Source organism: Mobula birostris, chromosome 4 (assembly GCF_030028105.1).
Source record: "Mobula birostris isolate sMobBir1 chromosome 4, sMobBir1.hap1, whole genome shotgun sequence".
Classification (NCBI taxonomy): domain Eukaryota; kingdom Metazoa; phylum Chordata; class Chondrichthyes; order Myliobatiformes; family Myliobatidae; genus Mobula; species Mobula birostris.
Window position 1 is genome coordinate 209,595,533 of NC_092373.1, and position 144,179 is coordinate 209,739,711.

General features: G+C 44.9%; 1 protein-coding gene, 1 long non-coding RNA gene, 1 other non-coding gene and 1 pseudogene across 4 annotated transcripts; 2 read left to right on the plus strand and 2 right to left on the minus strand.

Moving 5' to 3' along the window:
• Positions 1-7,563: 7,563 nt before the first annotated feature.
• On the minus strand, positions 7,564-18,747 carry LOC140196921 (uncharacterized; annotated as a pseudogene).
• Positions 18,748-31,458: 12,711 nt separating this feature from the next.
• Positions 31,459-61,151, minus strand: LOC140196937 (uncharacterized). 2 transcript variants are annotated; one of them, XR_011885835.1, is made up of 4 exons: positions 61,063-61,151; positions 53,767-54,343; positions 41,503-41,644; positions 31,459-31,827 (listed from the first exon to the last, which is right to left on the minus strand). It is a non-coding gene; the product is annotated as an uncharacterized lncRNA (long non-coding RNA). The 2 variants fall into 2 exon arrangements; XR_011885836.1 differs by lacking the exon at positions 41,503-41,644.
• LOC140196924 (zinc-binding protein A33-like) lies at positions 60,546-83,035 on the plus strand. The gene is made up of 6 exons (XM_072256867.1): positions 60,546-60,978; positions 61,640-61,735; positions 65,577-65,810; positions 67,074-67,096; positions 67,184-67,302; positions 76,640-83,035. The coding sequence occupies exons 1-6, from the start codon at positions 60,568-60,570 to the stop codon at positions 77,191-77,193; spliced, it is 1,437 nt and encodes a 478-aa protein (XP_072112968.1). The 5' UTR covers positions 60,546-60,567; the 3' UTR covers positions 77,194-83,035.
• A 43,278-nt stretch (positions 83,036-126,313) lies between these two features.
• Positions 126,314-126,387, plus strand: trnak-uuu (transfer RNA lysine (anticodon UUU)). Its single transcript has one exon. It is a non-coding gene; the product is annotated as a tRNA-Lys (tRNA).
• The last annotated feature ends 17,792 nt before the right edge of the window (positions 126,388-144,179 follow it).

Consider the following 144,179-nt stretch of genomic DNA (forward strand, 5'->3'; position numbering starts at 1 on the left):
GCTGGTGTGAATATGATTTGTGAACCCTGCCACATGCCACGGTCGGTGTCTCTCTCGGTTCAGCTGTCACCTGAATGCATCAGGGTGACGGTGGAGGGTTTACAGGGATGCCGAGTGGTGCAGGGGTCAGGCGCATTTACAAAATGGTGACGGGTGTTGGGTTAGAAGTGTTTTCACAGATGGTGAGGGCCACAAGGCTCGGAGGTGTTAACAGAAACGCAGAGTTGTGTAAGGGATGGATGGGTTTTCACAGAGGGCTAGGGGTATAGGAATACCTCTCCACTTGTGGAAATGTACTTCACTTGTCATATAAAATGGCGTTTATGTCTGCAACAAGCTGGAACCTGTATTGTATCAGAGTGCTTTGCCAATAATGTTCGTGCAACATGATGCTGACGTTACCTGTGCACTTGACCGCAGACCCACGGCTGTGTTACTGGACGGGTGCCAGATACACTGGTTCAGCAGACAAACAGAATGCACCCTGTCCTTGGACTGTGTCTGAAGGAGTGAATGTACTGGCTTGTGGGTTTTTTTGGACAATAAAAGCTATTATCAGTCTTTGTTCAGTGCCAGTCTTCCCATGCTGCAATTTTTTAAAAAAATGCTCTTATGATTGGTACAGTCTGAGTTAACTGTTACGGAAGAAGTACCCGAGGATTGTACAAGAAAGGGAGTAGAGGCGACCCAGGAAATTATAGACCAGTAAGTCTTGCATCAGTGGTGGGCAATTTGTTAGAGAAGATCCGAAGAGGGAGGACTTATGAGCATCAGATTAGAGCAAGTCAGCATGGCTTTGTCAGGGGCAGGTGATGCCTTATGAACCTGATTGAATTCTTTGAGGATGTAACAAAACACATTGATGAAGGGAGAACATTGGATGTAGTGTACATGGTTTTCAGTCAGACTTTTGATAAGGTTCCCCATACAAGGCTCATTGAGAAAGTAATGAGGCAAGGATCCAAGGAGGCCTGTTTAGTGGATCCAGGACTGTCTTGCCCACAGAAGGCAAAGGGTGGCTGTCGATGGTTTGTATTCTGCATGGAGGATGGTGACCAGGGATATTCTGCAGCAATCTGTTCTGGGAGCCCTCCTCGTTTTTTTTTAAAAGTGACCTTGATGAGGAAATAGCAGGGTGGGTTTGTAAGTTTGTCGATGACACAAATGCAGGGGGTGTTGTGGATAGTCTGAATTGTTGTCAGAGTGGAGCGTGACGTCGATAGGATGCAGAACTGGGCTGAGAGGTGACAGATGGAGTTCAACCCAGTGGTGCATTTCGGTAGGTCAAATTTGAGACAGAATACAATATTAATGTTTGGACTCTTGGCCGTTTGGAAGATCAGCGAGATGTTTGCGGTTGTGTGCTGGGGCAGCAGGCTGAGGGTAGCAGACACCAACAGAATCAACAAACTCATTCGTAAGGCCAGTGATGTTGTGGGGTTGGAACTGGACTCTCTGACAGTGGTGTCTGAAAAGAGGATGCTGTCCAAGTTGCATGCCATCTTGGTCAATGTCTCCCATCCACTACATAAGGAGTACATTCAGCCAGAGACTCATTCCACCGAGATGCAACACTGAGCGTCATAGGAAGTCATTCCTGCCTGTGGCCATCAAACTTTACAACTCCTCCCTTGGAGGATCAGACACCCTGAGCCAATAGGCTGGTCCTGGACTTATTTCCTGGCATAATTTACATATTACTATTTAACTATTTATGATTTTATTACTATTTATTATTTATGGTGCAACTGTAACGAAAACCAATTTCCCCCAGGATCAATAAAGTATGACTATGACTGTGACTATCATGGGGTCTGTGTCAATAGTACATGCAGAGCTGCTGCGCAGGTTGACAATGTTGTTAAGAAGGCCTTCATCAACCATGGGACTGAGTTCAAAAGCCGTGAGGTACTGTTACAGATATATAAGGCCTTCGTTAGACCCCACTTTTAGTACTGTGTTCCATTCTGATCACCTCACTACAGGAAGTATGTGGATACTCTAGAAAGGGTGCAGAGGAGATTTACAAGGATGTTGCTTGGATTGGAGACCATGCCGTACAAGAATAGGTTGAGTAAACTTTGGAGCGATGGCAGATGAGAGGCGACCTGAGAGACTTGTATAAGATGATGAGAGGCATTGATATTGTGGCTAGTCAGGGGCTTTTTCCTAGGGCTGAACTGGCTGACTTGAGGGGGCATAGTTATAAGATGCTTGGAAGTAGGTACACAGGGCATATCAGAGGTAGGTTTTCCACACAGAGAGTGGCAGGTGCTTGGAATACACTGCCAGCGACGGTGGTAGGGGCGGATACGATAAGGGTCTTTTCAGACACTGTTAGATAGGTACGTGGAGCTTAGAAAAACAGAGGGCTATGTGGTAGTGAAACTCTAAACAGATTCTAGAGTGGGTTATATGGTTGGCACGACATTGTGGGCCGAAGGGCCTGTAATGTATTGTAGACTTCTGTCTCTATGTTTATATATGAATTCATTGCCAGTCGGAACAGATGAATGGCTTCCACTCAGTGTGAACTCAGTGATGTTTATCCAGTTGAGATGACTGAGTGAATTCACTGAATAAGGGGAGAAGATGGCGGCGCGACACAGTGCGCGCGGCCTCTCTGGTGAATGATATCTGTAATCTGTCAAGTAAGAGACCGTGTACAATTATGATTTGATGGAGACAGACCTGAGAGTACGGAGGAACATCTGGAAAACTTCTGAAATGCCCGCTTTGCTGCCGCTGCTACTGTGTGGTAACTGGAATCTCCGGAGCTGAAGGCCCCGAAATCCTCAGCTTTGCGTGTTTCAGCGGCCGGGGAGAGGTTGAAGGCGCTCGGCAGAGGATGGCGCTCGGGAGGCTGTATCGGAGGGCTGGTCGGAGGCTCGAAGTTTTCGGATGGACGGACTCGGTGTCGGCTGCTTCCAAGGCATCGGCAGGTGACGGTGCCTGGGTTTATGGCAGGGAGTTTCTCCCTTTTGCCACCTGCTATCGGGGACTCGGGAGTCGATTGGGACTTGAGACTTCTTTTTTACCGTGCCCATGGTCTGTTCTTTATCAAATTATGGTATTGTTTGCACTGCTGTAACTATATGTTATAATTATGTGGTTCTGTCAGTGTTAGTCTTTGCTTTGTCCTGTTTTCTGTGATATCACTCTGGAGGAACATTGTTTCATTTCTTAATGCATGTACGCATTTCTAAATGACAATAAAAGAGGACTGAGTGTTCTCATGATCGAATCTAAATCCTTCCCGCAGTTGTATAGTTTCTCCCCAGTGTTTACTCACTGAAGTTCATTCAATACTGGACTGAAAGTGATATATTTGAATGCACGCAGCATAAGAAATAAAATAGATGATCTTGAAATTCAGCTACAGACGGGCAAGTGTGACGTCCTGGATATCTCTGAAACTTGGTGACAGGATGGCTGCCAGTGGGAGCTGAATGTCCAAGGATATACGGTATATCAAAAAGATAGGTTAGCAGGCAGAGGGGGTGGTCTGTTTCTGTGTGAAAGAAATAATATGAAATCATTAGAAAACGATGACATAGGATCGGAAAGTGTAGGGTCTCTATGGTTGGAGGTAATAAATGGCAGTTGTATACAGTCCTCCGAACAGCAGCCGGGATGTGGATTACAAATCACTGCAGGAGATAGAAGAGGAGTGTCAGAAGGGCAATGTCATGATAATCGTTGGGGATTTTAACATGAAAGTGGATTGGGAAAACCAGATCAGTACTGGACGTCAAGAGAGTACGTTTGTAAAATGTCTAAGGGATGGCTTTTTAGAACAGCTTGTTGTTGAGCCCACTAGGGGATCAGCTGTACTGGATTGGGTGTTGTGCAATGATCCGCAGGTGATAAGAGAGCTTAAGGTTAAGGAATCCTTGGGGAACAGTGATCACAATATGCTTGAGTTCACTTTGAAATTTCTGAAGGAGAAACTAAATTCCAACGTTGGTAGTTCAGTGGAATAAAAGAAATTACAATGGCACGAGAGGGGAACTGGCCAAAGTTGACTGTAAAGGGACACTAGCAGGATGGACAGCAGAGTGGCAATGGCTGGAGTTTCTGCGAAAAATGTGGGAAGTGCAAGACAGATATATTCTAAACAAGAAGGAATTTTCGAATGAAAGACGGACACTACCATGGCTGACAAGTGAAGTCAGAGCCAAAGTAAAAGCAAAAGAGAGGGCAACAAGGAAGCCAAAGCTTGTGGGAAGATAGAGGATTGGGTAGCTTTCAAAAACTTGCAGAAGGAAACTAGGAAGGTCATTGGGAAGATAAATATGAACTATGAAAGGAAGCTGGTGACAACATAAAACGTAGAATAGTACAGCACATTACAAGCCCTTCAGCCCATAATGTTGTGCTGACCCTCAAACCCTGCCTCCCATTTAACCCCCCCACCTTAGATTCCTCCATATACCTGTCTAGTAGTCTCTTAAACTTCGCCAGTGTATCTGCCTCCACCACTGACTCAGGCAGTGCATTCCACGCACCAACCACTCTCTGAGTAAAAAACCTTCCTCTAATATCCCCCTTGAACTTCCCACCTCTTACCTTAAAGCCATGTCCTCTTGTATTGAGCAGTGGTGCCCTGGGGAAGAGGCGCTAGCTATCCACTCCATCTATTCCTCTTATTATCTTGTACAGCTCTATCATGTCTCCTCTCATCCTCCTCCTCTCCAAAGAGTAAAGCCCTAGCTCCCTTAATCTCTGATCATAATGCATACTCTCTAAACCAGGCAGCATCCTGGTAAATCTCCTCCGTACCCTTTCCAATGCTTCCACATCCTTCCTATAGTGAAGCGACCAGAACTGGACACAGTACTCCAAGTGTGGCCTAACCACAGTTTTATAGAGCTGCATCATTACATCGCGGCTCTTAAACTCTATCCCTCAACTTATGAAAGCTAACACCCCATAAGCTTTCATAACTACCCTATATACCTGTAAGGCAACTTTCAGGGATCTGTGGACATGTACCCCCAGATCTCTCTGCTCCTCCACACTACCAAGTATCTTGCCATTTACTTTGTACTCTGCCTTGGAGTTTGTCCTTCCAAAGTGTACCTCACACTTCTCCGGGTTGAACTCCATCTGCCACTTCTCAGCCCACTTCTGCATCCTATCAATGTCTCTCTGCAATCTTTGACAATCCTCTACACTATCTACAACACCACCAACCTTTGTGTCCTCTGCAAACATGCCAACCCACCCTTCTACCCCCATATTACGAGGATGATTCCTGGAATGCAGGGGCTAACATATGGGGAGCGTCTGTCGGCTCTTGGATTGTATTTATTAGAGTATAGAAGAATGAGAGGGGATCACATAGAAACGTTTCGAATGTTGAAAGGGTTGGACAGAGTAGATGTGGAAAGGTTGTTTCCCTTGGTGGGTGAGTCCAAGACAAGAGGCCATAGTCTTAGAATTAGAGGGTACCCAGTTAAAATAGAGATGAGGAGAAATTTTTTAAGCCAGAGGGTCGTGGATTTGTGGAATTCGTTGCTACATATGGCTGTGGAGGCCCGATCATTGAGGGTGTTTAAGGAGGAGATTGACAGGTATCTAATTAGTCAGGGTATCAAGGGATATGGGGAAAAAGCCGGAAATTGGAACTAGATGGGTGAATAGTTTAGCTCATGGGGGAGCTGCAGAGCAGACTCGATGGGCCGAATGGCCTGCTTCTGCCCCTTTGTCTTGTGATCTTGTGATATCCAGGTCGTTAATAAAAATCACGAAAAGTAGAGGTCCCAGAACAGATCCTTGTGGGACACCACTAGTCACAATCCTCCAGTCTGAATGTACTCCCTCCACCACGACCCTCTGCCTTCTGCAGGCAAGCCAATTCTGAACCCACCTGGCCAAACTTCCCTCGATCCCATGCTTTCTGACTTTCTGAATAAGCCTACCATGTGTAACCTTGTCAAATGCCTTACTAAAATCCATATAGATCACATCCACTGAACTATCCTCACCTATATGCCTGGTCACCTCCTCAAAGAACTCTATCAGGCTTGTTAGACACGATCTGCCCTTCACAAAGTCATGCTGACTGTCCCTGATCAGACCACGATTCTCTAAATGCCCATAGATCCTATCTCTAAGAATCTTTTCCAACAGCTTTCCCACCACAGAGGTAAGGCTCACTGGTCTATAATTACCCGGACTATCCCTACTACCTTTTTTGAACAAGGGGACAACATTCGCCTCACTCCAATCCTCCGGTACCATTCCCATGGACAATGAGGACATAAAGATCCTAGCCAGAGGCTCAGCAATCTCTTCCCTCGTCTCGTGGAGCAGCCTGGGGAATATTCCGTCAGGCCCCGGGGACTTATCTGTCCTAATGTATTTTAACAACTCCAACACCTCCTCTCCCTGAATATCAACATGCTCCAGAACATCAACCTCACTCATATTGTCCTCATCATCAAGTTCCCCCTCATTGGTGAATACCAAAGAGAAGTATTCATTCAGGACCTCGCTCACTTCCACAGCCTCCAGGCACATCTTCCCACCTTTATCTCTAATCGGTCCTCCCTTCACTCCTGTCATCCTTTTTTTCTTCACATAATTGAAGAATGCCTTGGGGTTTTCCTTTACCCTACTCGCCAAGGCCTTCTCATGCGCCCTTCTTGCTCTTCTCAGCCCCTTCTTAAGCTCCTTTCTTACTTCCCTACATTCCTCAAAAGACCCATCTGATCCTTGCTTCCTAAACCTCATGTATGCTGCCTTCTTCCACCTGACTAGATTTTCCACCTCAATTGTCACCCATGGTTCCTTCACTCTACCATTCTTTATCTTCCTCACCGGGACAAATTTTTCCCTAACATCCTGCAAGAAATCTCTAAACATCGACCACATGTCCATAGTACATTTCCCTGCAAAAACATCATCCCAATTCACACCCGCAAGTTCTAGCCTTATAGCCTCATCATTTGCCCTTCCCCAATTAAAAATTTTCCTGTCCTCTCTGATTCTATCCTTTTCCACGATAATGCTAAAGGCCAGGGAGCGGTGGTCACTGTCCCCCAGATGCTCACCCACTGAGAGATCTGTGACCTGACCTGGTTCACTACCTAGTACTAGATCTAGTATGGCATTTCCCCTGGTTGGCCTGTCCACATACTGTGACAGGAATCCGTCCTGGACATACTTAACAAATTCTGCCCCATCTAAACCCCTGGAACTAATCAGGTGCCAATCAATATTAGGGAAGTTAAAGTCACCCATGATAACAACCCTGTTATTTTTGCACCTTTCCAAAATCTGCCTCCCAATCTGCTCCTCGGTATCTCTGCTGCTACCAGAGGGCCTATAGAATACCCCCAATAGAGTAACTGCTCCCTTCCTGTTCCTGACTTCCACCCATACTGACTCAAAAGAGGATCCTGCTACATTACCCACTCTTTCTGTATCTGTAGTAGTGTCCCTGACCAGTAATGCCACCCCCTCCTCCCCTTTTCCCCCCTCTCAATCCCTTTTAAAGCACTGAAATCCAGGAATATTGAGAATCCATTCCTGCCCTGGTGCCAGCCAAGTCTCTGTCATGGCCACTACATCATAATTCCATGTATGTATCCAAGCTCTCAGTTCATCACCTTTGTTCCTGATGCTTCTTGCATTGAGGTACACACACTTCAGCCCTTCTGCCTTACCACCTTTACACCGTTCATTCTGCTTCTCTTTCCTCAAAGCCTCTCTATATGTTAGATCTAATATCAAAGAAGATACTAAAAGTATTTTTAAGTATTTAAAGGTTAAAAGAGAGTTGAGGGTAGATATAGGATCAATAGAAATCAATCATGGAGATATTGTAATAAGAGACAGAGTTGGCAGAGGAAAGGAATGCGTATTTTGCATCAGTCTTCACAGTGGAAGACAACTGCAGTATATCAGACAATCAAGAGTGTCAGGGAAGTGAAGTATGTGCAGTGAAAATTACGACTCAGAAGGTGCTTAGGAAGCTTACTGCTCTGAGTGCAGATAAATTTCCTGGACTTGATGGAATGCACCCTCAGGTTCTGAAGGAAATAGCTGGAGAGACTGTGGAGGCATTAACAACAATCCTTCAAGAATCTAGATTCTGGCATTGTACTGGATGACTGGAAAATTGCAAATGTTACTCCGCTATTTAAGAAGGGTGGGAGGCAAAAGAAAGGAAACTGTAGACCTGTTAGCCTGACATCAGTGGTTGGGAATTGGCTGAAATTGATTGTCAGGGATGAGATTACGGCATACTGGGAGGCACATGACAAGATAGGCCACAGCCTGCGTGGTTTCCAAACAGAAAAATCCTGCCTGACAAACCTACTGCAATTTTTGAGGAAATTACAAGCAGGGTAGACAAAGGAGATGCAGTGGATGTGGTGTACTTGGATTTTCAGAAGGCCTTTGACAAGGTGCCACACATGAGGCTGCTTGGCAAGATAAGAGCCCATGGAATTACAGGGAAGTTACTAGCATGGGTGGAGCATTGGCTGATTGGCAGAAAACAGAAAGTGGGAATAAAGGGATCCTATTCTGTCTGGCTGCCCGTTTCCAGTGGAGTTCCAGTGGTCGGTGTTGGGACCGCTGCTTTTTACGATGTATGTCAATGATTTCGACTATGGGATTAATAGATTTGTGGCTAAATCTGCTGATGATACAAAGATAGGTGGAGGAGCGGGTAGTGCTGAGGAAACAGAGAGCCTGCAGAGAGACTTAGATAGTTTAGAGGAATGGGCACAGAAGTAGCCAACGAAATACAATGTTGGAAAGTGTATGGTCATGCACTTTGGTGGAAGAAATAAACTGGCAGACTATTATTTAACTTGGGAGAGAATTCAAAATGCAGAGGTACGAAGGAAATTGGGAGTCCTTGTGCACGATACCCTAAAGGTTAACCTCCAGGATGAGTCGGTGGTGAAGAAGGCGAATGCAATGTTGGCATTCACTTCTTGGGGTACAGAATATAAGAGCAGGGATGTGATGTTGAGGCTCTATAAGGCACTCATGAGACCACACTTGGAGTATTGTGTGCAGTTTTGGGCTCCTTATTTTAGAAAGGATGGACTAACATTGGACAGTGCTTAGAGAAGATTCACCGGAATGATTCCTGGAATGAAAGGGTTACCGTACGACAAGCGTCTGGCTGTATTCCCTGTATTTCAGGAGAATGGCGGGGGGTGGGGGGAGATGGTAATCTCATTGAAACATTCTGAATCTTAAAGGCTCTGAACAGATTAGATATGGGAAAGTTATTTCCCATGGTAGGGGAGTCTAGGATAAGAGGGCATGACTTCAGGATTGAAGGACATCCATGTAGAACAGTGATGAGGAGAAATTACTTGAGTCAGAGGGTGGTAAATCTATGGAATTTGTTGCCACAAGCAACTGTGGAGGCCAGGTCATTGGGTGCATTTAAGACAGAGAGAGATGGGTTCTTGATTAGCCAGGATATCAAAGGATATGGGGAGAAGGCAGGGGAGTGGGGATGACTGGAAGAATTGGATGGATCAGCCCATGATCGAATGGCGAAGCAGACTCGAAAGGCCAAATGGCCTACTCCTGCTCCTATATCTTATAGTCTTAATTGAGATGTCTGAGTGAATCCTTTCCCACATTCAGAACAGGTGAGTGGCATCCTCCAGTGTGAATTCGCTAATGAATTTTAAAGTCAGATGACCGAGTGAATTCCTTCCCACAATCTGAGCAGGTGAACAGTTTCTACCTAGTGTGATTCGGTAGTGCCTGACAAGGTTGGATGACTGAGCGAATCCCTTCCCACATTCAGAGCATGTGAATGGCCTCTCCCCAGTGTGAACTCGCTGATGCACCTTCAGTCGAGATGACCAAGTGAATCCCATCCCACATTCAGAGGAGGTGAATGGCCATTCCCCAGAGTGAAATCACTGATGTTCCCTTAGTTAAGCTGAATGGGTGAATCCCTTCCCACATTCAGAGCATGTGAATTGCCTTCCCCAGTGTGAAGTTGCTGATGTACCTGCAGATGAAATGACCCAGCAAATCCCTTACCACATTCAGAGCAGATGAACGGCCTCTCCCCAGTGTGAACTCGCTGATGTTCCTTCAGTTGAGCTGAATGGGTGAATCCCTTCCCACATTCTGAGCAGATGAGTGGCCTCTCCCCAGTGTGAACCAACTGGTGAGTCAGTAGATGAGAATGCCGAGTGAATCCTTTCCCACAGTCTGAGCAGGTGAATGGCCTCTCCGCAGTGTGAACAATCTTATGTTCTTTCAGCTGAGGTGAACAAATGAATCCTTTCCCACATTCAGAGCAGGTGAATGGTCTTTCCCAGTATGAACTCGCTGGTGTCTCTGTAGGTTGGACGATTGAGTGAATCCCTTCCCACAGTCTGAACAGGTGAACGGCTTCTCCCCAGTGTGAACTCGCTGATGTAACTTCAGTTCAGATGACCGAGCAAATAACTTCCCACATTCAGAGCAGGTGAATGGCTTCTCCCCAGTGTGAACTCGCTGATGTATCTGTAGGTCAAAAGAGCAAGTGAATCCCTTTCCACAGCTTGAGCAGGTGAATGGCCTCTCCCCAGTGTGAAGTCGCTGGTGTCTCTGTAGGTGGGACGACTGAGTGAATCCCTTCCCACAGTCTGAGCAGGTGAATGGTCTCTCCCCAGTGTGAACTAACTGATGTTGTAGCAGGTGATTTGACTGAATGAATCCTTTCCCACAGTCTGAGCAGGTGAATGGCCTCTCCCCAGTGTGAACTCGCTGGTGACTCTGTAGGTTGGAATATTGAGTGAATCCCTTCCCACAGTCTGAGCAGGCGAACGGCCTCTCCCCAGTGTGAACTCGCTGATGTAACTTCAGTTCAGATGACCGAGAAAATCCCTTCCCACATTCAGAGCAGGTAAATGGCTTCTCCCCAGTGTGGACTCGCTGATGTATCTTCAGTCGAGATGACCGAGAAAATCCCTTCCCACATTCAGAGCAAGTGAATGGCTTCTCCCCAGTGTGAACTCGCTGGTGTGTCAGTAGGTCAGATAACTGAATGAATCCTTTCCCACAGTCTGAGCAGGTGAATGGCCTCTCCCCAGTGTGAACTCGCTGGTGTCTATGTAATGTGGACGATTGAGCAAATCCCTTTCCACATTCAGAGCATGTGAATGGCTTCTCCCCAGTGTGAACTCGTTGGTGTGTCAGTAGATCGGATGACTGAATGAATCCTTTCCCACAGTCTGAGCAGGTGAACGGCATCTTCTCAGTGTGAACTCGCTGGTGTTCATTCAGTTCAGATGATTGAGTGAACCCCTTCTCACATTCAGAGCAGGTGAATGGCTTCTCCCCGTGTGAACTCGCTGGTGTCACTGTGGCGTGGTTGAGTGTGTGAATACCTTTCCACCGTCCGAGCAGGTCAATGTCCCCTCACTGGTGAATTTTCTGATGTATCTTTATCATCAATTACAGAATGGCTTCCTGCTTGCAGAACAGGTGGAGCATCTCACTATGCTGTGTACTTGCTGATGTATCTTCAGAATGGATGACTGAGTGGTTCCCCTCCCTCACACTGAGCGGGTGAATGGCCTCTCCCCATGGTGAACTCACTGGTGTGTCTGTGGGTAGCCTGTGAGTGAATCCCTTCCCACACTGAGAGAAGGAGAATGATATCTCACTGCAATCAATTCTCTGGCAATTCAGAAAGTCAGACGTTTGAATTCCTTGTACAATCAATGCAGTTGAAGAACTGATCTCGAGTGAACAAATGCTGGTGTGTTCTCAGCTCCCGGTTCCAGTGAGTTTCACAGAGTGAAAACAGAAAACTTCATTTCAGAGACAGAATAAATTACCATCTGGGATGAGATACTTCTTCATCTCCAAGGGTCGACAGCAGATGTGTTGGTGTTGCAAAGAAAATATCTGGTCACTCCTTAAATATCCAGACAGAGTCAGCAAAACCGATGTGTTATGGTTGTGATTCCCGTACACAAGTGTTCTGCCATTTCAAACCTGTAAAAATATTTGGAAAAGACATCAATGGGTGAAGGACAATATTTCAGGAGAGACTTTAGTCTGTGGTGAGAACATAAGAAATAGGAGGAGTCGGCCATCTGGCCCTTTGAGCCTGCTCCACCATTGAATAAGATCATGGCCAATCTGACCATGGACTCATCTCCACCGACCTGCCTTTTCCCCACAACCATTAATTCCCCTACTATGTCAAAACCTATCCAACCTTGTCTTAAATATTTTTACTGAGGTAGCTTCCACTCCTTCATTCATCTCAATCTCAATTTCCCCCGAACCTTGAGGCAATGTCCTCTAGTTCTAGTCTCATCTACCAGTGGAAACAACTTTTCCTGCCTCTATCTTACTATTCCTTTCATAATTTTACACATTTCTATATGATCTCTGAATATGAGCTCTGGCATCACAATTTTACCAAATTCAGCTCAAGTTGGGGGTACTCAACTTGAGATATACCCCAGGCTACTGTGGGAAGTGAGGGAGGAAATTGCTGAGCCTCTGGCGATGATCTTTGCACATCAACAGGGAGAGGAAACGTACCAGAGGATTAGAAGACATTGTTCCCTTCTCAAGAAAGGGAGTAGAGATAATCCAGGAAATTACAGACCAGTGGTTCTTACTTCAGTGGAGGGCAAGTTGTTGGAGAAGATCCTAAGATGCAGTATTTATGAGCATTTGAAGAAGCATAATCTGATGTGGGATAGTCAGCATGACTCTGTCTAGGGCAGATCATGCCTTATAAACCTGATTGAATTCTTTGAGGATTTAACAAAACTGTGACAGGGTCCTGAATTACCCCTATGAACCGTGCTTTTGAAAAAAGAGAGAGAGAGATATGAAGACTGCTTTAGAAACCATAGAAAAACTACAGCACAGAAACAGGCCTTTTGGCCCTTCTTGACTGTGCCAAGCCATTTTCTGCCTAGTCCCACTGACCTGCACACAGACCATATCCCTCCATACACCCCCCATCCATGTATCTGTCCAATTTATTCTTAAATGTTAAAAAAGAACCCGCATTTACCACCTCGTCCGGCAGCTCATTCCACACTCCCACCACTCTCTGTGTGAAGAAGCCCCCCCTAATGTTCCCTTTAAACTTTTCCCCCCTCACCCTTAACCCATGTCCTCTGTTTTTTTTCTCCCCTTGCCTCAGTGGAAAAAGCCCGCTTGCATTCACTCTATCAATACCCATCATAATTTTATATACCTCTATCAAATCTCCCCTCATTCTGCTACGCTCCAGGGAAAAAAGTCCTAACCTATTCAACCTTTCTCTGTAACTGAGTTTCTCAAGTCCCGGCAACATCCTTGTAAACCTTCTCTGCACTCTTTCAACCTTATTAATATCCTTCCTGTAATTTAGTGACCAAAACTGAACACAATACTCCAGATTCGGCCTCACCAATGCATTATACAACTTCATCATAATATTCCAACTCTTATACTCAATACTTTGATTAATAAAGGCCAATGTACCAATAGCTGTCTTTACCACCCTATCTACCTGTGACGCCACTTTTAGGAAATTTTGTATCTGTATTCCCAGATCCCTCTGTTCCACTGCACTCCTCAGTGCCTTACCATTAACCCCGTATTTTCTACCTTGGTTTGTCCTTCCAAAGTGCAATACCTCACACTTGTCTGTATTAAACTCCATTTGCCATTTTTCAGCTCATTTTTCCAGCTGGTCCAAGTCCCTCTGTAAGCTTGAAAACCTTCCTCACTGTCCACTACACCTAATTTGCTGATCCAATTTAGAAACATAGAAAATAGGTGCAGGAGTAGGCCATTCGGCCCTTCAAGCCTGCACCGCCATTCAGTATGATCATGGCTGATCATCCAACTCAGAACCCTGTACCAGCCTTCCCTCCATACCCCCTGATCCCTTTAGCCACAAGGGCCATATCTAACTCCCTCTTAAATATAGCCAATGAACTGGCCTCAACTGTTTCCTGTGGCAGAGAATTCCAGATTCACCACTCTCTGTGTGAAAAAGTTTTTCCTAATCTCGGTCCTAAAAGGCTTCCCCTTTATCCTCAAACTGTGACCACATTATCATCCAGATCATTGATATAGATGACAAATAACAATGGACCCAGCACTGATCCCTGTGACACACCACTAGTCACAGGCCTCCACTCGGAGAAGCAATTCTCTACTACCACTCTTTGGCTTCTTCCATTGAGCCAATGTCTAATCCAATTTTCCACCTCTCCATGTATACATAGCGACGGACCTTGTCAAAGGCCTTACTGAAGTCCATGTAGACAATATCCACTGCCTTCCCTTCATCCACTTTCCTGGTCACCTCCTCAAAGATCTCCAATAGATTGGTCAAACATGACCTACCACGCACAAAGCCATGTTGACTCTCCCTAATAAGTCCCAGTCTATCCAAATGCTTGTAGATTCTGTCTCTTAGTACTCCCTCCAATAACTTACCTACTAGCAACGTCAACCTTACCGGCCTATAATTTCCCGGATTACTTTTCGATCCTTTTTTAAACAACGGAACAACATGAGCCATTCTCCAATCCTCCAGCACCTCACCCGTAGACATCAACATTTTAAATATATCTGCCAGGGCCCCTGCAATTTCAACACTAGTCTCCTTCAAGGTCCGAGGGAATACCCTGTCAGGTCCTGGGGATTTATCCACTTTAATTTTCCTCAAGACAGCAAGGACCTCCTCCTTTTCAATCTGTACAGTTTCCATGATCTCACTACTTGTTTCCCTTAATTCCATGGACTTCATGCCAGTTTCCCTAGCAAATACAGATGCAAAAATCCCATTTAAGATCTCCCTCATTTCTTTTGGTTCCGCACATAGCTGACCACTCTGATCTTCAACAGCACCTTATTTACTCCGTTTCCTATACATGTCATACAACTCTCTATTCTTCTTTATCAGAGTTGCAATATCCCTTGAAAACCAAGGATCCTTATTCCTATTCACTTTGCTTTTAATCCTGACAGGAACGTACAAGCTCTGCACTCTCAAAATTTCTCCTTTGAAGGCTTCCCACTTACCGATCACATCCTTGCCAGAGAACAACCTGTCCCAATCCACGCTTTTTAGATCCTTTCTCATTTCTTCAAATTTGGCCTTCTTCCAGTTCAGAACCTCAACCCTAGGACCAGATCTATGCTTGTCCATTAACAAGTTGAAACTAATAGTGTTATGATCACTGGAACCAAAGTGCTCCCCTACACACACTTCCGTCACTTGTCCTAACTCGTTTCCTAACAGGAGATCCAATATTGCGTCCCCTCTAATTGGTACCTCTATATGTTGATTTAGAAAATTTTCCTGAACATATTTTACAAACTCTAAACATCTAGACCCCTAACAGTATGGGAGTCCCAATCAATATGTGGGAAATTAAAATCCCCTACCACCACAACCTTATGTTTCCTGCAGTTGCCTGCTATCTCTCTGCAGATTTGCTCCTCCAATTCTCGCTGACTATTGGGTGGTCTATAATACAACCCCACTAATGTAGCCATACCTTTCCTGTTTCTCAGCTCCACCCATAAGGACTCAGTAGACAAGCCCTCTAATCTGTCCTGCCTGAGCACTGCTGTAACATTTTCCCTGACAAGCAATGCTACACCCCCACCTTTCATTCCTCTGCCTCGATCACATTTGAAACATCGGAACCCTGGAATATTAAGCTGCCAGTCCTGCCCCTCCTGTAGCCAAGTTTCACTAATTGCTATAACGTAATAATTCCATGTGTCAATCCACACTCTCAACTCGTCTGCTTTCCCCGCAATACTGTTAGCATTGAAATATATACACCTCAGAAGATTTTTACCACCACTCACAACCTTTCTATTTGCGGCTTTGCTTGAATTTTTAACATCATTTACTTTCACCCCAGCCACACTTTCAGCTCTGGCACTCTGGTTCCCATCCCTCTGCAAATCTAGTTTAAAGCCTCCCCAATAGCACTAACAAACCTCCCTGAAAGGATATTGGTCCCCCTGTGGTTCAAGTGCTTTGAGAAGGTGTTATGATTTTTCGGCAGCACGTTTACATTTCGACAAGGACGTGGCCTGCTTGTACATTCTTACACAGGGAGAGAAGGGAGGAGCTGATTTGAGAGACAGTTGGTACTCAGTACAGGGAGATAAATAGAAGGGTCAGATGATAGACCGGAGACACATGGTTTTTGGACACAGAATGAGCTTTGTTGTGGCCACAGAAAAAGTGGGTTTTGGAGGATTGATCAGGCGGATCAATCAGTGGCTCTCGCAGTGTGGAGAAGGTGTGACCGGTGGGGAGTTATTTGTGTGTCCAATCCTCGTCTGGGTTGATAGCTCCACCACAGAAGAACGGTCCCCTTTGCTGTGGTCACAGTTGGTGACTTTTAAAGGATTTTGGAGGACAACGGGAAGATCGACGGCGTCAACTCGCCTGAAGATGCAAATTTCTCCCTCCCTCTCTCTCCATCACTACTCAACTCAATACCACGAACTGAACTGAACTTTACTCATCATCGTAAGACTATCTATTTACCCCTACATTTGAAGAAGCTTGGTTTTCATATATATTCCACACTTACTTATATATAATCATTGCTAACCTGTTTGATGTATGTACATTTATATTACTGTATTGCGTAGTTACTAATAAATATCATTAGTTAATAGCAATACTGGATTCCAAAGTGTTTTCCATTTCTGCTGGTTCTTTAACCCGTCACGGGGAACGTGACAAAATACACTGATGAAGGTAGAGTATTGGATGTAGTGTACATGGCTTTCAATAAGACTTTTGATAAGATTCCTCATGTGAGGCTCATTCAGAAAGTAATGAGGCAAGTATCCAAGTAGACCTTGCTTTATGGATCCAGAATTGGCTTGCCCACAGAAGCCAAAAGGTGGTTGTAGATGGTTTGTAAACTGCCTGGAGGACGGTGACCACTGGTGTTCTGCAGGGATGTGTTCTGAGACGCCTTCTCTCTGTGATTTTTATAAATGATCTTGATGAGGAAGTAGAAGGGTGGGTTAGTAAGTTTGCAGATGACACAAAAATTGAGGGTGTTGTGAATAGTCTGGACAGTTGTTCAGAAGCTACAGCAGGCCATCGATAGGATGCAGAACTGGCAGATGGGGATAAGTGTGCTGTGGTTTATTTCGGTACATCAAATATGAAGACAGAATGCAATATTATGTTAGGGCTCTTGGCAGTGTGCAGGATGAGGGAGATCTTGGGGTCCATGTCAATTTTACACTCAAAGCTGCAGCGCTGATCGACACTGTTGTGAATAAAGCCTTCATCAACCATGGAACTGAGTTCAAGAGTGGTGAGGTAATGTTACAGCTATATAAAACCTTCTTTATACCCCACTTTAAGAATATTACAGGAAAGATGTGGATACTATAGAAAGAGTGCAGAGGAGATTTACAAGGATATTGCATGGATTGGAGAACCTGCCTTACGAAAATAGGTTGAGGGAACTTTGGAGCGACGGAAGATGAGAGGTGACCTGATAGATGTGTATAAGATGATGAAAGGCATTGATCGTGTGGATAGTCAGAGGCTTTTTCCGAGGGCTGAACTGGCAAACACGAGGGGCATAGTTTTAAGGGGCTTGGAAGTAGGGTCAAAGGGGATGTCAGACGTAGGTTTTTCACACAGAGAGTAGTAGGTGCATGGAATGCACTGCCAGCAATGATGGTAGAGGCAGATACCATAGAGATTTTGAGAGACTGTTAGATATGTACATGCAGCTTAGAAACAGAGTGCAATGCAGTTGGGAAATCCGAGGGAGTTTCTAGAATAGGTTACATGGATGGCACAACCTGGGTCGAAGGGCCTGTAATATGTTGTAGATTTCTGTTTCTATATGCACTCATCTTCTAACAAGGCACGGATCAGACATTCTGACTGACCATCAAATTCGCTGAATGTTTTCCTGTCTGTATGAGAATGAGCTATTTCTGACTTCAATCAACCTATGACTTGGCTCAATTTGTCTCTGTCCTTTGGTATTATTTCAAGTTCTGCTCATGTTCCGCAACACTACAAAGAGCAGTTGTTACTAAATGTACGATCCTGGTGATTTACCAATTACTTGGATCGTCTCCCACCAGCTGACTGACAGTGATGAACCCATCGATGGCAATGCCAAAGAATATAAAGTGGAGGGCAGTGGTTATTCTCATTGGAGTGCGGCACTTTTGTGATGTGAAAACCACAAGTCGCTTCTCATCGAGGCAAAGGTGTTTCATATCATTATTTACCCAGAGAGAACTGAATCTGACGGAAGGTTTTATTTCCATACAGCACTGGGAACTATATTTTTGTTTCGAGTTCATAATCCTCGGATTTACATAGCTGGAGCTCGGCAGCGTTTGGGAGATACATCCACTCGCACTTCGACTGTGTGGGACAACGCCGGTACTATCGCCCATGGCTGCCTCTTTACCCAGAAGCCCTCGCGAAGAGAAACCTCCCTGATCAGCATCGAATGATCCAGGAATGCGCATGTGCTGCTAAACTGGGGGCACCACCCACGAGTCGAAAGCTGCCTGAAGCCCGGGTACGGATCGTGGGGCTGAGAGAGAGGGAAAAGACCAGGACTGTCGTGGGGTGCAGCACCAGTGTGACTGGAAATCACAGTAATTGTCCTTCGGTCGCGTTTCAGACGCCGGTGATTATAAGAGGCCCCACGGAACCCACTCTTACCTGCGTCCGAGCGTTGCCGGCCTCGCCTCTACTCCGCGCATGCGCGTTATTCGGGATTGGTGGCGAGGACTACGCATGCGCGTTGGTTTAAACGGGAGAAAATCTGCAGATGCGGAAATCCAAAGCAACGCACAGAAAATGCTGGAGGAACTCATGGGGGGGGGGGGCGGACAGCAACTATGGAGAGGAGTGAACAGGCGGCGTTTCAGACTGAGACCCTTCTTCAGGACTGGAAAGAAAGGGAGGGAGTCAGAATGTGGGGGGAGATGAGGTGATCGGTGAAAACGGGAGAGGAGGAGGAGTAAAGTCAAGAGCAGTGAAGTTGCTGGAGAATAATAATAATAATAATAAATATTGATCCTGACTGGGTAATTCTGTCGTTACAGCAGCAATATTTAAAATCACACATAGCAGTGTGCAGACTTTACTAAAAATAGAGATAATAATATACCCAATAATACTGCACCAATGTATGAAACAGTATTGCAGAGACTATTGAACTCTGATATGTCGCAGAAAGATGTATTGAATTGACTTTATTTCTTACATCCTTCACATACATGTGGAGTAAAAATGTTTACGTTACGCCACCGCCTCCGTCTAAGTGTGCAATGTGCAATCATAGTAATTTATAATAATTTATAGTAAACAGAACAGTAAATGTAACATAGAAATACACTCAAATCAGCGTGAGTTAAGCAGTCTGATTCCTGGTGGAAGAGGCTGTGGGTGGCAGATTAGCAGACGAACTGTTGGATATGTTTATTGCATTTGATAGGAAAGCTCTTCTGTAACGATCCTTGTGACAGAGGTGCTGAGTCCCCGCTGCCTATGCGGTAGGTCATGGAGAGGATGTGCCCTATTGTCCGTAACGAAATACCATTTGTTTAGTGACCTCCTCTCCACCACTAACTCGAAAGATCCCGGTTTTGGCCAAGGACAGTTCCAACCTTTTTGATGAGTTTATTTTGTCTTTTTGCATCACATCTCCGATGCTGCTTCCCCAGCATAAAGCCGCAAAGACTCGCTGCAACAGACTGGTAAAAGATCTCCAACATCCTGCCTCACACATTCAAGGATCTCCGCTTCCTTAGAAAATGGAGTCCGCTCAACCCCTCTTGCAAACAGTCTTACTCTTGGTTTTCCAGTTCATGTCTATTGCTGAGGTGAACTCCCAAGTATTTGTACTCCTCCACTACCGCAACGTCTTCTCCCAGAATGTATACAGGACTCGTCACCCTCCTCTTCCTCCAAAATCACCATTTCCCTGGTTTTGTACATATTCAGGAGCAGGTGATTCCTCCCGCACTATTTCACAATCCTGTCCACCAGTCCTCTGTGCTCCGACTCCCGCCCGTCTCTGATGCACCCAACTACCGCAGAGTTATCAGAGAACTTCTACAAGTGACAAGACTCAGAGTCACATTGAAAGTCTGAGGTGTTCAGTGTGAACAGAAACGGAGACAGGACAGTCCCTTGTGGGGCTCCAGTGTCACCCACTTCCACCTCAGGCAGAGAACCACCCAGCGGTACAAACTGGTGTCCATCAGTCAGGAAGGCAGTGATCCAGGAGATAGTGAATTTGTCTACGCCAATCCTTTGCAGCTTCTTGCGCAGGTGACATGGCTGGACTGAACTGAAGGCACTGGAGAAATTTCTAAAAATGTGATTCTCAGAAGGCCACCATCATCATCCAGGTCGGAGTGAGCTCGCTGCAATAGGTAGATGACGGTGAAACACCCAGGTTCCGTTCGGCTACCTACGTCCAGGAAAGACCATCTCTGGCCCCGCCGAACGTGTGAGCTCCCCCGAAACTCCCTGTTTGGGTGGATGCTGCGTGATTTGTTTCCCTGATACAAATCAATACCACGAAATAACAGACTGGACACCAAACACAATTGAACGATTGAGCTTTATAATTCCAAATTTGACTAAAGGGTTAGTAAAGAAAACGCAAAAGAAAGGGGGAGGGTCCACTTTAATGAAACAGTCTATTGTGCACAAGTTGGAGATCACGGTCGGTTTCCCCTTCGCTGCTCCTCCTTCGATCACCCCGGCCTTGGTCGGATCAGTATCTCATCCAGAGACGGGGCCAGTATAATCTATCCTTCAGTCGCTCCACATCGCCATAGAATCCTCTTACTAGGTGTCGGCTCCAGGGCGGGCTCTGGGTCATCCTGCTCCTCTTGTCCCAGAGGCAGAAGGTGGTTCCGATGGTGAATCTTGACAGGCCCGTTCCCATCCTCTGGTTTCACCCTGAAAACTGCTACGTTTAGCATCTGACTCTCCACTACACAGGGCGAAGCGACTCAGCGTTCAGCCAGGTAGCCCCAAATCCCTTCTGAGGACTCTGTCTCCCGGCATGAGTTGGGAGATCCTAACGTTTTGATCATAGCTCCTCTTATTTCCTTGATTCTGCTAGTTCATAAGACTTTTATCAACCCCCTTCTCATATCAGACACATTCTTCAGATAAGTCTTCGATGGTCGGTCTTTCTCCTCAGTCCCAAAATAAAGGTCGATGGGCGACATTGCCTTGCGCCCAAACAAGAGATAATATGGCGAGTACCCGGTAGCTTCTTGTCATGTAGAGTTGTAGCAGTGGAACAAATGTCCAATATGTTGACTCCAATTGCTCTTCTTACTGATTTCCAAGTTTCCGAGCAAGTCTAATACGGTCCGATGAAACATCTCGGGCTGGGGATCACCGTGGACACCCTCTGATCGTTGGTAGGGAAAGCCTGTGCATATCTGGTGTAGTGATCTTTGATGGCTAAGACATTCGTCCTGTTGCTGGCATTGCGTTCTGTTGACAGTAAATCCCTACACAGCAGATCAAGGGGCCTTGCAATTTCTCTTACATTAAATGTACCTTTGAAACATTTGAATTAAAACTGGTAGCCGTTTGGAGATCCTGCTTTTTCTGGCGGGCGGAGCGGCGGTGCTTGGCGAAGCGGTGTCCCAGTCTACGTCAGGTCTCACCAATATACAGGAAGTCACAGCAGATATGATAGAAAACCCCAACCGACTCACAGCTGAAGTGTCGCCTCGCCTGGAAGGACTGTTTGGAGACCTGAATGGTAGTGACAGAAGAGGTGAAGCGGCAGGTGTAGCACTTGTTCCACTTGCAAGGATAAGTGCCAGAATGGAGATCAGTCGGGAGGGGAGAATGGACAAGGGAGTCACGTAGGGAGCGATCTCTGTGGAAAGCAAAACGTGTTGAGGGGGAGGGAAAGATGTGCTTGCTGCTGGGATCCTGCCGGAGGTGGCAAATGTTACAGAGAATTATGTGCTGGACACAGGCGATTGTGGGGTGGTCGGTGAGGACAAGAGGAATCCTCTCTCTGTATCCCTGGTGGCGTAGTAGGAGGATGGGGTGAGGGCAGATGTGTGCAAAATGGGAGAGATGCGGTTGAGCGCAGCGTTGCTGGTGGAGGAAAGGAAGCCCCTCTCTTTGAGGAATGAGGACATCGCCTTCATTCTGTAATGACAGGCAACGTCCTGAGAGCAGTTGCGGCAGAGACGGAGGAATAGTCATAGTCATAGTCATACTTTATTGATCCGGGGGAAAATTGGTTTTCGTTACAGTTGCACCATAAATAATAAATAGTAATAGAACCATAAATAGTTAAATAGTAATATGTAAATTATGCCAGTAAATTATGAAGTAAGTCCAGGACCGGCCTATCGGCTCAGGGTGTCTGACCCTCCAAGGGAGGAGTTGTAAAGTTTGATGGCCACAGGCAGGAATGACTTCCTATGACGCTCTGTGTTGCATCTCGGTGGAATGAGTCTCTGGCTGAATGTACTCCTGTGCCCACCCAGTACATTATGTAGTGGATGGGAGACATTGACCAAGATGGCATGCAACTTAGACAGCATCCTCTTTTCAGACACCACCGTGAGAGAGTTCAGTTCCATCCCCACAACATCACTGGCCTTACGAATGAGTTTGTTGATTCTGTTGGTGTCTGCTACCCTCAGCCTGCTGCCCCAGCACACAACAGCAAACATGATCGCACTGGCCACCAGTGAAGGGGTGGCATTTTTATAAGTAACAACTTGTAAAAGAGGTAGAGTCCATTTCAGTAGGTTTGTAATAGACATCAATGGATAAACTGTCACCAGAGCTAGAGACAGTGAGATCGAAAAGGGGAAGGGAATAATGGACGAGATGAATTTAAGGACAGGGTGAAATTTACAGGCAAAATTGATGAAGCCGACTTGCTTAACTTTGGTCCAGGAGGTAACATGTGCAGTCAGAATCAGGTTTATTATCACTGGCATGTGAATTGAAATTTGTTAAGTTAGCAGCAGCGGTTCAATGCAATACACAATCTAGTAGAGTAATAATAATAGCAAGAATAATAAATAAATGGTAAATCAATTACATATATTGAATTGATTAAAAAAAAACACGTGCAAAAACAGAAATAATGTATCTTAAAAAAAAGTGAGGTAGTGTCCAAAGATTCAATATCCATTTAGGAATCAGATGGCAGAGGGGAAGAAGCTGTTCCTGAATCGCTGAGTATGTGCCTTCAGGCTCTTGTATGTTCTACCTGATGGTAACAGTGAGAAAAGGCCATACCCTGGGTGCTGGAGGTCTTTAATAATGGATGCCGCCTTTCTGAGACACCGCTCCCTGAAGATGTCCTGGGTACTTTGTAGGCTAGTACACAAGATGGAGCTGAAAATATTTACAACTTTCTGCAGCTTCTTTCGGTCCTGTCCATTGACCTCCACTAACACCCCCCCCGCCCCCAAACCAGACAGTGATGCAGTCTGTCAGAATGCCCTCCAAAGTCCAAATGTAGAAGTTTTTGAGTGTATTTGTTGATGTACCAAATCTCTTCAAACTCCTAATGAAGTAGAGCCGCTGTCTTGCATCGATATTTTGGGACCAGGTTAGATCCTCAGAGATCTTGACACCCAGGAACTTGAAACTGTTCACTCTCGCCACTTCTGATCCCTCTATGAGGATTGGTATGTGTTCCTTCATCTTATCCTTCCTGAAGTCCACGATTAGCTCTTTCGTCTCACTGACATTGAGTGCCAGGTTGTTGCTGCGACACCACTCTGCTGGTTGACTTATCTCCCTCCTGTATGCCCACCCGAGATTCTACTAACATTGGTTGTATCGTCAGCAAAATGACAGGTGATATTTGAGCTATGCCTAGCAACACAGTCATGTGTATACAGAGCGTAGAGCAGTGGGCTAAGCACACACCCCTGAGGTGTGCCAGTGTTGATCGACAACGAGGAGGAAATGTTATCACCAGTCCACACAGATTGTGCTCTTCTGGTTAGGAAGTCGAGGATCTAATTGCAGAGGGAGGTACAAGGGCCCAGGTTCTGCAACTTCTCAATCAGATTGTGGGGGTGATGGTATGAAATGCTGAGCTATAGTCGATGAACAGCATCCTGACGTAGGTCGTCAATGCAGCATAGGAAAAATGAAGGAGTGACACCGGTGCAGGATTGGAACACAGCCTGAAGCAGGTAGGCTCAGCTGGGACCACAGCGAGTGCCCATGGCCACCACTTTTGTTTGAAGGAAATGGAGGAGCCAAATGAAAAATTATTGAGTGTGGACAAGAGTGTGGTCGGTCTGGTGTCCAGAAAGAAACGGGGAGGTTTTAGGCCTTCCTGTGGGGGGGAGGTGGAGATGTATAGGGACTGGACACACATGGGGAAAATAAGATGCTCAGTGCCGAGGAACTTAAAATCATTGAAAAGATTGCATCTTATTTATTTTCCTCCACGTGAACTCGCTGGTGGATTTGTCGGTTGGACGAACGAGTGAATTTTTTCGCACCGAAGAGCAGATGAATGGTCTCTCCACAGTGTGAACTCGCTGGTGGATTTGTAGGTTGGACGATCGAGTGAATGTCTTCGCACCGTCTGAGCAGATGAATGGCCTCTCCGCAGTGTGAACTCGCTGGTGTTCCTTCAGAATAGCTGACTGAGTAAACACATTCCCACAGTCTGAGCAGGTGAACAGCATCTCCCCAGTTTGAATTGACTGGTATGCCTCTAGGTCAAATGATCCAGTGAATCCCTTCCCACAATCAGAGCAGTTGAACGATATTTCCCCCGTGTGAACTCGCTGATGTACCAGTAGGTCAGATGATTGAGTGAATCCCTTTACACTTACAGAACAAGTGAACAGTCTCTCTCTAGCGCGCGCTGACTGATGTCCCTTCAGATTAGATGACCGAGTATAACCCTTCTCACAGTCTGATAAAGCACACGGCCTCTCCCCAGTATGAACCGGTGTGCTACTCCGTCAGATGACTGAGTGAATCCCTTCCCAAAGTTTGAGTAGGTGAATGGAATCTCCCCAGTGTGAACTCTGTGGTCTGCCTGCAGTTGGGCTGAGTGCATGAATCACTTCCCACAGTTTTCTGTCAACTCGTCAAGTCAGATTTCAGATGTAATGAATTCCTGGTACAATCAATGCAGTTGAAGAACAAATGAACAAATGCTGGTGTGTTCTCAGCTCCCTGGCTCCAGTGAATCTCACTGATTTACATTGAAAAAATTTCAGACACAAAGCACGTTTTCATCTGGGATGAAATACTTCTTCATCTCCAAGGATCAACAACTGATATATTGGTGTTTCAATAGAAGTATTTGGTCACTCCTTAAATATCCGGACAGAGATGTGTTGTGTTTGAGAATTCCCGGACACAAATTATTTTTGCTGTTTCTTTCCTTACTATCTCTTTTTCCCATTCGCCCGGACGAAGGGTCTCGACCCGAAACGTCAACTGTACTTCTTCCTATAGATGCTGCCTGGCCTGCTGCATTCCGCCAGCATTTTGTGAATGTTGAAAGGGCCAGATAGGGTGGATGAGGAGAGGATATTTCATATGGTGGGGCTATCAAGATCTAGAGGGCACTTCCACAAAGATGAAGGGCCACTTTTTCAAACAGAGGTAAGGTGGATTTTTATTATTAGCCAGATTGTACTAGATCTGTGGAATGCTCTGCCACAGACTGCGGTAGAGGCCAATTGTGTGGGTATAATTAAGGCAGAAGTTGATCGTATCCTGATCAGTCAGGGCATCGAAGGATATGGTGAGAAGGCAGTTATAAGGGGTTGAGTGCTATCCGGGATCAGCCACAATGGAAAGGCGGCAAACTCAATGGGCTGAATGGCCTACTTCTGCTCCTATGATTTGTGGTCCTCGCAATCATGGTGAATCTCCTCTGCCATCTTCCAGCACAAAACATCCTTTGTATAGAATACGAAGCAAACCTTTTCAAGAAGCTTTCAAGGCAGCATCTATTGAGGGGAATAGAGTCAATGTTTGGGACAGAACCCCTCTCTTACAGCACTGACACAGGCCCTTTGGCCCAACATTTCCCTGCTGTCCTGGTGTCCATTTAAACTAATCCATCTGCCTGCCTTTGACATCGAACATAGAAATCTACAGCACATTACAGGCCCCTCGACCCACAATGTTGTGTTGACCAGTAACCTACCCCAGAATCTGGCTAGGATTTCCCTAGCGCATAGTCCTCGATGTTTCTAAGCTCCATGTACCTATCAAAGAGTCTCTTAAAATATCCTATTGTATCTACCGCCACCACTGCCGCCAGCAGTGCATTCCATGCACCCACAACTCTCTGTGTGAAAAACATACCCCTGACATCCCCTTCCATACCTATTTCCAAGCACCTTCAAACTGTGCCCCTTCTTGTTCATTTCAATCCTGGGAAAATGCCTCTGACTATCCACATGGTCAAAGCCTGTGATCATCTTATACACCTCTATCAGGTCACCCCTCATCCTCCGTTGCTCCAAGGAGAAAAAGACGAGTTCACTCAACCTATTCTCATAAGGCATGCTCTCCAATCCAGGCAAGATCCTTGTTAATCTCCTCTGCACTCTCTCTATAGTATCCACATCCTTCCTGTAGTGATGTGACCAGAATTGAACACAGTACTCCAAGTGGGGTCTAACTAATGTCTTATATAGCTTCAACATTGCCTCTCGGCTCTTGAGCTCAGTCTCACGGTTGATGAAGACCATCACAACAGATGTCTTCTTGACAACACTGCCAACCTGTGCAGCAGATTTGAGTGCCGAATGGACACGGAACCCCAAGATCTCTCTGACCCTCCACACTGCCCAAGAATCTTACCATTAATGTTACATTCTGTGTTCAGATTTGACCTGCCAAAATGAACCACGTCACAAGTATCTGTGCTGAACTCCATCTGCCACTTCCCTTCCCAGTTCTGCATCCGATCTATTTCCCGCAGTAATCCCTGACAACTCTCCAGACTCTCCACAATACCCCCGACTTCTGTGTCATCTGCGGGGCCTTCTGGGAGTTGTAGTCATGTGGCTTGCTACTTGCAAAAATATTTTTCCTCAGCAACCACAAACATCGCTGGAACCGACTCACCGAGGCTTCGAAGGAGAACCACACCCGTCCTTATGGACACCGAGGTTGGCGACTACCGACAGCAGCAACTCGCTGAAATCTGCCATGGCAATGGAGCAGAAGAGGAGGGACTGAACATGGGGCAGATTTCCACCAGCCTATCGTAGCTCAGACCCAACACTGTCCCCTTCTGTCACTGGCTGAGGTGCCTGTCGGTCAAATGAGAACTCAGACGGTGATTAGTTAATATGAACGTCATTCAGCCTTCTTGTCTTTATGAGCTTGAGTTTGGATGTCTATCAGGGACAGGAAGCCTCTTGCAGGAGGTAGAGTATTTGGTAAAGCAAATTGGGAGAAATGTAAGTTTTTATGATGATGCATCAGTCTCTTATTAAGAAGAAAATGGCCCAGGCCATGGTGGGGAAGGCATGATTTACTGGAGGTTATATGGAGATAATATTGGAAGGGATATTAAACTTGGAGATGTTTGGGGTATGATTTAGAAAATGGGGGGATTTGTAGAGATCATAATATTCCAGTATTGATTAATGACGGCAAAATGATTGTTACTGAAACAGGGACGGTTGTGTTATTAACTGGGCCATTTGCTGAGATTCATAATCAGCATCATTTAAGTGAAGAAGTTAAACAATGTAGGAATATGTCTCTAAGTGAATACCCAGAGGTGTTGGAAGTCAGCTGTACCAATGATAATATCACTGATGTAGAGTTTCTTTGTAGGAATTTAAGAAATCAATTATTCATGCAGGTCAGGTGTCCCCAGGAAACAATGATATATGTAATTGTAAATGTATATAATTCTCTCTTGAGAAAATATTAAATTTTTGAATCATGTTTGGAGGTTAGGTCGTCTACTTTCCTCGTGGAAAATGGCAGCTGTAGTGCCTATTCTAAAACCTGGGAGGTCCCTGTCTGATGCTTCTAGTTATGGGCCGATATTGTTAATGTCTCATTTATGTAAACTGATGGAACGTATGGTAATCGAGTGCTTGAGTTATATTTTGGAAAGAGTGGTGATAATAGCGTTTTATTAGAGTGGATTTTGGAAGGGTAGGATGACATTGGGTTCAGTTTTAGGTTTGGAAGATGATATTAGGAAAGCACAGTTAAATAAAGATGTTGTAATAGCAGTATTTTTTGATACTGAAAAGGGAAATGATATGTTATGGAAGGAAGGACTTTTGATTTAACTTTGAAAATTAGGAGTGAGAAGGAGATTGTATAATTTTTCTGAGTGTTTTTATTTGGACGGACTGCGCAGGTATGGGTGGGCATGTTATGTTTGTGTTTCTGTGAGACAGAGAATTTGTAGTATTTGTAGCCCTTCTTTATTTAATATTATGATTAATGATATTTTCTCTGAGATGGGTACTCTAGTGGGTAATCACTATATGCAGGTTATGTAGCTTTATTATTAAGGACCTCAGCACCCAGGGCATGCCCTTTTCTCACTGTTACCATCAGGTAGGAGGTACAGAAGCCTGAAGGCACACACTCAGCGGTTCAGGAACAGCTTCTTCCCCTCTGCCATCCGATTCCTGAATGGACATTGAAGCTTTGGACACGACCTCACTTTTTTAATATACAGTATTTTTGGTTTTGCACATTTTTATAATCTATTCATAATTGAATTACTTGTTTATTTATTATTACGTTTTTTTTTTCTCTCTCTGTTAGATTATGTATTGCATTGAACTGCTGCTGCTATGTTAACAAATTTCATGACATGGTGATAATAAATCTGATTCTCATTCTGAGTTATAGATTAGAGGTAATAATTTCAATTTTACTGTAAATAGGATGCATTTTCAATTAATGTCGGGTAGTGGAGGTATAATTTGTCCATCTGTGCTGATCACCCCATCCTTGACTAAGCTGTTCCTGTCATGGTCCAGTCCATGAAGTCTGCATTCCGGTTCACGGTCCGGTTCGTGGACTCAGGACTCCAGGTCTTCCAGCTGTCCCTTGTTTCGGTTGGTTTAATCATAGCTACCTGATTCCCATCTTGGTGCTTGGAATGTAAGTAACCTTGGGTTCGAGTGTCGGCAGCTGGTTTGTCTTGTCAGTTTTCCCTTGGAGCAACCCACTGGTGGAAGGCTAGTGCAGTCATCGGGATATGGATTTAGCTGTACCATAGCCCGCCGAGGTTACCGGCTGCCTCGAGTCTTGGAGCCACCCCGGACCTAGCTCCCTTCCTGTCCTTTGCCTCCGTCGGGTAAGCCAGGCTGATTACCGTTACCCTGCAGTTGGTTCTGTCCCTTGCCTCCATCGGGTAAGCCAGGCCGATTGCCGTTACCCTGCCATTGGTTCTGTCCCTTGCCTCCGTCGGGTAAGCCAGGCCGATTGCTGTTACCCTGCGGTTGGGTCTGTCCCTTCCTGTCCTTGCTTCCATGGAGGTGAGTCCCGTGTCCTGCCCAGGAGTTGCCTCGAAGTACTGTTGCCCCGTCATGTTCTTCCTGAGCCTCCGGTAATCCTCCACACTGCTCAAGTGTGTTTTTTTTTGTGTGTGTTCTATCACTGAGCAGCAGTGAACCATCTGATGGCCCTATCAGAGTTCTCTTTGGGAACTAGTTGACTTGATCAGCATTTACGATCTGGCTATTGTTCACCATTGCACTTAATTTTGAAAAAAACAGTGGGCAAATAGTTGAGGATTTGAGCTTTCAGTCGCTAAAACATGTTACGTGTTTTACAAGCAGGATTACTAGACTTACACTTGATTTGAAATTATATGTTTAAGCTCTTGAGGAAGTGTCAGTGGTAAGATTTCCAGGCGAGTGGATGGATAATAAGCTGACATGGAAGCACCATATCCGTAAGATAATTGAAAAATGTAAAGGAGCATTAAATCTCCTCAGGTATCTATGTGGGTATTCTTGGGTGCAACACAAAATCTTTGTTGACTATTTATGTTTGTTTAATTTGATCTGTTCTTGATTATGTCTGTGTGGTTTATAGATCAGCTTCATCTTCAACCTTAAAATGTTTGGGTGTGATACAAGCACAGACTTTAAGACTGTGTTGTGGTGCAGTAAGGTTGTCTCTTGTTTCGGCTTTACTGGTTGAACTGGAACAATTGCCCTCACATTGACAGAGGGTGAAGTTGACGTCAACAACCTGCATTCATTTGAGGGTGCAAAGAAAAGATCATCTTGCTAAAGGTGTGCTAGTGGACTGTCGGGAACATCACAAGATGTATGTTTTTTGTTTTAGGTGGCTGGGTTATTATCAAGCTGAGTGGCCACACATTTTAATTCCACGTCCCATTCCCATTCTGACATGTCTATCCATGGCCTCCTCTACTGTAAAGATGAAGCCACACTCAGGGGTGCGGAACAACATCTTATACTCCGTCTGGGTAGCCTCCAACCTGATGGCATGAACATCGACTTCTCTAACTTCCACTAATGCCCCACCTCCCCCTCGTACCCCATCCGTTATTTATATACACACATTCTTTCTCTCACTCTCCTTTTTCTCTCTCTGTTCCTCTGAATATACCCTTTGCCCATCCTCTGGGTTTTTCCCCCCTCTCCCTTTTCCTTCTCCCTGAGCCTCCTGTCCTATGATCCACTCATATCCCTTTTGCCAATCACCTGTCCAGCTCTTGGCTCCATCCCTCCCCCTCCTGTCTTCTCCTATCATTTCGCATCTCCCCCTCCCCCTCTCACTTTCAAATCTCTTACTAGCTCTTCCTTCAGTTGGTCCTGACAAAGGGTTTCGGCCCGAAACATCGACTGTACCTCTTCCTGGAGATGCTGCCTGGCCTGCTGCTTCACCAGCAACTTTGATGTGTGTTGCACAAACCTGGATGTACTGCTTCTCAGCTTTCTGGCAAGATCTCCAAATTCTATTTTCAGTACACCTTTGCTTTTACTTCCCATGTAATTGGTCCCAAATGTACCAACATATCCAGCTGTTTTCCCTCACTCTCTAAAATGCTGCAGACACAATCCGACACATCCCTGACTCTGGCACCGAGGAGGCAACATACTATTCGGGTGTCCTATTCACGTCGATAGATTCTCCTGTCACTCCTGCTCCACTCTTCCCCCTCTTACAACAGTCAGAGTTGTGGATGCTGAAGGGGGAAGACCTGCGTCAATGAGAGTCTGCACTCAGCACAAAACTTGTGTATTTTTCTGACAATCCCGGTGACCACACTGATACCTGCTTTTATTCCCTATAATATCATCAGATCAGTATTAATTTCCCAGCTCTTCTGGTAGGATTCAAACTCATGCCTTGACATGTTAGTGCAGTGTGCCTGGGATCCGGACACTGTGGTTTATCTGCCAGTCCCGTGTTTTGGTTGCATTGTGACCCTGTGCTGGTGTGTTCAGGGTCTAACATCTCCAGCTGACCATGACAGTGTGGCTGATGTGGAATAAACTTCAGTTCCCCTTCAGTCCGTTATTACAGACAATCCTTGCTTCAAATTATAACAATCATGTTTCATAAACAAGGAGAAATGAATCTTTGTAAGTTTTACCTCTATTAATATCATGAAGTGTTTCTCTCAGCACTGTGTTCAACAAATAGGAGTGAATGAATTTTTCAACCAGTAGGGCCTCATCTGTCACTGACAATTCCTGGACATCGTCACTAATTCTATAAATATTGAACCGCCAGTGATAAACTGGAATTCTGAACTATTTTACAAATCCGTAAAGGAGCAGGTCCTATCTCCTGTTCTGATAAGCTTCCTCCTGAAATAAATAAAAACACAAATCTGGTTAGACATTGACTTACTGTCTACATCCTGATTTTCATCCAAATCATTACAAGGCGTTGAAAATTCCCACTCCCGCAGTCACTCATAACACAAACAATCAGAAGCACGGGGTAAATTACAGGGAGTGTTTCTGACAATTAGACCATTACTGAGAGAATGACACTCATAGCAAAGTGAGGACAGGTTGTGCATTTTAATCTGCTTAAGATGATAACATAGAAGAATTTAAGATTAGTACTGAATTTGATTGCATGCAGGTGGAGAAAGTACCTCGATTTATGGCTAACATGACAGGACACAGTTTTAAGGTGCTTGGCAGTAGGTACAGAGGAGATGTCAGTGGTAAGTTTTTATGTAGTGTGACAAAAAACCAAGTTATCAGAAAATTGATGCTGATGAAAGAGATAAGGGAGACAAAAGGGAGAAACGTTCAAAATGTTAATGAGAGAGGGGAGAGATAACGAAAAGAGACACAATTCAGAATAGTGACAGACCGGTTGCTTTGAACCTGAACTGTTTGAAGTTTGATGGACAGGCGATACCCCAGCAGGGGGATAAAAAGAACAGGTTCGCTAAGGCACGACAGACACCTGTCATCCGGCAGGACCTGTTCATCTAGAGTCAGTCACAGACACTACAGCACAGAAACAAACCGCTCGGTCCATGATTTCACTGTTTCTGTCCCATTAGAGTGAGTCGCAGACACCACAGCACATAACCAGACCCTTAGGCCCATCATCCTGGATGGTCCTCTCCCGTTAATCAGTCCCAGACAGGATTGCAAAGAAATAAGCTCTTCAGCACATCATCCTGGCTGACCCATCCCGTTAGAGTCAGTCACAGACATTACAGTAGAGGAAAAGACCTGTCACCCTATCATCCCAACGTTCCTCTTCTGTTAGTCAGTCCCAGACACTATTACAAAGAAAAAGGCTCTTCGGCCGATCATCCTGCCATTCCTGTCCCATTAGAGCGAGACAGGGACACCACCACACAGCAACAGGCCATTCAGCCCATCATCCTGTCGTTCCTGTGCCATCAGAGTGAGGCAGGGACACCACCACACAGGAACAGGCCATTCAGCACAACAGTCTCCTGCTTGTGGCACTTTACAATCAGTGATAGACAACTGAGCAGAGAAACAGATCCTTTGACCATCACCCTGCCGTGCTGTTCCTGTTAGAAACAGTCAAAGACACAACACCACAGAAACAGATCTTTCAGTCCACCACCATGCCGTTCCTGTCCCTTCAGAGCTGGTTACAGACTCAAGACTACAGAAACAGACCTTCTGGCCCATCACTCTGCTAGCATGGCTCAGGAGGGTTTAAACTAATTTGCAAGCGGGATGGGACCGGAGCGATAGAGCAGTGAAAGAAGTGCATGGAGTAAAGCCAGATCTAACATATAGAGAGACTTTGAGGAAAGAGAAGCAGAATAAACGGTGTAAAGACAGTAAGGTAGAAGGGCTGAAATGTGTGTACCTCAATGCAAGAAGCATCTGGAACAAAGGTGATGAACTGAGAGCTTGGATACATACATGGAATTATGATGTGGTGGCCATTACAGAGACTTGGCTGGCACCGGGGCAGGAATAGATTCTCAATATTCCTGGATTTCAGTGCTTTAAAAGGGATAGAGAGGGTGGAAAAAGGGGAGGAGGGGTGGCATTACTGGTCAGGGATACCATTACAGCTACAGAAAGGGTGGGTGATGTAGCAGGATCCTCTTTTGAGTCAGTCTGGGTAGAAGTCAGGAACAGGAAGGGAGCAGTTACTCTACTGGGGGTATTATATAGGCCCCCTGGTAGCAGCAGAGATACAGAGGAGCAGATTGGGAGGCAGATTTTGGAAAGGAGCAAAAATAACAGGGTTGTTATCATGGGTGACCTTAACTTCCCTAATATTGATTGGCACCTGATTAGTTCCAAGGGTTTAGATGGGGCAGAGTCTGTTAAGTGTGTCCAGGATGGATTCCTGTCACAGTATGTGGACAGGCCGACTAGGGGGAATGCCATACTAGATCTGGTATTAGTTAATGAACCGGGTCAGGTCACAGATCTCTCAGTGGGTGAGCATCTGGGGGACAGTGACCACCACTCCCTGGCCTTTAGCATTATCATGGAAAAGGATAGAATCAGAGAGGACAGGAACGTTTTTAATTGGAGAAGGGTAACTTGTGGGTGTGAATTGGGATGATGTTTTTGCAGGGAAATGTACTATGGACATGCGGTCGATATTTAGAGATCTCTTGCAGGTTGTAAGGGATAAATTTGTCCCAGTGAGGAAGATAAAGAATGGTAGGGTGAAGGAACCATGGGTGACAAGTGAGGTGGAAAATCCAGTCAGGTGGAAGAAGGCAGCATACATGAGGTTTAGAAAGCAGGGATCAGATGGGTCTATTGAGGAATATACGGTAGCAAGAAAGTAGTTTAAGAAGGGGCTGAGAAGAGCAAGAAGGGGGAATGAGAGGGCCTTGGCAAGTAGGGTAAAGGAAAACCCCAAGGCATTCTTCAATTATGTGAAGAACAAAAGGATGACAGGAGTGAAGGTAGGACCAATTAGAGATAAAGGTGGGAAGATGTGCCTGGAGGCTGTGGAAGTGAGCGAGGTCCTCAATGAATACTTCTCTTCGGTATTCACCAATGAGAGGGAGCTTGATGACGGTGAGGACAATATGAGTGAGGTTGATGTTCTGGAGCATGTTGATATTAAGGGAGAGGAGGTGTTGGAGTTGTTAAAATACATTAGGACAGATAAGTCCCCGGTGCCTGATGGAATATTCCCCAGGCTGCTACACGAGGCAAGGGAAGAGACAACTGGCTAGGATCTTTATGTCCTCATTGTCCTTGGGAATAGTACTGGAGGATAGGAGAGTGGCAAATAGAACGCGACCCTCAAACCCTGCCTCCCATATGAGCCCCCACCTTAAATTCCTCCATATACCTGTCTAGTAGTCTCTTAAACTTCACTAGTGTATCTGCCTCCACCACTGACTCAGGCAGTGCATTCCACGCACCAGCCACTCTCTGAGTAAAAAACCTTGCTCTAATATCCCCCTTGAACATCCCACCCCTTACCTTAAAGCCATGTCCTCTTGTATTGAGCAGTGGTGCCCTGGGGAAGAGGCGCTGGCTATCCACTCTATCTATTCCTCTTATTATCTTGTACACCTCTGTCATGTCTCCTCTCATCCTCCTTCTCTCCGAAGAGTAAAGCCCTAGCTCCCTTAATCTCTGATCATAATGCATACTTTCTAAACCAGGCAGCATCCTGGTAAATCTCCTCTGTACCCTTTCCAATGCTTCAACATCCTTCCTATAGTGAGGTGACCAGAAATGGACACAGTACTCCAAGTGTGGCCTAACCAGAGTTTTATAGAGCTACACCGTGACTCTTAAACTCTATCCCTCGACTTATGAAAGCTAACATCCCATAAGCTTTCTTAACTACCCTATCCACCTGTGAGGCAACTTTCAGGGATCTGTGGACATGTACCTCGAGATCTCTCTGCTCCTCCACACTACCAAGTATCCTGCCATTTACTTTGTACTCTGCCTTGGAGTTTGTCCTTCCAAAGTGTACTACCTCACACTTCTCCGGGTTGAACTCCATCTGCCACTTCTCATCCCACTTCTGCATCCTATCAATGTTTTTCTGCAATCTTTGACAATCCTCTACACTATCTACAACACCACCAACCTTTGTGTCATCTGCAAACTTGACAACCCAGCCTTCTACCCCCACATCCAGGTCGTTAATAAAAATCACGAAAAGTAGAGGTCCCAGAACAGATCCTTGTGGGACAGCACTCGTCACAATCCTCCAATCTGAATGTACACCCTCCACCACCACCCTATGCCTTCTGCAGGCAAGTCAATTCTGAATCCACCTGGCCAAACTTCCCTGGATCCCATGCCTTCTAACTTTCTGAATAAGCCTACCGTGTGGAACCTTGTCAAATGCCTTACTAAAATCCATATAGATCACATTCACTGCACTACCCTCATCTATATGCTTGGTCACGTCCTCAAAGAACTCTATCAGGCTTGTTAGACACAATCTGCCCTTCACAAAGCCATGCTGACTATTCCTGATAAGACCATGATTCTCTAAATGTCTATAGATCCTATCTCTAAGAATCTTTTCCAACAGCTTTCCCACCACAGACGTAAGGCTCACTGGTCTATAATTACCCGGACACTCCCTACTACCTTTTTTGAACAAGCGGACAACATTCGCTTCCCTCCAATCCTCTGGTACCATTCCCGTGGACAACGAGGACATAAAGATCCTAGCCAGAGGCTCAGCAATCTCTTCTCTCGCCTCGTGGAGCAGCCTGGGGAATATTCCGTCAGGTCCCGGGGACTTACCTGTCTTAATGTATTTTAACAACTCCAACACCTCCTCTCCCTTAATATCAACATGCTCCAGAACATCAACCTCACTCATATTGTCCTCACCATCATCAAGTTCCCTCTCATTAGTGAATACGGAGGAGAAGTCTTTATTGAGGACCTCACTCACTTACACAGCCTCCAGGCACATCTTCCCACCTTTATCTCTAATTGGTCCTACCTTCACTCCTGTCATCCTTTTTTTCTTCACATAATTGAAGAATGCCTTGGGGTTTTCCTTTACTCTACTCACCAAGGCCTTCTCATGCCCCCTTCTTGCTCTTCTCAGCCCCTTCTTAAGCTCCTTTCTTGCTTCCCTATATTCCTCAATAGACCCATCTGATCCTTGCTTCCTAGACCTCATGTATGCTGCCTTCTTCCACCTGACTAAATTTTCCACCTCACTTGTCACCCATGGTTCATTCACCCTACCATTCTTTATCTTCCTCACCAGGACAAATTTATCCCTAACATCCCGCAAGAGATCTCTAAACATCGACCACATATCCATAGTACATTTCCCTGCAAAAACATCATCCCAATTCACACCCGCAAGTTCTAGCCTTATAGCCTCATAATTTGCCTTTCCCCAATTAAAAATTTTCCTGTCCTCTCTGATTCTATCCTTTTCCATGATAATACTAAAGGCCAGGGAGCGGTGTTCACTGTTCCCCAGATGTTCACCTACTGAGAGATCTGTGACCTGACCCAGTAGATCTAGTATGGCATTCCCCCTGGTCGGCCTGTCCACATACTGTGACAGGAATCCATCCTGGACGTACTTAACAAACTCTGCCCCATCTAAACCCCTGGAACTAATCAGGTACCAATCAATATTAGGGAAGTTAAAGTCACCCATGATAACAACCCTGTTATTTTCCCACCTTTCCAAAATCTGCCTCCCAATCTGCTCCTCTGTATCTCTGCTGCTACCAGGGGGCCTATAGAATACCCCCAGTAGAGTAACTGCTCCCTTCCTGTTCCTGACTTCCACCCATATTAACTCAAAAGAGGATCCTGCTACATTACCCACTCTTTCTGTAGCTGTAATAGTATCCCTGACCAGTAATGCCACCCCTCCTCCCCTTTTTCCGCCCTCTCTATCCCTTTTAAAGCACTGAAATCCAGGGATATTGAGAATCCATTCCTGCCCTAGTGCCAGCCAAGTCTCTGTAATGGCCACTACATCATAATTCCATGTATGTATCCAAGCTCTCAGTTGTTCCTGATGCTTCTCGCATTGAGGTACACACATTTCAGCCCTTCTACCTTACTGTCTTTACACCGTTTATTCTGCTTCTCTTTCCTCAAAGCCTCTCTGTATGTTAGATCTGGCTTTACTCCATGCACTTCTTTCACTGCTCTATCGCTCTGGGTCCCATCCCCCTCGCAAATTAGTTTAAACCCTCCCGGACCATGCTAGCAAACCTACCTGCAAGGATATTGCTCCCCCTTGAGTTCAGGTGCAACCTATCCAATCTGTACAGGTCCCACCTTCCCCAGAAGAGATCCCAATGATCTCAAAATCTGAAACCCTGCTCCCTGCACCAACTCCTCAGCCACGCATTCAACTGCCATCTTCTCCAATTCTTACCATCTCTGTCACGTAGCACTGGCAGCAATCCTGAGAACGTCACCCTTGAGGTCCTGTTCTTCAGCCTTCTGCCTAGTTCCCGAATCTCACACTTCAGGACCTCATCCCTCTTCCTGCCTATGTCGTTGGTCCCAACATGTATCACGACTTCTGGTTGCTTTCCCTCTCGTACCAGGATGTCGTGCACCCGGTCAGAGACATGCCGGACCCTGGCACCCGGGAGGCAACAAACCATGCGTCCTTCTCACGTCCACAAAATCTCCTGTCTGCTCCCCTGACTATAGAGTCCCCAATGTCCTTCTCACGTCCACAAAATCTCCTGTCTGCTCCCCGGACTATAGAGTCCCCAATGACGACAGCTCTCCTCTTCTCTGTCCCACCCTTCTGCATCACAGGGTCAGACTCAGTGCCGGAGGCCCTGCCACCGTGGCTCACACCTGGTCGGTCGTCCCCGCCAACAGTATCCAGGACGGTAAACTTATTATTCAGGGGAATGGCTACAGGGGTGCTCTGCACTACCTGTCTGCTCACCTTCGCTTTCCCCCCTCTGACTGTCACCCAACCACTTGCTTCCAACAACCTAGGTGTGACTACCGCCCTGTAGCTCTCATCTATGACTGCCTCATTCTCCCTTATGAGTCGAAGGTCATCCAGCTGCTGCTCCAGATTCCTTACATGGTCTTCCAGATCGCCCAGCCGTATGCACTTCTGGCAGATGTGACTCTGCGGGAGCGAGGAGTTCCCCCAAGACTGCCACATCTCACATGAGAGGCACATCACCATCTTAGGAGACATTGTAAAAACTAACTGCGAGCTAGCTTGCCCTCCGCCTTTTCTCATCGAAGCCTCTCGAGTCAAAGCCTCAAAGCTCCACTCCTTCACTGGCCCGCTCACTCACAGGCCACTTCGCTTGAGCTATCCCTCTATTTATCTGTTTGAGCTTTTCAAAATGTTTGGCCACTTGACCTCGACTGCCCAATCAGGTGCTTTCTGCTGAGTCTGAGCTATTCAAATCTTGATTGTCTAATCAACGACTTTCTGTGTTGTCCCCTTGATCAAAAAAGGTAGTAGGGATAGTCAGGGTAATTGTAGACCAGTGAGCCTGGTGTCTGTGGTGGGAAAGCTGTTGGAAAAGATTCTTAGAGATAGGATCTATGGGCATTTAGAGAATCATGGTCTGATCAGGGACAGTCAGCATGGCTTTGTGAAGTGCGGATCGTGTCTAACAAGCCTGATAGAGTTCTTTGAGGAGGTGACCAGGCACATAGATGAGGGTAATGCGGTGGATGTGATCTACATGGATTTTAGTAAGGCATTTGACAAGGTTCCACACAGTAGGCTTATTCAGAAAGTCAGAAGGAATTGGGTCAAGGGAAGTTTGGCCAGGTGGATTCAGATTTGGCTTGCCTGCAGAAGGTTGTGGTGGACGGAGTACATTCGGATTGAAGGGTTGTGACTAGTGGTGTCCCACAAGGATCAGTTCTGGGGCCTCTATGTTTTGTGATTTTTATTAACGACCTGGATGTCGGGGTAGAAGGATGGGTTGGCAAGTTTGCAGATGACACAAAGGTTGGTGGTGGTGTAGATAGTGTAGAGGATTGTCAAAGATTGCAGAGAGACATTGATAGGATGCAGAAGTGGGCTGAGAAGTGGCAGATGGAGTTCAACCCGGAGAAGTGTGAGGTTGATTTGGGGATTTTGGAAATGAAGGAGTTAACACATGATTAGCATTTTGGCAGCTTTGAGCATGTGCTCACTGCAACTTAGAAGTATGCGGTGGGGATCTCATTGAAACATAATGAATGTTGAAAGATTAAATGACGTGGATGTGGGAGTATATTTCCTATGGTGCAGATGTCCAGAACTAGAGGACACAGCCTCAAAAGGTTTTACCTAGAGGGTAGTGAATCTGTGGAATGCTCTGTGGAATGTCGTGGAGTCTAAGTCCATCATTAGATTTGAAGCAGAAATCAATAGTTTCTTGACTGGTCAGGGCGTCAAAGGAAATGGCGAGAAGCAGGTGTCTGGGGTTGAGTGAGATCCAGGATCAGCCATGATGGAATGGTGGAGCAGACTCTATGGGCTGAATGGCCTAATTCTGCTCCTATGGCTTATGGTCTTAAGGACAGCATCTCCTGTTGGCTACCCATTGTAATTGCACTCACCATTCCCATTCCAACATGCCTGTCCATGGCCTCCCCGACAGCCCAGATGAGAATACTCCCTGGTTGGAGGAGTAACATCATACTCCAGCTGGCTTGCCTCCAACCTGACAGCATGAACACTGATTTCTCCTACATCCAGGAATTTCACCCGCCCCCCACCCTTCTCGCATTCTCCATTCTGGCTCCACTGTCACCTCCTGCCTTCTCCTCACATCTTCATCACCTTCCTCTTTACCATTCTCCTACGGCACACACTCCTCTCCTATCAGATTCCTTCTTCAGTCGTTTATCTCCCTATCACCCCAGCTTCTTACTTCACTTCCCTTCATCCACCCACTCGCCTTTCCCCTCACCTATTACCTGCCCGCTTGTACTCTTTTCCTTCCCACACCATTCTCATTTTTGCTTCTGCCCCTTCATTTCCAGTCCGCAAGGAGGGTCTTGACCATAACCGCCATCTCATTATTCACCTCCTTAGGTGCTTCCTAATCTGCCGAGTTCCTCCAGCATTTTGTGTGCATTATGCCATTATAAAGTCACCAAGAGCAATGAATCAGTGCAGATCCCTGCAGAACACCACATGTCACTGACCTCCAGGCAGAATACTCTCTATCTGCAACCACCTATCTACCTCCTATGGACAAGCCAATTCTATGTCCACACAGCCTTGTCTGCCTGCATCCCATACATCCTGACTCTCTAAATGAACTTGCGAGGAACCTTATCAAATGCCTTGCTAATGTCCATATACACCACATCCATTGCTCTCACTTCATCAATACATCTTGTCACATCCTAAAGAACTCAATCCCGATGTTCACAAAGCTGTTACTGATACCTGAAGACCTTGGTTATAGGGAAAGATTGAATGGGTTAATTTCAGGTTGAAGAATGAGAGGAGATTTGATAGACGCGTATTGTTTGTGAGGTGTATAGATAGGGTGAGTAAAATTTTCCACTGAGCTTCGGTAAGACTACAAGCAGAGATGATAGGTTAAGGTTGAAAGGTGAAATATTTAAGGGAACATCTTCACGGAGAGTATGGTGGGTGTGTGGAATGAGCTGCCAGCAGAAGTTCAATTTCAACATGGCTGAGAGGTTTGGACGACTACATGTGTGGGAGGGGTATGGTCCAGTAGAGGTTGGTGGGACGAGGCAGAAAAGTAGTGCAGCAAAGTCTAGATGGTCTGAATGGCCTGTTTTGTGTTGCAGTGCTCAAATAAAAGATGCTAATGTGAAGGGAAACTGCAGGCAAAACGTAGAAGTAGACACATGGATTGCAGCAGTGACAACACCCAGGTTTCAGGAAATTCACCAATGGTATTACAGTGTGCACCGGTTGTTGTCATACAGAATTGGTTTTGCTGTTAGACCGCTGCATAATTATTTTATTCAATCATCAGGACCGAGTCTGTTACTTCATGAATTCTTTCTGTGATCAAAATAGAGATTTACTGGTAATTTTGTCAACTGGGAATGAAAAGCTGTACTAACTTCATACGCGGATAGATCAGCCTGAAGTCTCGGCCTGAATCGTCGACTGTACTTTTTTGCCCAAAGCATTTTGTGTGTGCTGCTTTGATTTCCAGCATCTGCAGATTCTCTCTTTTTTGTGAATTGTATTCTTTGTTTTTGTCTGTAAAGAATGAATATCTGTCAGACAGTATTCAATGTTAGTGCACTGTACGCTTTCTTACACAGTGAGTTCTGAACCATCATCAGTACTAAACTTCAGCCTCACTATCATCCTGTCCAATTGTATTTCTAAGCCCAAACCCCTTACAGGATGGTTTCCTGAAAGGGATTACGGTTTAGAAATACCCTCACTGAATCCCCCGTCCTGCTGAAGTCTCGGCCCGAAACGTCGACTGTACTTTTTTACCCACAGATGCTGCGTGGTCTGCTGTTCCTGCCGCATTTTGTGGGTGTTGCTTTGATTTCCAGCATCTGCACATTGTCTCTTGTTTCCCCTTACAATACCTCGAGCAGACGAAGTAAACACAGCAGGCCGGGATCCTAGCAACAGTAAGTACTTGCAGCCGATGCATACAGATTTTGGAAAACAATGCCGAGGTCTGCTGGGAGTAGGGCAGATCGCTCCAGGAGGGGGAGACACAGTAGCCCACCTTGAAACGGAGCCTGCCAGCAGAGTCCTTTGAGAATGCCACAGCACAGGGCGAAACTGTGGAGGCCCTGCCAGTCCATAATGAATAATGAATGGCCTGCATGAGGGTGTCTAATGCTGCAAGACCCGAAACACCCGATGACTCCAGTTTACATCACCTCGAATATGTCCCAGTTCATCCTTGGATGTCTATCAGCACCAAGTCGCACTTCCGTTGGATTGACTGAAAAATATGGTCGGTGGATTTGGCCAACACAATAACCATATAACAATTACAGCACGGAAACAGGCCATCTGGGCCATTCTAGTCCTTGCCGAACTCTACCTCTCAGCTAGTCCCACTGACCTGCACTCAGCCCATAACCCTCCATTCCTTTCCTGCCCATATATCTATCCAATTTAACTTTAAGTGACAACATCAAACCTGCCTCAACCACTTCTACTGGAAGCTCGTTCCACACAGCTACCACTCTCTGAGTAAAGAAGTTCCCCCTCATGTTACCCCTAAACTTTTGTCCTTTAACTTTCAACTCATGTCCTCTTGTTTGAATCTTCCCCACTCTCAATGGAAAAAGCCTATCCACGTCAACTCTATCTATCCCCCTCATAATTTTAAATACCTCTATCAAGTCCCCCCTCAACCTTCTACGTTCCAAAGAATAAAGACCCAACTTGTTCAACCTTTCTCTGTAACTTAGGTGATGAAACCCAGGTAACAGTCTAGTAAATCTTCTCTGTACTCTCTCTATTTTGTTGACATCTTTCCTGTAATTCAGTGACCAGAATTGTACATAATACTCCAAATTTGGCCTTACCAATTCCTTGTACAAATTCAACATTACATCCCAACTCCTATACTCAATGCTCTGATTTATAAAGGCCAGCATACCAAAAGCTTTCTTCACCACCCTATCCACATGTGATTCCACCTTCAGGGAACTATGCACCATTATTCCTAGATCCCTCTGTTCTACTGCATTCTTCAATGCCCTACCATTTACCATGTATGTCCTGTTTTGATTAGTCCTACCAAAATGTAGCACCTCACACTTATCAGCATTAAACTCCATCTGCCATCTTTCAGCCCACTCTTCTAACTGGCCTAAATCTCTTTGCAAGTTTTGAAAACATACTTCATTATCCACAACTCCACCTATCTTAGTATCATTTGCATACTTACTCATCCAATTTACCACCCTATCATCCAGATCATTAATGTATATGACAAACAACATTGGACCCAGTACAGATCCCTGAGGGGATGAACAGTACAAAGTACTCTGAAAGGAATAAAATGCATAAATAATATTAGGCTTACCATCAGACCAAACTATTATGCATTAAAATGACTTTTACATTATCATCTTTAAATTCATTTGCCAGGGAAGTTATCCCTTTAAATTCGCACTTCTGAAATTTGGATCTATTGAGGGAGGGAGAAGATAGCGGCGTGACGCAGTGCGCGCAGCCGTTCCGAATGAATATCGTATGTGTTAACTAGGGGGCCGTGCACAATCCTGATTTGATGGAGACAGACGTGAGAAGCGCAGAGGAACACCTGGAGAAACTTCTGAAATGCCTGCTTCGCTGCCGCTGCTACTGTGCGATCGAGAATCTCCGGAGACGAAGGCCCCAAATTCTCGGCTTTGCCTATTGCTGGGCCGGGGTCGAAGCGTTCGGCAGAGATGGTGCTCGGTGTCGGAGAGCTGGTCGGAGGCTCGGAGTTTTCGGACGGACTCGGAGACGGACTGTGGTCGGATGCTTCCGGGATGCTACATCGGCAAGTTGGCGGCACTGGAGGTTTACCGTCTGCGTGAGATGATGGGACTTTGGAGAGACTTTGAGACTTTTACTGTGCCATGGTCTGTTCTTATCAAATTATGGTATTGCTTTGCACTTTTGTAACTATATGTTATAATTATGTGGTTTTTGTTAGTTTCTTCAGTCGGTTTGTCATGTGTTTCTGTGATATCATTCTGGAAAAACATTGTATCATTTCTTAATGCATGCATTACCAAATGACAATAAAAGAGGACTGCGTGTCCTCATAATCTAATCTAAATCTAAAATTTCAGAAACAGAGTAAAACTGCCATAATATGGTACATTAACTGGATGTGAATCCTGTCGTAAATATCTCCAATATACTGGAGCAGCTCCCTGAATTTTGACTCACACAGTGTCTTAGCATGTCAAAACATGCCGAACATTCCTTGTGAGTGTCCTACTCATTGGCTTCTGTTTGTAACTAATCCCTGCTGCCTCCACCTTTAAAATTCTTGTCCTGACCTATGAAACTCATTCTACTTTCTCATTTTAGTTTGCCTGTACAAGTTATTCAAACTTGGGACTACTTTATACCTTCTAGTTCACTAACTGCAGACTGAATTTGCGATATAATTTTCCTGCCCCTCTTTTACATCAAGCACTCTTCATTTGGAATCAGAATCATGTTTAATTTCACCGGCTTATGCCATTTAATTAGTGTTCTTGCAGCAGCAGTATACTGCAATACATAATAATAAGAACTGTAAATTGCTATAAGAAATATGTATATATACACACACACACATATTTAATATCACCGGCATATGCCATTTAATTAAAGTTTTTGCAGCAGCAGTATACTGCAATACAAAATAATAAGAACTGTAAATTGCTATTAGAAATATACAGATACTGTGTGTGTATATACACACATATTTATATATACACAATTAAATTAAATAAGTGGTGCAAATAGACAGCAAAAAAAGAGACTACTAGACAGGTATATAGAGGAATTTAAGGTGAGGGGGTTATATGGGAGGCAGGGTTTAAGGGTCGGCACAACATTGTGGGCCGAAGGGACTGTACTGTGCTGTACTGTTCTATGTTCTATGCTCCAAAAGAAAAGTAGTGAGGTAGTGTTCATATGTTGATCGCCCATTGAGAAATCTGATGACGGAGGGGCAGAACCTCTTCTGAAGTGTTGAGTGCCTGTCTTCAATCTCCTTGATGGCAGCACTGAGAAGAGGGTGTTGAAGGTCTTTGATGATGATGTCGTCTTTTTAAGTCATTGTCTTTTGAACATGCTCTCAATGCAGGGAAGGCTGGTGCTCCTCATGGAGCTGACAGAGTTTAAAATGATAACCTGCATCTTTTGCCAATCCTGTACAGTGGCCCCTCCATACCAGACAGTGATGCAACTAGTTGGAATATTCTTCACGGTACATATGAAAATGTGTGAGTGCTTTAGTCACATTCCAATTCCCCTCAAACTCCAAATGAAGTATAACCGCTGTCATGTGCTCTTTGTAACTGCATCAAAATGTTAGGCCCAGGTTAGACCTTTAGAGGTATTGAAATCTCAGGAACTTGAAATGGCTAACCCTTTCCACTACAGATCTCTTGACAAAGCCTGTTCTGTGTTCCCTTGGCTTCCCCTTCCTTAAGTCTACAATCAACTCATTGGTCCTGCTGACGTTGACTGCAATGTTTTCTGTTGTTCTATCAGTCAACCAACTGATGTATCTTGTTCCTGTACACCATCCTGTCACCATCTGAAACTTTGCCAACAATACATTGTGTTTTTGGGAACTTTATAAATGGTGCTTGAGTTGCGCTTAGCCACATAATGGTGGGTGCAGCGAGAGTAAAGCAGCAGGCTAAGCATGCATCCTTGAGGTGCGTCGGTGTTGCTTGTTACCACTGACTACTCTGAATTCTACATGGATCATATCTCACTCCTCACAAACCAGACTTTTTCCACTTTCGAGAACAGAATGATCCTCCAGAGAGTGCTCCCTGCAGAGTCGAAAATATCAAAGAATAAAGGATGACGAGGAGAAATCAAGGCATGGCTGAATATTGAGCTCATATTTCAGATGGTGACGAGGAGGAGGACAGGAGTGAGATAGATCAGCAAGTTGAGTGGTGTCGCAGTAACAACCTTGCACTCAACATCATTAAGACAAAGGAATTGATTGTGGATTCAGGAAGGGGAAGTCGAGGGAACACACACCAGTCCTCACCGTGGGATCAGAAGTGAAAAGGGTGAGCAGTTTCCATTTCCTGCCTGTCAACATCTCTGAGGAACTATTCTGGGCCCAACATATTGATGCAGCTACACAACATCGGCGATATTTCATTCGGAGACTGAGGGGAATTGGTCTGTCACTACAGACACTTGCAAATTTCTACAGATGTACTGTGAAGAGCATTCTAACTGGTTCCATCACTGCCTGGTGTGGAGAGGCCACTGTACAGGATCGGAAAATGCTGCAGAAAGTTGTAAACTCATCCAGCTTCTTCGTGGGCACTAGACTCCACAGCATCCAGGACACGATCAAAAGATGATGCCACAAAAATGTTGCATCCATGATTAAGGACCCCGATCACCCAGGATATGCCTTCATCTCATTGCTATCATCAAGGAGGGTGCACCGGACCCTGAAGACATTTCAGGAACAGCGTCATTCTCACTACTATTAGATTTCTGAATGGGCAAAGAACCCATGAAATCTTTGAAACCATTTGGTTTAACTGTAAAGCTATTTCTGTTCCAGGCTCCTGGGCAGCTCTTGGATTCCAGAGAGATATCAAAGGATACCTGATTAGAAATAAGAATACAGGTACAGTACATGAGAGATAGGAACACGACAGGCTATTCAACCATAAGACCATAAGATATAGGAGCAGAAATAGGCCATTCAGCCCATTAAGTCTGCTCCACCATTCAATCGCGGGCTGATCCAATTCTTTCAGTCATCCCCCCTCCCATGCCTTCACCTCATACCCTCTGATGCCCTGCCTAATCAAGAACCTATCTATCTCAGCCTTAAATGCACCAAATGAATTGGCCTCCACAGCTGTTCATGGCAACAAATTCTACAGATTTACCACCCTCTGACTTAAAGTAATTATTCTCCATCTCTATTCTAAATGGACGTCCTTCAATCCTGAAGTCGTGCCCTCTTTTTCTAGTCTCCCCTACCCAGTGAGCTTGCGCAGCTATTCAATAAGAGAACAGGTGACCTTCTTGATCCATCTTCCTGCTGTACCAAATTAATCTGTTATCAAGTATCTAAATACGGTTCTCAGCCTAGAGTCCACAGAGCCCACACTGAATGGTGTTGGCCAATGGCATTAGAAAAGTTTGGGAAACCCTGCTCTAAAGGATCTAGAAGAAGTTAAGAAATTCCACTGATGAAAGAAGTGTGTTTTCTCAGACATAAGTAGCCAGCTCCTTATTCTTGTTTCCTAGTTGTACAACTTTTTACTGAATATGCTGTCTATGTTCATTCCCTTTTATATTCATCCTTCTCTGCAGGCAGGAGTTGGATTTGATGTGTTTTTGTTTTTTAGTGTGTTGGGTGTTAGATGTTTTCTTTGAACACATTCTTTCCTCCATGGCTGTCAGTGGGAAGGCGAATTACAGCGTTGTACATCAATAATAAATGTACTTTGAACTTTGATTTTCTTCACAAACATTGTTCAATCTTGTAACCAGGTTTTACAGGCAGGTAAATTATATTCCTACACCCACATGTTAGTCCTGAAGAATTTTATTTTTTAAAGAATTAACTATTAGTCCTCTAGAATTTGGACTTTGAAAAAATAGTCACAGTTCTATTGCTGTCATCAGGTCTATATCTTGGAACTCTCTTCCCATTTACGTTTTGCGTGTACCCTCACCACAAGGACTGTATAGCATTGGGATAATACAACATGAAGACCACGAGACATAAGAATTAGGCCTTTTGGCGCAGAATGTGCCCTGCCGTTCAATCATGGCTGATTCACATGGAACATACCATTTTAAAACACGTCCTTCAGTTCATAAAGTTGTGTCGAACCAATTAAATTAGTAATCAAATAGTCAAGTATACTAATATCTTCTCTCTGCATCCTCCCATTTCCTTCATATTCATGTTCTTATCCAAATCTCTCTTAAAAATCTACATTTCTGCCTCTACCCCCACCCCAGATAACGCATTCCAAGCACCCACTACTCTCTGTCAAAAGCTTGCTGTCACCACGCTTCGGACACGGCCCGAGTGTGGATGATAGACACTGAAATATGTCGATAGTTCACAGAGTTTAATTCAAAAAAGGGAAAACTAAAGAATAAATGCTCGGTCAAACAGAGCCATTAACTAAAACTCTCAAAATGGAAAGTAGCCTACACAGCGGCTGAAAATTAAACGAATACTGCTAGTCTTCAGAGTCAGTTGATTTTGAAAGTCCAATGGCTCAGGGAAGGCCTAATGCAAAACAGCAGCGAAGCTTTGCTGTGCTCTGTCCAAATTTCCACAAGCACTACGACGACAAGAATGTAGTTAAACACTATCACGATTAAATAATAATTACCTAATATGTGCAAATACACGAGCACAATTGCCATATCTACTGTGCTGCAGAATCCGTGGTTGTGACACATATACAATCGACCATAGGTGCAGGAGTAGGCCATTCAGCCCTTCGAGCCAGCACCACCATTCACTGTGATCATGGCTGATCATCCACAATCAGTACACTTCTCCTGCCTTCTCCCGATATCCCATCACTCCGCTATCCTTAAGAGCTGTATCTAACTCTTTTTTGAAAGAATCCAGAGAATTGGCCTCCACAGCCTTCTGAGGCAGAGCATTCCACAGATCCACAACTCTCTGGGTGAAAAAGTTTTTCCTCAACTCCGTTCTAAATTGTCTACCCCTTATTCTTAAACTCTGGCCTCTGGTTCTGGACTCCCCCAACATCAGGAACATGTTTCCTGACTCCAGCGTGTCCAATCTCTTAATAATCTTATATGTTTCAATCAGATCTCTCTCATCCTTCTAAATTCCAGTGTATACAACCCCAGTCGCTTCAATCTTTCAACATATGACAGTCCCGCCATCCCGGGAATTAACCTCGTGAACCTGCACTGCACTCCCTCAATAGCAAGAATGTCCTTTTTCAAATTTGGAGACCAAAACTGCACACAATACTCCAGGTGTGGTCTCACCAGGGCCCTGTACAACTGCAGAAGGACCTCTTTGCACCTATACTCAACTTCCCTTGTTATGAAGGCCAACATGCCATTAGCTTTCTTCACTGCCTGCTGTACCAGCATGCTTACTTTCAGTGACTGATGAACAAGGTCACTTAGATCTCGTTGCACTTCCCCTTTTCCTAACTTGGCACCATTCAGATAGTAATCTGCCTTCCTGTTCTTACCACCAAAGTGGATAACCTCACATTTATCCACATTAAACTGCATCTGCCATGCATCTGCCCACTCACCCAACCTGTCCAAGTCACCCTGCATTCTCATACCATCCTCCTCACATTTCACACTGCCTTCCAGTCTTGTGTCATCTGCAAATTTGCTAATGTTACTTTTAATCCCTTCATCTAAATCATTAATATATATTGTAAATAGCTGCGGTCCCAGCACTGAACCCTGCGGTACCCCACTGGTCACTGCCTGCCATTCTGAAAAGGATCCATTAATCCCTACTCTTTGTTTCCTGTCTGCCAACCAATTTTCTATCCATGTCAGTACCCTACCCCCAATACCATTTGCTCTAATTTTGCACACTAACCTCCTATATGGGACCTTATCAAAGGCTTTCTGAAAGTCCAGGTACACTACATCCACTGGCTTTCCCATGTCCATTTTCATAGTTACATTCAAAAAAAATTCCAGAAGATTAGTCAAGCATGATTTCCCCTTCGTAAATCCATGCTGACTCGGACCTATCCTACCACTGCTATCCAAATATGCCACTATTTCATCTTTTATAATTGACTCCAGCATCTTCCCCACCACTGATGTCAGAGTAACTGGTCTATAATTGCCTGTTTTCTCTCTCCCTCCTTTCTTAAAAAGTGGGATAACATTAGCTACCCTCTAATCCACAGGAACTGATCCTGAATCTATAGAACATTGGAAAATGATTACCAATGCGTCAACAATTTCTGGAGCCACCTCCTTAAGTACCCTGGGATGCAGACCATCAGGCCCTGGGGATTTATCAGCCTTCAGTCCCATCAGTTTACCCAACACCATTTTGTGCCTGATGCAAATTTCCTTCAGTTCCTCTGTTACCCTAAGTCCTCTGGCCACTATTACATCTGGGAGATTGTTTGTGTCTTCCCTGGTGAAGACAGATCCAAAGTACCTGTTCAGCTCGTCTGCCACTTCCTTCTTCCCCATAATAATTTCACCCGTTTCTGTCTTCAAGGGCCCAACTTTGGTCTTAACTAATTTTTTGCTCTTCACGTACCTAAAGAAGCTTTTACTACCTTCCTTTATATTCTTGGCTAGCTTACCTTCGTACCTCATCTTTTCCCCCCGTATTGCCTGTTTAGTTATCTTCTGTTGCTCTTTAAAAGTCTCCCAATTCTCTGGCTTTCGACTCATCCTTCCTATGTTATACTTCCTCTCTTTTATTTTTATACTGTCCTTGACTTCCCTTGTCATCCACAGTTGCCCCTTACTCCCCTTAGAATATTTCTTATTATATACCTTCAGAGGAGATCTTTATTCTTCTTTTCAAGCCTTCCTTCCTATTCAATGTTCTTCATTTAATGTAGAATGCAAAAAGTGAACAGATACAACACACCCTCAGCCATGAATTTAAAGGGCATGTGTTGGAACAGTTTGAGCTTCATACCGGGGGCCACGGAGCAAGCAGGGAGTCACAAGGGGAGGAATGTGGGAGTGTTGTGTGTCTGAGCCCAGCAGTGTGTGTTTGTGTATCAGAATCAGGTTTAATATCACCGGCATATGTGGTGAAATTTGTTGTTTTGTGACAGCAGTACATTGCAGTACATAGTAATGAAAACCATAAATTACAATAAGTATGTATAAAATTCAATTTAAAATGTAGTGCAAAAAGAGAGGGAAAATACCAAGGAAATGTGATCATTGGTTGTGGGAACATCTCAATGGATGGGCAAGTGAGTGTATTTATCCCGTATTGTTCAAGAGCCTGATGGTTGAGGTGTGGTAACTGTTCCTGAACCTGGTGCGAGTGCTGAGGCTCTTGTACCTTCCACCTGATTGCAGCAGCGAGAAAAGAGCCTGGCCTGGGTGGTGAGCATCTCTGATGATGGATGCTGCTTTGCTACGACAGCGGTTCATGTAGATGTGCTAAATGGTTTGGAGGGCTACCCCGTGATGTACTGGGCCAAATCCAATACCTTGTTTCGGTTCATCAAGAGGGCGATGAATTACTTTGTATATCGTGCCCTCGATGTGAACCTTGCATTAATGAAATTTGTTACAGGTCTTTCAGACCAGCAGCTTTGACCACAGGAACATCAGACAGTGGTCAGCGTGGAATGTCCTGCAGTTACTGCAGGAGACAGACTGGATGAACACAGTGGAGTGGTTCTCTGAGCAGACAGTCCAGACCATCTGGCAGAATTCCTCATCACCAGATCTCAGCAACAGGACCAAGGCCTTACCTGGCTGGCAGCAAGAGCGGCCCTCCTAGTCTGATCCTTGCTGTATACCCGGAGATCACTCCGACGGCGCATTGCCCCGAGATTACTGCAGTGGAAACGATCCGGTCACTCATCTCTTTCCACACTGTGGACTGGCGAGGATATGTGGAGAAAGATGCAAGGGCCTGTGCCACAGCAGCTGCGTGACAGAAGGGTCACTGATCTTTGGGCTGTTCCCAGGACACAGAGGATAACGGACAGCAAGTGCTGCTGGAAGATCATCAACTCGCGGAAAGACGCCCAGCACTTGTTGGTCTGCCATCACATCGAGATGTCCGTTCCCAACCTGCGCCCCACGGTTAATGGTATAAAACCATTACCATTGATTCATGGCATAAAAACAGTTGGGACCCCCTGTCGTACAGGAATGCTGCCGACTGGCACATTCCAGGCTGCAGGGACACCATTGAAAGTATGGGGTTCCTCTACTACTGGACAGGGAGGAGCCGGGTTGACTGAGGAAGCCTCTCTGTTATTGTCGTAGTGAACCATCCCAGGGGGGCACATGAGCGACAACAGTCCTATTGGTCTTAACGGATGTAAAATGACACTAAACACTGCACTGACAACGAATGTAAATTCACTGGCTAAAGATGTTGCTTCTTTTCTCCTTGTGAATATTATTATTGCGAACAAAGTTTACGTTGATTAAAAAATAAACTTCTGGCCTGTGTCCGGCGTGAGGGAGACCGGGCCTACCACTGGAGTCGGGACAGACGTGGCTGAAGTCTGGAGGTTTCTTCACAGGAAGGACGGTGGACATCAGGACTTCACCCAAAAAAGGTGCTTTCCACCCTATGACGTAGAACGTCCAGTCCTGTGTTTTTTCTTGCAGCCACAGCTCAGTCATCAACACTGCATCTGTCTCTGCACAGCACTGTATTCTCTCCACATCCCCAGTTTCATGGCATGAACTGATATATTGGCTGCTTCAATATTTACTTAACCCCGGTTTTACACCCCAGTCTGTCTTTCTTAAACCTGGAGAAAAACAAAATTGAGTGGCTGGCGGAACTGAGCGGGCCAGGCAGCATCTGTGAAGGGAAGTGGACAAACGACCTTTCAGAAACAGACGGTCTGGATGAAGGATATCGAGCGGGAAAGTCAATTGTATATTTCTCTCCACAGATGCTGCCTGACCTGCTCAGTTCCTCCAGCATCATGTTTCTCACTCGAGATACCAACATCTGCAGTCTCTTGTGCCTCTCTTGTCATAACTTGCCTCTTTCATTCCTGCTTTAGACTGAACCAGGCTCTTATCTCCTGCTTTATTTCTGTTCTGCTTCTTCTTTAGCTCATCACACCTACCGGGGCACAGGCTGCCAACTGCAGCTCGCCCGCTTCCTCTGCCCAGGGCCGTGATCTGATCGGCCTTGTGGCTTTCCCTTTCTCCACACGACTTCAATCATTTTCCAGGGGAAGGTCCTTCCGATCCCAAGGATGAGGCCTTTGGAGATCAGTGGCGGTGCCAGAGATTTATTTCTTGCTGGTGCTACAGTGGGGCTGAATTATTCAGTGATGGTGCTGAGGGATGTACTGTATGGCCAGACATGAGGCATTCAAAAGTCAGTTTCAAGCATTATGTGCCTACTATAAATGCCTCTGTTGATTCACAGGCAACAGCAATTGATAGATCTAATATAGAAGTGAACTGTGACAGTGTCAACAGCATCGAAGACAACCTGGGCTACACACAGCATAAACAAACAAACCAACAGAGCATCTGACCCACAGCGCACAACATGAATCACACACCAATCCCGCAATCAGCATCAAATGCGTGCTTTTCAACTGAAAAACACAACACTAACCCACAATGTCCACTGCTATTGGCATTACATAGACAGACAATGCCAAAAGATGCACCGTTATTAAAGTCAAATAAGGCAAACAACAGATGCAAGGCTTTACCAGGGGAGTTGGACAAATCATACTCTGACCATGCAATACCTCAATTAATTCAGCTACTGAATTTAAAACAAAAATCAACAGAATCACCGCTTGGAAGTCTAAGCAAAACCAGTAGGCTTAATAGCAGTAAATGTAATAGTTTAGGATTTGCAGGAAACATGAGGACTATGGGGTATCCACCACAAAATAATAATAATAATCAGCATTAGTCTTGGCCCAAATTTTTAAAAAGTCAACTGCACTCACCATTGATGTTTTCAGAGAAGCACAATCCATCTGTTGTTGTGATTGGTGGCGAAAGCATCAACGATTTTCTGGATGTCAAGTGCTTTGGTCCTCCGGCTGTTTATGGCCAACAGGGCCAAGTTGCTGTTCTGAGCATCGCCACTGCTATTCCTTAGGTAGTTTTTGAGGCGTCTGAGGCAAGAGAAACTCCATTTGCATGAGGCAGATGTCACAGGTAGAGTCAGTGATATGCAGATTAGTTTGTATAAATCTATAAATGCATCGCGGTAGGGTCTCATTGGAGCTAGAAATTCCACTGTGTCATTCACTGTCTGTCCTTGCTAGAGATTCGACCACAGCTCTCATATACTCACGATTTTCTTGGACAATCTTTGCATGTCCTCTGTCAAGCATTTTTCCCAATCTTGAACAGTATTGTTTTCTCAATCTGAATTCGGCTCATGTCTCTATAGCAAACTTCTGAGCTGCACTTATATGGTGGATTTTGAAAGCTGTTGTAGCTTTCTGCCAGTTGTGGTAACCGGTGACAGTGAAGGTAGACTCAGAATGGAACCCATGTCCTCCACACAGGAAATGTCTGCATGCGAAGCAGAATGTAATATCTTTCATGATCAAATATTCCAACCAGACAAAGCAGCCACGAATAAAACTCCTTTGCTGATTGCCAAACTGTTGCGAGCAGCGAAGGGTAATTTTTCAAAGCTGGCTGACGGGGTCCTTCCTCAGGCTACTGGCTAATATCGCTAACAGTATTCCCATTAGCACTAAGAGCAGCTTCATCCACGTTCTAGAAACATAGAAACATAGAAAATAGGTGCAGGAGTAGGCCATTTGGCCCTTCGAGCCTGCACCACCATTCAGTATGATCATGGCTGATCATCCAACTCAGAACCCTGTACCAACCTTCCCTCCATACCCTCTGATCCCTTTAGCCACAAGGGCCATATCTAACTCCCTCTTAAATATAGCCAATGAACTGGCCTCAACTGTTTCCTGTGGCAGAGAATTCCACAGATTCACCACTCTCTGTGTGAAGAAGTTTTTCCTCATCTCGGTCCTAAAAGACTTCCCCTTTATCCTCAAACTATGACCCCTCGTTCTGGACTTCCCCAACATCGGGAACAATCTTCCTGCATCTAGCCTGTCCAATCCCTTTAGGATTTTATACGTTTCAATCAGATCCCCCCTCAATCTTCTAAATTCCAGACAGTATAAACCTAGTCGATCCAGTCTTTCATCAAAACCAATTTCCCCCAGGATCAATAAAGTATGACTATGACTATGAATATGAAAGTCCTGCCATCCCAAGAATCAATCTAGTGAACCTTCTTTGTACCCCCTCTATGACAAGAATGTCTTTCCTCAGATTAGGGGACCAAAACTGCACACAATACTCCAGGTGTGGTCTCACCAAGGCCTTGTACAACTGCAGTAGTACCTCCCTGCTCCTGTACTTGAATCCTCTCACTATAAATGCCAGCATACCATTCGCCTTTTTCACCGCCTGCTGTACCTGCATGCCCACTTTCAATGACTGGTGTATAATGACATCCAGGTCTCGTTGCACCTCCCCTTTTCCTAATCGGCCGCCATTCAGATAATAATCTGTTTTCCTGTTTTTGCCACCAAAGTGGATAACCTCACATTTATCCACATTAAATTGCATCTGCCATGAATTTGCCCACTCACCTAACCTATCCATGTCACCCTGCATCCTCTTAGCATCCTCCTCACAGCTAACACTGCCACCCAGCTTCGTGTCATCCGCAAACTCGGAGATGCTGCATTTAATTCCCTTGTCTAAGTCATTAATACATATTGTAAACAACTGGGGTCCCAGCACTGAGCCTTATGGTATCCCACTAGTCACTGTCTGCCATTCTGAAAAGGTCCCGTTTATTCCCACTCTTGGTTTCCTGTCTGCCAACCAATTCTCTATCCACATCAATACCATACCCCCAATACCGTGCGCTTTAAGTTTGCACACTAACCTCCTGTGTGGAACCCTGTCAAAAGCCTTTTGAAAATCCAAATATACCACATCCACTGGTTCTCCCTTATCCGCTCTACTAGTTACATCCTCAAAATATTCTATAAGATTCGTCAGACATGATTTTCCTTTCACAAATCCATGCTGACTTTGTCCAATAATTTCACCACTTTCCAAATGTGCTGTTATCACATCTTTGATAACTGACTCTAGCATTTTCCCCACCACTGATGTTAGGCTAACCGGTCTATAATTCCCCAGTTTCTCTCCCCCTCCTTTTTTAAAAAGCAGGGTTACATTAGCCACCCTCCAATCCTCAGTAACTAATCCAGAATCTAAAGAGTTTTGAAAAATTATCACTAATGCATCCACTATTTCTTGGGCTACTTCCTTAAACACTCTGGGATGCAGACCATCTGGCCCAGGGGATTTATCTGCCTTCAATCCCTTCAATTTACCTAACACCACTTCCCTACTAACATGTATTTCCCTCAGTTCCTCCATCTTACTAGACCCGCGGTCCCCTACTATTTCCAGAAGATTATTTTATGTCCTCTTAGTGAAGACAGAACCAAAACAGTTATTCAATTGGTCTGCCATGTCCTTGTTCCCCATGATCAATTCACCTGTTTCTGACTGTAAGGGACCTACATTTGTCTTAACCAACCTTTTTCTTTTCACATATCTATAAAAGTTTTTACAGTCAGTTTTTATGTTCCCTGCCAGATTTCTCTCATAATCTTTTTTCCTTTTCCTAATTAAGCCCTTTGTCCTCCTCTGCTGGACTCTGAATTTCTCCCAGTCCTCAGGTGTGCCGCTTTTTCTGGCTAATTTGTATGTTTCTTCTTTGGAATTGATACTATCCCTAATTTCCCTTGTCAGCCACGGGTGCACTACCTTCCCTGGTTTATTCTTTTGCCAAACTGGGATGAACAATTGTTGTAGTTCATCCATGTGATCTTTAAATTCTTGCCATTGCATATCCACTGTCAACCCTTTAAGTATCATTTGCCAGTCTATCTTAGCTAATTCACGTCTCATACGTTCAAAGTTACCCTTCGTTAAGTTCAGAACCTTTGTTTCTGAATTAACTGTATTACTCTCCATCTTAATGAAAAATTCCACCATATTATGGTCACTCTTACCCAAGGGGCCTCTCACGAGAAGATTGCTAATTAACCCTTCCTCATTGCTCAATACCCAGTCTAGAATAGCCTGCTCTCTAGTTGGTTCCTCGACATGTTGGTTCAGAAAACTATCCCGCATACATTCCAAGAAATCCTCTTCCTCAGCACCCTTACCAATTTGGTTCACCCAATCTATATGTAGATTGAAGTCACCCATTTGCACGCATTTCTAACTTCCTGTTTAATGCCATCCCCAACCTCAGTACTACTGTTAGGTGGCCTGTACACAACTCCCACCAGCGTTTTCTGCCCCTTAGTGTTATGCAGTTCTATCCATATCGATTCCACATCCGCCCGGCTAATGTCCTTCCTTTCTATTGCGTTAATCTCCTCTCTAACCAGCAATGCCACCCCACCTCCTTTTCTTTCATGTATATCCCTCCTGAATATTGAATATCCCTGAATGTTGAGCTCCCATCCTTGGTCACCCTGGAGCCATGTCTCTGTGATCCCAACTATATCATATTCATTAATAACTATCTGCACTTTCAATTAATCCACCTCGTTACAAATGCTCCTTGCATTGACACACAAAGCCTTCAGGCTTGCTTTTACAATAGTCTTACCCCTTAACAATTATGTTGAAAAGTGGCCCTTTTTGATTTTTGCCCTGGATTTGCCGGCCTGCCACTTTTACTTTTCACCTTACTACTTTTTGCTTCTACCCTCATTTTACACCCCTCTGTCTCTCTGCTCTTGTTCCCATCCCCCACCACATTAGTTTAAATCCTCCTGAACAACAGTAGCAAACGCTCCCCCTAGGACATTGGTTCCAGTCCAGCCCAGGTGTAGACCGTCCTGTTTGTACCGGTCCCACCTCCTCCAGAACTGGTTCCAATGCCCCAGAAATTTGAATTCCTCCCCCTTGTACCATTTTTCAAGCCACATATTCCTCTGAAATATCCTCTTATTTCTACTCTGACTAGCACGGGGCACTGGTAGTAATCCAGAGATTATTACCTTTGTGGTCCTACATTTTAGTTTATCTCCTAACTCCCCAAATTCACCTTGTAGAACCTCATCCCGTTTTTTTACCTATATTGTTGGTGACTATGTGCACCACGACCACTGGCTGCTCATACTCCCACTCCAGAATGTCCTGCAGCTGCTCAGAGACATCCTTGACCCTTGTACCAGGGAGGCAACATACCCTCCTGGAGTCTCGTTTGCGGCCGCAGAAACGCCTATCTGTTCCCCTTACAATCGAATCCCCTATCACTATAGCTCTCCCACTCCTTTTCCTTCCCTCCTGTGCCGCAGAGCCACCCACGGTGTCATGAACTCGGTTGCTGCTGCCTTCCCCTGATGAGATATCTTCCCCAACAGTATCCAAAACAGTATATCTGTTTAGGAGGAAGATGACCTCAGGGGACTCCTGCACTACCTGCCTACTGCTACGCTGTCTAGTGGCCACCCATTCCCTTTCTGCCTGTGTAGCCTTCACCTGCGGTGTGGCCAACTCACTGAACGTGCTATTCACGACTTTCTCAGCATCGCGGATGCTCCAGTATGAATCCAGTCGCAGCTCCAGCCGCTCAGTGCAGTCTGCCAGAAGCTGCAGCTGGACACATTTCCTGCACACATAGTCATCAGGGACACTGGCAGTATCCCTGATTTCCCACATGCTGCAGGAGGAACAAACCACGGGGCTGATCTCAGCTGTCATGACCTACCCAATACGCTACAGCCTCGCCACCTTCCTTGCTTCAAATAAAATACTGCTGCAGACCGTTCTCCTTTTAAAGGAACTTACCTGGCCTTACCTCACTCGGAGTGAAACTCGTCCTCAGCCTCTGCTCGCCGAAGCCTCTCGAGACAAAGCCTTCCTACGCTGTCTCCCTCTACTCTGTCTTCCGAATCCCGCTCCATTTCTTGTTCCTCTACCTTGCCCTCACACTCCTTCGATAAACTGCTGTCGTCCTCATCCCCACTTACTTCTTTCTGCGTGTCACTTTCAATTAAGACAGGCTCAGGCTGAGACACCACTGATTCCTCTAAGTGAGGTCGTTTTCTTACTAAAAATCGATCCATTTTTCACGCCGCCAAAATAATGCACGTGGTAGGCCCACGCTAGCTTGTAAAAGCACCATGTGTGTGTGTGTGTGTGTGTGTGTGTGATCCGTTAGTCTCGCAAGACCATGGATCTGTGACTGGATGTATACTATCAATCTCTCGCGTGAGTGAGAGTGAGAGTGAGTGACATCACCACCTTACGTGATCTTAGATCAGCTTAACTGATCTGAGGACAGCAACGATGAGACACTGACAATGAACAACGTGTAGAGTGGATCTGACAGAGTTTATAACTTTATTGCTGCGTGGGTGCTATGGTAATTGGGGGCACTGTTTCACTAGATCAACTGGAGAAACAAGCTGTATTCAAAACTATATAGAGAAAGCAAAGCAGTTCAACTTGCATGTGAAATTTCAGTTAATTTCTTGGTGGTGCTACGCTGGTGCTATTGCAATTTCTGCTGGGGCTATAGCCCCAGCTAGCACCACCTTAGCGCCGCCACTGTTGGAGATTTAGTTGACGATTCTGTTGCACTGGGCTTTTACGGAATGGGGTTGTCACATGGTGTGAGCAGAATTATCGGCAGCTTAATGTGAAAAAGACTAAGGAGCTGGTGGTAGACCTGAGGAGAGCTAAGGTACTGGTGACCCCTGCTTCCATCCAGGGGGTCAGTGTGGACATGGTGGAGGATTACAAATACCCGGGGATACGAATTGACAATAAACTGGACTGGTCAAAGAACACTGAGGCTGTCTACAAGAAGGGTCAGAGCCGTCTCTATTTCCTGAGGAGACTGAGGTCCTTTAACATCTGCCGGACGATGCTGAGGATGTTCTACGAGTCTGTGGTGGCCAGTGCTGTCATGTTTGCTGTTGTGTGCTGGGGCAGCAGGCTGAGGGTGGCAGACACCAACAGAATCAACAAACTCATTCGTAAGGCCAGTGATGTTGTGGGGATGGAACTGGACTCTCTCACGGTGGTGTCTGAAAAGAGGATGCTGTCCAAGTTGCATGCCATCTTGGTCAATGTCTCCCATCCACTACATAATGTACTGGGTGGGCACAGGAGTACATTCAGCCCGAGACTCATTCCACCGAGATGCAGCACAGAGTGTCATAGGAAGTCATTCCTGCCTGTGGCCATCAAACTTTACAACTCCTCCCTTGGAGGGTCAGACACCCTGAGCCAATAGGCTGGTCCTGGACTTATTTCATAATTTACTGGCATAATTTACATCTTACTATTTAACTATCTATGGTTTTATTACTATTTATTATTTATGGTGCAACTGTAACGAAAACCAATTTCCCCCGTGATCAATAAAGTATGACTATGACTATGACTAGACCCATGCCCGACCCTCCTCCTATGGCAGCCGGGCTTAGGCAGTCCATTGTCGAGTTTTCATTTCTGTTCCGACCTGTTGAATGTGTTTCTGCATCCACACTGACATGGAAACTGCCACAATTCTTTCCCGCTGAACAGACGCAGCGACATAACGTTCATTGCCCGAGTCTGCAGCGCGTGTAGTGGACACTCGCGGTACTGCAGGGGATCCGCGGTTCCCCGAAAGTGAAAACATTGCGAATCAGGAAGTGCTGGGAGTTAACATGGCTTCGAAAAGACCGGCCGAGAGTTGGACCGAGGAGGTAATTTGTTCCATCTGCCTGGAATTCTTCACCGATCCGGTTATACTGGAGTGTGGGCACAACTTCTGTCGCTCTTGTATCACACTGTGTTGGGATAGGGAGGAGAGAAACTCCTGCCCGGACTGTAGAGCGGTGTTTGCTGACCGCACTCTCAGGGGCAATCGGGCCTTAGCAAATCTGGCTGAAAAAGCTCGAAACAGAAAAGTGAATCGGAAAGGTAAGGGAATGAAACGTCACTGCGAGGACCATGAGGAGGAACTGAAGCTGTTTTGTGAAACGGACAAGACACTCATGTGTCTGATCTGTAGAGATACGCCGAGACACAGAGAGCACCGCTTCCTGCCGATTAAAGAAGCTGTTACACTCTACAAGGTAAAACTAATCCGAATTTGATACTCAGCCCATCGTTCATTGTCCACGACACGAGCCTCCATAAACAACACATCATTCACCCACCTTTCGCGATCTCTAATGGGATTCTACCACGAAGCACATCTTCCCTCCAGAAGCCCACTCCCACCTTCCACCACTACGACTCTACGCTCTCGACGTAATTCCCTTATCCACTTGCTCCTCCCAACTGATCTCCCCCCGACACCGATACCTGCAAACGGGACAAGTAATACACCACTTCCTCCCTCGTCACCATTCATGACCCCAAACAGCCCCAAATCCCCCCGTTTCCTCCATTGTCCTCTCGTATCAGATTCTTTATTCTCCAGCTCTTTACCTTTTCCACCTGTCCCCTCTCAGCTTCTCACTTCATCACCCTCCCCCACGTTCCCCTCACGTTGTCTCACCCGTCACCTGCCAGCTGGTTCCCATCCCCAACCTTTTGATTCTGGCATCTGCCACATTCATTTCCAGTCCTAATGAAGGGTCTCATCCCGAAACGTCGACTGTTTATTCCCCCTGCACAGATGCTGCCTGACTCGCTGAGTTCCTCCGGCATTTTGTGCGATAATCGGGTTTGATCACTTGTTTCTTTCATTGTTGTTTTTTCTTTCAATTTCCTTTGCTCTCTGACTTCCAGGATCAGCTAAAATCTTCCTTAGACTCTCTCACAAAACAGAAATCACACTTCCTGAAAAAGGAACAGCAACAGAAAGAGAAGATTTCCGGAGTTCGGGTGAGGCTTCCTGAGTGGAATTTCTGATATTACTGTTTAGTTTTGCTGCTCCCATTAATGCAGAATAGCAGAGTATTGAAGATCCTGTGACCTGGGTCCGATACTGAACTCTGGTGCTGTCTGTGTGGAGTTTGCATGTTTCCCTGTGACCACGACAGTTTCAGACACATCCCAAAGACATGCTGGATGAATGGTTAATTGCAAAGGTGATGAACTGAGAGCTTGGATACATACATGGAATTATGATGTAGTGGCCATTACAGAGACTTGACTGGCACCAGGGCAGGAATGGATTCTCAATATTCCTGGATTTCAGTGCTTTAAAAGGGATAGAGAGGAGGGGAACAGGGGAGGAGGGGTGGCATTACTGGTCGGGGATACTATTACAGCTAAAGAAAGGGTGGGTAATGTAGCAGGATGCTCTTTTGAGTCAGTATGGGTGGAAGTCAGGAACAGGAAGGGAGCAGTTACTCTGTTGGGAGTATTCTATAGGCCCCCCGGTAGCAGCAGAAATACCGAGGAGCAGATTGGGCAGCAGATTTTGGAAAGGTGCAAAAATAACAGGGTTGTTATCATGGGTGACTTTAACTTCCCTAATATTGATTGGCACCTGATTAGTTCCAAGGGTTTGCATGGGGCAGAGTTTGTTAAGTGTGTCCAGGACGGATTCCTGTCACAGTATGTGGACAAGCCGACCAAGGGAAATGCCATACCAGATCCAGTATTAGGTAACGAACTGGGCCAGGTCACCGATCTCTCAGTGGGTGAGCATCTGGGGGACAGTGACCACCACTCCCTGGCCTTCAGCATTATCATGGAAAAGGATAGAATGAGAGAGGACCAGAAAATTTTTAATTGGGGAAGGGCAAGTTATGAGGCTATAAGGCTAGAACTTGCGGGTGTGAATTGGGATGATGTTTTTGCAGGGAAATGTACTATGGACATGTGGTCGATGTTTAGAGATCTCTTGCAGGATGTTAGGGATAAATTTGTCCTGGTGAGGAAGATAAAGAATGGTAGGGTGACAGAATCATGGGTGACAAGTGAGGTGGAAAATCTAGTCAGGTGGAAGAAGGCAGCATACATGAGGTTTAGGAAGCAAGGATCAGATGGGTCTATTGAGGAATATAGGGAAGCAAGAAAGGAGCTTAAGAAGGGGCTGAGAAGAGCAAGAAGGGGGCATGAGAAGGCATTGGTGAGTAGGGTAAAGGAAAACCCCAAGGCACTCTTCAATTATGTGAAGAACAAAAGAATGACAGGAGTGAAGGTAGGGCCGATTAGGGATAAAGGTGGGAAGATGTGCCTGGAGGCTGTGGAAATGAGCGAGGTCCTCAATGAATACTTCTCTTCAGTATTCACCAATGAGAGGGAACTTGATGATGGTGAGGACAATATGAGTGAGGTTGATGTTCTGGAGCATGTTGACATTCAGGGAGAGGAGGTGTTGGAGTTATTAAAATACATTAGGACGGATAAGTCCCCGGGGCCTGACAGAATATTCCCCAAACTGTTGCATGAGGCGACGGAAGAGATTGCTGAGCCTCTGGCTAGGATCTTTATGTCCTCGTTGTCCACAGGAATGGTACCGGAGGATTGGAGGGAGGCGAATGTTGTCACCTTGTTCAAAAAAGGTAGTAGAGATAGACTGGGTAATTATAGACCAGTGAGCCTTACGTCTGTGGTGGGAAAGCCGTTGGATAAGATTCTTAGAGATAGGATCTATGGGCATTTAGAGAATCATGGTCTGATCAGGGACAGTCAGCATGGCTTTGTGAAGGGCAGATCGTGTCTAACAAGCCTGATAGAGTTCTTTGAGGAGGTGACCAGGCATATAGATGAGGCTAATGCAGTGGATGTGATCTATATGGATTTTAGTAAGGCATTTGACAAGGTTCCACACAGTAGGCTTATTCAGAAAGTCAGAGGGCATAGGATCCAGGGAAGTTTGGCCAGGTGGGTTCAGAATTGGCTTGCCTGCAGAAGGCAGAGGGTGGTGGTGGAGGGAGTACATTCAGACTGGAGGATTGTGACTAGTGGTGTCCCACAATGATCTGTTCTGGGACCTCTACTTTTTGTGATTTTTTATTAACGACCTGGTAGAAGGCTGGGTTGGCAAGTTTTCAGATGACACAAAGGTTGGTGGTATTGTAGACAATGTGGAGGATTGTCGAAGATTGCAGAGAGACATTGATAGGTTGCAGAAGTGGGCTGAGAAGTGGCAGATGGAGTTGAACCCGGAGAAGTGTGAGGTGGTACACTTTGGAAGGACAAACTCCAAGGCAGAGTACAAAGTAAATGGCGGGATACTTGGTAGTGTGGAAGAGCAGAGGGATCTGGGAGTACTTGTCCACAAATCCCTGAAAGTTGCCTCACAGGTAGATAGGGTAGTTAAGAAAGCTTATGGGGTGTTAGCTTTCATAAGTCAAGGGATAGAGTTTAAGAGTTGCGAGGTAATGATGCAGCTCTATAAAACTCTGGTTAGGCCACACTTGGAGTATTGTGTCTAGTTCTGGTCACCTCACTATAGGAAGGATGTGGAAGCATTGGAAATGGTACAGAGGAGATTTATCAGGATGCTGCCTGGTTTAGAGTGTATGCATTATGATCAGAGATTAAGGGAGCTAGGGCTTTACTCTTTGGAGAGAAGGAGGATGAGAGGAGACATGACAGAGGTGTACAAGATAATAAGAGGAATAGATAGAGTGGATAGCCAGCGCCTCTTCCCCAGGGCACCACTGCTCAATACAAGAGGACATGGCTTTAAGGTAAGGGGTGGGATGTTCAAGGGGGATATTAGAGCAAGGTTTTTAACTCAGAGAGTGGTTGGTGCGTGGAATGCACTGCCTGAGTCAGTGGTGGAGGCAGATACACTAGTGAAGTTTAAGAGACTACTAGACAGGTATATGGAGGAATTTAAGGTGGGGGCTTATATGGGAGGCAGGGTTTGAGGGTCGGCACAACATTGTGGGCCGAAGGGCCTGAACTGTGCTGTACTAGTCTATGTTCTATTTGCCACTCTCTTATCCTCCAGTACTATTCCCAAGGACAACGAGGACATAAAGATCCTAGCCAGAGGCTCAGTTGTCTCTTCCCTTGCCTCGTGGAGCAGCCTGGGGAATATTCCATCAGGCACCGTGGACTTATGGGTCCTAATGTATTTTAACAACTCCAACACCTCCTCTCCCTTAATATCAACATGCTCCAGAACATCAACCTCACTCATATTGTCCTCACCGTCATCAAGCTCCCTCTCATTGGTGAATACCGAAGAGAAGTATTCATTGAGGAAGTATAATAAGAGGAATAGATAGAGTGGATAGCCAACGCCTGTTCCCCAGGGCACCACTGCTCAATACAAGAGGACATGGCTTTAAGGTAAGGGGTGGGAAGTTCAAGGGGGATATTAGAGGAAGGTTTTTTACTCAGAGAGTGGTTGGTGCATGGAATGCACTGCCTGAGTCAGTGGTGGAGGCAGATACACTAGTGAAGTTTAAGAGACTACTGGACAGGTATACGGAAGAATTTAAGTTTTGGGGGTTATATGGGAGGCAGAGTTTGAGGGTCGGCACAACAATGTGGGCCAAAGGGCCTGTACTGTACTGTACTCTTCTATGTTGTATGTTCTATTAACTCTCTGAAGGTTGGAAATTGTGTATGTGAATCAGGTGGGAGTTAATGGGTCAATGAGGGAGATTAGATTTCAGGAAAACGTGAGGGAATGTGGTTGAAGGGAATGTCTCAGCATTAGCATGGACTTTAACGGACCAAATGTTCACCTTAATGTCATGAAAAAATACAACACAACAATACAATAAACTAAGTTTCACCTTTCATTCGACAGGAACAGTCACACAGCCTTCAGTCCCACATCACATCCCAGTTTTCTGAACTGCGCCGGTTTATCATTGAGAAAGAGCAGAGCTTACTCAGGGATCTCAGGAAGGAAGAGGCAAGGATTCTGAATCCAATGGAGAAAAATCTTCGGGAGATTCAAGAGAATATAAGGACTATTCAGGAAGAAATCTCAAAGTTAAAGGAACAGATGGATCAAAAAGACAGTGTGATATTTCTCAAGGTGAGGGAATGTATTTAAATCCGTTTTTGTCAAAGGGCACTGAATGAACAGTGACACATATAACAGTGAACATATTTGAAATCAACACAGTACAGCAGCCAATGAAGGTCAGCGGCTGGTGACCTTGCACAGATTGTTGTACTTGCATGACGCGCCCTCCAATCACACCAATAATGACTTTCAAAAATGTCGAAGATATGCATTCAATCCTTTATCAGCAAGATACAACCTTGAAGCAAAGAAACTTAAGCGTAATTAATCGTAATTAAGCAGCAATGAAGCGGTGAACAAATGACATGACATCTATCCGTCCCCGGCTCAAAACTGCCCAAAACAAAGCACGAATATGTAATTTATTCCCTTTGCTTTTACCACGTTCCCACTTACGTGACTAGTTACCATAATAAACACACAACACAGAATTGATTTACTCAGATCATAACACAGAGCTGCGGGTTCTGTTCTTAATTACCACATTAAATATTCCTCTAAAACTCCCATTAACACCAGTTCCAGTCACAGGCTGTGAGTGTGTCTGGTGTGGTGGGTGTGAGGGACTCTCTGTCAATCAGTGAGAACAAAGAATGTGACCCACACATCAAACCTACCCTCTCTATACCGTTTCCATCAGATTAGGGAATCTTTCACTGTTTCTTTACTTCTTCAGATAAGTTTCACAGGGAATTATATCCCATTTTCCATCATAACCGGGGAATTTAGTCCATCATCTTCTATCAATTTCTCTGCTTCACAATCCTCCTCCCTCCTACTCACCACACCCGGCAACAGTCTCCCAACTCCATGGTGCATCCTGTGTTTATACAGCTTCCCCATTACATTCCATCTCTGCTGTTCTGCTGCAACCACTCCTGTGCAGTGAGTTCCACATTCTCCTCACTAAATTTCTTAAGAGGTTTATTAAAATCCAACTGGAGTTTCATCTCCCCATAGATAGAGATACTTTGTCCACCTGCACAAAATTAAATCCATCACTGATCTTCAGTTCCTCCATCTTATCACCCTGATGTCATATCCAGATAAAAAAGCACAGCCTGTCCTCTCTTTCCTGTAGATTTCATTCTCTTAGTAATGGTCTAACTTTCAGAGACTTTCCATGTAATTTACCCCGTGGTGCTGTATTGTTCGTGTGTGTGAGTGACTGCAGGAGTGGGAATTTTCAACACCTTGTAATGATTTGGATGGAATTCAGGATGTGGACAGTAAGTTCAACTCTAATCAGATTTGTGTTTTTATTTATTTCAGGAGGAAGCTCGTCGGAAGAGGAGGTAGGACATGCTCTTTACTGAAACCCTGTATGGATTTGTAAAATAGTTCAAAATAGCAGTTTATAACCAGCAGTTCAATATCTACAGAATTGGTGACAATGTCCAGGATTTGTCAGTGACAGATGAGGCCCTACCAGTTGAAAAATTCGATCACCCCTATTTGTTGAACCCAGTGCTGAGAGAAACACTTGCTGCCATTAATCGAGGTAAAACTTACAAAGATTCATTTCTTCTTGTTTATGAGACTCAATTTAGTTCTAATTTGAGTTAAAGTTTGACTGTAGTACTGGGCTGAAAGGGAACTGAAGTGTATTCCACATCAACCCCACCGACTGGGAGGCATCACTGTCACACGGTCAGCTGGAGATGTCAGACCCCTGAGCACACCAGCACAGAGTCACGATGCAACCAATACACGGACTGGCAAATGAACCACTGGGTCCTGATCCCAGGCACACTGCACTAACACGCCAAGACATGAGTTTGAATCCTACCACAGGATTGGGAAATTAATACTGATCTGATGATATTGTAGGGAATAAAAGTGGGTATCATTGTGGTGACTGTGATTGCTAGAAAAATACACAAGTCCTTCATGAGGCTGTGAGTGCAGACTCTGATTGTCGCAGGTCTTCTGGATCAGCAACTCTCACTGTTGTGAGAGGCAGAAGAGGGAACTGGTAGAGATAGGGGACTCAATCATCAGGGGAGCAGACAGGGGAATCTGTGGATGTGAACGGGACACCCAAATGGCATGTTGCCTCCCAGGTGCCAGGGTCAGGGACGACTTAGATCGTGTCTGCATCATTTTAGAGAGGGAGAGAACAGAGCCAGATACCTTGGTATATTGTGGGACCAATAATATTGGAAGTCAAAGCAAAGAGGTCCTGAAAATAGAATTTGGAGAGCTTGGTAGAAATCTCAGAGTAGTACCTCCAGGGTTGTAATTTCTGGATTGCTGCCTGAGCCACATGCTGGTGAGGGGAGAAGCAGGACAATTTGGCAGATTAAAGATAGTTGAGAAGACAGGACTTCAGGTATAGGAAGCAGGGAGTAAATAAGGTGCTTGAGGAGTAGAAGAAGTGCAAGAAAATACTTAAGAAAGAAATCAGGAGGGTTAAAAGAAGACATGAGGTTGCCTTGGCAGTCAAAGTGAAGGATAATCCAAAGAGCTTTTACAGGTATATTAAGAGCAAAAGGATTCTAAGGGATAAAATTGGTCCTCTTGAAGATCAGAGTGGTCGGCTGTGTGCGGAACCAAAGGAAATGGGGGAGATCTTAAATAGGTTTTTTGCGTCTGTAATTACTAAGGAAACTGGCATGAAGTCTATGGAATTAAGGGAAAAAGTAGTGAGATCATGGAAACTGTACAGATCGAAAAGGAGGAGGTGCTTGTTGTCTTGAGGAAAATTAAAGTGGATAAATCCCCAGGACCTGACAGGGTGTTCCCTCAGACCTTGAAGGAGACTAGTGTTGAAATTGCAGGGACCCTGGCAGAAATATTTAAAATGTCGCTGTCTACAGGTGAGGTGCCGGAGGATTGGAGAGTGGCTCATGTTGTTCCGTTGTTTAAAAAAGGATCAAAAAGTAATCCAGGAAATTATAGGCCAGTAAGTTTAACGTCGGTAGTAGGTAAGTTATTGGAGGGAGTACTAAGAGACAGAATCTACAAGCATTTGGATAGACTGGGACTTATTAGGGAGAGTCAACATGGCTTTGTGCGTGGTAGGTCATGTTTGACCAATCTATTGGAGTTTTTCGAGGAGGTTACCAGGAAAGTGGATGAAGGGAAGGCAATGGATATTGTCTACATGGACTTCAGTAAGGCCTTTGACAAGGTCCCACATGGGAGGTTAGTTGGAAAATTCAGTCGCTAGGTATACATGGAGAGGTGGTAAATTGGATTAGACATTGGCTCGATGGAAGAAGCCAAAGTGTGGTAGTAGAGAATTGCTTCTCCGAGTGGAGGCCTGTGACTAGTGGTGTGCCACAGGGATCAGTGCTGGGTCCATTGTTATTTGTCATCTATATCAATGATCTGGATGATAATGTGGTAAATTGGATCAGCAAATTTGCTGATGATACAAAGATTGGAGGTGTAGTAGACAGTGAGGAAGGTTTTCAGAGCCTGCAGAGGGACTTGGACCAGCTGGAAAAATGGGCTGAAAAATGACAGATGGAGTTTAATACTGACAGGTGTGATGTATTGCACGTTGGAAGGACAAACCAACGTAGAACATACAGGGTTAATGGTAAGGCACTGAGGAGTGCAGTGGAACAGGGGTATCTGGGAATACAGATACAAAATTCCCTAAAAGTGGTGTCACAGGCAGATAGGGTCATAAAGAGAGCTTTTGGTACATTGGCCTTTATTAATCAAAGTATTGAGTATAAGAGCTGGAATGTTATGATGAGGTTGTATAAGGCATTGGTGAGGCCGAATCTGGAGTATTGTGTTCAGTTTTGGTCACCAAATTACAGGAAGGATATAAATAAGGTTGAAAGAGTGCAGCGAAGGTTTACAAGGATGTTGCCGGGACTTGAGAAACTCAGTTACAGAGAAAGGTTGAATAAGGTTAAGACTTTATTCCCTGGAGCGTAGAAGAATGAGGGGGGATTTGATAGAGGTATATAAAATTATGATGGGTATAGATAGAGTGAATGCAAGCAGGCTTTTTCCACTGAGGCAAGGGGAGAAAAAAACAGAGGACATGGGTTAAGGGTGAGGGGGGAAAAGTTTAAAGGGAACATTAGTGGGGGCTTCATCAGAAAGAGAGTGGTGGGAGTATGGAATGAGCTGCCAGACGAGGTGGTAAATGCGGGTTCTTTTTTAACATTTAAGAATAAATTGGACAGATACATGGATGGGAGGTGTATGGAGGTATATGGTCGGTGTGCAGGTCAGTGAGACTAGGCAGAAAATGGTTCAGCACAGCCAAGAAGGGCCAAAAGGCCTGTTTCTGTGCTGTAGTTTCTATGGTTTCTATTTAGATCATTGGGATCTCTTCTGGTGGAGGTATGACCTGCTCAGAAGGGATGTTTTGCACCTGGACCTGTGGGAGAACAATATTCTCACAGCGAGGTTTGAAAGAGCTGTTGGGGAGGGTTTAAACTAATTTGGTGGTGTTGGGGATTGGGAACTGGAGTGAAGGGATAGGACTGATGGTAAAAATGCAAAATAACATGCAGTCAGACTTTCAGATAGGGCGGACAGATGAGAAACAAAATTGCAGCCAGCAGGGTGAGTATCAGTGCATTAGGATGCAGAATAAAAATGGTTGCAAATACAGTATACAAAGTATTAAATCTCAGTGCATGGAGTATAAGAATTAAAGAGGATGATCTTGATGCTTGATTACAGATTGCCAGGTATGATGTTGTGGCCATCACTGAATCGTGGCTGAAGGATGGTTGTAGTTGGAGCTGAATGTTCAAGATTACACAATGTATTGGTGGTATTGGAAGGTAGGCAGAGGGAGTGGCATGGCTCTGCTGGTAAATCAGTAAAAGGACATGATGTAGGATTTGGAAGATGTTGAATCCTTGTGGTTTGAGTTACGGAACTGCAAAAGTAAAAATGAGACTGATGGCAGTCATATACAGGCATCTCAACAGTAGGTGGAAAGTGGGCCACAGATTACAACTGAAAATAGAAAAGGCCGATGAAAAGTTATAATAGTCATGGGAAATTTCAACATGCAGGTCAAATGGGAAAATTCGGTTGGTAATGAATCTCAAAAGAGTGAATTTGTTGAATGCCATGTGATGGCAGTTTGTTGTTGAGCCTACTAGGGGATCAGCTCTACTGGATTGGGTGTTATGTATTGAACTGGAGGCGATTGGGTAAAAGAACCCCCAGGAGGCGGTGCTCACAACATGACAGAGTTCAATTTGAAATTTGATAAGATAAAAGTAAGGTCTGATGTTGTAGTATTTCGGAGTTAAAGAAATTACAGTGGTCTGAGAGAGGAGTTGGCCCAAGGAAATTTGAAGAAGATGCTGGCAGGGATGACAACAGAGCAGAAATTGTGACCGTTTCAAAGAAAATGAGGAAGGTGAAGGATAGATGTATTCCAAAATACTCAAATGGCAAAATAGTACAACCGTGCCTGACAAGGGAAGACAAGCTAAATTAAAAGCAAAAGAGAGTGCAAACAACAAAGCAAAAATTAGCAGCAAGACAGAGGATTGGGAACATAGAACATAGAATAGTACAGGCCCTTCGGCCCACAATGCTGTGCCGACCCTCAAACCCTGCCTCCCATATAAACCCCCACCTTAAATTCCTCCATATACCTGTCTAGTAGTCTCTTAAACTTCACTAGTGTATCTGCCTCCACCACTGACTCAGGCAGTGCATTCCACACACCAACCACTCTCTGAGTAAAAAACCTTCCTCTAATATCCCCCTTGAACTTACCACCCCTTACCTTAAAACCATGTCCTCTTGTATTGAGCAGTGGTGCCCTGGGGAAGAGGCGTTGGCTATCTACTCTATCTATTCCTCATATCTTCTCTCATCCTCCTTCTCTCCAAAGAGTAAAGCCCTAGCTCCCTTAATCTCTGATCATAATGCATACTCTCTAAACCAGGCAGTATCTTGGTAAATCTCCTCTGTACCCTTTCCAATGCTTCCACATCCTTCCTATAGTGAGGCGACCAGAACTGGACACAGTACTCCAAGTGTGGCCTAACCAGAGTTTTATACAGCTGCATCACAACCTCACGGCTCTTAAACTCTATCCCTCGACTTATGAAAGCTAACGCCCCATAAGCTTTCTTCACTACCCTATCTACGTGTGAGGCAACTTTCAGGGATCTGTGGACATGTACCCCCAGATCCCTCTGCTCCTCCACACTACCAAGTATCCTGCCATTTACTTTGTACTCTGTTTTGGAGTTTGTCCTTCCAAAGTGTACCACCTCACACTTCTCTGGGTTGAACTCCATCTGCCACTTCTCAGCCCACTTCTGCAACCTGTCAATGTCTCTCTGCAATCTTCGACAATCCTGTACACTACCTACAACACCACCAACCTTTGTGTCGTCTGCAAACTTGCCAACCCACCCTTCTACCCCCACATCCAGGTCGTTAATAAAAATCACAAAAAGTAGAGGTCCCAGAACAGATCCTTGTGGGACACCACTAGTCACAACCCTCCAATCCGAATGTTCTCCCTCCACCATGGCTCTCTGCCTTCTGCAGGCAAGCCAATTCTGAATCCACCTGGCCAAACTTCCCTGGATCCCATGCCTTCTGATGTAGCTTTTAAATACCTACAGGGAGCAACTAAAAGAATTATTGGGAGAGGAGAAATGAAATATAAAATTGAAATGAATTGAATTGAATTGACTTTGTCACTTACATCCTTCATGTACATGCGGAGTAAAAATCTTTACGTTACGTCTTTGTCTAAATGTGTAATTTATAGTAATTTATGATAAATGATATGTATAACATGCTAGTCAATATGACATAGAAATACAGTTGTCTCAGCATGAGTTAAGCAGTCTGATGGCCTGGTGGAAGAAGATGTCCCCGGACCCTGTTGGTCCTGGTTTTTATGCTACAGTACCATTTCCTGTATGGTAGCAACTGGTACAGTTTGTGGTTGGGGTGACTCACATCTCCAATAATCCTTCCGGCGCTTTTTATACACCTGTCTTTGCAAAACAAGCCAGGAAACGATATCAATTTTTTTTGAGCATTGAAAAGAAATAAAATAGAGATGAGAGTGGATTGTTCTTGTTCTTACTCCTTGTATCCCTTCCCCTGCCTTCTGTTTTCTGTGAAGCCCTGCCTTGTCTTGCTGTCTGATCCTGGAGCCACCCTGTACCTAGCTCCCTTCCTAACCCTTGCCTCCGTCGGATAAGCCAGGCCATCTTGCCGTTGCCTATGGTTGGTTCTGTCCCTTCCTGTCCCTTGCCTCCATCGGGTGGTGATCTGCGCCCTGCCCAGGACTAGCCTCCAGCCTCCTGCCTCCTGCCAAGCCTCGCCTCTAGTCTCTGGCCTCAAGCCTGAAGACTCAAGTCTCCAGCCTCCTGCCAAGCCTCGCCTCTAGTCTCTAAGACTCCAGCCTTGTCCTGCCTGCCAGCCAAGCCTCATCCTTTCCTAGTTCTGGGGTCCGAGCCAGAGGCAAGAGCCAGGTACTGGGTCCTTGTCCAGTCTCTGGCTCGGAGTCCAAGCCCGGGCTCCTAGCTCTCTTGTCCAGTCCTGTTCCGGGTTCCCGGTTTGCGTGTCCACATCCTTGCCCTCACCCTGTATCCTAGTCCGGTCCCTAGTACTTCAGTGTCTGTCTCTTGCACTTGGGTCTGTCCCCAGCCACCACCTTATGAAAGTTGTACATTTGGACTTTTAGAAGGCCAAGGTGTCACACACGAAGGTGCTTACCAGGTTAAGAGTTCATGTTATGATGGAAAAGTTATTGGCATGGTTAGAACATTGGCTGATTGATAGGAAACAGCGAATGAAAGTAAAGGGATCCCTTTCTGGTTGGCTGCCAGTGACTATTGGTGTTTCTCAGGGGTCGGCATTGGGACAGCGTCTTTTTATGCTGTATAGCAAGGCTTAGCTGACAGAATAGATGGCTTTGTTGCCAAGTTTGCAGATGAAACAAAGATTGGTGGAGGGGCCGGTAGTGTTGAGGAAACAGGTAGGCTGCACAAGGACTTGGATGAGGAATGGGCAAGAAAGTGGCAAATGATATACAATGCTGGAAAATTCATGGTCATGCACTTTGGTAGCAGAAATAATGTGCAGATTATTTTTTTATTAATGGGGAATAAATCCAAAAGTCTGAGATGCAAATGGGCTTGGAAGTTCTTCTGCAGAACACCTGAATAGTTAACCTGTAGGTACAGTCGGTGACGAGGAAGGCAAATGCAATGTAGGCATTGAATTTAAGAGGTTTAGGATACAACAGCAGGGATGTGATACTCAGGCATTATTCGGCACTGGTACCTTGAGTATTGTGAGCTCCTCATCAAAGAAAAGATATGCTGGCATTGGAGTGTCTCCCCTTGTCCTGGTCCCGGGGCCACGCTACCCGAGGTGCAAAGGGACTTGGATGTCCTTGTGCAGGATTCCCTGAAGGTTAGCATGCAGCTTGTGTCAGTGGTAAGATAGGCAAGCTCAATGTTTGCTTTCATTTTCAGAGGATGAGAGTACAAGAGCAAGGATGTAATTCTGAGGTTTGAAAAGGCGTTACTCAGACCACACTTGGAGTGTTGTGGGCAGCTTTGGGTCCAGTGTATTGTAAAAGATGTGCTGGCATTGGAAAGGGTCCAGGAGGTTCACAAGAATGATTCCAGGAATGAAAGAGTTAACATATGAGGAGTGTTTGATGGTTCTGGATCTGTACTCATGGGAATTTAGAAGAATGACTGATTTATTATCCCTCTCAACCCTATTCTCCCTCCTCCTCTCCATAACTTTTGATGCCCTGACTACTCAAGAAGTTTACCAATCAACTTCTGCTTTAAAAATCAAACACGAGAAAATCTGCAGATGCTGGTAGTCCAAGCTACACAGATCCTGATGAAGGGTCTCGGCCTGATCTCTCTGATACCTCTCTGGAGAGAGTTGATGTTGTGAGGATGTCAAGAACAGAAGGCACAGCCTCTGACTGTAGGGATGTCCATTTAGAACAGAGATGAGGGGGAATTCCTTTAGCCACAGGATGGTGAATCTGCCTCAGGCAGCTGTGGTGGCCAAATCACTGACAATGTTTAAAGTGGAGCAACACACACAAAATGCTGGAGGAACTCAGAAGAGCAGGAAGCATCTATGGAGAAGAGTAAACTGTAGATGGTTCGGGCTGAAACCCTTCATCAGGACCTGTTTTGCTTAAGGGTCACTGCAAATTCACCCCCTGTCCTAATGAGGGGCTGCGGATGATGGGGTTGTGGGAAAGAGCAGAAAGAGATCCTTATCTCCATCTTTGTCCCCCTCCAAGTACGCACACAGTTCACCCACAGGCTTTCCACCCCTCCCCCACTTGGTTCTGGTTCAATCTGCCATTCATCTCTCCCCGCTGGTTCTCATTATCAACTCCTTTACTGTCTCAAACCTTCACCCTCCCCCCACTCCACACTTCACACTCACAAATGAATGGTAACATTGAATGAAGGGCCTGTTCCTGTGCTGTACTATTCTATGTTCTCTCCTCTCTGTTCAGAAGAATAGGATGAGATCGCAGGGAAACACAAAATTCTTTCAGAGGTCAACAGGCAGGATGCAGGGAGGATGTTTCCCCTCTCTGAGGAGTCAATGGTCAGGGGCTACTGTCTTTGGGATTCTCAGAACCTGTGGGGGGGAGGGGGTTTGGGGGTTCTTAGCCATTCAGTTCACAGAGCTATCACCGTACAGCACAGAAATGTGCCCTTCCACTCATTATCTCTGTGCTGACCTATTTACCCATCTACAGTCATCCCATTGGCCGGCATTAGATCAGTGGTCAGTTTCCTTCTGTTCTTTGTCTACTGAAGTGTCTGTCCAAGTGTCTCTTAAACACAGAGGACTGGAGGCCTGTGACCTGCAGAGGTCGGTGCTGGGCCCACGTGTGTTTGACATTCATATTAATGATTTGGATGAGATTGTAGGTGACAAAGTAGAACTTTGTGGGTGACACTAAAATTCATGGTACAGTGGACAGGGAAGAGGGTTATCTCTGTTTACACCGGGCCCTTGATCAACTGTAGAGATGGATGCAGTGACAATGTTTTAAAATAGATCTTGGTGGGTACGTGGATAAGAAAGGTGGAAAAGAATAATGGGCAAGTGGGCAAGTTGGGCCGAGGAGCCTCTGTGACCTACTGTTTTAACACCCCTTTCCTGCACTTGTTTCTGCTGTCCATCCCCCCGTTTATTTCTGTTCTTGAGGGAAGATGTCGACCGGAATTGTAGACTCTCTACCTCTCTCCACACCTGTTGCCTGACCCGCTGGGTTCTTCCAGCATTTTGAGTCTGTTTGATCGGAAAATCTCTGCTCTCCGTCCAGCGGAAAACGCTTGGGGAGACATTAGTTGTCAATCTACTTTCGTTGTTCAAACCATGGGAAAGGTTCGTGTCAGCCTCCCGACAGCGCCTGAGGCCCACTGGTCACGGGGCCGTGCTGCCCAAATCTCCCCCGTCCTGGGTTCGCGCTGTCCAAGTCTACCCCCGATCACCAGGGCCGCGCTGTCCGAGTCTCCCCCCAATCACCAGCGCCACATTGCCTGAGTCTCCCCCCGATCACCAGGGCCACATTGCTCGAGTCTCCCCCCGATCACCAGGGCCGCGATGCCCGAGTCTCCCCCCGATCACCAGGGCCGCGTTGCTCGAGTCTCCCCCCAATCACCAGGGTCGCGTTGCCCGAGTCTCTCCCCGATCACCAGGGCCGCGTTGCCCGAGTCTCCCCCTGATCACCAGGGCCGTGTTGCCCGAGTCTCCCCCCGATCACCAGGGCCGCGTTGCCCGAGTCTCCCCTCGATCCCCAGTGCTGCGCTGCCTGAGTCTCCCCCCCGATCCCCGGGCACTCTCTAATTCTCTGTTTCTCCCCCCAGTCTCTGCAACCCTGGATGTGGAAACAGCGCATCCGCAGCTCGAGGTGTCTGAGGACCGGAAGAGTGTGAGGTGGACCGGGACCCGGAGGAATCTCCCTGACACCTGGAAGAGATTCACAAACCGGGCTTGTGTGCTGGGATCGCAGGGATTCACATCGGGGAGACATTACTGGGAGGTGGAGGTGGCGGGGAATCGCCTCTGGTGTCTGGGAGTCGCCGCAGAGTCTGTGGACAGGAAGGAAGGGGACAGACTGAGTCCGGAGACCGGATTCTGGATCATTGAGCGGTTTTATAACGTGATCCATCGGGTTTGTGACGTGATGAACGTTCACACCTCCCCTGAACCCCGTCTCCCTGCCGGTCCCATCCCTGGGAGGGTGGGAGTTTATCTCAGTTACGAGTCCGGGACGGTTTCATTTTACAACGCGGAGACCAAGTCCCATCTCCACACCTTTACTGGGAATAAATTCAGGGGGAAACTTTATCCTTTCTTTGCGCCTTGGGATGAAAACCAGTGGCTGAGAATTTGCTCCGGTTCCGCTCCGGCTCTGTAAACGGGTCAGGTCCCGGGACCAGCATCAGGAGTCAAGTCCCTGTAAATATAAATGTGCGGAGAGTGAAATAATCATGATATGAGATTTATTGATCTGTTAATTTTAATTCATTCACTGCATCCAACAACAGAACAGAAACACTGCGGATTCAGCAGCAGCCGCGGGCTCCCCCAGGTCCTAAAGTCCACCCGCAATGGGATGGGTGAAGTAGGATAAGTGGGGGCGAAGTTGACTGGAAAAGAAATTGAAGATTGATGCTAAGTGTTCATTAAGTTCATCTGCCATTTCTTTGTCCCCCATCACTACTTCACCAACATCATTTTCCAGTGGTCCAATATCAACTCTCTTTCACTCTTCATGTAACTGAAAACTAAACTTTTCGTATCCTGATTTATATTATTGGCTAGTTTGCCCTCATATTTCATTTTTACCATTCTTATGGCTTTTTTCATTGTTTTTTGTTGGCTTTTAAGATCATCCCAATAATCCAGCATCCCACTCACCTTTGCTACCTTATATGCCATTTCCTTAGGTAATTCACAGTCCTTAACTTCCTTTGTCAGCCTCAGATTCCTACCGCTGCCATTTGAGAAATTCTTTGGTGGGACTTGTCTCTCTTGCGCCTTGTAAACTATTCCCAGATATGTCAGCCACCGCTGTTCAGCTGTCATCCCCGCAGTATCCTCCTCTAATTCACCTGGGCAAATTCCTCTCTCATGCCTCTGTATTTCGCTTTATTCCATTGAGAGATTGATGCATGTGACTTAGGGCTCTCTGTCTCAAAGTGCAGTATGAATTCAATTATATGCCTCCTAGGGATTCCTTTACTTTAAACTCCCGAATAAGATCAGGGTTATTACAGAGCACCCAATCCAAGATGGCCTTTCCGGCAAGTAGGCCCAAACACAAACTGCTTTAAAAAGCCGTCTTGTAGGCATTCAACAAATGCCCTATCGTGATCTAACAATAACCTGATTTTCCCAACCCTTTGCATATTGATGTCCCCCCGATACAATTGTGACGTTGCCATTGTTATATGCCTTTGCCCATCCGATACTGTGAATTAACTTAAAGTTAGTCCCATAACTTAATAAAGTTTTTATCTGAAAACTATCAACCCCCCGAAGATTGTACTGAAGACTGCATTTGATTTTTTTTTCAGCCATATCTGCTTCACACTGAAATGGTATGTGTTTCACAGTTTCAGAATGACAAAATGTACACGATACAGAATGAAGTTTTCCAATTAGGTACAACGCACAATTAAGCATAGTGAGGGCATTTCTAAGTCGTGTCAACATCATTCCTTCCCTTCTTGTTTTAAGCCCTTCTTCTAAAAACCCAGCTGGTTCATGTATTCTGTAAAGGTGTCTGTCCTTATATCCAATATCCTACAAGCCTTGTCATAAGTCCCTAATTCTTCACCGTACCAACCCCTTAGCTTCTGATTTGTGAAATGGAAAGTCCATATCTCTACAGTTGAATTTTAAACAGTTTTTGTTGCGAAACAGTCAACCCCATCATTTCCCTCAACAGTGCAATGTGCAGGGCCCATATGCAGACATATAAACCAAACTCTGTATATGAAATATTGTTTGATGAGTTTCCAACTGTCAATCTGACCTACTGCTAGAATGACCTGTTTTAAGGCTCATCAAACCCGAAAAGGATTCTGAACAAATTACAGGCTTGCAAGGACCAATTTCTTCCACCCACTGTAACCCTAAAATTATGGCAAAGAATTCTGCTTCAACAAAGATTTTCATGTTGCACTCCACGAATACCCACACAGATGACTGAGGGTAATTAATGCTCCCTAACATTTATCAATTATTTTACTGATATGGTGCTTCCATGTCAGCTTATTATCCATCCACTTGCCTGGAAATCTTACCACTGACGTATTTTCAGGAGATTGACTATATAATTTCAAATCAAGTGCAGGTCTATTAATCCTGTTAGTAAAACAGATAACATGTTTTGATGACTGAAAACTTAAAATCTTCATCTATTTGCCCACTGTTTGATCTATTAATTGTAAACTGCATCCTATTTACAGTAAAATTGAAATACTACCTCTAATCTAGAAAGCTACATCATCTCAATATAGTGACTTATGCACCGGAGTACCCATCTCAGAGAAAATATCATTAATCATAATATTAAATAATGAAGGGCTACAAATATTGCCCTGAGAAGCCCCATTCTCTGTCTCATCTAAACACAAACATAATGTGCCCACCGGTACCTGCACAAACCGTCCAAATAAACTCAGATAAATTATGCAATATCCCCTCACTCCTAATTTCCAAAATTTAATCAAAAGTCCTTCCTTCCATAACATATCATATGCATTTACAATACTAGAAATACTGCTGTAACAACATCTTTATTTAACTGTGCTTTTTTATAATCATTTTCCAAGCCTAAAACTGAATCCAATGTAATTCTACCCTTCCGAAATCCACTCTTAATAAAACATTATATCACCCCTCTTTCCAAAATATAGCTCAAGCGCTCGATTACCATACATTCCGTCAGTTTACATAAATAAGACATTGATGATATAAGCCTATAACTAGAAGGATCAGATGGGGATCTGCCAGGTTTCAGAACAGGCACAACTGCTACATACTCCATGAGGGAGGAAGATGGCCTCATCTCTAAACGCGATTTAAAAATTTAATATTTTCACAAGAGAGAATTACAATTACATATATCACCTTTTCCTAGGGACGCCCGACTTGCATTAATAACAGACTTTATAAATTTCTGCAAAGAAAACTCTGCATCAATGATACTATCATTGCTTCGGCTGACTTCCAACACCTCTGGGTATTCACTGAAAAACATATCCCTACATTGATTAACTTCTTCGTTAAATTATCTTGATTATGACTTGCACAACATGACGCAGCCAGCAACACAACCTTCCGTGTTTCAGTAACAATCAGTTTGCCCTCATTAATCAATACTGAAATATTAAGATCGTTTCAAATCTCCCCATTTTCTAAATCATACCCCAAACATCTCCAAGTTAAATATCCCTTCAAATATTATATCAATATGACCTCCAGTAAATCACCATCTTCCTCACCACGACCTGTGCCCTTTTATCCTTAATAATGTCACTCGGAGACTGATGGATCATCACATAAAAACTTACATTTCTCCCAGTTTGCTTTATGAAATACCTCAGCTCCTACAAGTGTCTTCCTATCCCCAATATAAATTCAAACTCAAGCTCAGAAAGGCAGGAAGGCTGACTGACGTTCACATTAACTAATCACCATGTGGGTTTGAATTTGAACTCTCCCCCAGCTGCCTCTCACCTCCCTCATGATTCCGCCTCCTTCTACTACCATTGTTTTCCTGCCTATCACCTCCCTGCTTTCCCTCCCCCACCCCTTTGTCTTTCAAATTACTGGTTTTTCAACTGAACCTACTGGTCTTCTCCTTCCCACCCTCCCCCCACTTTCTTTATAGGGCCTGTACCCATTCCCTCTTCAATCCTGATGAAGGGTTTCAGCCCGAAACATCGACTCATCATTTCCACTGATGCTGCCCAACCTGCTGAGTTCCTCCAGCGTGTTGTGAGTGTTGCTTTGATCCCAGCATCTGCAGATTATTTTGTGTTTATGATGGAGCTTTATGGATTAGAGGTAGAAATATCAATTTTACTGTATATAGGATGCATTCACAATTAATAAGGTTGAACAGTCAGCAAATAGATGGGATTTAAGTTTTCAGTAGCTACAAGACAAGTTATGTGTTTTACAAATGGGATTAATGGACCTGCTCTTGATTGGAAATTATATGGTCAATCTCCTTAAACGGTGTCAGTGGTAAGATTTGTAGGCATGTGGGTGGGTAATAAACTGATATGGAAGGACTGGATCAGAAAATAATTGATAAATACAAAGAAACATTAAATACTCTCAGTTATCTCTATGGTTATTCTGGGGTGTTACATGAAAATATTTGTTGAGCAATTTCATTTGTTTAATTGGATCTGTTCTTGATTATGGTTGCGTGGTTTATAGATCAGCTTCATCTTCAACCTTATAAGACAGTATTTGGATGCGATACAAGCATAGGCTTTAAGATTGTGTTGTGGTGCACTAAGGTTGTCTCTCGTTTCAGCTTCACTGTTTGAAATTGTGGAGGTTGAATTTAATGTTAAGATATTGGATTAATTTAAGAGGGAAGAAATGATTAATCTGTTCAAGGTGTGTTGGAGGACTGTTGGGAACTTCACAAGACGAGTGTTTTTAGTTTTGGGTGCCTGGGTTCTTATCACACTTGAAAGATGGGTTCGTTGGGTTTTGCAAAATGTCCTACAGTTGCTTTCTTGGTTACCCCAACTTGTTTCTTTCAATACCTTTAGCTGATTTTAGGATACACAATATAATAAAGCCTAACGATTCTGCTATCCCTCAGAATTTCTTGATTCATTATATATTAAAGAAGCTATTGAGATAGTTTAACTATTTTTACAGAAGGATCAAAATATAATTTAACTGGGAATGTTGGTGTGGCTGTGTTATGCGTGAATTATAGGTAACAACAAAGAAACTGCCTTCCAACCATTTATCAGGATTTACAACAGAATCGCTTACCAATTATTTGTGCTTACAGTGGGTGGAAGAAATTTGTCCATGTAAGTTTGTAATTTGTTCAGATTCCCTTTCGGTTTTCAAGAGTCTTAAAACAGGTCATTCTCGCAGCAGGTCAGATTTACTGCTGGAAACTCATCAAACATTATTCCATATTCAAAGGATTGGATTCCAGGTGTGCACTAATTTGGGAGTGCATGAAGACACAGTGAGAAGTCGGGTCCTGAGGAGTCGGTAGATCAGAGGGATCTGGGAACACAGATTCATAATTACTTGAAAGTGGTGTCACAGGTAGATAGTGTCGAAATGAGAGCTTCTGGCACATTAGACTTCATAAATCAAAGTATTGAGTACAGGAGATGGGATGTTATGTTGAAGTTCTATAAGACGTTGTTGAGGCCTAATCTGGAGTATTGTGTGCAGTTTTTGTTACCTTCCTGAAGGAAAATTATCAACAAAATTGAAAGAGTGCAGAGAAAATTGACAATCGGTCTGCTGGGACTTGAAGATTCGAGCTTTAGAAAAAGGTAAGTTCTTCGTTCCCTTTAGGGTTGGAAATGAAGGGAGATTTTGCAGATGTAGACAAAATTATCAGTGTTGTTGATGGGAAATGCAGGCAGGGTTTTTCTTCTGAGGTTGGGTGAGATGGGAACGAGAGATCACAGTTTAAGGGTGAAAGGTGAACTATCTAAGAGGAACCTGAGTGGGAATTGTTAGAGTGGATTTTTTTTGGGGGTAGATGTTTTATTAACACTTAAATGACTTTGGCCACCAGACTTCTATCTTAACTGTTTGACAAAGGACTGTGGATTGAGTCCACCACAATGGGCTTCCTAAAAAGGTGTGAATACCAGATACTCTGGCGCCGTAGTTTGACCAGGTGCTGTAGTTTCGAAGACAGTTTTATCTATACATTATAAATATTAATTGTCTTCTATGTTAGCACGAGAAATGCCAAATAAATGTATCGTAGACTTAAATTACATTCCTAAAAGCTGTGGATGCCAACCCAGACATGTTGGCGTTGGAAGGAAAGGATGGTGTGATATTTTGTATGTAGCTTCAAGAGGAAGTATTGTCTATGCATTGTCTGTAACTTTTTAAGTAGCAACTGCCTTTGTGTTTAGTATATAAATATCGAGCCCACATTGAGCTAGCTGACCTTTCTGCTGAAAGTGTCTCCATCCGTAGATGCCTGTTGTACCTTGTTGTGTCGAATAAAGAAGCTGCTTTGTATCTACCAGTGACTCTGTCTCTCCAGTAATTTCATCCATGTTACAACAGGAATTCTTTCATTCAGAGGGTGGTGAGGGTGTGGGAAGAGCTGTCAGTGGAAGTTATGGATTTCATTGCAGAGAAGTTTGGATCAGTACATGGATGGGAGGGATATTGAGCGCCATGGTCCAGATGCAGTTATGGGACTCAGCAGAATAACAATTCGGTGTGGACTAAATGGGCAAAAGGGTTCGTTTCTTTGTTATAGTGCTCTATGACTCCAAATAAAGTGTAGGTGAAGGAGAACTGATCTGGTCTGTTGTCAGGGAGAATGCAATGTGTTTTAAGGCTTTCCTGCTGGGAACAGAAGTGAATAGGTACTGGACATTCATGGTCAAAGTGAGGCGATCAGGGCAGGGATTTTAAAATGGTTGAAGAGCAAAGAGACACAGACACCCACATGCACACAGAGGGGTACACACACACACACACACACACACACACACACACACACACACACACACACACACACACACACACACACACACGCTCAAACGTGCTCCCTCCATCATTCCATTGGCCTTCACCCTGCTTCCCAAAAATTGTTTGTTCCTCCTCCTGTTCTCGCTCTGCTGCCCCCATTTTCACCCTTTCCCACTCTCCCCTCCTCTTCTTTCGTCTCCCAATCCCTCCTTCTTTCTGTTTCTCCTCTCCCCTCACTCTCTTTCTCTCTCTCTCCACTCTTCATCCGTTCCCTTCCCCACTGCCACAGTCTTTCCTCCACACATTCGACCCTACCCTACTCACTCACTCCCGTTCTACTTTCCCTTATTGTCTCTCTCTCCCCTTTCGCTGCCTCTCGCCCTATTTCCAATTCCTCTTTTACTGCAGCTCGCTTTCCCCACCACACTCCCGTCCCCACCCCACCCAGCTCTGTGATGACGGTTGACACGCACAGTGAATTGTCTGATGTGCAATTCTTCGTTGTTTGGAAAGCTGCAATGTGCTCTCAGAAAATAAAAAAAAACTTGTGGCTTCCGGGAGAGGCCCGCTTGTTCCCGTATTGTGTGCTACAGAATAGCCGGGGGAGTGGAGAGAGGAGAGAGGAGAGAGGAGAGAGGAGAGAGGAGAGAGGAGAGAGGAGAGAGGAGAGAGGGAGAGAGAGAGAGAGAGAGAGAGAGAGAGAGAGAGAGAGAGAGACTAACTATACATATATAGCCTCAGTCTCATTCTTTCCGTCCTCCACTCTTCATCCGTTCTCTTCCCCACTGCCCACTCTTTCCTCCACACACTCCACCCTACCCTACACAGTCAGTGCCCTTCTTCTCTCCATTATTGTCTCTTTCTCCCGTTCTGCCGAACATTTCCCCTGCCGCTTGCCTTCTCCCCAATTCCCCCTTTTCTGTAGCTCGTTTCCCCGGCACCCCCCCGTCCGCAACCCCCTACCCCCACCCCGACCCCGCACTGTGATGACGGTTGACACGCACAGCGAATTATAAATGTTGTATAGTTCTTCGTTGTTTGGAAAGCCACAATGTTCTCTCAGAAGATAAATGCTTGTGGTTTCCGGGAGAGGCCAGTTCGTTACCTATTTGTGTGCTACAGAATAGGCGGGGGAGGGGAGTGTGGAGTAGACAGGATAGCCATGTGTTCTCAGTAGCTACACCGTCACGACAAAGACTGAGCGCCGTCTGCGAGCTGGTCCCTGACACAAACACACACAGACACATGAAAAGACGGACAGACACATACCAGGACGTATATAAACACACAGAGATGCAGACATACAGAAATACTTAAAAAATGAATACAGTTTGCATTTTGAACCTTTTTTAAATGGAGGCACCTATTTTGTGAACTGTTTGAAATGATTCTTGCTCTGGGATAATCGAATGTGCTTGTGGGGATGTCAGCGGGTTTGGGAGTGCACATGGAAATGGGGCTGCCCGTTGATTTGCGGATGTGCGAAGGTTTCAGGGTATGTTGGTGAATATGGGTTGCACACGGATTTTGGAGTGTCGGTGATTTTACGGCTGCACACAGATTTGGGTGTCTCGGCGGATTTGGGAGATGTACACGGATTTGGGGGTGTAATGAAACTCAAGGCTGTTTTATTTATGGATACTTTAAGAACAAATGCACTTCGTAATTTGAACTTCTTGCTATTTGATTTGAGGTGGGGGCAGCAATTTTATGAAGTGTTCGAAATGATTCTTGCTCTGTGATAATCTACTGTGGGGATGTTAGCGGGTTTAGGGTGCGCACAGATCTGGTTATGTGGGTGGATTTCAGGGTGTCGGTAGTTTTGGGGTTCGCACAGATCGGGGTATGTGAATGGATTTGGGGCTGTCGGCAGGTTTGGGGGTGCTCGTGGATTTGACGATGCACACAGATTTGGGGGTGAACGCTGAGTTGGCGTTTGCATGTGTGTTTGCGGACGTGCACAGATTTGGGAGTGCACACAGATTTGCAGATATGGGAATCCCGGTGGATTTTGATGTGTTTTGAGGTTGTTTCATTGATACATAGTTTAATAATAAATGCAACCTGAACTTCGCCCTCTGTTCTTGCTATTTTTTTTAAATTGGAGGCAGATAATTTGAGAAATGTTTGAAATGATTCTTGCTCTGAGATAATCTAATGTGCATGTGGGGGAGTCAGCAGGTTTGGGGTGCGCACAGATCTGGGTATGCCAGTGGATTTGTGCCTGGTGGCAGATTCGGGTGAGCACGGATGTCGGGGTGCACACGGATTTGAGGATTGCGCTGATTCAGGAACGTTTTGGTTAATATGGGGTGCACAGGGATTTGCGCAGACATAGGGGTTTGTCAGCGAATATAGAGGTGTCGGTAGATTTTGGTGCACTCACTGACACGGGGATGAGGATGAGTTTGGTGAGGTGCACAGATTTAAAGGATGTCAATGATTATATTGTAGCGGTGTGCTACACGCAGCGCTAGAATAACCACACGGATTCGGTGAGTTAGAGTTGCGATGAAAAGAGATTTATTCAAACTTTGCGGCCTGCTTTAAAGCCTTCCCGTTCCCGCCCTCCCTGGGGCGGGACTGCTGTGGGGAATGCATATTCCCAGAACCTTTCCACGCGCTGGATTTTCCCCTGCTGGTGAAGATGGCCTGGCGCCCTTTTTGGGGCCGGCCCTCTGCCTGCGCGCGCTGTTGTGAGCCGGTTCGTGTGTGCCAGAAAGTGGGTCGCCACATAACCCCTCCCCAGAACCAGCGATACCTCCCCCAATGTCCACAGTCTGGAGCGGCCTCTGTTTGGGAGGTCTGCCCCTGCGCCGCGATGCCTGAGCCTGGACCGGCTGCGCCAAGTCCACATGGGCCGGTTTGAGTCGGTCCACCGTGAAAACCTCCAGCCTCCCCGCAATGTCCAGCACGAACGTGGACCCGTTGTTCCTGATCACCTTAAACGGCCCCTCGTAGGGTCGCTGTAGCGGTGCCCGGTGTCCGCCCCGTCGAACAAAAAGAAACTTACAGTTCTGCAGGTCTTTGGGTACGCAGGTTGGGCTCTGTCCGTGCTGTGAAGTGGGTATGGGGGCCAGGTTACCGAGCCTCTCCCGTAGTCTGTCCAGGACTGCTGCGGGTTCTTCCTCTTGCCCCCTTGGGGCTGGTATGAACTCTCCTGGGACGACCAGGGGTGCGCCGTACACCAACTCGGCCGACGAGGTGTGCAGATCCTCCTTGGGCGCCGTGCGGATTCCGAGCAGGACCCAGGGAAGCTCGTCCACCCAGTTAGGCCCCTCCAGGCGGGCCATGGGAGCCGATTTCAGGTGACGGTGGAAGCGCTCCACTAGTCTGTTCGACTGTGAGTGGTAGGCAGTTGTGTGGTGTAGCTGAGATCCTAAAAGGTTTGCCATAGCCGACCGCAGGCTGGAGGTGAACTGGGCGCCCCTGTCGGAGGTAATGTGGGCCGGTACCCCGAAGCGGGCTACCCAGGTTGCGATCAGTGCTCGAGCGCAGGATTCGGAGGTGGTGTTGGTGAGCGGGACTGCCTCTGGCCATCTGGTGAACCGGTCTATCATAGTTAGGATGTACCGCGCTTCTCGTGACACTGGCAGGGGTCCCACGATATCCACATGGATGTGGTCGAACCTCCGGCGGGTGGGTTCGAACCGCTGCGGCGGAGCCTTGGTGTGCCGCTGCACCTTGGCCGTTTGGCACTGCTTGCACGTTTTGGCCCATTCACTGACCTGTTTACGCAGTCCATGCCACACGAACCTGTTGGCGACCAGCCGGACGGTTGTCCTGATGGAGGGGCGCGCTAAGTTGTGAATGGACTCGAAAACCCGCCGGAGCCAGGCTGCTGGGACGACGGGGCGGGGTTGGCCGGTAGCTGCGTCACATAGTAGGGTCCTCTCACCTGGGCCTACGGGGAGGTCTTGGAGCTGCAAACCGGAGACTGCAGTCCTGTAACTGGGGATCTCAGCGTCTGCCTGCTGTGCCTCTGCCAGCGCTGCATAGTCCACCCCGTGGGACAGGGCCTGTATGGTAGGTCTGGAAAGTGCGTCCGCCACGACGTTGTCCTTTCCAGAGACATGCCGGATGTCAGTCGTGTACTCGGAGATGTAGGACAGCTGTCGCTGCTGGCGGGACGACCAGGGGTCGGACACCTTCATGAACGCAAAGGTAAGCGGTTTGTGGTCTGTGAACGCGGTGAAGGGCTTACCTTCTAAGAAGTACCTGAAATGCCGGATTGCCAGGTATAGTGCCAATAGCTCCCGGTCGAAAGCACTGTATTTGAGTTCAGGTGGTCGTAGGTGTTTGCTGAAGAACGCCAGGGGTTGCCAGCGACCCTCGATAAGTTGTCCAGCACTCCACCGACTGCTGTGTTGAATGCTTCCACCGTGAGGGCAGTAGGAACATCCGTTCTGGGATGCACTAGCATCGCGGCGTTTGCCACGGCTTCTTTGGTTTTAATGAAAGCGGTTGCGGCCTCTTTGTCCCAGGTAATGTCCTTGCCCTTACCCGACATTAGAGTGAACAGGGGGCGCATGGTTCGGGCTGCTGAGGGGAGGAAACGGTGGTAGAAATTCACCATACCCACGAATTCCTGCAGGCCTTTGATTGTGTTGGGTCAGGGGAAGTTGCGGACCGCGTCTACCTTGGCGGGCAGCGGGGTTGCCCCGTCTTTAGTAATCCTGTGGCCCAGGAAGTCGATGATGTCGAGTCCGAACTGGCATTTGGCTGGGTTGATTGTAAGGCCGAATTCGCTCAGGCGGGAGTAGAGCTGGCGGAGGTGGGACAGATGCTCCTGCCGACTACTGCTTGCTATGAGGATGTTGTCCAAATAGATGAATGCAAAGTCCAGGTCGCGTCCCACCGCGTCCATTAGCCGCTGGAAAGTCTGTGCGGCATTCTTTAGACCAAACGGCATTCGGAGGAATTCGATAAGTCCGAACGGGGTGATGAGTGTTGTTTTGGGGATGTCGTCCGGATGTACAGGGATTTGATGGTATCCCCGGACGAGGTCTACCTTGGAAAAGATCCCTGCGCCCTGTAGGTTTGCTGCGAAGTCTTGAATGTGCGGCACAGGGTAGCGGTCTGGCGTTGTAGCCTCGTTCAGTCTGCGGTAGTCACCGCATGGTCTCCAGTCCCCCGTTGCCTTGGGCACCATGTGAAGGGGGGAGGCCCATGGGCTGTCGGACCGTCGTATGATCCCCAATTCCTCCATCTTCTTGAACTCCTCCTTCGCCAGTCGGAGCTTGTCTGGGGAAGCCTTCGAGCACGGGCGTGGAGGGGTGGTCCCTAGGTCGGGATGTGGTGCTGTACTCCGTGTCTGGGCATGGCTGCCGTGAACTGCGGTGTCAGTACTGATGGGAAATCCGCCAGGACCCTGGTGAATTCGTTGTCGGACAGCGTGATGGAGTCCAGGTTTGGGGCTGGCAACTTTGCTTCACCTAGGGAGAACATTTGAAAAGTCTTGGCGTGGACTAATCGCTTCCCTTGCAGGTCGACCAGCAGGCTGTGGGCTCGTAGAAAATCCGCCCCCAGGAGTGGTTGGGCCACGGCGGCCAGTGTGAAGTCCCACGTGAACCGGCTGGAGCTGAACTGTAGCCGCACCGTGCGGGTGCCGTAGATTCGTATTGTGCTACCATTTGCGGCCCTCAGGGTGGGTCCCGGTTCTCTGTTGCGGGTATCATAACTCGTTGGAGGTAAGACGCTGATCTCCGCTCCAGTGTCGACCAAAAAGCGGCGTCCCGACTGCTTGTCCCAGACGTACAGGAGGCTGTCCTGATGGCCAGCCGCCGTAGCCATCAGCGGCGGCTGGCCCTGGCGTTTCCCGGGAATTTGCAGGGTGGTCTGCAGCGCCGGGCCTCTGTGCCCCACCGCTGGTGGTAGAAACACCATTGTTCGTTGGGCTCCTCACTCCCGTCGCCGGGTTTTGTAGGCTCTGCTGCCGGGCCTGGTCTGGTCTGTCGTTGGGCACGCGGCTTGGTGATCTGTGCGACGGGCGCCCCTCTCTCCTTCTTGGCATTCCACAGCACATCTGCTCGGGCCGCCACCTCCCGGGGGTTGCTGAAATCTGCGTCGGACAGTAGCGGCCATATGTCCTCGGGCAGTTGCTCTAGGAACGCCTGCTCAAACATGAGGCAGGGTTTGTGTCCTTCAGCCACGGCTAGCATTTCGTTCATTAATGCTGACGGCGGCCCGTCTCCCAAACCATCCAGGTGCATTAAGCGACGTGCTCATTCGCGCCGTGAGAGTCCGAAAGTCCTTATGAGCAGGGCTTTGAATGCTGTGTATTTGCTGTCCTCCGGGGGCGACTGTATAAACTCCTCAACTTGTGCAGCAGTCTCTTGGTCGAGAGAGCTCAGCACGTAGTAGTAGCGAGTGGACTCCGAGGTTATCTGCCGAATGTGGAATTGAGCTTCTGCTTGTTCGAACCATAAATGGGGTCGCAGCGTCCAGAAGCTTGGCAGTTTTAACGAAACTGCGTGAACAGATGCAGCGTCGGTCATCTCTGGCCCAAATATCGTTTGGGCCGTCGGGGTCACCAATTGTAGCGATGCGCTACATGCAGCGCTAGAATAACCACACGGAGTCGGTGAGTTAGAGTTGCGATGAAAGAGATTTATTCAAACTTCGCGGCCTGCTTTAAAGCATTCCCGTTCCCGCCCTCCCTGGGGCGGGACTGCTGTGGGGAATGCATATTCCCAGACCCTTTCCGCGCGCGGGATTTTCCCCCTGCTGGTGAAGATGGCCTGGCGCCCTTTTCGGGGCCGGCCCTCTGCCTGCGCGCGCTGTTGTGAGCCGCTTCGTGTGTGCCAGAAAGTGGGTCGCCACAATATGAGGAATATGCATGTGGACGTGTGTTTGGAATTTAAACTTTGTTCTTGCTATTTTTCAGGTGGAGGCAGCTGTTTTGTGAAGAGTCTGAAATGATTCCCACTCTAGGATAGTCTAATTTGTAGGTGCAAGCACGGATTTGGAGTACGCACTGATTTGGGGATGTGCCCATATTCCCCGATTTGTCGGGGAATTTGCGGGTGTTTACGGATTTAGGGGTGCATGTGGCTTTGCCGATTGAAACACAGAAACATAGAAAACCTACAGCACAATACAGGCACTTTGGCCCACAAAGTTGTGGCGAAAATGTCCTTACCTTAGAAATTACTTGGGTTACCCATTGCCCTCTTTTTTCTAAGCTCCGTGTACCTATTCAAAAGTCTGTTAAAAGACCCTATCGTATCCGCCTCCACCACCATTGTCGGCAGCCCATTTCGCACATTCACCAGTCTCTGCGTAAAAAACTTATCCCTGACATCTCTCTCTTTCTTTTTAAACTTTTTTATGAATTATTATTGAAAATCAACAACAGAGAAAAATACATCAAAATAATCAAGATAACATATCCATATGTAGAGTAAAAGTTAAACTATCAACCAGGGTGAACAGTATATCAATAATAATCAAAAAACAAAGTATTAAAGCTTTTTTTTATGGAAAAAAGGAAAGAAGGGAAAAAAGAACCCCTACTAACTAAAACAGAGAAAAACCCCTAATAACTAAAAAAAAGGGGAAAAAAAAACATTTGAAGCCCAAACCTGGAGCTATACGTCATACAAGCTTCCATAAAAAAAGACATCAAACCGCCAACCAAATTCATATAACCAAGCATCAGAAAAGGACCATCTTAATTAACTCAAGTCAAATGATAATAACGGGCAAAAGAACCCCACCTTTTCTCAAAGTCAAATTTAGGATGAAAAGTTCAACTTCTAATTTTTTCCAAACTAAGACGTAACATCACCTGAGAGAACCATTGTGTCAAAGAGGGAGCAGAGACATCTTTCCATTTTAATAAAATAGCCCTTCTAGCCAATAATGTAACAAATGCAATTATGTATTGGTCTGACATAGAAAGACCGTGAATATGTTGAGGAATTATACCAAACAAAACTGTCAATTTATTAGGTTGTAAATTGATTCTTAAAGCTTTAGAGATCACAGAAAAAAATAGATTTCCAAAATTGTTTCAATACAGAACACGACCAAAACATATGTGTCAATATAGCTATCTCAGTTTTGCATCTATCACACTGACTATTTACATTTGGAAACATTTTAGACGATCTCTCCTTCGTCAAATAATAACGATGTACAATTTTAAATTGAATTAGAGAATGACTGGCACAAATCGAAGAAGAGTTAACCAGCTTCAAAATTCGCAACCAATCCTCTCTTATCAAGATCATATTAAGCTCTCTTTCCCAATCTTGCTTGATCTTAAGTAAAGGATAATTGTCCTGTTGTAATAGTAAATTATAACATTTCCCAATAAAGCCTTTCATTAAAGGGTTCATTTTTAAAATAATGTCTAACAGGTCAGAATCTTGTATATATGGAAAATTACTTAATTATTCTTGTAAAAAATGTCTGACCTGAAGATATTGCAAAAAATGTGAATATGAGAGAGAGTATTTAGTTACTAATTTCTCAAAGGACATCAATCGACCTCCTTGAAACAAGTCCATAAAGGAAAAAATTCCTTTATTCGTCCAAAGAGAAAAGGTAGGATCATTAAGTGACGGTTTAAATAAATAGTTTCAATAAATTAAACTGAAAAGGTTAATTTTTTTAAGATTAAAAAACTTACAAAACTGATACCAAATTCATAATGATTGATTAATCATAGGATTTATATTTAAAATAGAAATTTTTGCTAATTGTACAGGTAAAGGAGCTCCTAATAATGAAGCTAAATGAAATTGTTTCACAGTTTTCAATTCTGAGTCAACCCAAGATGGTCGTTCCTTTTTATCGGTCCAATATAACCAAGAACACGCATAACATATATTAACCGCCCAATAGTACATTCTTAAATTAGGCAAAGTAAGTCCTCCATCCTTTTTCAATTTTTGTAAATGACATTTTCCAATTCTTGGTCTTTTATTATTCCAAACAAAAGATGAAATAATAGAGTCAACTTGATCAAAAAACTTCTTAGTTAGAAAAATAAGAATGTTTTGAAATACATATAAAAATTTTGGTAAAATCATCATTTTAACTGCATGAATTCGACCTACTAAGGAAAGTGTAAGTGGATTCCATCCAGAAAAAAATTGCTTCATAAAATCCACTAAGGGAACTAAATTAGCTCTATAAAGGTCTCCATAATTTTTAGTAATGGTAATACCTAAATATTTAAAAGAATCCGTAACTTTTAAAGGAATGTTATCATATATAGAAGCGGAATCATTTAAAGGAAATAATTCACTTCATTTTTTTGGATCTCCCCCTCCCCCTCCAACTTTCAAATCCCTTACTCACTCTTCCTTCAGTTAGTCCTGATGAAGGGTCTCAGCCTGAAACGTCGACTGCACCTCTTCCTAGAGATGCTGCCTGGCCTGCTGCGTTGACCAGCAACTTTTATGTGTGTTGCTTGAATTTCCAGCATCTGCAGAATTCCTGTTGTTTGAGTTTTTAAATTCACTTTTATGCAGGTTTAATTTATATCCTGAAAACAATCCAAGTTCATTTAATAATTTCAATAAGATTGGAATAGATTCTTCAGGATTCGAAATATAAACCAAAAGATTATCTGCATAAAGGGAGATCTTATGAATAGTCCCGTTTATAGAAATTCCTTGAATATTTTTATCCTCATGAAGTGCAATAGCCAAGGGTTCCAACATCAAGTTAAGTAACAGAGGACTTAACGGACATCCTTGTCTTGTACCCCGAGAAAATTGGAAAAAGGGGATCTACAATTATTAGTGATAACAGTGGCAATAGGGCTTTTATATATCAATCTAATCCATTTACTAAAATTAGTACCAAAGCTAAATTTCTCTAAAACTTTAAATAGATATTTCCATTCAACTCTATCAAATGCCTTTTCAGTGTCAAGAGAAACAACACATTGGGGAGTCTTAGAGAGGGATGAGTATATAATATTTAACAGTCTCCGAGTATTAGAAAAGGAATAACGGCCTTTTATAAAACCTGTTTGATGCTGAGAAATAATTTTAGCTAGTATATTCTCCATCCGATTATCCATTATTTTTGAAAGAATTTTAGCATCCACATTTAATAATGAAATAGGTCTATATGAAGCACAATCAGTAGGGTCTTTATCTTTCTTAAGAATTAAAGAAATAGAAGCTTCATAAAATGTGGAAGGTAACTGTCCTAACATAAAAGAATCTTTAAGCATTTCCAACATATAAGGAGTAAGCAAATGTTCAAATTTTTAATAAAATCCTACAGTAAAACCATCCAACCCAGGAGCTTTACCAGATTGCATTGAAAGAATAGCTTTCTGAATTTCTCTTTCAGTAAAAGGAACATCAAGAATTTGCTGGATCTTCAACAGATATTCTAGGAAAATCAATCTTTTGTAAAAAGGCATACATATTAGAAGGGTCAGCTGGAAACTGAGATTTATAGAGTTCACTGTAATAGTCTTGAAAATTTTTATTAATATCTTCATAATTACAAGGTAAACTACTACCTCTTCTACGAATTTTTAAAATTTGTCTTTTAGCTCTAACTGCTTTAAATTGAGATGCTAATAGCTTGTTACTTTTATCTCCAGACATATAAAATTGACGTTTTAATTTAAACAAATTTCTTTCAATCAGATAAGTTAATAGTAAATTATATTGAGATTTAAGTTCAACCCTTTGTTTAAATAAATCAACATTAGGAGAAACTGCATAAGTATTATCTAGATCTTTAATTAGTTTGGAAATTCTATCTAATTCTATTTTTGTCTGTTTTCTTTCAAATCTCTTACTAACCTTTCCTTCAGTTAGTCCTGACGAAGGGTCTTGGCCCGAAATGTCGACTGTACCTCTTCCTAGAGATGCTGCCTGGCCTGCTGCATTCACCAGCAACTTTGATGTGAATATAAACCAATACTCTGCGTAAGGAATAATGTTTGATGAGTTTCCATCAGTAAATCTGTCCCACTGCAAGAATGACCTGTTTTAAGACTTATCAAAACCAAAAAGGCATCTGAACAAGTTACAACTTTACATGAACAAATTTCCACCACCCACTGTAAGCTTAATACGATGGAAACAAATTCTATTATCTATAGTGATACATGTTGTTTCTTTATAGTTACCTGTAATTCATGCAGAAAAAAAAAACAGCCACAGCAATGTCTCAGTTAAGTCACCTTTTGATTCTTCTGCAGCAATGTTTAACGTATCATAATAGTTTTCCATTTTATACTGACGAATCGACAGATTCTCAAGCATAACGGAATCCTTAGACTTTATTAAATTGCGTATCCTAAAATCAACTAAAGGCATTGAGAACAATAATGTGGGTTACCAAGAACGCGACAGTGGGACGTATTGCATAACCCAACAAACCCATATTCCTAGCGTGATTAGAACCTGGTCCTGGACAACAAGCTGTGTGAACTGACAGCCAGAATCTCTTACCAGCAGGAAATAAAAGAATATAACGTTTTGTGCGTCGTGGAGACCTGGTTGACGGAGGAGACACCGTACCATGCCATCGAACCCTTTGGGTTCTCCCTGTTCCTGGCGGACAGGTCGAAAGACTTCACTGGGAAGAGTAAAGGAGGAATGGTATGCTTCATGGTCAACAATTCTTGGCGCAACCGCCAGAATATGCATGTGCTCAAATCCTTTGTTACCCAGATCTGGAACAGCTGTTTAGACCCTACTGGCTGCCTAGGGAGTTCACGGCTGTTAACATCAACACACTGTACATTCCGCCACAGGCTGAAACTGACCTGGCTCCCAAGGAGCTGTACGAAACCTTCAACACGCTGAAGACTGCACACCCAGAGGCTGCCTTCATTGTTGCCGTGACTTTAATCCATCATCGCTGACTGAAGTCCCTCCGAAGTTTTGCCAGCACATCCAGGTGAGCACTCGGGGAGCGAGTACACTCGACCATCTGCAACGATTACAACGTGCTCCTCCGACCACATTTGAAGAATCAGATCAATCTTTGATCCTGCTTCTGCCGATGTACAGGCAAAAGCTGAAACAGGAGGCAGCCATAGGTGATCCGTCCACTGTTGGTCCGACCAATCGGCCTTCATGCTACAAGACTGCTTGGTGACATCAGTTGGACTGTCTCCCATGATGAGGATGTGACCGAGTTCACGATGGGGTCACGTGCTTCATCTGAAAGTGCATCGAGGATGTTGTTCCCCAGAAAACGGTCAATGTCATTTCCTTATTGTTATCGAAAATTTGGGCACTAAAACCGCCACACCAACAATCCCAATTAAATTATATTTTGATCCTTCTGTAAAATGGTTAACATATCACAATACATTTCCTTAATATACCAATGAACTAACAGATCCTCAGGCATAACCATATCCTGAGACTTTATTAAATCGTGTATCCCAAAATCAATAAAAGCATTTGTAAAAACAAGTTGGGGTTACTAAGAAAGCTACAGTGGGACATATTGCATAATTCAATGAACACGGAATTCCAGTGGAATAAGAACCCAAGCACCCAAAACTAAAACACTTTTCTTGTGATCTTCCCGACAGTCCTCCAACACACCTTTAACAGGATGATCATTTCTTTGCTCCTTCAAATTAATCAAATATGTTAACATCAAATTCAATCTTCGCAATATCAATCAGTAAACCTGAAACAGGAGACGACCTCACTGCACCGTAACAGAATCTTAAAGCCTGTGCTTCTACCACATCCAAACATTTTAAAGTTGAAGATGAAGCTGATACATAAGCCACAGAGTCCTAATCGAGACCATTTAAACAAATATAAATGGTCAACAGAGATTTTCGTGTAGCACCCAAAGAATACCCACAAAGGCACCTGAGAACATTTATTGCTCCTTTATATTTATCAATTATTTTACTGATATGGTGCTTCCATATCAGCTTATTGACCATCCACGTGCCTGGAAATCTTACCACTGACACGTCTTCAAGTGTTTGATCATATGATTTGAAATCAAGTGCAGGTCTATTAATTTTGTTTATTAAACACATGACTTGTGTTATTTTGCCACTGAAAGCTTAGGTCCCATCAATATGCCAACTGCTTGACCTTATTAATTACCAATGGCATCCTATACAATAGCACACAAAAGTTTGGGCACCCCGGTCAGAATTTCTGTTACTGTGAATAGTTAAGTGAGTAGAAGATGAACTGATCTCCAAAAGCCATAAAGTTAAAGATGAAACATTCTTTTCAACATTTTAAGCAAGATTAGTGTATTATTTTTGTTTTGTACAATTTCAGAGTGAAAAAAGGAAAGGAGCACCATGCAAAAGTTTGGGAACCCCAAGAGATTTGAGCTCTCAGATAGTTTTTACCAAGGTCTCAGACCTTAATTAGCTTGTTAGGGCTATGGCTTGTTCACAATCATCATTAGGAAAGGCCAGGTGATGCAAATTTCAAAGATTTATAAATACCCTGACTCCTCAGACCTTGCCGCAACAATCAGCAGCCATGGGCTCCTCTCAGCAGCTGCCTAGCACTCTGAAAATTAAAATAAATGATGCCCACAAAACAGGAAAAGGCTATAAGAAGATAGCAAAACGTTTTCAGGTAGCTGTTTCCTTAGTTCGTAACGTAATTAAGAAATGACAGTTAACAGGAACGGTGGAGATCAAGTTGAGGTCTGGAAGACCAAGAAAACTTACCGAGAGAACTGCTTGTAGGATTGCTAGAAAGGCAAATCAAACCCCCATTTGACTGCAAAAGACCTTCAGGAAGATACAGCAGACTCTGGAGTGGTGGTACACTGCTCTACTGCTCAGCGACACCTGCACAAATGTGACCTTCATGGAAGAAGCAGCAGAAGAAAACCTTTCCTGCGTCCTCACCACAAAATTCAGCATCATGTTTGCAAAGGAACATCTAAACAAGCCTTATGCATTTTTGGAAACAGGTCCTGTGGACTGATGAAGTTAAAAGATAATGTTTTGGCTGCAATGAGCAAAGGTATGCTTGGAGAAAAAAAGGTGCAAGATTTCATGAAAGGAACACCTCTCCGACTGTTAAGCGGGGTGGCGGGGGGTGGATCGATCATGCTTTGGGCTTGTGTTGCAGCAAGTGGAACGGGCACATTTCACTGGTAGAGTGCGCAGTCACAATTACGACAGAGAAAGTACTCAGGAAGCTGAATAGGCTAAAGGTAGATAAATCTCCTGGACCAGATGGAATGCACCCTCGTGTTCTGAAGGAAGTAGCTGCGGAGATTGCGGAGGCATTAGCGATGATCTTTCAAAAGTCGATAGATTCTGGCATGGTTCCAGAGGACTAGAAGATTGCAAATGTCACTCCGCTATTTAAGAAGGTGGCAAGGAAGCAAAAAGGAAATTAAAGACCTGTTAGCTTGACATCAGTGGTTGGGAAGTTGTTGGAGTCGATTGTACATCAACGATTTGGATTATGGAATAAATGGCTTTGTGGCTAAGTTTGCTGATGATATGAAGATAGGTGGAGGGGTCGGTTGTGCTGAGGAAACAGTCTGCAGAGAGACTTGGATAGATTGGAAGAATGGACAAAGAAGTGGCAAGTGAAATACAATGTTGGAAAGTGTATGGTTATGCACTCTGACAGAAGAAATAAACGGGCAGACTATTATTTAAATGGGGAAAGATTTCAAAGTTCTGAGATGCAACGGAACTGGGAGTCCTCGTACAGGATACTCTTAAGGTTAACCTTCAGGTTGAGTTGGTAGTGAAGAAGGCGAATGAAATGTTGGTATTCATTTCTAGAGGAATAGAGTGTTGGATCAGGGATGTGATGTTGAGGCTCTATAAGGCGCTGGTGAGACCTCACTTGGAGTACTGTGGGCAGTTTTGGTCTCCTTATTTAAGAAAGGATGTGCTGACGTTGGAGAGGGTACAGAGAAGATTCACTAGAATGATTCCGGGAATGGGACGGTTAAAATATGAGGAACATTTGTCCTCTCTTGTACTGTATTCCTTGGAGTTTAGAAGAATGAGGGGAGACCTCATAGAAACATTTCGAATGTTGAAAGGCATGGACAGAGTGGATGTGGCAAAGTTGTTTCGCATGATGGGGGAGTCTAGTACAAGACGGCATGATTTAAGGATTGAAGGGCGCCCATTCAGAACAAAAATGCAAACAAACTTTTTAGTCAGAGGGTGGTGAATCTATGGTATTTGTTGCATCGGGCAGCAGTGGAGGCCAAGACATTGGCTGTATTTAAGGCAGAGATTGATAGGTATCTGAGTAGCCAGGTCATCAAAGGTTATAGTGAAAAGGCGGGGGAATGGGACTAAATGGGAGAATGGATCAGCTCATAATAAAATGGCGGTGCAGACTCAATGAGCCGAATGGCCGACTTCTGATCCTTTGTCTAATCATCTTATGGTCTTTCCTTCCTCATCGTCGCCCCCCTTCTCTCTTCCTGTATCCTCGGTGTAACGACCTCGCTGAAGGTCCTGTCCAGAAAACTCTCGTTTTCCCGGATGAACCTGAGGTCATCCAGTTGCCTCTCCAGTGCTGCAACATGATCCTTCAGAAGCTGAATCTGAACACATTTTCCACAGTTGTAGGAGCCAGAGGCACCATCAGTGTCCCTGACCTCCTACATCATGCACGCAGCACACTGAATCAGCCTGGCGGTCATTTCTTCGCCACTTCTCCCCCTCTCCAACTGTAGCATAGGCTCCTCTCTCAGCCTCCTCGCCAAGACTCTCGAGCTAAAGATTTGCACTTTTCTCAAAAGGCACCTCCCTCGACAAGGCCGCTCCCCGGCAGGCTGCTCCCTTCGAGCAAGCCTTGCATATATTAGCTGTTAATTTGAGTAATTAGTTTCACCTGCCGCACCTCCGCCGACCTTGAAGGTCTGTGCTGCTGGCTGCTTACGACCGGCTTTTAAAACAGCCACTCCCTTTCAGCCAACCCCCGCACTTTCTCCTTCACTGCCGCGCCTCCGCCGACCTTGAAGGTCTGTGCTGCCGGCTGCTTACGACCGGCTTTTAAAACAACCACTCCCTTTCAGCCAACCCCCGCACTTTCTCCTTCACTGCCGCGCCTCCGCTGGCTTTGGCTTTTCTCCAGAACAGGCAAGACCTGTACAAAGAGGACAGTTTGTTCCTGAACTGGAGGGGACCAATATCCATGTGGGAAGGTTTCATAACATAGAACATGGAACATATGTACTATGTAAGCACAGTAGAGGCCCTTCGGCCCACATTGGTGTGTCGACTCTCAAACCCTGCCTCCCATATAAGTCCCCACCTTAAATTCCTCCATATACCTGTCTAGTAGTCTCTTAAACTTCACTAGTGTATCTGCCTCCACCACTGACTCAGGCAGTGCATTCCACGCACCAACTACTCTCTGAGTAAAAAACCTTCCTCTAATATCCCCCTTGAACTTCCCATCCCTTACCATAAAGCAATGTTCTCTTGTATTGAGCAGTGGTGCCCTGGGGATGAGGCGCTGGCTATCTGCTCTATCTATTCCTCTTAATATCTTGTGTATCTCTATCATGTCTCCTCTCATCCTCCTTCTCTCCAAAGAGTAAAGCCCTAGCCCCCTTAATCTCTGATCATAATGCATGCTCTCTAAACCAGGCAGCATCCTGGTAAATCTCCTCTGTACCCTTTCCAATGCTTCCACATCCTTCCTATAGTGAGGTGACCAGAACTGGACACAGTACTCCAAGTGTGGCCTAACCAGAGTTTTATAGAGCTGCATCATTACCTCGTGCTCTGAAACTCTATCCCTCGACTTATGAAAGCTAACACCCCATAAGCTTCCTAGTTTCCTAGTGCTACTCAGAGTAAGCGTTTAGACTAGAGTTACAGAGGTCTGAACTAGAGTGCCAGGGAAGCAAGTGGAGTGGATGAACATTTCCTCTAATTTTGTACTTACAATGCCGCGGACCAACCATTGCTCTGAGCAGAAATTTGTTACATAGCACTTTAAATTAACAGAAATTTCCAGTTGCATTGGAGCATTTCATTGACTGCACGGCCGTCCATCCGCACAGTAGAGAATGAGCTGTTGTGTTAAATGATGAGGGAGGCCGCCGAGTGCACCAGCACAGCAGCACGCAGCTTTTTCAACTGAACTTTATTGATAACAATATATGAATTCCTCCTATGTGGCAGTGCCTAACTGAGTGGATAGGATTAACCCATTAACTAGCACAGCATCTCCCCTTCTTGACAGGATAAAGCAAAACAAAGTATGCCCTTGTTGTCTATAGAACTGTATTGAAATTGAGTGATTCAGTTCACTTTACCCATACCGCCCATATGCATGTAACTTACATAAAAATTAAAAAACTATAGCTTACATTATAACTGTGTTTTGTGCTTGTTTTAATTATCATTCACTCTATATTTCGACTTCTTTTCCAGCAATTCCATTTTTGCAGAAGAGCCGCATATTGTGAAATGCCTGTAACATTAGAACTCTTTTTAAAAAATACACTAAATGTTATGGAGGTCAGGGTAGACTACCTGAATACTCGGGCAAACTGAGAGAATTATTCTGCATCTTCCATCATTTGTTTTGGGCTATTAGGCTACAGAGTATATATCTGTGGTGGAAGAGATGAAACAACCGTATCTCGTATAGGTTGCTGGAAATGTTGGAGTGGATGACGATTCTTGAATAGGGGCATTCTCATTGTAAGGATCTGGCCACTCTATTTCTTTCACCATGTTTTGCGGACTTTGTGGGATTCACGTGATCCTGTTTCTCCTAATTTCACCTCGTTATATTCTGATGGAAAACAATCATGGTATATGATCTGTGATGCAGGAAATCTTCCACGTACCTGAGCTAAGTAGATGTCGGTATCTTCCATGAGGGCAGATTTAGCTTCCTTCCACTCTTTTTTGCATGGCATCCATGACAGAGAGTCTGACATTGTGAAGGATTTGCCAGAGACATGTTACACGTTACATGTCATAACTGTATTACATAAACCTCATTCTGAATCTTTGCATACGTGGTGTTACATCATCCAATTATTACTAGCTGAGGGGGCTGACAAGAAGGTTATGGTCTTTTTTCAAGTAGGAATTTAGTGTCTATCAAGTAGCAGCTGAATCATTCACAAGGCCAGACGAGAGTCAGCATCTGCTTTTTGATTTGGGAATAACACTGCTCAGTAGGAGGCAGTGCTCCTGATGTAGATGCCACCAATTTCCATACAGCATTGCAGTTTTGCATGAGCTGTCCCCTTAGGCCATAGGAAGAGGCATCTGCTGAGAACTTGGTTACCTTGTTGAGATCAAAGAACGCAAATGTTGGTGGTGAGATAAGTTCTACTTTAAGTGATGAGAGTGACTTTTCCTCTGGTGTGTCTCAGGTCCAAATGTTTCTCTGAGAGAGGAGGCCATGTCATGAATTTTTCACTGACACATCTGGACTGAATTTTCCCAGCTGGTTTATCATGCCAAGAAAACTCCATATCTCTAACACATACGTAGGTTGTTCCATATTCTGAAGTCTTGCCAGGTTCTCTGAATCTGGCTGCACTCCCCCTGAGGACAACTGGTGGCAAAAGAACTTCACCACAAACTGTACAAATTTGCATTTTTTTTTCTGTTCAGGGGAAATCCAGATGTTTCAGTTTCTCAAAGGCAGCTGCCGCTTTTTTGACATGTTCCTCACATGAGCCTTGAAAGATGAGTTTATCATCCATGTGGCAGGCTACTCCTTCCAGTCTCTCCAAAATTTAGTTCATCCTCACCTTAAAGAGTGCAGGGGCTGATGAGATGCCAATGGGAGTCTTTTGATGCACAGTGTCAATATGGTATGACAAAGGTTGTGAGCTTCCGTGACTCGGGGGCTCAATGGATCTGCGAGGACCCTGAGTTTGCATCTAGTTTGATAAGAACTTTGCTGGAATCAACATACCCAATGTTTGTTCAAAAGAGGGCAGAACAAACTTCTCCCATCTTAATGTGTTATTCAGTTTTGTTTTATCAACATAGATCCTCGGTGTGCCATCTGACTCGGGAACAGGAACAATGCTCGCACACCAGTCAGTACGACCATGGAATCTAGTTATGATGTCCAACGTCTCCATTCTCTCAAGTTCAGATTTGACTTTGTTCCTCAATGAGTCTGCTATTTGCCTCAATATGGTCAAAGACATCACTATGGTCTGAGGCCAGTCACTCCAGGCCTCAGCTGGATAAGGTACTCTTCTTTCAATGAACAACGCTGAGCACTTCCGCTGCCACTGAGCATTGTTTAGGGAAGCCAACCATGCAATAAGATTCAGATTCTCAATGTATTCTCATCCCAGTCATGATGGGAAGAGATTCTGAACAACATAGACATCGTCATTTAACTGTTCCTCATTTTCATGGGTGGAAACAGTAAACATTCCTTTCACATTGAGCTTATCTTTCCCTCGGCCCATAAGTACTTTCTTTGTTTGGTTTTACTTAATGCCTGTTTTTCTTTGCCAATTTTGTGAACAGGCATTCAGGGATAACTGTGACATCTGCCCCATTGTCCATTTTGAATGTCATTGCCTTCTATTAAAACAGAATCATAGCAGACCTCCCTTTTTCTATTTGAATCTAGAGCCTCGTGGAATGCTTTCTCTGTTTGAATGTGCTTGTCTTTGCCCTCCTGAAGAACTTCTTGAGTAACACTGGTTTTTATAACAGTCATCTCTATTGCATTGTTGTACTCATATGTACTCGTACATCTGTATACTTCTCATGGGATTCACATGATCATAGCTGCCTACACCTGACCCGTCAGCTCCTTTTTCTGACCAGAGTCTCATTAACCAGGATTCCCTAATCCAGCCAGCAAGAACCTGCTCTCTAATAGGATTATTGGCCCTTGACCTCTCCCACTCTGATTTGTAGAAGACTCCTACTTTCTAGACATCCCTTAACCTGTAATCGGCATCTACTAGTCAACCTTTTCAAGTTGCTGTCTACAGACTTTAAGATTGACCTGCTCTAATTTATAATTTTAAAATGTGAACCAGCACAGTAGATTCCAGTTAACTGGGCCACATTAGGACCGGTACATTTTGGCCCAATTAACCGAATCTTTGCAGAGATAGTTAAAAAGGTGTAAAAAAGAAAAAAAAAACTGCTATTTAACCGAGTAACAAACTACGTATTTAAATGAAATACAAAACAAATTAGAACACTACCAATACTACTACTGTACCATAAAACTGTCGCTCCTAATAGCTGAGAGTGAGAGATATGGCCCTTGTGGCTAAAGGGATCGGGAGTATAGAGAGAAGGCTGGTACAGGGTTCTGAGTTGGATGATCAGCCATGATCATACTGAATGGTGGTGCAGGATCGAAGGGCCGAATGGCCTACTCCTGCACCTATTTTCTATGTTTCTATGTTTCTATATAACAGCGCAGAAAGCTTGCAGAGATAATGGACAAGCCTTCAAACAATGTTTTCGACGATTGAAACATGAATATCTTCATTTTCATTGTAATATTCAGTATTCAATATGATTGTCAACATCTTCAAATTGTTCGTATTACCACCTGCTAAAACAGTGAAGTGGTTTGATTTTTCATCCCAGCCATTTCTGGCATCTCCAACCTTCACGAAGGGTTCTGGCTCGAAATGTTGACTGATTGTTTCCATGGATGCTGCCCGACCTGCCGAGTTCCTCCAGCGTGTTGTGAGTGACACTACTTTAAAACTGTTAGCGCTAAGCTCAGTGTAGTATCTAACAGACACACAACTTGTACATGACTGGTAGTTGGAAACTACTGGACACAGTCTCTGGCATATGGTCCCATATAAATAAAATGAAGCCCATGTATTTTCCTGATTTGACTTTGTTCTTCATCTGTTGTTCCAAGTAAGCAGCTTCCCAATTTATTAATTAATTCTTGCCTAATTAACCAGAATTCATTGTATTTTGCAACTAAAAATGGTCATTGTTTCTGAATTGTTCCCTAGTGACATTTATGTCTCGTGCTCAGTTGCATGTTCCAACAGGAGATCCAGTGTTCTTCACTCTGTAGTAGGACCATCAATATATTGTTGGAGAAGATTTTCTGCGACACATTGAATAATTTCTGTCCCATCCAAGCCATCTCTCTCACTGAAGAATTACTCCTAATCACTGTTCTGAATGGATGACCCCCCACCCCCTCCATTCTGAGGCTGTGCTGTCTGGTCTCCGACTCCACACCCCCCACATAGGAAACATCTTCCCCAGATCCACTCCCTCGAGGGCTTTCAACATTTTATATGCTTCAGATAGATCACCACAGCCTTATTCTTCTGAATGCCAGTGAGTACCAGCACAGAGTCATCAACCGGTTCTCATATGGTAACCCTTTCATTCCCGGCAACATTCTCGTGAAACTTCTCTGAAGCCCCTAGAATGTCAGCACATCCTTTCTTGGATAAGGAGCTCAAAACTGTTCACAATACTCCAATAAGGCCTTACTAGTGAATGCTATCATTGCATTTGACTTCCTCACCATCAACTCAATCTGCAAGTTAGCTTTTTGGAATCCTGCACTGAGGACTCTCAAGTGCTTTTACAACTCATACTGTTTAATTTTCTCTCCATTTATTCCTTCTACCAAACACAATTTTATTACACTTCCCAACACTATATTCTGTTACTTCTTCCGCCATTCTCTTAATCTGGCTTACCCTTCTGCAGCATCCCTCAACATTACCTGCCCTTCCACCTATCCTCATGCTGTCTGCAAACTCATCAATTCTGTCATGCAAGTCTTTGATATGTAAAAAGAAGCAGTCCAAACACAGACCCCCGCAGAACACCAGTAGTCACAGGCGGCCAAACAGAAAAGTCTCCTTGTATTCCCACACTTCGTCTCCTGCCAAATCAGCCAATGCTCGTTCCATGCTTCTATTTTCTAACATCGTGGATTTGGAGTTTGTTAAGCAGACTCATGTGCGGGCCTTCTCAATAGCCTTCTCAAAATTCAAGTAGACAACATTCATGAATTCTTCTTTCTCTATTCTGCTTGTTATTTCTTCAAAGAATTTCAATAGAGTTGTCAGGCCAGATTTTCCATTGAGGAAATCAAATGGGCTATGGCCTATATTATCATGTACGCTGAAAACCACATCCTTAACAAACAATTCCAACATCTTGCCTACCACTGAGACCAGACTAACTGGCGTAGAGTTTCCTTTTTGCTGCACCTGTCCGTTTTTGAAGAATGGAGTGAAATTTGCAAATTTTCCAGTCTTCCGAAGCATTGCACAATCTTGTGATACTTGAAAAATCATACTGATGTCTCCACAATATATTTCTGAATCTTGGAGGATACACCATTTAGTCCAGTTGACTTATCTACCTTTAGATCTTTCAAACTTCCAAGTTCTCCTAAGTAATGGCAACTTCGCACGCCTCTGACTCCTGAAGCATTTGAACTGTGTTGCGATCCAGAGCAGCTGTGCGGCAGATGGGAAAGGTGATGCAAATTAAAATAAAACATAATAAAATGAGCGGGATCAGTAGATAAGACAGACAGGACAAGGCAGGGAGTGAGGAAGATCTGATGGACTAAACTCGATTTATTTTAATGTAAGCACAAATAACCTTCAGGAAAATTTATTACTGATGTGTCTTTTTTTTTGCTCATGTGGGGAAGATGGAATCATTGCTCACTGCTGCTGACGCGCCGGAGGGGGAGCTGAGGGGACTTTGGGGTTCTCCTGTTTAACTGTCGTTCACTCTTTGGGGCACTTCTCTGTTTTCGTGGATGTTTGCGAAGAAAAGGATGTAAAAGGTGAGGGGAGTAATTAATTAAAAGTATTATATATGAATGCACGAAGTGTAAGAAATAAAGTAGATGAGCTGGAGGCTCAGTTGGAAATTGGCGAGTATGATATTGTAACAGAGACATGGCTGTAAGTGGACCAGGGCTGGGAAATGGATATTCAAGAGTATACGTCCTATCGAAAGAACAGACTGATGGGCAGAGGGGGTGGGGTGGCTCTGTTGGTGAGGAATGAAATTCAATCCCTTGTGAGGGGTGACACCGAATCCAGAGATGTAGAATCAGTATGGATAGAACTGAGAAATTGTAAGGCCAAAAAAGCTCTAATGGGAGTCATCTACAGGCCCCCAAACAGTAGCCTGGAAATATGATGCAATTTGAATGAAGAGTTAAAATTGGCATGTCTCAAAGGTAATGTTACGGTTGTTATGGGGGATTTCAACATGCAGGTTGACTGGGAAAATCAGGTTGGTACTGCATCCCAAGAAAGGGAGTTTGTGGAGTGCCTCAGAGATGGATTCTCAGAGCAGCTTGTACTGGAGCCTACCAGGGAGAAGGCGATTCTGGATTTAGTGTTGTGTAAAAGCCAGATTTGATAAGGGAACTCGAGGTAAAGGAGCCATTAGGAGGTACCAACCATAATATGATAAGTTTTAATCTACAATTTGAGAGGGAGAAGGGAAGATCGGAAGTGTCAGTATTACAGTTGAACAAAGGGGACTATGGAGCCATGAAAGAGGAGCTGTCCAAAGTTGACTGGAAAGATACCCTAGCAGGGCTGACAGTGGAACAACAATGGCAGGTATTTCTGGGAATAATATGGAAGGTGCAGGATCAATTCATTCCAAAGAGGAATAAAGATTCTAAGGGGAGTAAGGGGCGACCGTGGCTGACAAAGAAAGTCAAGGACAATATAAAAATAAAAGAGAAGTATAACATAGCAAAGATGAGCGGGAAGCCAGAGGATTGGGAAACTTCTAAAGAGCAACAGATGATAACTAAAAAGGCAATACGGGGAGAAAAGATGAGGTACGAAGGTAAGCTAGCCAAAAATATAAAGGAGGATAGTAAAAGCTTCTTAAGGTATGTAAAGAAGAAAAAAAAATAGGTCAGAACAAAGTTGGGCCCTTGAAGAGAGAAACGGGTGAAATTATTAAGGGGAACAAGGAAATGGCAGACGAGTTGAACAGGAACTTTAGATCTGTTTTCACTAGGGAAGACACAAACAATTTCCCAGGTGTAAATAGTGGCCAGAGGACTTAGGGTTACAGAGGAACTGAAGGTAATTCACATTAGACAGGAAATGGTGTTGGGTAGACTGATGGGACTGAAGGCTGATAAATCCCCAGGGCCTGATGGTCTGCATCCCAGGGTACTTAAGGAGGTGGCTCTAGAAATCGTGGACACATTGGTAATCATTTTCCAATTTTCTATATATTCAGAATCAGTTCCTGTGGATTGGAGGGTTGCAATGTTATCCCACATTTTTAAAAAAAGAGGGAGAGAGAAAGCAGGGAATTATAGATCAGTTAGCCTGACAACAGTGGTGGAGCAGATGCTGGAGTCAATTATAAAGGATGAAATAGCGGCATATTTGGATAGCAGTAACAGGATTGGTCCGAGTCAGCATGGATTTACGAAGGGAAAATCATGCTTGATTAATCTTCTGGAATGTTTTGAGGATGTAACTATGAAAATGGACAAGGGAGAGCCAGTGGATGTAGTGTACCTGGACTTTCTGAAAGCCTTTGATAAGGTCCCACATAGGAGGTTAGTGTGCAAAATTAGAGCACATGGTATTGGGGGGAGGGTACTGACATGGATAAACAACTGGTTGGCAGACAAGAAACAAAGAGTAGGGATTAATGGGTCCTTTTCAGAATAGCAGACAGTGACTAGTGGGGTACCGCAAGGCTCGGTGCTGGGACCGCAGCTATTTAAAATATATATTAATGATTTACATGAAGGGGTTAATAGTAACATTAGCAAATTTACATATGACACAAAGCTAGGTGGCAGTGTGAAATGTGAGGAGGATGTTATGAGAATGCAGGGCGACTTGGACAGGCTGGGTGAGTGGGCAGATGCAGTTTAATGTGGATAAATGTGGTGGCAAGAACAGGATGGCAGATTACTATCTGAATGGTGTCAATTTGGGAAAAAGGGAAGTACAACGAGATCTAGGTGTCCTTGTTCATCAGTCACTGAAAGTAAGCGTTCTGGTACAGCAGGCAGTGAAGGATGTTAATGGCATGTTGGCCTTCATAACAAGGGGAGTTGAGTATAGGTGCAAAGAGGTCCTTCTGCAGTTGTACAGGGCCCTGGTGAGACCCCACCTGGAGTATTGTGTGCCGTTTTCGTCTCCAAATTTGAGGAAGGACTTTCTTGCTACTGAGGGAATGCAGCGCAGGTTCACAAGGTTAATTTCCAGGATGCCGGGACTGTCATAAGTTGAAAGATTGGAGTGACTGGGCTTGTATCCACTGGAATTTAGAAGGATGAGAGAGGATCTGATTGAAACATATAAGATTATTAAGGGATTGGACACGCTAGAGGCAGGAAACATGTTCCCGATGCTGGGGGAGTCCAGAACCAGAGACCACAGTTCAAGAATAAGGGATAGGCCATTTAGAACGGAGTTGAGGAAAAACTTTTTCACATAGCAAGTTGTGGATCTGTGGAATGCTCTGCCTCAGAGGGCAATGGAGGACAATTCTCTAATGCTTTCAAGAAAGAGTTGGATAGAGTCAAGGGATATGGGGAGAAGGCGGGAACGGGGTACTGATTGTGGATGATCAGCCATGATCACGGAGTATGGTGGTGCTGGCTCGAAGGGCCGAATGGCCTACTCCTTCACATATTGTCTATTGTGTATATTGTCTCAATTTCTGTGACATTAAATTGGACCTTTGCACCTTTGAAACTTCGAACCTTCAGTCATCAGACTCTTGAAACAGAGGGGATAACATTACTCACTCCAACTCTGAACACAGCTATCTGTTTTCGTATGGTTAGAAAAGTATCTTACAATACACTACCCAGTCCTAAGGTCAGCGTGAGTCGATATCGGATACCGGGAGGACGCTCGGAGTCTCCGACACGATAATGGGACTATTAAAACAAGGCGTGATCCGATATTTAACCGCAAAGCCCAACAGCCCTCTTTGGCCAGTGAAAAGATCATCCGGCTGCTGGAGAATGACAGGTGATATTGGCAGCTGAATGAACTCGCCTCTCGTTAGCTGCTGCCGTCCTGGTCACAGTGACTTCAGTGGAGACAGAAGCTGTTACAGAGGGAAGTGAATTGACGGCGAGACACGAACGACCCACTATGACGTGGGTGCTCTTGGAGGACTCGGCAAACAGGTTGGGAAGGGCCCAGCAAGCCCCTATTGCGAAAGAGAACTTGCAGACTGAGCAAGTGAGAGCCCGGAGCGAGTCAGCAAGTTGCATAAACGTGTCTCCCACATACTGCCTGGACAGTTATACAGAGATCATTGAACGTCCTATCCCAGAATCATTCCCTCCCTCCCTTTACGGTGGGAGTTCCGTATGGGCAGTATGAAGCAAACACCACACCTATTTTTCTTGCTGGAAATCTGGCGTGCAGGAAAGCTGCTGCATTTAACTCAGTCACAGAAAACACTTTACAGCAACAGGTCAAGGGAAAGCTTTCCGGTGAAACCAGCTGCCCACATTAGATAGGGTGCTGGCCCTGCCCGGATATGGCAGGCCGATTGCATCGGACACCTGTCACAGTAGCATCGATTGAAACGCTTGCTCGCCAATGGGTGACACATTTTTAGGTCTATTAATGGCAATTCCCTGTACATAGACTAATCAGGATCTTACTCTGAAGGGATTGCTGGTTAATCAGTTGTCGGGGGACCTGCTGAGAAATATAACCTGAAAATTTATTTCATTTCTCAAATAAGCCGAGTGAAAGACGAGGTTGCCAATGGAGGTGAATCACAGATCCTCTTACCCCGAGGCATCATGGCTGATTAAATAAATCAAAGGGCTCTGGAAGAAGCGGGTTCGACCATGAACACCAACCCACAACATACAGGGGTGGCTGACTGTACCACTCCAAGTCTTGTGCAACCTGAACAACGGACCTGTTACCCAGGTGTAACTAATGACCAGAATGATCAGCGGTGCTGTGGCACCAGAGGGAGAGGCAAACACCGTAGAAGGACTCCCAGAGGGAAACGAAGTTATGGTTACACATTGCAAATTGTCTGTTTTGCAGGGGGAGATTTTTGCAAATGGAGATGGTGACATATACTGGGAAAGGTCACCTGATGCGTTCAAACAGGGAGAAATTGTCCAAGTCAGAAAGATTGCCTTGCATGCTGGGCCAAGGGCTGGTCCTCCGAAATAATAGCTTCTAGAAATTTAAAGTTGCTGACCCTCTACATCTCTGACTCTCTGATGAGGACTGGCTTATGCGCCTCTGGTTTTCTTCTCTTGAAATCTATACCACCTCTTTGGTCTTACTGACATTGTGAGGGGTTGTTGTTATGAAACCATAATCATAGTCATAGTCATACTTTATTAATCCCTGGGGAAATTGGTTTATTGGTTAAACCACTCCGCCAGATTGTCATTCTCCCTCCTAAAGCCGATTCATCGCCACCTTTGATTTGGCCAACACAACTGGTGTCATTAGCAAACTGGTATATGGCACTTGAGCTGTACTTCGCCACACGACAGAAGTGTAAAGGAAGCAGAGCCGGGGACCAAGCACACAGCCTTGTGGTGCCCTTGTGCTGATGAGTATCGTCGAGGACATGTGGTTGCCAATGTGAACTGACTGGTGTCTGCAGCGAGGAATTCCCAGATCCAGTTGCGCAGGGAGTTATTGAGGCCAATGTCTTGTAGTTTATTGGTGACTTGGGTTAATTGATCAGTTATATGGTTCAATTCCGTGAGATGTTTTCAGCGCCAGAGGTTTTGGTCATGTAGCAGCTTTGTGCAGGGGTAAAATGTGGTGAGGAATATTATTATTGTAATTGTGGAGAAGGCTTTCGGTCATTGTGAAGGGGATCATAGCTTTGTGTATTCAGGGCATCCTGTATATTCAGTGTGTTCTTCTGGAAATGGACATTTCATATTCAGAGGCTCTTCAGAAAGTACAGACGATGGTGCCAATGTGACCATTTTGTATCCAGAATACATATAGATTCAATCAATTTGTGAAGTGCATGATTTTATAACAAAGGATTCGTAGATTAAGCTTGTCACTTTCATGGCCGATGTGGTAAATTGTACAGCACAGACTAAACGTTGGAGAAAAAAAATAAAATCATTTAAAAGCGGCAGAGAAACACCTCGAGATAAAATACTGAACACTTGAAGTAGTCAATGCTGCTTGACAAGGGGGTAACTGATACTCTGACTTCAAAGAAAGGTTGTTAATGTTTTTTGTAATCCTACAATAAAATGCTGGAACTTTGCTAGCTAATGGTGTAGAATTTAAGAAACTTATTGAAGATTTACTAAATAAACCTGATGCTACTGTATATGTATACAGGAAATCTGATTGACATCTGGTCTACGTGTTAAAATACAAGTTATGTTGATGTAGAATGTGATTGGAAAATTGGTAACAGAGGAAGAGAGGCTACCTTTGTTAAAAATTGGATAGCACTAGAGTTATGGGAATTGAAGTTGTTTCTCATGCCTTGTTGATTCAAGTGCTCATCGAGATGCTCTGTAAACAGCTGTCTACACCACCTCCTCCGTGGGTGTGTTCCAACTTATAACGTTCCTCTGGGTGAAGAACAAATTCGTTATCTCAACTTCTCTAAGCCTCTCACTGTTCTGCTGAAACATCTTACCTCTTGTCTGACACACCTTTTTCTACAGTCAGAGTTACTGAGCACAGCAGCACACGATTTTGCCCAGGTCATGCATGCTTATCTGAGCTGGACCCATTTGCCTGAATTTGACCCTTATCCTTCTGATCCTACTCCTGTCCTGTTCCCAGATAATTGTCTTTCAATTGATCTATTTGTCCTCCTTTCTACTACTTCCTGGGAGTCCATTCTGAATATTTGTCACTCTGTGTTAAAGAATTCTCCCTCTTATATCCTTTAAATATTTCCCCTCTCAACTTAAACCTTATGCTGCCTACTCTGTGACTAACAAAACACACTGACTGCTCTTCTACCTGTACCCAATCTCTAAATTCAATCACCCATCCCTGTTGCAGCCTTGTGACTTTCTCCAGTGCAATCGCATTCATCTTGAAGTGTGCCAGTATTTTAGCCACGGCCTAACTAATATTTTTTAAAAACATGTCCCCCAGTTTGCGAGGGCAACTTTTGCATTGGCTTTTTAAAAACCTTTTAAAAAGCTTTTAAAAACGAACAGAATCAAAGTTCAAAAGTTCAGAGTACATTTATTTTCTAAGAATATATACTGTACAGGCAGCCCCAAAACTAAGAAACACAATAGAACCCATCAAAGAGCGAAGACCGTCAAACACCCATTGTGCATAAAAAGCAGGTCGTACAAACAATAAAATTAAGCAAATAAAATTAGGAACTGAAGTTCTCGATAATAAGTCCGCATCTATGAATTCAGTCATCAGTGCAGCCGATTCAGGAGCCCTTTAGTTGCTGGCCAGCACAGAGATGAGGAAACCTCACGGAGCAGTGAGCTGAACTGTCCCGTCCCTGGTCTCCAGCCACAACACTATATTCTTTCACATCTGGTCCGACACTTAAACTTTCCAAATCTCGTGTCGTTCCATCCCTTTGCTCTCGGGATCTGTCGCTTCACAGCACTCTCAGCCATCTTAATCCGGAATGCAACTAAAACAAAGCAGTAGGGATAGAAATGATGACATATCAGGGACAGCTAGCCAGTAACAAAAAAGTTTTCTTTTTCATATCTGCAGTATAAGGAGTACAAGAGAGGCAAGAGTGGATATCCGATCATTGCCTGAAAGTCAAGTGTGTCAGAGAGCGGAAGTGTGAATTGCTAGTACTACTGAGAAGCTACTTGGAAAGCTGAACACTTTGCAGGTAGATGAGTCATCTGTTAGCTAAAGAGATTGGAGATACGTTGATAATGATCGTCTGAGAACCACTATATTGTGGAATTGTTCCAGAGGATTGGGAAATGACAAATGTCCCTCCACTGTTTACGAATGGATGCAGGCAAAAGTCATTTTAAGTGTTGGAGTCCATGATTAAAGATGCGGTTTCTGGGTTCTTGGAGGCACATGATAAAATAGGCCGATCAGTATGGATTCCTATGTACCTGACGCTCTCCCTCCTTCCCTAGATTGTTAGCCACACATTTAATTGTATTACCTTACCAGCTCTTTCCTCACAAGCATGTGACACCGGATTTAATTCTGACATCACCACCCCAAAGTTCCTACTCCTTAACTTTATGCTGAACTCCCTAAATTCTCTTTGCAGAACCTTGGCTCTCTGTTGTTCTGATAAGGAAACGACTTATGGCTGCTCACCCTGCCCTTTCAGAATGACCTGTACCTTCTCAGAGACGTCCTTGGCCTGGCACGATAGAGGTAATGCACCTTCCTGCAATCTCACTTTTACCACAGATACTCCTGTCTCTGCTCCCCACTAAATCCCCCCCCCATTTGATTTATATCCTCCTATTTTCTGCATATTTATGAGTTTATCTGATAGCCTCTTTGTAATGATTTTTAAAAAATCATTCAGTGTTCTTGTTTGATTCAGCTCAGGGTATTTACATGTGAACTTGCAAACAAAGGAGATTACACAGGTGTTAAAACAAAGCAATTTATTAAAGACTTTAATACAGAAAGAAAAACAATCGTCTACAGTAGTAGCAGTACAGAAATCAAAATAATACTTACCATCCACTAAGCAAGCCGATCGCACTGTTGGAGGGGAAACATAAAATCTACACTGTCACTCTCGCTCGCACCCTCTCCCTCACACCCTCTGCCTCGCATCCTCTCCCTCGCACCCTCTCCCTCGCGTTGTCTCCTGCTCGCGCTCACTTTCTCTGTCTCTCACGGAGCTACAGGTGAACGTAACCGCACTTTGCCTTCAATTGTAAGAAAGGTTAAAATTCTCTTACAGAGAGAGAGTTCAATGCGGAGTGAGAAGGGAGAACCTACTGGTAGAGAGGGGAAAAAGAGGGTGAAGGATGGAGGGATTATGAGGGAGCAGAAATGGTTGCTACAGACGAAAATATACTCCAAGATCAGGCAGTTTTGTCAGAACCGGGAAGCAGGGGAAACCGGTTCGCCGCAAGCTTCAATTTAACAGGGCCGGACGTGAGGTGAAAGGAAGATTTCTCTAGGATGGTGAGGTCAGTGGTGCCGTCGGGATCAGCTTTAAACAGCTGTTTTGTAAATCTAAGGCAACACACACAAAACAGGAAAAGAGTAAACAGTTGACTGGACTCTGATGGAGGGTCTAGCCCCGAAACGTCAACAGTTTACTATTTTCCACAGATGCTGCCTGGCCTGCTGAGTTCCTCCAGCATTTTGTGTGTGGAAAAGAGTAAAGAGTCGATGCTTCAGGGCCACATTGTCCTGATGACCGTCATCAGGATCTGATTTTCTGAGTGTTGTTTTGTATTTTAAGCATTCTGCTGATTTTCTCGTGTTTGTTTTCTAAATCTGTTCATCACGTTGTTTCCATTTCCCACAAGTGGGGGGGATAGAATAGGGAGCATGAAGGCAGCTGAACTGTAATACTTTACAGCATTTATTTGTCACGTTTCATGAGTTTCAAAATCCGATTCAGTGGGTATTTCGCCGCATTCTTCAGTTTCTCTCGGAATTTGTTCTGAGTCAGGGCGTAAATACACGTGTTGGTGCATGAACTGAGAACCTGCAGCATTTCCGCTGTGCGGTCTGTGATGTAACGGGGATCCGTGACAGAATCAACATAGCTCATTGAAATCCGTTTATAGATAAAAAATACCACGTATGTTCCCCACAACAATATGAAACTCGCGGTTATGCTGAAGAGCAAAACGATGGATTTGCGTCGGTTCTCCATCTCCCGGTCCTTGTCATTGTCTGCACCCTTTTGTCCCCGGAACCCCCTGCGGACTCTACTGGCCTCTAGAATCCGCCTGACAATCATAATATTGAACAGCAACATCAGAGTGAATGGGGCACAAGGAACGAAAATGCGATGAAATATCGTAAATATCAACCATGCGGGAGAGTTTTTGTAGCTCGGTGTATAAACACAATCCCAGGGAACACCATCAGTTATTTCTCGAGGCCCGTATGCAAAGGCCCAGGGGACAGTCTCCAAACAGGCCAGCACACTCACTGTCCCGATCACCACAGCCGCCGTTCTCTCGGTGCAATATTTTGTTTTCAGCTTCTCACAGCAAGTAGCCACAAATCGATCGACGGTGAAAGCGACAGTCAGCCAGACTGAGGACGCAGTGATCGCAAAAACCAACCACAGACCGAGTCTGCACACAGGAGTAATTCGCAGGAATGATCGGGGAAAATAGATTGTAGTCGTCCACCTCAGCAGCGGGTCGGAGATAACGACCAGGAGATCGGCCGCTGCCATTCCCACCAGGTAGCGAGTGACACATTTGGAGAGACCGCACCTTCCCCGGGACAGGATCACAATCGCCACCAAGTTCGCTGGAGGAGAGAAAGGGAACAGCAAGTTGAGAAAATGCTGAGAGGAAGCAGTTTGAGAGGATCCTGTAATACTTCAACTTTATCGTTGCATTTAGAAGTGGAAGGGTCGAGAGAGGGCACAGAGCTGGCAGAGACAGATGAAGAGTTTACACAGTAAAATAGTCAATATGATCTAAATACGTAATCCTTACTGATGCCCGAAATGTGGTGGCAGCGGAAATCTAAAACTGGGTATGTACTAACTCATTGTCAATACTGGATGGAACATTTTTACCGGCTCCTTCCGCGTCTCGTCTGGATGAAATGAATACATCCGGACGCTGATTGCGGGATTCCTCCATAAGACAATCATCAAATTCCTTGGCGATCAGTGTAAGCGACAGAACAGCTGAAGGACGGAGCAGAAACAGGAAATGCTGGAAATACTCATCCAAGTGAAACGGAAAATGTGGGAAAGCAGTTAAAGTACCTCTCCTCAGAACTGTTTGCGGGGAGACCCCTCACACGAGTGTTAACTGGTTTCTCTTTCTTTTCAAGCTGCATGTGGATTAGTGCTTCCAGCATTCCACGAGTTTGTTTCCAATTCCAGCATTTGCCACTTCACTGACTTTACAGCAGAATACTGACTGCTTCCAACAGATACAGCGCAGTCTGACACAACTTCACATACAGGTATGGCACCTCCCACTGAGTCCATCACAGGGAAGCAGGGGAGAGGAATTCAAAGTCCAGCAGTAAACTCGGTGCCGTAGTCAGATGTCTATAACTGCGCCAGGTGTAGATATAATTGAATACATTTCACAGTATTGATAACTATGAAGCAGCGCGTCGGTTGCGTCAATTGGCTCAGTATTGAGTTTATTGTGCTGTCCATGAACTGCTTTATATACAGTAATATCGCACACGTTTATTAAATGTCCACAACAGTTTTATTTTACAACATAGAACTCCTCACATTTGCTAAAGTGTTACTACTAGTCCACAGTTTGATTGTTGCATCTAACTCGGAAAATCGCTCACGTACAAATGCAGACAATTAATTGATATGATCTCCATGGGCTGTATAAACACAATATTTGCAAATGCAGTGCATCTGCTACAAGACCGAAGACAAAGAGACCCGAACATCCCATTATTGATCACAAACAGCTGGGCGAATGCTGCCTGACCCGTTCAGTTCCATTGAAGTTGTTGGATGTGCTGTATTCTTCCAACTGGTTGTATTTAGAATCAGATCCCAGAATCTACAAACCCGGTGTTTACACTCCATTCCTGAAATACGGAAAACTGGGACTGGACAGATGACAGTGGAAAGCAGCGACAGAGCAATCACAACAGTGGAATTAAACTTCATTTCCCACCCACAGCAACTGACACTGCGTCTTACTGGGAATTCCAAAGGCTGAAATAAAAGGATAGTAAACGTCTTCTATCCGCCAGATGACCGGATACACCATTTCAGCGAGAATCTGAGATTTCTGTTGCTCCTGAATTCACAGCTCCGGAAGTTACTTTGCGCTGATGTGTTCAAAGCGGCTCTGATATATACAGAGGATCAGTCTCTAGAGATACTGTTATACCCCTGAATAACTTTGTTAGTTACAGTCACATGAACAAGCACTTAAATTTAATGCCAGTCTCTGATGTAAATCACAGACAAGAGAAAAACTGCATTTGCAGGAAATCCAAGCAACACACACAAAATGCTGGAGGAACACAGTAGGCCCAAAACGTCGACTGTACACTTTTCCTCAGATGCTGTCTGGCCTGCTGAGTTTCTCTAGCATTTCGTTTCTGTTTTTCTGATGTAAATATTGGACCGATTGAAGACAAATATATTAAAATTCTTGGGCATCAATAGTGACTCCTGGGGTAGAGATACTGTAATGCCGGAGAGTTAACTACAGTGAATGAGCTTTGTTATGGAGCCGCCACGTTTACAGAATTCAAGATTATGTTGGCTAATTATTCATCAATATACGGATTCGGCCGACTCTGACTGGCCCCTGACTCCTGTCCCAGCAGTTTCTAATTTTGAACTGCCCTTAAGTTCTTTAACTCCTTACTAGCCACCCACGCGCGGACACACACACACACACACACACACACACACACACACACACAGGGATGGGGAGAGGCGAAGGGAGAAGGAGAGGGAGGTGGTTCATTCCATATCTTGAAATCTTCAAGTCTGTAGTACAGTGCGGGGATGTAAGGTTCACTCTGCACCTCTCAGTCTCTGGTACAGTGTGATTGTGTGTGGTTTCCTCTGCACCTCTCAGTCTCTGGTACAGTGTGATTGTGTGTGGTTCCCTCTGCACCTCTCAGTCTCTGGTACAGTGTAATTGTGTGGGGTTCACTCTGCACCTCTCAGTCTCTGGTACAGTGTGAGAATGTGGAGATCATTCTGTACTTGTCAATCTATGAGTGTCTGGGGTTCATTCTCTGCCTGTCATTCACTGGTACAGTGTGAGTGTATGAGGTTCATGTATTTTTTTGCATTTTTTTCCCACAAGTCTGGCATAGACTCGTTATATATAATTACCTGTATTTTTGTTGAAACTACATTTTTTCACAAATATATGGCAACTAGAGAGACAGTTTGAATGAAGCTGGTTATATTTGATTAGTACTTCAAAATTCATTGAGTCGGAAACGGAACCATCGGCCCACAATATATTTGCAAACAACTGATTAATAATTTACACTGTCGGAGCCTATTTACTTCTTCCAGTGACCATGGGTGAAGAGACACTGTCCTGAGGTACAATGAGAAAAGGACTTGTGGACTGTCAATACAGATCAAATCCATATCCCGTGCACTAATAGAATACAGAATAAAGTAAGGGTTCCTCTTCCTAATTGTAACGTCGTTGTGTCTGTATGCCCCTGTGGTGTAGTGACAAGGACCGTACACAGTGCTTCAGGTTTGGCCAAACTTGTTTCTCTATAGTTCCAACAGAGCTCCCTGCTTTGGTGTTTAGTACTGTCACCCAACGAAGTCAAGTCTCCATCGATTTTTAACTGACAGACCGAACTGAGCCCCTGTCCTCTGAGATCCGTCCTCGTGGATTCCAGGGTCTTCGGGTTCCCTGTATTTCTTCACATCCCGCCATTTGTTATGTACCTCCTGTCCTTGCTGAGGTTCTCTGTCAGCATAGTCGCACTTTCCCATTGGCATGGACCGTCTAGATTTGAACAGAAGAATTTTCTATTATCCATCAATGACCTTCAGGAATCGTTAAAATCTCAAACATCACTCTTATCTTCCAAGAAAATGAAGTCCACACAGGACAAATACATGTTCTATATTTACATGTGTCCTCGCTGTGTATGAGAACCGGAAATCGCGTCAGAGCGGTATGGTACAATATAACGTTCATCAATATACCAGGGAAAATCGCAAGCATTGAATTTCATCCCGGACTCAGTTTTGGGAAATGGCAATGCATTCTTTCTTACCCTCGAGTCAAGTCAAGTTTATTGTCATTTCGACCATAAGCTGCTGGTACAGTAAACAGTAAAAACTAAACAACCCTCGACGTCAACCTGGATTGATGTTGTATTAACATTTTTGGCAATTAGAGCATCCACTTTGCAGAAGCGAAAAATATAATGTCTCATTTTATTTTATATTGTGTCTTATAAAATGTCCAGTACAGGTATATAAGACGCAACAGTATAATACGTGTAAAGCCTTAATGGGACTCGACAGAGTAAGTATAAAATTAGAAAGAAAGCCAGGCACAGTGCCAGCTGCAGTGTGTGAAGAAGAATATATAAGAGAAAATGGCGAAACAGTAGGTAAGTATTTGCACCGTTCTGTGCTTTAATATGCTACATAAACATTAATAAAGGACATCAAATAGTGCTGAAATTCTCCTGCTATAAACTGAGAATCTATTGGGAAACTGGGAATAGACTGAGGATATTTTTTTCTCATTCTTCAATCGAATTTATGAACACGTGGAGGAGTGGAAAATGATCATCTCTACAAAGAGTCGATTTGGCCATAGCAGGAGTACGATATTTGTGAAATGATCTTTGATCCCATCTTCAGTCACCTGCCGAACTGTTAGCATCCTTCATCTTCACTAAATCCAGCCTGGAATTTCCTATTGTCATTCTATTGGCCAATGTGATCCTCTCTCGCAGCCCAGTCTTCCTTAGACGGAACTACTTTCGCTGAGCCTTATGGAAGACACACTATTGATGGCAGTCGTTTCCCTCACAATGGATAGCAGTTATGCCAGGACATCTCTGTAAGTATGCCTCACAACTGTCCCTTGGTCACAAACATCTGCAGCTGCTTCATCAAAGACTTTCAGTTCACCGCAATCTTCAAGTGTAGTGTTCGCGTATGATTTCATCAGCTTCGATTTCATTTGAAAATTTAAATATTCACCAGGACCCCTCGCAACTCGTTCGATTCCGAGGCAAAAAGCTCGGTTTCAACAAGCTGTCCGATTACTAAAATATCACACTTGATAATTGTTCCAGTAGATCTTTTTCGTTCACTCCCTAACGCCTTTCCATCTTTGCTAAAGGATGACACCCACAGATGAACACCAAACACTGACATAAACAGAATATACTGAATATTAAATTGATCAGGCGGTAGCTGTGTAAAGATAATGCTGTATGCGGAGTAGTTAACAGGGCTTTTTCTTTTTGTCCATTTCCATCATCGTGATTTTTGATTCCATTTTCATAGACTGTAGTATTTTCTTCAATCGGCAACGACCTTCCAACCCATCTCCGAGCCCGTCTGGCACTACCAGCATATGTGACTGGACATGCTTTAAACGCCCAACACTCCTCCTGTCCGATTCCACAGAACCACTGAGTTGTGAAGATGCTCATTTATGTTGATTAGTGCACTATACTTTCACATATATTTTCCCACAACAGTTCATACCAGTTCTCGTAATGTGAATTCTATCTGCTAAGACACTGCTATGGCTTGACTTGGATCATTCCTGATTTCATGAACTCATTACGTCCGATAAAATCAGTACTAACGTGCTCTGAGGACGGGGTATACTCAATATATACGTTAGCTGATGACACCACAATTGTAGGCCGTATCTTGGAAAATGATGAGTTTGTGTACAGAGAGGAAGTTAAGATCTGGTGGCATGGTGCGAAGACAATAACCTATCCCTCACTGTCAGCAAGACGAAGGAACTGGTTGTTGAATTCAGGAGTAGCGGACCTCACAACCCCATCTAGATCGGTGGTGAGCAGTTCCTCGGGGTCAATATCACAAATGACCTGACTTGGTCTAACCAAGCAGAGTCCACTGCCAAGAAGGTCCACCAGCGCCTCTACTTCCTGAGAAAGTTAAAGAAATTTGGCCTGTCCTCTAAAACCCTCACTAATTTTATAGGTGCATCTTAGAAAGCATTCTTCTAGGGTGCATCACAACCTGGTATGGAAATTGTCCTGTCCAAGACCGATAGAAGCCGCAGAAGATCGTGAACATGGCGCAGCACATCACGCCAACCAATCTTCCGTCTGTGGACTCACTTTACACCGCACGCTGTCGGAGCAGTGCAACCAGGATAATCAAGGACACGACCCACCCAGCCAACACACTTTTCGTTCCTCTTCCCTCCGGGAGAAGGCTCAGGAGCTTGAAGACTTGTACGGCCAGATTTGGGAACAGCTTCTTTCCAGCTGTGATAAGACTGCTGAACGGATCCTGACCCGGATCTGGGCCGTAGCCTCCAAATATCCGGACCTGCCTTTCGCTTTTTTTGCATTACCTTACTTTCCCTTTTCTATTTTATATTTACGATACATAGTTTAAATTTTTATCATATTTACTATCGATTTGTATTCCAGGGAGCGCGAAGCGTAGAATCAAATGTGATTATTGTACGTTCTTGTATCAATTGTTTGGTGACAATAAAGTAATAATGTAATGAAGTAATAAAGTAATTACATGTTCCACTTGCAAGGTTAAGTACTGGGAAGAGTACCTGTGGAGTGGGACAAATGTAGTAGTTGGGAGAAAAATGTGCTTGGTGGTGAGATACAATTGGATATGGCAGAAGTTACAGAGAATTATGTGCTGGACGCAGAGGCTGGTGGGGTGGTATGTGGGGACAAGAGGAAAACTATCCATGGTATGGGGCGGGAGGATCTGGTAAGAGCAGATGTGCATTAAATGGCAGAGATGCGTTTAAGGGCAGCGTCGGTAATGGTGGAAGAAGGAGCTTCTTTGAAAGAGGAGGGCATCTCCTTTGTTTTTTGAATGAAAGAGCTACATTCTGAGAGCAGATGGGGTGGAGACGGAAGGATTGAGATAAGGGGGTGGGCTAGAATGAAAAACATCATCCTGAGAGCAGATTTTATCCAGAGTGAAAGTCCTGATCCCGAGCGCCAAAGCAATGTCCGGGTGAAGCTTCTCCGCGCAAATCCTGGTATAATCATGTTCTCGCCATAATATGTGCACGAGTACTCGGCGCTATTCGAGTGCATCAGGTGGTAAAACAGATTACCAATAGACCAAAAGAACACATTCAAGGAATAAAATTCTCTCGAAGATCAACTCTCCCCCTTCCCCCCGCCACACCGAGGCTTGAAGCCCAGTCCTCACACATACAAGTCAACAAGCGCATAAAGAATATCAGTAAAATACAATGACGCGCAATATGCATGTTTATAGTCCAGACCGACCACCCACACAGAACACAGAATATACAGCACAGTACAGGCCCTTCGGCTCCCTTAATCTCTGAACACCCACGGAGATCCCCAACGACCACCCAGGCGCACGACTTCCGCTAGGCAATGCCGGGGCTTACAGGCCCAGTCCACACATATACAGTCAAATACATAATTGTCATTTTTTTCTGTCTTTATTTAGTTAGGTATTATTAATGTATAAATTTTCTTATTCTGTTTGTTGCTGGCTTTTCGTTCATTGATAATGCTGTATTGATCAGATCTACTCTGAAGTTCAGCAAGTACATGAAGCCCAGAGCAGTACATGGTGTTATATATAAATATATATATGTACATTGAAAATGATATTACTTTGGACTTTGAACATGCTCCCTGAGTTCCTATTCCCCACTATTTTTTGTTTACATTAGTCTTTTGTCAGATTCTTGAATGCTGGAACAATACAATCCGCCGTCCTCACCCGTTTCCCACTGGTTGTGAGTCTATTCCACACAAAAATTGTTATCTGTTGACTGCCCTCGGAAGCGGCCGAGTCAGGTAGTCGGATGGATCAGAAAGGAGAACAAGAATGAAACATGTCCGGATACCCGCCCTGCTACCTTGCAAACTTTCTATATCGATCAGTACCAAGGCGTCGGGTCAATGCCCTGGAGTTCCGTAATTGTGAGCCCAGTGGGAGTTCCCTCAGCACACGTAGATCAGAGCCTCAGGAAGGAATCCCGGCTCTGCTTTCTCCAGGACTGCAGAAAAATGGCAGGCAGCAATGTCCCTGCTGCTGAGGACAACATGGGGATCTTGGGGTTTGAGGTCACACTGTGAAGGAACCCTGCGCTGCTATAATTGAGTTATTCTACGTCAAAATGCCTGCATGGATTTCAGGGTGAAAGGTCACTGAGCAAAATACGAACTCTGCTTCTCCCTTCTCAGATGCTGACGTATCTGCTGAGTATATCGAACAATTTAAGCTTGGTTCAGGAGCAAATCTGTTTCTCAGTCTCTGGATCCCTTCAGTCCCTTTCGCATGTGGAGAACATGGTAATCGTGGCCGAGTGGTTAAAGTGATGAACTGGAAATCCATTAGATTGTCTCTGTGCACTTTCAAATCCTGTCCACTGCAATGAATGTTGGAACCGTCTCGAAAGGCCGAATCGCCAACTCCGACTTCAGTTTTCTATCTTTCAACGTCGAGTCTTTGCGATTTGCTACTAAGACGAGGTTATGAAGTACTTGGTGACACAGAAGAAAGTCTGGGCAAAGTAAGTATGGTTTCCTGAAGGGAAAGTATTGTGAACAGTCTTGGGCTCTTCATCTTAGAAAAGATGTGCTGGCATTGGAGAGGATGGAGAGGAGGTTTGCAAGGATGGCTCCGGAAATGAAAGGGTTATCGTATGAGGAACTTTTCTTGGTCTGTACACACTGGAATTTGGAAGAATGAGGAGGGATATCATTGAAACCTTTCGAAAGTTGAAAGGCTTAGGCACAGTAGATGTGGAAAAGGTATTTCCTGCGTTGGGTCATAGTCTCGGGTAGATGGGCGTCCATTTGAAACAGAAATGCTGACGCAGGTTAATTTGTGGAATGTATCACCACAGACATCTGCGGAGGGCAGTCATATTTAATGCAGAGCTTGATATGTTCTTGGTTGGACACGGCATCATAGGGAATGGGAGAAGTCTGGGGACTGGGGCTGAGGAGGGGTAAAATGGATCAGCCATGATCAAACGGCGGAGCAGACTCGATGGGGCACGTAGCCGATTTCGGCTCCTGTGATATTCTCGGGTCAGATGGAAGATTTCATCATTAGTTTGACATTGGGGATATAGCTCACTGGGGGAGCGCATGCTTTGCATGTATGAAGTCCCGGGTGCAATCCCCGACATTTCCACTGAACTTTGATAAATAGGCCGAAAGCCGATGAAGAAATTACTCTACGCTTAGCTTTCATTTCCGTCATTGAAATACGGGATAAGCCCGTAACATATGAGCACAACATTCATTGCACAGCAGTTCCAATGACTCTGTGTTGCAGAAAGGCGCAGAGGAACCGTGATAGGCTTATAACCCCGAGGTCGATGGATCGAAACAATCTTCTGCTGAATTTATCACTTATCAGTGCGTTTTAAAAACGCGACCTTTCACATTATGCAGAGATACAAGGAAATCCACCGGCCTTCAGTTGAATAAGGGAAGGAGAAATGACAAAAGTGTTTACATTACATGTGTGTAACGGTCGAAGATGGGCATTTCTGGTTTATCCACTGCCTTTGATTCCGGTGTGTACAATATGGTTTCGTAGGCACACACTCATCCAAACAGGTTTTAATGAAGTCAGTGACAACTGTGGCGTACCCGCTGAGACTCGAAGATGAATCCTGAATTCAGTTCTGTCTACAGATTCAAAGCTGTCCTGCAAACGCCCCTGCACCTCCCTTTTTAATCCTCAGTACTGACTCTGCGGATGTCAGTGCCTGCCTATATCTAGGGAGTAGAAATAGAGCCAGACTTTCCAGTGTGGGCAAAGTGGAAAATCTGCGAAATATTTCCCTGCATCAGTTAAATCCTGTTGATGAATGCTTCCCTCCCCCCCCCCCCCCCCCAGCACACGATCACACGATCAAGCCGGATTAGGAGTTTACACAATGAACGTCTTAATTGGAGCGATTCCGAGGCCTCTCCTGTCGCACAGGAAGAAGTGTATGTGTTAAAAGCGCCGGTGCCACAGTCAACGAACAAACATCGCTGGCTCTTCGAAGTATCGTGTGCTCGGACATCCCAGTGTCAGATCGCTCTTTTGCATTGGATTTTCGTTAGTTCAGTGGTCAGTATCCCCGTCTGTCACGGGGAGAACGTGGGTTAATTTCCTCGACAGGAAAATATTTTTGCTACTTCGGTATTAAATCTACTTGCAACTCGAATTTTCGAAGTAAATTGAAAAGGTTTAAAGGGGTTAAATCCGAGTTAGGGTTAGAAGTGATCGGTTCTTTGGGGATGTGGAACAGTCGATCTGCAGTGACCCCGTGAAGGAAGAATCTGCGGAGAGGAAGGGACTTTGTGTTTAGCTTCGTGAATCTCCCCTCAGCAACTCTGTATCTCAGAGTTATTCGGCGTAACACGCGGTGATAGAGAACAATGTTTCAAGAAATATTTGCTTCATCTGCCCCTGCAACATTTTAAATGTTAAACAAAGCTGTTGTTGCGCTCGAATTGAGGTTGACAGTTCAACGAGTCAGAAAGGGGAGGGCGAGTAATATCATTGTCTTCACCCAGCTCAGGCCACCCTGCAAAGGCTCCGAGAGACGCCTTCCGTTTAACTGCGAGCTCGGAGCTGTGAAAGGCCATCGAGCTGAAACGTGAACTCTGTTTCTCCCTCCACAGACGCTGCCTAATCTGCGGAGTATTTCCGGCAGTTTCAGGTTTTAGTTCAGGAACAGTCCTGTTTCTCTGACCCCGGGATCGGTGCTGTCCTCAACCGTCCCGGGACACAGTGATGACGTCCCATGTAAAATATCCTTCCATCAGGGTTGTGTACTCGTGGTCGATTTTTTTTTTTTTTTGGCGATGCACTGGCAATCTATTGGAATTTTCGCTTCTAATTCTGACAAGTATGTGGTTCCAACGTTTTCTGTTTTGTGTCGTTCGTTACCCTCTGATGCAAACCAGTTATGCCGATTGTGAAAAGTCGCGACATACTATCGATTACCAGTCCCCATCTTCCAAAGTTGGAATGGACCATTTATGGTAGATTTTGCCTGCTTGTCTCTGTGGTGCAATCGCTGAGCGCGTTCGGCTTTTAACCGAAATGTTGGTGGTTCGAGCCCACCCAGGGACGCTGGTGATCCAGCAGCTTTTGCGGTGCGTTACATTGCCAGCTGGGAAAAGCTGCGCTGTCGGGACACCGGCGTTCCCTGCTACTGGCGCATCACCTTCATTGGGATTAAAATTGCTTTTGTCACGTACCGCGTGTTACGGCATCAGCAACAATGAATATAGAATTGAGTCAAGCTTTATAAACAAACATAAACATTTATAAAACGCTGTTCAACAATCGCGAAAGGTATTCAAACGACTAACTTAACCGGAAGTTAACTACTATACGGCAACTCTGGAACAGTTCTTAAAAGGGTAAATTCGAAAACAATTCTTAAAGTGCTAAATTCGAACACAGTCTTAAAATGGGAAATTCGAAAGTCCAAGTGACTTACACAGTCAATAAGGAGCGACTTCTCTGGAGAGGGATTTCTTCGAAGACGTGTCGTTACTGCTGATTCTCCAAAGGATTCATGACGAAGGAAATAAAACGGCTTAAAGGAACTGACATTTCCCTTGCGAGTGAACACTGCACAAACTTCCCTGCTCATGCAGGAGGTATCTCAGATACAGCTCACCATTTCAGAATGAATATTCGATAAGGTCGATCCTTTATTAAACCGCCGAACGACTCCAAATTTATTCGATCCTTCCGGTTCTTGTACTTTAGTAAAGTCCTCACTCTCCAATGCTACTGTAAAGGAAAAATCCTAGGTGCAACACTCAAAAGTGGCAGCGATTGGCGAAACTGCCAGCACCAATCTTTGCACCTTAAAATAGAAAGTAAAACTCCATTTTAAAACTAAACTGCGTCATGAGACGAATACGCAGCATAATCGAGTAACTGACGAACTAAACTGAAACTGCGTCACAACAGGGTTCCCCTTTATATACCTGTTGAGGACATGGCATCACGTGATACCGGCGGGAAAATGACATCATCCCACCATCACAAGACCATTACGTCATGCTCACAAGATACTCAATTACATCATGGTCATAAGACAGTCACAAGATGCCCACGGGGTATGTAACACGAGATAGAGTGAAAAGCTTCTCTTTCACACTGTGTATTGAGAGAGAAAAATTTAAAACAATAACAGAATGCGGAATAAACTGTAACAGCATGAGGGAAGGCACAGTGCGGGTAAATAATTAGGTGCAGCATCGTAACGGGGCAGATTGCGAGGTCAGGGGTCCATTTTATTCTACTCGCGCACCATTGAAAAGACATAACAGGGGAGTTGAATTTATCCATGAGCTGTAGTATGTGCTGTCCTATACATTCAGCAGGATAGAGGAATTAAAAGAAAGAACACGATATTTTTTTGTCAGAAGAATGTAAGATCCACTTCTCCTTGACCATTAAACGTACATTTCCTCGGGATACATCCTTGGAACTAACGGAATTGCCGGGTCTAATGTCATGGTTTTGATCTAGTTTAATTTTGAGTCCTCGATCATTCAGTTGCAGTCTAATTGGTTTCATCGTACATAGGGACCCTGTCATATTATTCTCACTATGGACGTCCACCCCCTACCAGGAAGGCCTCAAAGCTCTCCGCTTCCATCTGGATACCAGACCCAACCAGATCTCCTATACCACCATCAACTTCCGTCTGGCGGAACTTGTCTCTACTTAATAATTTATCCTTCGACTCCTCCCATTTCCTTCAAACAAAAGGTGTAGTCATAGGCACTGGCATGAGTCCCAGCTATGTCTGTCTGTTTGTCGGCTATGTGGAACAATCTATCTTCTAGCCTACATTGGCATCGCTCCCTAACCTTTCCTACGCTACATAACCGACAGCATTTCTGCTGTTTTCTGCACCCACATGGAGCTCATCCACTTCATCAGCTTTGCCACCAACTTCCACCCTGCCCAAAAATGTATCTGCCCATATAGAATACCTCCCACCCTTTTCTCGATCTCTCGGTCTCTGTCTCTGAAGACAGCTTGTCTACTGATATCTATTTTGAACACAGAGACTCTCACTGCTACCTGGACTGAACCTCTCCTCATCCCATTACTTGTAAAATTGTCATCCCTTCTTTCAACTCCTCCATCCCCGCCGCATCTGCTCTCAGGGTGAGGCGTTTCGTTAAAGAACAAAGGAGATATTGTATTTTTTTCAAAGAAAGGGCTTCCCTTCCTCCACCATCAAAGCTGCCCTCAATAGAATCTCTTCCATTTTGAGTACGTATGCCTCCACTCCATCCTCCCTCCCTCCACCAGGCAGAAGCTTTCTCTTGTCCTCATCTACCTCCTCCCAGCCTCCGACTCCAGCACAGGATTCTCTGTAATTTGCCATATCCGGCGGGATCCCACCACCTTTCCCTCCCCCCTCTACTTTCTGCGTCCTGCAGGGATCGCTCTCTACATGAATCCTGTATGTGTTCGTCCCTCCCCACTGATCTGTTGCATGACACTTATCCTTGCAAGTGAAACAAGTGCTACACCTGCCCCTACACATCCTCCCTCAGTACCTTTGTGGGTCCCAAGCAGTTCTTCCAGGTAAGTCGACACTTTACCTGTGAGGTTTTTGGGATCATCTACTGTATCCAGTCCTCCCGTTGTGGCCTGCTGCATATCGGTGGGACCTGACACAGAATGGGAGACCGCTTCGACGAACACCTGCACTACGTCCACCAGAAAAAGCAATATCTCCCAGTGGCTACTACTACGTCGACTCAGGCCTTGGGCATAAGGCATAAGGCTCCAAGTGGCTACCCATTTTAATTCAACTTCTCATTCTATTTTTGACATGGCAGACCATAGCCTCCTCTACTGTCGCGATGAGGCCACACTCAGGTTGGAAGAGCAACACATTTTCTTCGTCTGGGTAGCCTCCAACCTGATGGCATGAACATCAATTTCTTGAACTTCTGGTAATATCTCCTCCTCACCAATCAACGTTCCAGATCTTTCCTTCACCCCTGCCCCCCGCCCCCCCCCCCACCCGCCGGTTTCACGTACCACCTTCTGGTTCTTCCTCCACTCCTCTCACCTTCTAACTCTGATTTTTCTCCAGTCCTAATGAAACTACTCTGCCCGAAACGCCGACTGTACTCTTTTCCATAGATGCTAACTGACCTGCTGAGTGCCTCGAGCATTTTGTGTGTGTTGCTTGGCTCGCTATCATCTGCGATGTTCTCTTTGTCCCTCTCTCCATATCAAGGACCAGTCAAGGAGCTGCTTTCTTTCAGATCATTCCTCACTATGAACTTAAAGAGGGGTAACTTTGAAGGTATGAGACGTGAATTAGCTAAGATAGACTGGCAAATGACACTTAAAGGATTGACGGTGGATATGCAATGGCAAGCATTTAAAGGTCGCATGGATGAACTACAACAATTGTTCATCCCAGTTTGGCAAAAGAATAAATCAAGGAAGGTAGTGCACCCGTGGCTGACAAGAGAAATTAGGGATAGTATCAATTCCAAAGAAGAAGCATACAAATTAGCCAGAGAAAGTGGCTCACCTGAGGACTGGGAGAAATTCAGAGTTCAGCAGAGGAGGACAAACGGCTTAATTAGGAAGGGGAAAAAAGATTATGAGAGAAAACTGGCAGGGAACATAAAAACGGACTGTAAAAGCTTTTATAGATATGTAAAAAGGAAAAGACTGGTAAAGGCAAATGTAGGTCCCCTGCAGACAGAAACAGGTGAATTGATTATGGGGAGCAAGGACATGGCAGACCAATTGAATAATTACTTTGGTTCTGTCTTCACTAAGGAGGACATAAATAATCTTCCAGAAATAGTAGGGGACAGAGGGTCCAGTGAGATGGAGGAACTGAGCGAAATACATGCTAGTAGGGAAGTGGTGTTAGGTAAATTGACGGGATTGAAGGCAGATAAATCCCCAGGGTCAGATGGTCTGCATCCCAGGGTGCTTAAGGAAGTAGCCCAAGAAATAGTGGATGCATTAGTGATAATTTTTCAAAACTCGTTAGATTCTGGACTAGTTCCTGAGGATTGGAGGGTGGCTAATATAACTCCACTTTTTAAAAAAGTAGGGAGAGAGAAACCGGGGAATTATAGACCGGTTAGCCTAACGTCGGTGGTGGGGAAACTGCTGGAGTCAGTTATCAAAGATGTGATAACAGCACATTTGGAAAGCGGTGAAATGATCGGACAAAGTCAGCATGGATTTGTGAAAGGAAAATCATGTCTGACGAATCTCATAGAATTTTTTGAGGATGTAACTAGTAGAGTGGATAGGGGAGAACCAGTGGATGTGGTATATTTGGATTTTCAGAAGGCTTTTGACAAGGTCCCACACAGGAGATTAGTGTGCAAACTTAAAGCACACGGTATTGGGGGTAAGGTATTGGTGTGGGTGGAGAGTTGGTTAGCAGACAGGAAGCAAAGAGTGGGAATAAACGGGACCTTTTCAGAATGGCAGGCGGTGACTAGTGGGGTACCGCAAGGCTCAGTGCTGGGACCCCAGTTGTTTACAATATATATTAATGACTTGGATGAGGGAATTAAATGCAGTATCTCCAAGATTGCGGATGACACAAAGCTGGGTGGCAGTGTTAGCTGTGAGGAGGATGCTACGAGGATGCAGGGTCACTTGGATAGGTTGGGTGAGTGGGCAAATTCATGGCAGATGCAATTTAATGTGGATAAATGTGAAGTTAACTTCACATTTATCCACTTTGGTGGCAAAAATAGGAAAACAGATTATTATCTGAATCGTGGCCGATTAGGAAAAGGGGAGGTGCAACGAGACCTGGGTGTCATTATACACACGTCATTGAAAGTGGGCATGCAGGTACAGCAGGCGGTGAAAAAGTCGAATGATATGCTGGCATTTATAGCGAGAGGATTCGAGTACAGGAGCAGGGAGGTACTACTGCAGTTGTACAAGGCCTTGGTGAGACCACACCTGGAGTATTGTGTGCAGTTTTGGTCCCCTAATCTGAGGAAAGACATCCTTGCCATAGAGGGAGTACAAAGAAGGTTCACCAGATTGATTCCTGGGATGGCAGGACTTTCATATGAAGAAAGACTGGATGAACTGGGCTTGTACTCGTTGGAATTTAGAAGATTGAGGGGGGATCTGATTGAAACGTATAAGATCCTAAAGGGATTGGACAGGCTAGATGCAGGAAGATTGTTCCCGATGTTGGGGAAGTCCAGAACGAGGGGTCACAGTTTGAGGATAGAGGGGAAGCCTTTTAGGACCGAGATTAGGAAAAACTTCTTCACACAGAGAGTGGTGAATCTGTGGAATTCTCTGCCACAGGAAACAGTTGAGGCCAGTTCATTGGCTATATTTAAGAGGGAGTTAGATATGGCCCTTGTGGCTACAGGGGTCAGGGGGTGTGGAGGGAAGGCTGGTACAGGGTTCTGAGTTGGATGATCAGCCATGATCATAATAAATGGCGGTGCAGGCTCGGAGGGCCGAATGGCCTACTCCTGCACCTATTTTCTATGTTTTTTCTATGTCTATGCTGCAGGTCCTATTCCGGTAAATTTATGTCGCCATCTTCCAACAAGTCGGAGCTATACAACACCCGATGAGTATAGTCCTGGAATCAGATTGAGTTAGAGCAGACCCCGAGCGAGTCGAAGAGCTGCTGATGGGGTCCTGCCTCGCGCATCAAACAAATTCTGCTTATAATTGTCCTTTCAAACCCCACACTGATGGGATCCCTTCCCTTGCTCAATCATTGAACACAGTAAGAGACTGAATCGCTAAAGAATCCCGAGACCCCTCCAGTCAAACAGTAGGAAGGGGTTGAATAAAAAGCGCCCGATCCGCACTCAACAAACAAACGTCAGCTTGACTCTGTGAGCTCTCCTGTACCCTGAAATCAGTGTGACAGATTCCATATCTTTGCATATTCTTCTTTAGTTTAGTGGTTAGTATCCCCGCCCGCCACGTGGGAGACCGGGCTTCAGTTCCTCGATGGGGAGACCGTTTCCTGCTTCAAATGTAAAATGACTAAAAAAAAACGATATTGAAGTGATCAGTTCTTGGTCATTGAGACTATGGATCAAGTCTGCAATGTGCTCTGAACGTGAGAGTTTCCCAAGAGAAAGAGACGTTCGGTTCAAACTATTTCCCTAGACCTTCCCTCAGAGATTCTGTATCTACGCGCCCTTCGGAGCTACACTCCGTCACTCTGAATACATTAAACCGCGGCTGTTGCTTTAAGATATCAACTCCCGCACATTCAATGCAATCGTGCCGTCTCCCTCAGTGCGTCTGCGTGAATGTGTGCAGAAGACACGCAAAGAGACACCTGAAACACTTTGCAGAGAGCGATCCAAGTGGACATATGTTTAACTCCGGGTTTGAAGCCACCCCGTCCTCCTGCAGTCAGTCCCCAGAACCTCCGCTCAGACCCTCATAAAGTTAATTGGGGGAAGGTCCGGCTGAGGTTCGCACTGTATCGACAGTCGAACGCATGCCTGCAAGGCTCCGCCCTTAGGCCTGATTGACAGTGTCCAGCTGAAGACATGTGCTGTCCCATTCCCTCACTCAGCTGCAGCAGCGGCTTTAAAGAAGCCGAGAATGGAAAGGCTCCTGGCCCGAACCGGGAAATTGAGGTGGTGGAGCGGAGAAATCCAGGGGAAACCCCTACCCGGCCGTCGGAACTGGGTCCTAGAAGGCGATTGGTCACGGTTGTGCTTTGGACGCATAATGGGGGGTTGAGTAGCAGGGGAGACACCTGCAGAGTGCTGGGGTGACAATAACAGTGGCTGGCTGGCGGTTTGCAACATCTAAGGTGTGACTGACGGGTGCCAATGATGTGAAATTCATATGGGGCAGATGGGGGAGTTAAGTGATAGTATGGAATCGATTTGGCGAGAAATACAGTGACATGCAAAAGTTTGGGCACTCCTGGTCAAAATTTCTCTGACTATGAATAGTTTAATGATTAGAAGATGAACTGAACTCCAAATCTCATGAAGTTAAAAATGAAACGTACCTTTCAACATTTTAAGCAAGATTTTTTTTTATTATTTTTGTTTCGTACAATTTTAGAGTGAATAAAATGAAAGGAGCACCATGCAAAAGTTTGGGCACCACTAGAGATTTGAGCTCTCAAATAACTTTTACGAAGGTCTCAGAGCTTAATTAGCTTGTTAGGGCTATAACTTGTTCACAGTCATCGTTAGGAAAGGCCAGGTGATTTAATTTCAAAGCTTTATAAATACCCTGACTCCTCCAACCTTGTCCCAACAATCAGCAACCATGGGCTCCTCTAAGCAGCTGCCTAGCACTCTGAAAATTAAAATAAATGATGCCGACAAAGCCGAAGAAGACTATAAGAAGATAGCAAAGCGTTTTCATGTAGCCGTTTCCTCAGTTCGTAATGTAATTAAGAAATGGCAGTTAACAGGAACGGTGGAGGTCAAGTTGAGGTCTGGAACACCAAGAAAATGTTCCGAGAGAACTGCTCGTGGGATCGCTAGAAAGGCAAATCAAAACCCCCGTCTGACTGTAAAAGACCTTCAGGAAGATGTAGCAGATTCTGGATTGGTAGGTGCACTGTTCTACTGTGCAGCAACACCTGAACAAATATGACCCTCATGGAAGAGTCGATCAGAAAAAAACCTTTTCTGCGTCCTCACCACAAAGGTTAGCGTCAGAAGTTTGCAAAGGAACATCTAAACAAGCCTGATGCATTTTAGATAGAACTTTTGTTGAATGGTCAAGGTAAAGTAGAACGCTTTGGCCGCAATGAGCAAAGGTATGTATGGAGAAAAAAGAATGAATAATTTCATGAAAAGAACACCTCTACAACTGTTAAGCACGGGGGTGGATCGTCATGCTTTGGGCTTGTGTTGCAGCCAGTGGCATGGGGAACATTTCACTGCTAGAGGGTGTGTGTGTGTGTGTGTGTGTGTGTGGAGGAAAGTTGGACAACCTGAGAGCGGGTAAGATAGCTTTGGCTAAGTGATTACAGACTTGGAGAGAAGGGAAAGTATCTGCTTCTTCTGTTATGCTTTTTTGATGAATTGCAACCGTCAAAGGTCCATTTAGGTTGCATTTGTTATTCGGTCAGACTGTATGGCCCTCCGCCGTTGCATTGTTTTAAATGTCAAAGGTGGGATATGTTCCTTCTTCTTGCAGGGGGAATTGCAATGTGCAAAATACAGATGTAAACATGAATATGGGGATTGTGACGTTGGTGCTGAGGCAAGATGCTGCAATGGTGCGGGTGTACAGAAAGCTGCTCATTTAGGTTGCCCAGTTTTACAAAAGGCTCAAGAAGTTCAGAAGGTGAAAATAGTGAATAACGTTTTCTCTGCTGAAGCTACAAGATTTGAATTTTCTGCATCTGGTGGATATTAGGATAAAACACATACTTCCGTGGATTCAGCTGGAGGAAGACCATGGAGAGATGTGAAAGCAGGGAATGTGGGAGATGAGGCATCTAGTGAAGTGTTGATTCTTAAAAAAAAAATAGATTTTATTGTGGTATTATATGCTGTGGCTAATGGATGAGTGTAGGTGGGAAAGAAATCTGGTAGATTCAGAATAGTGATGGATACAGCATGCCAGGTATTTTGGATTAGTGGGGACTACTGCAGAACAGGTGCATGGCCTGCCCCACCGAACTCATTTCTGCATACCTCGCCACTGTTTCATCCCCCCTTGTTCAATCCCTTCCTACCTATATTCCTGACACTTCTCATGCTTTGAAATTTTTCGATGATTTTAAGTTCCTTGGCCATCACTGCTTTATTTTCATCATGGATGTCCAGTCCCTATATACTTCCATCCACCTCCAGCAAGGTCTCAAAGCTTTCCGCTACTTTTTGGATTCTAGACCTAATCAGTTCCCCTCTACCACCACTCTGCTCTGTCTAGCGGAATTAGTCCTTACTCTTAATAATTTCTCCTTTGGCTCCTCCCACTTCCTCCAAACTAAAGATGTAGCCATGGGCACCTGCATGGGTCCCAGCTATGCCTGCCTCTTTGTTGGCTTTGTGGAACAATCCATGCTCCAAACTGTCCCCCACTTTTCCTTCGCTACATCGACGACTGCATTGGCGCTGCTTCCTGCACACATGCTGAGCACATTGACTTCATTAACTTTGCCTCCAACTTTTACCCTGCCGTCAAGTTTACCTGGCATATTTTCGAAATCTCCCTCCCCTTTCTCGATCTTTCTGTCTCTATCTCTGGAGACAGCTTATCTACCGTTGTCTACTATAAGTCGACAGACTCTCGCAGCTATCTGGACTATTCCTCTTCTCACCCTATCTCTTGCAAAAATGCAATTCCTCCGTCTCCATCGCATCTGCTCTCAGGATGTGGCTTTTCATTCCAGGACGAGGGAGATGTCCTCCTTTTTTTTAAAGAAAGTGGCTTCTCTTCCTCCACCATCAACTCTGCTCTCAAACGCATCTCTCCCATTTCACGCAATTCTGCTCTCACCCCATTCTCCCGCCAAGCCACTAGGAATAGGGTTCCTCTTGTCTTCACCTACCACCCCACCAGCCTCCGGGTTCAACATATAATTCTCCGTAACTTCCGCCACCTCCAATGGGATCCCACCACTAAGCATATCATTCCCTCCCGCTTCCCTCTGCTTTCCGCAGTGATCGCTCCCTACGCGACTCCCTTGTCCATTCGTTCCCCCCATCCCTCCCCACCGATCTCCCTCCTAGCACTTATCGTTGTAAGTGGAACAAGTGCTACATGTGCCCTTAAGTTTCCTCCCTCACTACCATTCAGGGCCCCAGACAGTCCTTCCAGGTGAGGCAACACTTCACCTGTGGAGTATATAACTAAATCTATCAAGGCCCTCTTTAGATATAAACAATGACATAGCCTTCACAAATATCCATTGTAAGGAACTCCACATATTCATCATCATCTTGTTATAGAAGTCTCTGTTCCAAATAGACATCTCTATATTCTGACGCTTTGTCTTCTTGATATCGGTTCCCACACTGAAGAAATCAGGATATCCAGATTATCTTAGTGTAGCTCTTTTGCAATCTAATATGTTTCTGGGAGATCTCTCATTCCCCATGATCCCTCTAAAGTCCAGCATATACCAGCGCAGAGCAATTAAATGCTCCACATACGGAATAATTCCGGAGTAATTGCTTGAACATCATCTGGATACTGCATCTCTCAGATAAGGGCCATGAAATTATTTACAATACTCGAACTACAGTCTAACCGAAGTCAATGCCTTATACACCCTCTCGAAATGAATGCTAACATTGCATTTGCTTTCATTACCACCGATATAGAGATACTTAGATAGACAGTCGGAAAGGCAGACCGAGAGACTGTAAGGTAGACAAACCGTTATATAGACACAGCAGGAAAGAGAGAAACGGGGACCCGTGATGAAGAGACGGAAGGATACAGAGATACAAGGATACAGGGACTTAGAGATACAGGGATACATTGATAAATGAATACAAAGATTCAGGGATGCAGAAACAAAAGGATAAGAGAGAATACAAGGGTATGAAGAGAGAAATTCAGAGACAGGGGGCAAAGTCAAACAGGGATGCAGAGATACAGAAACACAGGGATGCAGAGTCACAGCGACCCAAAGACACAGGAATTGAGGCATACGAATCCAGAGCCCTCTGTTGTAGGGATAAAGGGATATGGGGATACAGAGACCTAGGGATACAGACAAAAGGGAAACAGATACAGAAGGATAAAGCGATACAGGATACAGTGATGTAAAACAGGGATTTAAAGGGAGAAGGATACAGAAGCACAGTGATACAGATATAGTCGAACAGGCAAATACAGCCACATAGGGATAGTAAGATACGAAGTCACAGAGAAATAGCGATATAGAGAGAGGCATACAGGGATGCGGGTCAGAGCGAAACAGGGATACAGGGATACAGTTGTGGAACATAGAACATAGAAGACAGAATAGTACAGCGCATTTCAGGCCCTTCGGCCCATAATGTTGGGAGGAGAGAGAGCAGCGCGCCGCGCGTGCGCAGCTGTCCGGTGAAAAATGATAACGTATTCGTTAAATAGGGGCCGTGGACAATTTTGATTTGATGGAGACGGACGTGAAATCACAGAGGAACATCTGGAGAAATTTCTCAAACGCTCCTTCATTGCTGTCGTTACTGCGGGGTCGGGAATCTTCCGGAGGGAAGGCCTCAAAATCCCCCGTTTTGCCTGCTGTTGGCGACCGAGATTGAGGTCGAATCGTTCGGGCAGAGATCGCGCTCAGTACTCGATGTCGGAGAGCTGATTCGGAGGCTCGAAGTTTTCGGATGACTCAGAGATGGATTGCGGTCGGGCATGGCAGGGAAAGTTTTTCTTCCTTCTTCCGTCTGCGTGAGATGTGGGTCATTTGAGAGACTTTGAACTTTTTACTGTGCTCATGGACTTCTTCATCAAGGTATGGTATTGTTGCACTGTTGTTGTTATAATTATGTGGTTTTGTCAGTTTTTTTAGTATTGGTCTGTCCTGTGTTTTGTGATATCACACCGGAGGAAATATTGTATCATTTCTTAATGCAAGTAGTAATAAATGACAATAAAAGAGGACTACGTGTCTTCATAATCTAATCTAATCTAATCTAATCTAAACTAATCTAATGTTGTGCCGACCCTCAAACTCTGCCTCCCATATAAGCCCCCACATTAAATTCCTCCATATACCTGTCTAGTAATCTCTTAAACTTCACGGGTGTATCTGCCTCCACCACTGACTCAGGCAGTGCATTCTACACACCAACCACTCTCTAAGTAAAAAAAAACCTTCCTGTAATATCCCCCTTGAACTTCCCACCCCTTACCTTAAAACCATGTCCTCTTGTATTGAGCAGTGGTGCCCTGGGGAAGAGGCGCTGGCTATCCACTCTATCTATTCCTCTTATTATCTTGTATACCTCTATCATGTCTCCTCTCATCCTCCTTCTCTCCAAAGAGTAAAGCCCTAGCTCCCTTAATCTCTGAACATAATGCATACTCTCTTAACCAGGCAGCATCCTGGTAAATCTCCTCTGTACCCTTTCCAATGCTTCCACATCCTTCCTATAGTGAGGCGACCAAAAATGGACACAGTACTCCAAATGTGGCCTAATCAGAGTTTTATAGAGCTGCATCATTACATCACGACTCTTAAACTCTATCCCTCGATTTATAAAAGCTAACACGACATAAGATTTCTTAACTACACTATCCACCTGTGAGACAACTTTCGGGAATCTGTGAACATGTACCCCCACATCCCTCTGCTCCTTCACACTGCCCAGTATCCTGCCATTTACTCTGTACTCTGCCTTGGAGTTTGTCCTTCAAAAGTGTACCACCTCACACTTCTCCGGGTTGAACTCCATCTGCCACTTCTCAGACCACTTCTGCATCCTATCAATATCTCTCTGCAATCTTCGACAATCCTCTACACTATTCACACCACCAACCTTTGTGTCGTCTGCAAACTTCCAACGCATCCTTCTACCCCCACATCCGGGTCGTTAATAAAAATCACGAAAAGTAGAGGTCCCAGAACAGATCCTCGTTGGACACCACTAGTCACCAAATGTCTGTGTTCCTGTTCTCTCAAGATCAAATCAAGGCTTCAGGTTCTCGTCCTGTCCATGTGCCTCGTCCTGTGCAGGAGTTCCACGTCCAGTCCTCCAGCCACGTTCAGTCCGATAGCCACGCCACGTCCCGTAGCCACGTCTTGTCCTCGCCTAGATCCGGAGTCCGAGCCCGAGTGAAGACCCAGGTTCTGGGTCCCTGTCCAGTCTCTGACTCGGAGTCCTAGCCCAGGCTCCTAGTTCCTAGTTCCTTGCTCTGGCTCCGCTTTCCTCGTCAAGTCCCAGCCCAGGCTCTGTATCCTACTCTCGTCCAGGGCCTGTGTCAATATCCAGCGTCATTTCTTCCCCACTTCCCTTGCTTTCTTGACAAACCTGTTCCTCGTACTTCAGTGTCTGTGTCTTGCATTTAGGGTCGCCACCAAAGCTCCCCTTCTGACAGCTCCTCTCTCATGCCTCTGTATTTCCGTTTGTTCCAACTGTAATACGAAGACATCTGGCTTTATGCCCTCCCTTTCAAGTTGCAGGGTGAATTCCAAAACATTATGGTCAGTGCATCGTAAGAGATACTTTACCTTAATCTCTCTTATCAATTCTGGTTAATTACACAACACCCAATCACAAGGTCCTCCAGAATACCTTCTCGTAGGCATTCGACAAATTCCCTCCAACGCATTCCCCGTTATGGCCCTGCGCATTGAAATACCCACACGATAGCAACAGCTCACTTACTACATCTTTTTTTTTCTATTTCCCTTTGAAATTTATATCCCACAGTCTATCTACACTTTTGGATGCTTGCATATTTCTCCCGCCAGATGATTTTATCTTTGTTGTTTCTTAACTCTAACCACAATGGTTCTATATTTACCGATCCTATATCATCTCTTTCGAAGGATATGAGTTCATATTTACTAACAGAACCATCTCACCGGCACTGACAACTTGTCTGTCTCTCCTATGTAATATGATCCATTGGGTGTTAAGCAGCCCACTATGATCTTCTTTCGACTACCTTTCGCTTACTGACTACAACGTCATCCACCTGATTCGTATACGACCCACCGTCAGCCCAATCACTCTGGTTAGTATGCAGTCTTAGTGTAAAACCTATCTAGAAGATCTTGCAAGTGTACCCGCAAGGATGTTGATGCTCCTCGGTTTCAGGTGTAACTTTGTCTTTTGGTACAGGTCATAGCTCCCAAGAACAGATATTAATGACGCAGAAATCTGAGCTTCTGCTCCCTGCGGTACGTTCTCAGCTTCTCAAGCCGCCATGTACCCAGACAGAAAACTGAATGCTGTCCATGATGCATCAGTAAAAATTGTTAAACGGAGACGTGGAGAATTTATAAACCCTTGATGCAGACAGGAACATGAACACGGCCGCTTATCTGAATCTATGGTTTGCTCTTTTGTTTAGTTGACGTTGAGGGAAAAAAAGTTCTTGTCATGACGGTATGTCGGTACGTTATGTGTCTTCATACTGCACTCTGTGGCATCGTTAACGAAATGATACCATTAATTTCCAGAATAGTAGAATATACAAAACAGGATGTACTGGTTATGTTTTATAAAGTACACTATTTATCAGACCACATTTGTGGTATTTTCTGCAGGTACTAGCTTCATTACGCGCTGTTTCAAGACTTCTATATTTATTACTGCTACTCGCTGCAAATATCGATGCAGGAAGCACAAAATTTGTTAACATATATTTTTCTGAAGACTACTGCTCCCACTACTCTGCATCTAGGATTTTGTGCAAATAACTTTTTTACATTGCACTGCGAATGTGTTCATCTGTGCATGACAATAAAGTCAAGTTGGTCTTTCATATGGCAGACTTGCCGTTAGTTATCTATCAGATTGCATTGAGTCAATTTCGTAGGAACATCGCATTCTGAGTGCTGATATAACCTAGAATTTCGGTGAAGATGCCGTTTTGTGAAATAGTCAAATTTTCGAATCGTGATTTGTGTTTAATTCACCAAATGTAAGTAATGATAGAAACGGATTTTCAAAGGAAAATGCCGATCATAGTACTCAGTCAATAATGTGAAAGCTCTGCTGCAGAGGGTTATGTTTATAGCTTACTCACAACTTTGTTCTGATATGTCATTACAAAGTGCGAAGGGTCAGGTACCAATGTAGTTTTGCCATTTACTTTCCCAGTCCGTCTTCAGTGCATGCAACTGCGTTTTTACAGTCACCTAACAGAAGGAAATTACATTGGAAAATATTTGGAAGTGTCGCTTGTCGGAATCTTCAGAGAAAGGGAAACATTTAACGATTGCAAAGAAAGACACTTGGTCAGGTGAATAATCCTGGCCTTGTTCATATCTTTATGTTGGCTGTGACCCCACAGCTTCGGCAACGGGTCTTTCTAACTAGAACCTTGCAATTTTTACAAATTATTCGCCTGCCAATGCAAACAAGAACAGGGAAGAAAATGAAACTGTAATCATTGCAAACACTGATATTTATTGCTACAACTTTTTAATCAGTTTTTATGGAAAAACACGTGTTACCGAGCGCAAATAACTGAAGATAGCTCTTCTTACTCTGCATTAAGCGCGCCCGCAACAGGTTCGTTTGCGATAGCAGCTTCCTTTTTTCCGCTTGTAACCATCGGGGCATCTCCCAAGTTTGCAGTATACGCCCTTGTAATCGCACTTTGGAACTAGTTAAAAAAAAAACGTGAATTATACTCGGGCACAGAATAAAATCTGAATTATTTTGTATTCCCCTTTAAAAGTGAATTGCATCACAGTTTTTCGAGCTGAGTTGAATTGGTCGCTTCTCAACATCACTCTACACACAAAGTCCTTTTGTATTATGGCCAACTACTGCACTATCCAAGAGTCCACCATCCTTAATGTCATCTAGAAACTTCCTAACCTACCCTTCCACTTCCTCAGGAATGTCACAAAGATCATATCGTAGATCCCTGTGTGACCTAACTATTCACAGGCCTCCACCAGCGGTCCCCAACCACCGGGCCGCGGATCGGTACCGGGCCGCAAAGCATGCGCTACAGGGCCGCGGCGAAACGATATGATTTGGCGATATGAGTCAGCTGCACCTTTCCTCATTCCCAATCACATCCTCTGTTGAGCCATTACGCACGCGAGGTGATTACCCGCGCGTCACCCATGTAAGTGCGGGAAGGAGATCAACTCCTTGAGCTTGCAAATGACGACGGGCTGAAAAGTACGTTTGACATAACATCTCTGCCGGCATTCCGGATCAAAGTCAAGGCTGAATATCCTGAGATAGCTTAAGGAAGCACTGAAAACATTGCTTCCATTTCCAACATAACTCTGCGATGAATGTAACAAAAACTAAATTGCGGAATAGACTGGACATAAGGAACTCCGTTCGAGTATCACTGTCTCCCATCACCCCTCGATGGGACCGTGTTGTTGCAGGAAAACAAGTATTCAGCCCAGGGCTCCCACTGATTCAGCGATATTGGTGCGTGGCAATGATTTTATATGTTCATACGAGGAAAATATGCGCTGTACGTTTAATGTCCAAACGTTACTTAAAATGATATGATGCTATTATAAGGGACTTATATAACCATATAACAATTACAGCACGGAAATAGGCGATCTCGGCCCTTCTACTCCGTGCAGAAAGCTAATCTCACCTAGTCTCACCTACCTGCACTCAGCCCATAACCCTCCATTCTTTTCCTGTCCATATAGCTATCCAATTTAACTTTAAGTGATAATATCGAGCCTACCTCTACCACTTCTACTGGAAGTTCTTTCAACACACACTTCAAGCTCCCCGTCCTCCCCTGATGATTGACTTATCACTATATTCATGCGAGGAAAATAAGCGCTGTGTGTTTAATATTAAATTCGTTAGATAAACCCTTTTAGAAACGAAATTGAGTGTATTAGCCACTTATTACCAATATTCCGGTCGTGATTAACTCCCCCCCCCACCCCCATCCCCGAACAGAATCGCCAAAAACGGTTTGCAGAGAATAATATCGGCGGTACACGCATGCGCACTGGTGCCCGCGCAAGGCTTCATGGTCATTGTAGTCTTTCTGGGGCAACCACTACTCTTGTCCGTTGGCAACCCTACGCCCCCCCCCCCACCCCCCGGGTCGGCCGGTCCGCAAGAATATTGCCAATTTTAAGCCGGTCCGCAGCGCAAAAAAGGTTGGGAACCCCTGGACTACGCTACCAATATAGCCATTAAAATGACTGACGGCAGCGGACAGCAACTTTAAATCAACTCTCACCATGTCCAGTTTGCTGAACGATTTAATAAAAATACATACTCGCTGCACGTGTTTGGTACCAGTCTCCTTCTGCAAACTGCTGACACATTAACAATAACAGGACGAAGATGAACGCAGTTCTCATTTTGTTCCCTCTTCAGTACCGGAGAGCCAGAGAAGGAGATCTGGAATATTGTCGGAGATGCCGCAGTATTTATACTGAACTGGTTGGTATGTTGTGTTGTCTGGAATAGATTGGTTCTTGCGGCGGGTGTGGTACTGGAGTGACAGGGTTCCCAGCTGTTTTTGCAGTGCGGTTTCATCGGTGGGCGGTGACATATGCATCAATGTTCAAACACTCATAAGGCGTTTTTTTTCTCTTCTGAGGGACGAGTGCTCATTGTTAACCGGAAATATCGAGCGATGCTCCAAGTGTAATCAGTAACGTATTCCGTTCTGCTCTATCCCAGAACTGTAATCTTCAAGTTGACGCCTGGCTCTGCCAGGTGTCCAGTGAGAGACAACGCGACTCTGCCCAGCACAGTTAAGCATCCACATGTTAATTTCACACAATTTCTAGCGTTTCTCTAATCGGAACTTCAATGTGAATGCCAGAGCTTTCCACAGTTCTAACTATGCCGTGAACTGGGATGTAATATCAACACTCTGCTCCTCAGTTCAGCAGTTATTATTTTCATAGAATTCTCACGCTTTCATTTCTGGATTAATGTTTGTTCAATTTATTGCAGGGGTCCCCAACTTTTTTTGCACTGCGGACCGGCTTAAGATTCATTCCGACACCTCCCTCCCCTTTCTAGATCCCATTTTCGACACCTCCCTCCCCTTTCTAGATTTTTCTGTCTCTGTCTCTGTAGACAGCTTATACACTGATGTCTACTATAAGCCTACTGACTCTCACGGCTATCTGGACTATTCCTCTTCTCACCCTGTCTCTTGCAAAAACGCCATTCCCTTCTCGCAGTTCCTCCATCTCCGCCGCATCTGCTCTCAGGATGAGGCTTTTCATTCCAGGACGAGGGAGATGTCTTCCTTTTTTAAAG

Excerpts from the sequence above, each read along its gene's own strand:
- LOC140196924 (XM_072256867.1), top strand. The coding sequence starts at position 60,568 with ATGGCTTCGAAAAGACCGGCCGAGAGTTGGACCGAGGAGGTAATTTGT. Across the intron at positions 61,736-65,576 it reads AGAAGATTTCCGGAGTTCGG|GAACAGTCACACAGCCTTCA; the intron begins GTGAGGCTTCCT and ends TTCATTCGACAG. Across the intron at positions 67,303-76,639 it reads ACTTGCTGCCATTAATCGAG|TCTCTGCAACCCTGGATGTG; the intron begins GTAAAACTTACA and ends TTCTCCCCCCAG.